General features: G+C 29.9%; 15 protein-coding genes, 1 long non-coding RNA gene and 1 pseudogene across 26 annotated transcripts; 11 read left to right on the top strand and 6 right to left on the bottom strand.

Moving 5' to 3' along the window:
- The first annotated feature begins 15,097 nt into the window (after nt 1-15,097).
- LOC111037351 (casein kinase I-like) lies at nt 15,098-19,069 on the top strand. Its single transcript, XM_022319880.1, has 6 exons — nt 15,098-15,203; nt 15,330-15,434; nt 16,247-16,416; nt 17,917-18,169; nt 18,626-18,793; nt 18,888-19,069. The coding sequence occupies exons 1-6, from the start codon at nt 15,098-15,100 to the stop codon at nt 19,067-19,069; spliced, it is 984 nt and encodes a 327-aa protein (XP_022175572.1).
- A 6,302-nt stretch (nt 19,070-25,371) lies between these two features.
- Nucleotides 25,372-27,405, bottom strand: LOC111037353 (isoaspartyl peptidase/L-asparaginase). The gene is given in 4 exon segments (XM_022319882.1): nt 25,372-26,083; nt 26,143-26,378; nt 26,455-26,680; nt 26,751-27,405. Coding segments are annotated over 4 exon segments (933 nt in total). The 5' UTR covers nt 27,019-27,405; the 3' UTR covers nt 25,372-25,880.
- A 1,049-nt stretch (nt 27,406-28,454) lies between these two features.
- LOC111037356 (60S ribosomal protein L31) lies at nt 28,455-30,312 on the bottom strand. Of its 2 annotated transcripts, none has more exons than XM_022319885.1 (3): nt 30,181-30,312; nt 29,609-29,853; nt 28,455-28,660 (listed from the first exon to the last, which is right to left on the bottom strand). In XM_022319885.1, the coding sequence occupies exons 2-3, from the start codon at nt 29,830-29,832 to the stop codon at nt 28,510-28,512; spliced, it is 375 nt and encodes a 124-aa protein (XP_022175577.1). In that variant the 5' UTR covers nt 29,833-29,853; nt 30,181-30,312; the 3' UTR covers nt 28,455-28,509. The 2 variants fall into 2 exon arrangements, with proteins under 2 accessions (XP_022175577.1, XP_022175578.1); XM_022319886.1 differs by having other exon boundaries at nt 28,462-28,660; nt 30,102-30,229.
- A 108-nt stretch (nt 30,313-30,420) lies between these two features.
- Nucleotides 30,421-32,669, top strand: LOC111037354 (cell cycle checkpoint protein RAD1-like). The gene is made up of 6 exons (XM_022319883.1): nt 30,421-30,772; nt 31,335-31,433; nt 31,501-31,655; nt 31,716-31,950; nt 32,027-32,233; nt 32,424-32,669. The coding sequence occupies exons 1-6, from the start codon at nt 30,665-30,667 to the stop codon at nt 32,448-32,450; spliced, it is 831 nt and encodes a 276-aa protein (XP_022175575.1). The 5' UTR covers nt 30,421-30,664; the 3' UTR covers nt 32,451-32,669.
- Nucleotides 32,670-32,739: 70 nt separating this feature from the next.
- On the top strand, nt 32,740-36,630 carry LOC111037355. Its single transcript, XM_022319884.1, has 2 exons — nt 32,740-32,852; nt 36,155-36,630. Exons 1-2 carry the CDS (start codon nt 32,850-32,852, stop codon nt 36,587-36,589), a joined length of 438 nt encoding a protein of 145 aa, XP_022175576.1. The 5' UTR covers nt 32,740-32,849; the 3' UTR covers nt 36,590-36,630.
- A 154-nt stretch (nt 36,631-36,784) lies between these two features.
- Nucleotides 36,785-53,002, bottom strand: LOC111037345 (protein mini spindles). Of its 2 annotated transcripts, XM_022319869.1 has the most exons (37): nt 52,767-53,002; nt 51,296-51,428; nt 50,793-50,983; nt 50,523-50,729; nt 50,277-50,451; nt 50,096-50,216; nt 49,816-50,036; nt 49,272-49,466; nt 49,008-49,188; nt 45,744-45,856; nt 45,470-45,683; nt 45,232-45,404; nt 45,019-45,170; nt 44,739-44,960; nt 44,513-44,524; nt 43,917-44,100; nt 43,653-43,844; nt 43,487-43,584; nt 43,267-43,405; nt 43,019-43,181; nt 42,789-42,958; nt 42,551-42,721; nt 42,354-42,476; nt 41,876-42,028; nt 41,590-41,802; nt 41,363-41,498; nt 41,092-41,285; nt 40,465-40,802; nt 39,255-39,434; nt 38,959-39,163; nt 38,723-38,860; nt 38,317-38,504; nt 38,087-38,255; nt 37,836-38,009; nt 37,620-37,730; nt 37,365-37,518; nt 36,785-37,281 (listed from the first exon to the last, which is right to left on the bottom strand). In XM_022319869.1, exons 2-37 carry the CDS (start codon nt 51,356-51,358, stop codon nt 37,046-37,048), a joined length of 6,069 nt encoding a protein of 2,022 aa, XP_022175561.1. In that variant the 5' UTR covers nt 51,359-51,428; nt 52,767-53,002; the 3' UTR covers nt 36,785-37,045. The 2 variants fall into 2 exon arrangements, with proteins under 2 accessions (XP_022175561.1, XP_022175562.1); XM_022319870.1 differs by lacking the exon at nt 44,513-44,524 and having other exon boundaries at nt 52,767-53,001.
- Nucleotides 46,845-48,942, top strand: LOC111037346 (carboxypeptidase B-like). Its single transcript, XM_022319871.1, has 4 exons — nt 46,845-47,033; nt 47,100-47,325; nt 47,865-48,051; nt 48,114-48,942. The coding sequence occupies exons 1-4, from the start codon at nt 46,933-46,935 to the stop codon at nt 48,356-48,358; spliced, it is 759 nt and encodes a 252-aa protein (XP_022175563.1). The 5' UTR covers nt 46,845-46,932; the 3' UTR covers nt 48,359-48,942.
- Nucleotides 53,003-57,210: 4,208 nt separating the features above from the next.
- Nucleotides 57,211-67,382, top strand: LOC111037347 (LARGE xylosyl- and glucuronyltransferase 1-like). 2 transcript variants are annotated; one of them, XM_022319873.1, is made up of 15 exons: nt 57,211-57,773; nt 57,837-57,958; nt 60,994-61,189; nt 61,257-61,474; nt 61,575-61,773; nt 61,846-62,060; nt 62,245-62,330; nt 62,631-62,880; nt 63,931-64,089; nt 65,028-65,208; nt 65,320-65,444; nt 65,531-65,686; nt 65,789-65,968; nt 66,640-66,863; nt 66,983-67,382. In XM_022319873.1, exons 3-15 carry the CDS (start codon nt 61,135-61,137, stop codon nt 67,062-67,064), a joined length of 2,130 nt encoding a protein of 709 aa, XP_022175565.1. In that variant the 5' UTR covers nt 57,211-57,773; nt 57,837-57,958; nt 60,994-61,134; the 3' UTR covers nt 67,065-67,382. The 2 variants fall into 2 exon arrangements, with proteins under 2 accessions (XP_022175565.1, XP_022175564.1); XM_022319872.1 differs by having other exon boundaries at nt 57,211-57,491; nt 57,622-57,958.
- A 3,255-nt stretch (nt 67,383-70,637) lies between these two features.
- On the top strand, nt 70,638-82,843 carry LOC111037349 (protein scabrous-like). The gene is made up of 8 exons (XM_022319874.1): nt 70,638-70,915; nt 73,716-74,049; nt 74,824-74,871; nt 75,393-75,839; nt 76,353-76,466; nt 78,209-78,305; nt 79,834-80,016; nt 82,049-82,843. Exons 1-8 carry the CDS (start codon nt 70,665-70,667, stop codon nt 82,465-82,467), a joined length of 1,893 nt encoding a protein of 630 aa, XP_022175566.1. The 5' UTR covers nt 70,638-70,664; the 3' UTR covers nt 82,468-82,843.
- A 539-nt stretch (nt 82,844-83,382) lies between these two features.
- On the bottom strand, nt 83,383-91,951 carry LOC111037350 (solute carrier family 35 member C2-like). 4 transcript variants are annotated; one of them, XM_022319879.1, is made up of 7 exons: nt 88,945-89,058; nt 86,767-86,981; nt 86,628-86,700; nt 86,437-86,555; nt 85,020-85,153; nt 83,902-84,068; nt 83,383-83,840 (listed from the first exon to the last, which is right to left on the bottom strand). In XM_022319879.1, exons 2-7 carry the CDS (start codon nt 86,979-86,981, stop codon nt 83,580-83,582), a joined length of 969 nt encoding a protein of 322 aa, XP_022175571.1. In that variant the 5' UTR covers nt 88,945-89,058; the 3' UTR covers nt 83,383-83,579. The 4 variants fall into 4 exon arrangements, with proteins under 4 accessions (XP_022175571.1, XP_022175569.1, XP_022175568.1 ...); XM_022319877.1 differs by lacking the exon at nt 88,945-89,058 and adding an exon at nt 87,073-87,446; XM_022319876.1 differs by lacking the exons at nt 83,383-83,840; nt 83,902-84,068; nt 85,020-85,153; nt 86,437-86,555; nt 86,628-86,700 and adding exons at nt 89,925-90,654; nt 90,761-90,994; nt 91,786-91,951 and having other exon boundaries at nt 86,874-86,981; nt 88,945-89,214.
- Nucleotides 91,952-92,091: 140 nt separating this feature from the next.
- Nucleotides 92,092-94,284, top strand: LOC111037358 (differentially expressed in FDCP 8 homolog). Of its 3 annotated transcripts, none has more exons than XM_022319889.1 (7): nt 92,092-92,255; nt 92,550-92,701; nt 92,764-93,067; nt 93,144-93,326; nt 93,399-93,529; nt 93,701-93,919; nt 93,993-94,284. In XM_022319889.1, exons 2-7 carry the CDS (start codon nt 92,564-92,566, stop codon nt 94,182-94,184), a joined length of 1,167 nt encoding a protein of 388 aa, XP_022175581.1. In that variant the 5' UTR covers nt 92,092-92,255; nt 92,550-92,563; the 3' UTR covers nt 94,185-94,284. The 3 variants fall into 3 exon arrangements, with proteins under 3 accessions (XP_022175581.1, XP_022175580.1, XP_022175579.1); XM_022319888.1 differs by having other exon boundaries at nt 92,094-92,396; nt 93,399-93,643; nt 93,993-94,282; XM_022319887.1 differs by having other exon boundaries at nt 92,095-92,255; nt 93,399-93,643; nt 93,993-94,282.
- A 1,228-nt stretch (nt 94,285-95,512) lies between these two features.
- On the top strand, nt 95,513-107,776 carry LOC111037352 (BTB/POZ domain-containing protein kctd15). The gene is made up of 5 exons (XM_022319881.1): nt 95,513-95,755; nt 101,885-101,980; nt 103,262-103,459; nt 104,189-104,394; nt 106,682-107,776. Exons 2-5 carry the CDS (start codon nt 101,919-101,921, stop codon nt 107,122-107,124), a joined length of 909 nt encoding a protein of 302 aa, XP_022175573.1. The 5' UTR covers nt 95,513-95,755; nt 101,885-101,918; the 3' UTR covers nt 107,125-107,776.
- An 11,800-nt stretch (nt 107,777-119,576) lies between these two features.
- Nucleotides 119,577-123,198, bottom strand: LOC111037341 (glutamine-dependent NAD(+) synthetase). Of its 2 annotated transcripts, none has more exons than XM_022319864.1 (3): nt 122,937-123,198; nt 121,851-122,107; nt 119,577-121,768 (listed from the first exon to the last, which is right to left on the bottom strand). In XM_022319864.1, exons 2-3 carry the CDS (start codon nt 122,097-122,099, stop codon nt 119,861-119,863), a joined length of 2,157 nt encoding a protein of 718 aa, XP_022175556.1. In that variant the 5' UTR covers nt 122,100-122,107; nt 122,937-123,198; the 3' UTR covers nt 119,577-119,860. The 2 variants fall into 2 exon arrangements, with proteins under 2 accessions (XP_022175556.1, XP_022175555.1); XM_022319863.1 differs by having other exon boundaries at nt 123,009-123,192.
- LOC111037344 lies at nt 123,116-126,179 on the top strand. The gene is made up of 2 exons (XR_002604869.1): nt 123,116-123,220; nt 125,834-126,179. It is a non-coding gene; the product is annotated as an uncharacterized LOC111037344 (long non-coding RNA).
- On the bottom strand, nt 126,063-130,425 carry LOC111037342 (NADH-ubiquinone oxidoreductase 49 kDa subunit). Of its 2 annotated transcripts, none has more exons than XM_022319865.1 (11): nt 130,343-130,425; nt 130,049-130,274; nt 129,781-129,982; nt 129,345-129,532; nt 129,112-129,275; nt 128,929-129,048; nt 127,395-127,524; nt 127,234-127,330; nt 127,032-127,172; nt 126,884-126,943; nt 126,063-126,178 (listed from the first exon to the last, which is right to left on the bottom strand). In XM_022319865.1, the coding sequence occupies exons 1-10, from the start codon at nt 130,423-130,425 to the stop codon at nt 126,906-126,908; spliced, it is 1,389 nt and encodes a 462-aa protein (XP_022175557.1). In that variant the 3' UTR covers nt 126,063-126,178; nt 126,884-126,905. The 2 variants fall into 2 exon arrangements, with proteins under 2 accessions (XP_022175557.1, XP_022175559.1); XM_022319867.1 differs by lacking the exon at nt 126,063-126,178 and adding an exon at nt 126,646-126,788.
- Nucleotides 130,426-130,671: 246 nt separating this feature from the next.
- On the top strand, nt 130,672-131,493 carry LOC111037343 (39S ribosomal protein L27, mitochondrial). Its single transcript, XM_022319868.1, has 3 exons — nt 130,672-130,844; nt 130,956-131,125; nt 131,190-131,493. The coding sequence occupies exons 1-3, from the start codon at nt 130,787-130,789 to the stop codon at nt 131,391-131,393; spliced, it is 432 nt and encodes a 143-aa protein (XP_022175560.1). The 5' UTR covers nt 130,672-130,786; the 3' UTR covers nt 131,394-131,493.
- A 4,040-nt stretch (nt 131,494-135,533) lies between these two features.
- Nucleotides 135,534-136,699, top strand: LOC111037340 (annotated as a pseudogene).
- The last annotated feature ends 1,191 nt before the right edge of the window (nt 136,700-137,890 follow it).

Below are 137,890 nucleotides of genomic sequence, written 5' to 3' on the forward strand. Positions count from 1 at the left end.
GCATTTATTAAAACATTGTACTAGCTTTTAGTGTGTAATAAGAAATTCAATAGGTTATATCAAGAAAATATATTGTTTTAATATGTAATATTGTTTCAATACGATAAAACGAAAAATATAATACACAATATGATTACTCAATACTTTATTATTATACATAGGTGGATAATATCGTAATTGATTTATTTTTAACAAATCTCTGCATACTTAAATTAGCTTTTTTAAATATGTGCAACTATAGTACCTATTCAAACATTTTAAACATATTGTAATAACTTTAGATTCGTGTTTAAACAATCGCTCGCAGTGTATGCACATTGGAACACAAAATACGTATACTCGTATACATTAACAATATTATGTTGCGTCGTATTATGACACAGCGTCATAATATTATAATATATTATATAACTATGTATAATAAATGTACATGATGCACATACTTCAACACCGCAATATTCACGGTACCCATATTATGTATTTTGGTGCATATACAATACTCTATGTACATTATACATAATGTATATGTTTAATGTTTATATAGAAGCGCGTGTACGTTTTATATAATATGGCTAAATAATATGTTTTACATAATATTATACACACAAAACCCGTTGGCCGCCGCTCTAACACGGCGGCGCGCAAGCCTAACCGATCATTAAATTGGCCGTAATTCGGAGAGGGTCGCTAGCTCACGCACAAACACACACACACACATCCACACCCACACACCCACACGCAACCATGTATATATATATATATATATTATACATGTATATACGCGGTGATTAAGCTATCCCTTCGGCCCATTTACACGGGCCACCGGCTCGTCGCGTCGCCGCCCTCGCAAATTAGCAGCTTTCAACAGTCATTACACAACGGCGCACAGACACGCACAGAGTACACAGACCCATGCATACTATTATATGCCCCGGAGCGTCGTCTCCAAAACAATCGACCAACATGAAAATGCGCGTGCGTGCCCGTAGACCTAAAATGGCCGACTTTATTAAATACTATTATTATTATGTGCAGTGTGCACACTTTACATACAATATACATATATATTATCGTTGTATACTTTTATACGTGTTATACGGATAGACAGGTAGCCACAGATACGGCAGCGGTCAAGTGAGTGTTTATGTATAATATAACCACAGTAGAATGTGTATAATATAATATAATATATATATATCTGGTTGAAATTATTTTCGATTTGGGTCAAATCAATGGGATAAGTTATTATATTTCTGAAAAACGTAATTTTAATACGCACTAATCACATTTATTTCATTTCTAATATTCTAGTTTAAATTTAATTGCTCGATTAAATACTTAATTTATAGGTAATGAAGTACCTACCTCCTTATTTTAAATATATAGGTAATCGAATAACTAATATTATAATATAATGAATCAAAAAAAAAATAACAACAATTAACTTATTAAATATGTATGATGTATAAGATAGAAACAAAAGAAATATCATTATTGTCAGTTATAATAAATTCAAATAATAAAACCATACATTTTAAAAAAACCTGGAATTTGTGGAGGGGGGTATGCCAAGAGACTAAAAAGTAAAACCATTTTTTAAGACTATTATCGATATTATCAACATTTTAACAACTCAGTAAGTCAAGAACTACTCGTTCAATTATTTTTGAATTAATTAGGTACATCAATATTTAAGAAAAAAATAACTTACAATAAAAAAGAGGGTTCTAATTTAAAAAACAGAAGTTGTATATACACAGGTCACTCCTCCAGTAGCACAAAAAAAATTGAAGAATATGGAATAATGGTCTTTGAGTACATCTAAAAATTCCAAAATATCAGTAATTAAGGGAAAACGGGAGTTAACGCTAAACATGCTTGGTAAATCACACTGTATATAAGTAATATGATAGTATAATATTGTCGTTCTCTTGGAATATTTTTGATAAAATTCACTACACGTGTACTCGAGTTAGAAAAAGAAAAGCGTTTTATAAATATGTGAAAACGTACCTATATAAGTACCAATAAAAGTAAAGAATAATGCCCTCGCAAAATTTAGAAGAATTATAAAATTGAAGGACTATACATTGAAATATTTTAGAAAAATTAGTCAATTGTATAGTGACCTCCTCCAATATTAAACCAGGCCCTGGTCCTATAAGGTACTATTTTTAAAAAATATTTTTAAACCGCATCCACACGGTAATAAGGTACCGAAATACGATATTTAAAGATAATATGTAACATAATAAGATACGGATAGATAATAAACTATAGTATACTATTATTTGGAAAAATCAGTTTTTTTGATTTCGATTAAATTGACATTAAATTTGTTTAATTTGAAGCAACAAAAAAAATCACAAATTTTCAGATAATATCATTTCCTTTTAATTCTTATCAATTTTCGTAATTAATCAAAAGTGAACTAATATTATAATAGATAATTGCATTATTCTTTACAGATTAAGTCACTGCAACGTAGTGTAAAATTGAGTTGAGCAAAATAATGATATTATCGACATAAGCCTTTCTTGAGGTAAAGTTCAGCGTTTAATATTTTAATGTTTATTTGACAGGTTAAAAAAAAGAATATGAAAATCGCCAATTGCATTACGCCATTACGGCACCTATAACAATATTTCTTTAGCTTGGTCGTATACATAGTGTAAGAACTAGAAACAGCAACCTATATATAAATATATTTTATATTATATAGTCACTTAAACGTAAACACCAGCTATATGACCTAAAAAAAACATGTTTGAATGTATGTATCTTTACAGTTGTTATTCAATTGGAATAATAAAAAAAACTGTATACAACTTGTTTTGTCATTCATAATAATGGTTAATAAGATATTTAAAAAAAAAATCATTGTTATTTATTTTCTAATCATCATATTTAATGATTAATTAAAAAATATTATATATATTTACGCTTATATACCATTACCATCTATGCCACCTAATATCTATGATGAAACAAGATGCAAATCGTCATATTTATGGTAAGTTATAAATATAGTCTGCAGATATATATAGCAATACGCCAATACTGAATACGTACAGGTACCCGGTGTCTATATACATAAATGTATATACTATAACGATGCAACTATATAAAAAACGACTTTGAGCAGCTTATCAACCAAAACTATAAGACTTCCTTGCACATATTTTTAGGCTCTTCCAGTATGTATAGACGAGTAGAGTATAATATTATTGTTCTTCCAATAATATATTATGTTGTTTTCTTGTCTTCGAAAATGTCATTACATTATAATTTATAAGATATTATAATAATAAATAATATTAATGCTTAAAATGTTTTGGGTAATAGATTATCTATAGAATGGAAATTTACACAAAATCCATCTCAAAGACTTTTTTAAATATTTTGAATTCTTGCCAAAATCTCTCTGGAAAATGGTCAAAATATTATATATCGATGACAAAATTTTTATTACAAGACCTCGCGTCATTTTTTAAAATGCTACCTCAGTGACCCATATATACCTCCGTCAACCTCTATTATGTTTAAATGAAAAAACCACCACTAATTCAAACTTTGTTCGTCCATTATAAAATTAAATAGGTACCTACACTAAACTTTTTCACTATTATAAAAGTATGTTGCAGAAGCGAGCAATTTCCAAGGAAAATTTTTTGACATTATAATATTAAATAGTTACCTACACTAAACTTTTTCACGACAAAAAAATTCACAATTTGAAACTCATTCTGTTTATTATTAACTCAATTAATTTAATACAAATGCAGCATGGTTCTCTAGAAAGTTGAAACACGGATAGTGATATTTTCGCTTACTTCAAACAATTCAATAATACTTGTCATTTATGTATTTAGTATTATGTTTATGTATAAGTATAATTAAATATGTATTTTATATAGGTATCATTACATTACTTTATATGTACTCCTATATACATATATTATATAGGACATAAGTATTGAAAATGTTTGTTTTTACTATAACCATGTACCTGTATTATTATTATTTCTTTATTTCTTAAAAAACAAGAATACTTAACCCCATTGAGACTCTCATATGAGTTTCCAGGATAGTATATATTATTATAATAATCGATAATCGTGAAAATCAATGACTTTTTTTATAGAAAAACGCATTCACGCGCATATAACATTTAACAATAAAAAATTGGACCAGATACATACTATATATATAACATAATGCATCGTTCGAACACAATATAGCTGTAAAAATAACAATAATGATGATGATTGTTATGCTATAACCGTTCTATTTATTTTGTCCTTTCGCTACATCGCACTATTGTGCCCTCCCCTGCAGCTCGGTCACACTTCTTCATATCAAACGAACGGTTATATACATATATATAATATTATCTGCCAGTTGGGGTAGTTCTAAAACGATTAGCGTCACGTCCACACCCATCATAGCGTTATATTAGAATAATACACACATACACCCCATACACCCACACAGCATATTCGTGTGTGTGTGTGTGTATATATATATATATTATAACGACCGGTGAATTCCCATGAGGACGTGGCAGGCCGTCGGCGAAGACAACGACGAATCCCACAAGTACAAGGCCAATTACACGTTTACCTATATATATATATATATATATATGTACGCGTTTATGGCATCGGGCGACGTATACTCTTTTTATATGATTTGCAGGCGGGTTTCGCCCCTCCGGGATCGATCGGGTGTACGAATTCGCTACTGCTGCAGACTCGCGCGGAAACCCGACCCCGACGACTCACTACTATATATATTATATAATATAATGTAATATATTATGACGATAATGTGCGGCTATAACGTTCCGACGTCGAGGTCCGTATAAACGGACATTGTATAATATACTGCTGCAGGGGTGTGTGTGTGCGGGCGTGTGTTTAATGCAATAAAATCGTCAACGCAATGTCCTCTCGTCGCCGCGGCGCGAAGCCAATCGTCCGGTTGACGGATCTCTATATATGGAATAAAATAATAATATTATACAAAACGAATGTGTGACGTGACGCGGTCGTCCCCCGCGCGTATTAGGCGTATTTATATTCGGCGAATTCAATTGAAATCAAACAAAAAAAAACTCTTGTCCGATCGACAGCCTCGCAAACTATTTTTATTATATAAAATAATATTTAATACACCGCCCAATACCGCGGTAACTATATACATCAAGTCTAAACTGCATGTTTAATATTTAACGAACCGCGTGAACATGCGCGCCGCACATCATCTCCAGTTTCAGGCAGATTCACCCTCTCCTACTCACCGCCCACAAACCAAACACCAGCCGCAATAGTCGTATATATAATTATAGAATATACCGCTGAAGTGGACAACTAGACAGCTTCTTTTTTTTTCGAGAGAGAGAGAGGGAGACTTTCTCTGACCGCCTTATAGTGATAACACACTTATTTCTTGTATATTACCTACGGTATTAGTATCATCAATATATAATCGCCGTAATAATCTAAATAAATAATTTACGTATAATCTATCGAAAATAACATTTTCATAATATAATCTTCAACGTGAACTTATAATAAAGAATGTAACATATAGGTATTATCAATATAGTAATCTGTTAAATTATTATTTATTATGCTTCAAAAATTTAGATAAATGCTTGAGTATTTTATATTGTTTTAAAATTAAAATGTCTTAACAAATCTTAAATAAATATAGGCTTATAATATTTTATCTTCTATGTACTGACATTAATAAATCTTAAATAAGCATATGACTTTAATCTGAGTTGTCATTATTACCAGAATTGATTGACTTTTTAATTAAATGTACATTGGCACCTAATGTAAAAGTAAATTTATTATGTTTTAAATGTGGTTTTGATACAACATTTTAGCAAACAGAAATTAAAACCATTTGGTATTTTTGACAAAATTTCAGTAAGTATATCGACGTTTTGTACGGTTCAAGAAAAGCGCCGATATCATTTATTTCATTACAGTCCAAACATAAAGATAATAAATTAATTATTCTTCGCAAAGCTGAATCTTCACAAAGTTTAAAGTTGTATTCAAATATATGTAGGTACACGAGAATATTATATATTAAGTATACACAATAGTATAATACAGTATGTAGCTTTATACAACAATAATATAGTCTTCGTTGGAATAACGAAAAGAGAAAAAGGTTATTTTTCTGAGAGATTTTAAACTGTTTATATAATATATATTATATAATATATACGACGCATTGTCGAAACGGGCGCAGACGGTTTGATAATTCTGAAATGCTGCTGTTTAACATTCAATTTGCATTTGATTTGCGTCCAACCCTCAGGGACGCGCCTCGGGGCATCGGTCAAATTAATGTCTGAATACATCAGTTTATATAAACGTTCATAAAACGCCGGATTAAAGGGTTAGGATAAAAGGTGCCTTTTTCAAGTACGACACGGGGCGTGCACGCTCGTGCACTATAATATACTGTTTCAGCTATATATACAAGTACAACACTGTACTCTGCTCCCCGAGATTATAATCGTCCATGTGTTTGGTCATATATGTAGTGAAAACATCGTTTTCCAACATAATATTTCATTATGTGTACGTAAAATATATAATATAACGAAAACATATTATAGTGTACACGTCGCGAGCGTATAGAAAAGGGTTCCACTAAATCAATCAGTCCGCGGCCAGAGCGCACAGCACTGCTGCTGACGACATTGTCCAGGCTGGATAGAATAATATAATATTTATACGAACAATAATGTACTATAAAAAGCTTATACAGCTGAAATGTGACGGTAAACCGATACGATCGAGTGTTATTGAATCACATAATGGACTCCGGTTTTCCGTCGATCCAAATAATATACCAATGCAGTACAATCGCAGTGACACGTGCGAACAATAATATAATAATATATAAGTGAGCGTAAAATATGTATGTTTTTGCATCGAAACAAAAAATACAGTTGTCTAAAAATTCGTGGTAATTGACAAATATACTGAACATAGAGCAATTATGTGTACCTATAAAATAACGTTTAGAATCGAATACCCACAAAATAATATACCAAACCCAACAAATCGTTCTGACGACGATGTCGTTCAACTTCACTGTAGAAAAGATGCTTACACGCTTGCCAGAAAACCGTGACAAAGACACCTGTCTAAATAATGTCTTAAGAAACATTAATCTCCTATATAAGTCAACCACCCTAAAAAAAATTAAAAAAGAAACCACGGTTGGTCTAGCTGACATCATAAGTTATGTTTATATTTAAACTGCGTAAGACTAAACGATGGTATTTTGAGATTCAATAAAAAGAAGGGAGAAAAAGAGAACAGTAAAAATCTTACCCAGTCAAGAGGCAAAACAAACACGTGGTTAAAAAATATATTTTTGTATATCTTGCATTAGGTATGAACTACAGTGTGACTGAAGGAAGCGTTACTTTCCTAAAAGGTATATAGCTGTAGAGATATTTTATTAAAGCCTATACCTACAATAATAATATAATGACGAGACATTTTGAGAGAATGTGCAATATAAAAACATTATTTGTATAGCATATAGAATATAGTATTATATAATTTATATATGCTATTTCGGGTCAGTGGTGGTTTTAGGGGTGACGATGATGTGAACTGTAGCTATAACCCCTCACACATCCAGACCTTTATAGATGTGTTAATACGTAGGTAGTGACTCTAATAACCATTATATCAAATTTTATTATAAATAAAAATTAGGTATTTCATAAATATAAGTATTAGGTGTTTTAAAGTACATCAAGCTCCTCGCATGTACCAGAAAAAGTGAGATTTATATATAAATCTATGCGTATCTATAGTGTGCAATAATGCAATGTACCTACATATTAATATTATATTATATACCACAAAAATTGTATTCGTCCTCACCCCTCTTTTGAAGGACCCACCTATACTGGAGGCTTAGCTATTGCAAACATATATAAGTACGTCATGATTACATTCATACATCATAAAAAATAAAAGATTTATTCTGATAAGTCTTGATCATAATATTTAGGGCCAAGTCGAACTCCGGCGCAAGTAAAAAATATATGCCGAATATAACCGCGAGGTTCACCCGCTGTTTCCCCTGCAATATATTTATGTGGAACTGCAATAAGAACCCATACAAATATTAGGTGTAAATAATAACGTGGATTTCCACATGCATCTATGTGTGTATGTATGTTATATGTATGTATGTGCGTGTGTGCGTGTGTGCGTGTGTGCGTGTGTGCGTGTGTCAGTGTGTGTGTAGATTAAGTTATAGGTTTATTATGCAGACAAAAAGTAGTACACCGGTCGGGAAGACGAAGCGAAATATAAATGGAAAGAATGAAAGAAAGAAAAAAAACAATGAACGTGTTGTCAAATTAAACGCGTATACACCGCCGACACCGCCGCCACACTACCCCCGCGGAGACTCGATGCGGCCAAAGAGAACTGAGGTGTCGGCAATAGAATAAGACTTTATACGTATATATAATATATACAAGTAAGTACGCATAATATTATATACATACATATAATATATATATATATATATATATATGGGTACGGGCGCGCGCGAGTTTCCGTCCATTTTGTGTCGGCGAATTTGTGCACTATCATCGTGTTATTGCTTGTGCTTTGGTATTCTGGTTACAAAGGGAAACGCCGGCTCTTGGCACTTTACAATATAATTACAGGCCACCGCCGCCGCCGCCTCAACGGTCCTGGTCCGACACTCTATTTCGGATACTTTTTTTTTACGCGCGTATTATAATACTCTGTGTATACGCGCACCTCCCCTCACCATCACCACGAACACTATTATATATATTACGTTCTCCACGGATCTGTATAGTTGTGTACCGACGCTTTTATTTTATTATTATTATTTGATATATATTTTTTTTCTATTATTATTTCATCCGCCTTACACGCGCATATATAGCTACACCTTGTTTGCCTTTCAATCAAACACATGAAATCGTCCGACACATCACAAACGACGACGACTCTTTCGTTATACCAAGCCGCCGCCGCCGCCGTCGAAACGCTACACACACGCGTATTATATTATATAGTCACATCACATCTATATATCATCATTATTATAATATGTATATATACTAATTCAGTATATACACAATACACACATGGACATATATGATTGAAGCAGCAGCAGTACACCTCTTTTTATATACATAATATTATATATATATGTATATGGGTATAGGCACTCGTAGTCGTATATTATTATTTTTTTTATTACGTAGGTACCTTATATTATATGTACATGCGTATACAGCACGATGGCGTTACAACAAACGTCCCGTCATTTCAATAATAATCTATTTATATTCATAAGTCATCGTTTTTTAGTGTTTTAATGTGCGGCGTCCGCCACAGACTGCAGCGGCAGCGGCGGCGCTCCAAATGTCTCGTGTGATGACGTGCTTTGCCGCCGAGCGTTATAGCTGCAGGTACAAATTGTTTGACCGAAATCCGACACGGACACACACCGCCAACGGACATACAATAGAGGTACTATGCAATAATATACGTGTGTCGTCGTTATTTTCAATTGTAGTTTTTTTGTCGTTCCGTTAAAATAACCCCATCATAACAATCACTCGTTCGTTCGACAACTGCAACTAAACACACAACGTAGTGTATTACCTAATGCATTTCGATGAATATAGGCACAATAACTAGACACAATGTATAATAAGGAGTGAGGACAGAATTATATAATCTGGCACGGAACTTCAATTTCTTTGTCGCCCCTTAACTAGTAGATAATAATATTATATTATACAGAAATTTAAATATCATAAGTGTTTTGCCAAATTAATTTTTGAAATAAAGACAATTTGGGTTTTTTGGTAAGCGAACATTTTACAGAAATTTTAAAAGTGCACAACAGGCGAGAAATCAAGTACATTGTATCGATGTTTTTGTAAAATAAAATTTACTACAGATAGAAACGTACAATAAATTGAAAACAAATTATTTAACTTGTACCTAAAAATACCTTCAAAGTTTAACATGGCCAAATAAATAATAATATAGAATGTAATATGAGAAATAAGTTTGTTATTTATTAGTTTTAGGTCGTTAATATAAAAAAATCTTAATCCATAATATTCTATAATATTCCTAATAATTATGTAAACCTAATATACACATTACCCTATGAGCGTCCCCGTGGTAGGGCAATACTCGTGACCACATTATATATAGCAAATTTAAAAATAATTTGTCATATAGGTAGGTAGTAGGTACACCAAATCTTATCTTATCGTAGCTGGAGTGCTCGTTTGTTAATAAATCTTTAATCACTCCACGATAATATAGTACCTACAATTTATATTTTAGTTTATTTAATAAGGTTATAGTCGAAAGTATAGTAATAAACTAATAAGTAAGTAAATCATACATACGAACATCAAGTCAGCGGAAGTAAAACGGGACCCGGTATCTAGATTACTGATTAGTATGTAAGAACGAAGGGTGGACGTTAACTGTAAGGCGCATTGTGCAGTGAATTGGATTGTTTGAACCGTAATTAATGACGCTCATATTGGGATAGCAGAAGTGGTGGTAGAGCTGATCAGACGTGGAGAGACTCGAAAGTTAACGAGAGAAAGTGTCGTAGGTGCGTCGGCAGAACCATCGATGAGGTTTTGGAGGAACTTCAAGTTAATGTCAACTCTTCTATCGGCTAGATAGACCAAGATAGTAGAGAACTGGAGATAATAGTCATGCAACAAGTGAGGGATATTCCAAGCAAAGGTAAGTTACTAAGACATAATAGAGAGCCTTCGACGGAGAGGTAATCAAAGTCAGACGATATTCGCTTTGCGAACCTGGTTACCATGTGTCTTATAACTTATATACGTCGTCTTATAATCGAATATTATTATTAATATAATACAGCTGGTACTAGATAGCCGATAAATTAGTCATTTTATCTAAGCTTTATACAATTTATGATGGACGATCGAATTAATTCAGTATAGCTACTCTCAGTACCAGATCAACAGTTCCAACACAGTTATTATAAAATAATATAGTTATAGCCGGTTTAAGAAGACTAGGTAGTATTTTTTATCAGTATATTATATTATTAATACGTGGTGAATGTCAGCTGTCACCTGCTAATACTTATAATAATTACAATACATTTGTAGTTAATACTATAAACGAAAAACGTTTAAAAAAACTAAAGGAGCTCAGCAGCCCCTCCACTAGTTGCAGCTATATGGATTACGATTACGATTACGACAGTGATGATTCGAAAATGTCTTGTTAACTACTGTTTCTATATTATATTTAAAGACAGATTTGGCTACATACCGACTGCAGGAATTCCGACATAATATTATTTACATATAGAAGACAATGTCTTAACTCTACAAGTACCGGTGATCGCCATTCGAATCGAATCCAAACCGTCGGACAGTTTTTACGACGTCGGCGGATAAAAACGCAATGAGATAAATAATTGCTTGGGAAAAGTTGCTCGAGTTCGCTTTGTTTTCGTAAACGCCTGTATATTTAGAAATGATTAAAAGTCCAATACAACGACGTTGTTCTCCACGTGAAACGTAGTTAATGAATACATATTGTAAAGAGTAAAGACAGTCTTTTGTCTCGCCGGAGACGGGCTGCAGCTCTCTTTTATATATACCAACCTACCCATATATACAATATAGAGTGATCAAAATTTCATGTCACAGCAATTTTCTTGTATAAACATATTACGCAAAATAGTAAAAAAACGTACCATAAAATCAAAACGGGATAACAACACAATAATTTTCAGCATCACTCTAGAACTTGTTTTTCAATGTCAGTGTGTGTACTCACTACTCATGTGATATATGTATATAGTAATAGTGGAATTATAAGTGTTTCATCACATTTTGATTTTTGATCCTATAAATAAATCATGCTCTATATTTTGTACGCTTATATTATAATAATGAAAAAATCGCTGTAACAGTAAAACACGAAATTCGGATCGTATCTATACGTATTACACGAGGGGTATACACTACACCAGACAGCGTGTAATTTAATATAACAGTGCATCATAAAAGCTCGGTCGGGAAAAACGTTCAAGGTGGATGAAAACGACAAGAATAACCACCGTGAGCTAAAAAATAAGAGTAAAATAAGAACTACAAAGCGTATAGCTAAAATTTGTTACATGTATATATTATACTCGCAGGGTGTAGCGGAGCGCGCTGCACTGTATATGTGTATTGTTATTATTATTTATTTATTATAAATTCACTGGATAGGCCAGTTGTATACATTATAAAACGTACACAACATAATACTTACAGATATGGAAATAATATTAAATAATTATACAGTTAAAGATTAACAAAAGATAAAATTTAATTTAAAGAATGGGTATTTATAGGAGTAAGTTATCGAGCCTCGTTGGTATCAATTTCAAAATGCGCAAGACGAGCTAATTGTACATAAATAGTTAGTAGCACGAAAAATGAGAGAATTTTTGTAAATTGACTGTATCTATAATATGTCTAGAACATCCACTTTCCCACTGATCAGTTTACATATAATAATATAGGAAATAAGAATACTAAAAAGTTAGCCTGGATTTTCGCATTATTCGGTGTACCTAAATGTATTCATTTTATTATGTGTGTATACTGTATAATATATGTGTGTCATCGCCGTCTTCTTACACGTAATGCGTATGCACTTGACTCGCCGGAAGGTTGTTTCCATTGATGTATCTCTCCTCCGCCGAGCTCTCTTTCTGCATCTGCCTCTCCCTCTCGCCGATTCTTCTTGCCAACATCAGTGTACACACCATCCCGGCGTCGAACAAAAGACTACACACGCCGATTATACGGTCGGCGAAGTCGCTTTTAAAGGCCACGGCGCGGCGCGCGTATATAGACACAACGGTCGCGATAATTGTTTCCGGCGTTTGGAACACTCGCGCGCGCCGCGTATATAACGATGATGTTTAGCGAGGAAACATACGGACGCGGCCGCCCAGAAAAGGGGAACGATAACGTCTCCTGCCCGAATGCACGCACACATGCACGTCACACGTAGTTGTCGTGTAAATCGTAAGCGTTGGACTGGTGTGGGTGCGACGGGGATTCGCCTTTTCAAATGCTTATAATATGTACACGTTTTAAATTTCTTTTTCGATCGATCGCATATCGAACGTCAAAGTGAACTCCCGGTGATTCAACCGTGTACAGTTACCCGTATGTAGAGATTTATTATATTGTTATGTGTGTTTGAGTGAGTGCATGCATATTGTGTTGTAATAACTATCTAAATTAATTTTTTTTTCAATTGAGAACCAACCTGTTTTTACTGAAAAATAATAGCCCTTTAACGTGTTAAAAAAAATATAATATGTCATGCACCTAATATTGAATCTGGTATTCATTATCTTCAGACAATTCGCGCAAGTTATAAAAGCATGTTGTTAGATTAATATTATTTATTAAAAAGCCCAAATAAATAATTATAGCCTCCATATCTTCCCAACCTATTATTGTGGGCCTATATTATCCATATTTAGACTATGGTACACTAACTAAGAACTATTCGTTCAAATTTCGATTTGGATACATCAAAGTTATAAAAATATTATAGTTTACTCATAAAATATGTAAAAACCAGATTAATATGAATTTAATTAACGCAGTAACGTACCTGCTATAGACCAAACGATATCTAATAACATTATAAGCGATTAATACATGACTATATATATCGAATCTAGGACGTACGTTTCGCCCCCGATACTGCAGACGTCCCCCCCGAACAGGACAAAATCTGAACGGAAAAAAAATATATTTCAACAATTTCAATAAATTCACTATTATAAATATTAAAAATATTAAACACTATACAAGTACAAATTATAAATACTTAAATAAATATGATATAATTAAATAATACAAGTAAGCCAAAACGTAATTAACTTTTTATTCTGGTAATATAGTTCACAGAAATTAAAAAATTTTAAATATCATCATTTGAAAAACTTTTACATAATTTTTTTAACCTGTCTTCTTTATCTAAATTATTACGAAATGCTCCTACTCTATAATTTAAAATATCTATTGAGGCACTAGAGTTACTCATCTGTAGATCTTCAATAAAAACGTGAATGATGATAGTCAATAGATATGATAATTGTATATTTCGGGTAAAATCATAGAACCTATTTTCCAACCTATTATATTTATCCGATTCATGTTTAAAAATATATATGTATTGATTCAGCTGGGAAATCTCTGTCCGGGGGGAAATGTCCAGTACCGCTAAAAAGGGAACCGTCCCAATACCATATAGGTACTATAGATACATCGTATAATAATTTATACTTATTGATCGAATTGTTTTCAATGAACAACAAAATATTTAACGTTTAAAAGTTATGCCAGCAGGCCAGCATAGTTATTTATGTTTAAAAACAAAAAATCACGTTTTTATAAATGGTTTTGTTTTTTTACGTATTGCAAGTTTAAAAACTTTGTAATTTATTTCGGTCAATATCGGCAACCCTGGACGTATTTTGAATTTAAACTATTGTTGTTATACCTATATAATCTATAATATAGGTCATATATGTATTATTTCAGGCTTTTGAGAATATCAGGTAAAACTTATTAAAAAATGAAAACACAAAAACTTAAGTAATCAAAAGAATTTTTTTCTTCGTTTAAAAAGTACAACATAAAATTAAATATTTAAATACTGTTGACTACGTTCCGTGTATTTTATTTTCTAGCTAATATTTTTTCTCCGTTTACACGTAAATAATAATATCAATAAAAAAATATCTTAGAATCCGATCTGTATAAACACGGTATGCACGTTCCTATCCGTCTCATTACATAATTATTTAAAACGTATATAGGTATAGGTCCGTTGTCATAGCATGCAATATGTGATTAAAAAAATTGTATGACAAAAAATATATATTCATATGTTATATTAAAATTAAAATAATAGAAACTAATTCATCATAGTTCTACCACGGCGTAATATTAAAACGAATGGACACTGATGGTTGTATGCAACTCGACGGTGGTTTACGAGGTAAATTCGTGTTCAACGTTAAGAATGTTATCGGAAGTGGAAAATTTGGAACAGTCATCAGAGGTCAGTAATACATAGATCTCCACCACGATCGGGTCGGCGGATTTTGTTAGTTGAAAATTACGTCTTGACTTACATTTAACAATATAACAATATTGTAATATTATACTATTGTATGTTCAACGACAGGAAGAAATATGTATACGTTTGAAGAGGTTGCCATCAAAATTGAACCTATTCGATCTATGCATTTGCTTAAAGAAAAACAATGTTATAAGATGCTCAATGCCAATAGTAAATTTTTATTTTATTTCATATTTTTAGATTTTATACCTAATAGTATATATTTCAAAATTACAATATATTGAATTTAACAATAATAATAGAAGTTTAAGCGGTAACATTTTTTATTATACTTTATATAGGTTTGATATAGGTAGCAATTTAGATAACACGTTAAAAAAGTTATTAAAAAACAAATAATTTATTTCAATAACTTTCAAAATTATGTTTCACTTATTGTGGTTTCTAGTTCTGTATGTCATTAATAATTCACTAGAGCGAAAACATTAATATTGTAGCTATCGATAACAACAATAATAATTGATCAAACTTCGAGTTAGTTACCTACCAGTAGAGATCAGAGTAACATAAAGATCAATCGAAGCTTTTTAAACTGAACGTTTAAATTTTACAGTAGGTGCCTATTACATATAATCAAGATAAACAAACAAATTGAAACTTTCAACTGTATAAAACTAATAATAGACTTTGAAGTTCCAAACTTATAAATTCGAATACTGATTACTGGTAGAAATATAAATACGAATATAGAACGATTTAAGATAAGTATACAAGCAGAGTATCAAGAGTGTAATGATTGGACTATGGGAGTTGTATATTATTTGAACCTATTTATATACCAACTTAGTGTTTTCTTTAATGGTAGGTATACGCGTTCGTGAAAATTCAAATTTGAATATTTTTATATTTGTGTAAGTACGTCTTTAAATTTATACGCTTATTTGCTTGTCCGATTCGTATAATATAAGTAACCTACGGTTTTTATTTTTTTTATGTATAATATTATTGTTGCTCGGTTTCAGTAAATGATCATACTATCGAAGGATTACTAGAAATCTATTATTCTGGAAATATAGGAGTGGAATATGTAGGCATGGCTATGGAGTTGTTGGGTCCGTCGTTGGCCGAGCTTTTAACGCTTTGCGGGAACAAATTGTCACTAAAAACCGTCCTGATGATCGCTATTCAAATGGTGGGTACCCATGTAATATAATATACGCCGACGGACGATGACGTTTATAAAGTATAAACACCATCTACATCACATTGCAATGTTATAATTAAACACATCTCATCGGTTCGTATACATGATAATACAATAATCTGCTATGACATATTATGCCACCGCCATCGTCGGTTGTCCAATATCAATTATTATAATATACCTATTACCTACCGATAGACGTTATCATTACTGCGTGCACTGTACAATACTGGGTGATATCATTATTAAAGTAAGGCGCTCATTATGTTGACGGTATGTATAGGATCGAACGGTTCGAACTTATTACGTAATAAAATATAATTTAAGCCGACAAATTGTTCGATATGTTTAGGATATAGGACATAGCTTATGTGTTTATATATATACACATATATAAATAATATATCATGTACATTTCAAAAGAAAATTTGGGGTGTAATTTGGTGGCCACATAATATAATTGCTATAAGCGGTATAGACTGATTATTACACTGACTAATAATTTTCATTATACCTATGTATAATATATAACAGACCTGGTTAAAATGAAGGCCTCTAATTACGATGTATCTGCAGCTATATTCATTAAGCTTCTATACGTCGTCAACCATATAAAATATCGATTAAATCCTCGTACAAAAATGAGCATATTTTTGATGATCGCCACTCATCAAATTGTTTTTTTATGGGTTTTAGATACCAATAGGTTGGCTTAACATAAAATAGTATATTTAAATATATACAGGGTGCATATTATATTCAACAAGCATGCTCAATTTCCACCACCCTATTTTTCTTCTTCAACAATTAAGTTCTTCAAAATCTGATTATTGGAATTTTTAAATACTATTAAAAATTATATAATCAAGTCCATGAGTTTTTCGTAATATTTAAAGTATGATGATACAAATTACTGTTTTTCAAATGAGAACCTTGCTTTTTTCTGTATATTAGTTAGTGGATAATTTTTGGAATATGTTTATGTAGATATACGTAATTCAAAATTTGAATGAATAGCTACCCTTTTATCACAATGTTTATACTAGGTAAGGATAATAGTCCTTAAAAACGGTTTTACGAAAATCTAAAATAGATGATTTAATATTAGATATTTAGATATAGTATATTATATTATACTTGGGTCTTGGACCATTTTTAAAAATTATACGTTGGTACATCGATAGATTTATTTCAGTTACTAAAACTTTTAAATCACCATATCCCGCATATTATTTAAACCCAAAATAAATTAGACTTACAATATATAAAACGGGGGTTATAATTTTAAAAACAGAAGTTTGCATTATTAAAGAAAAAAGAGGTGTCATGCTTAGTGAATCATTCTGTATATAATGCATGGTGTATTGGTGTCCGGTGGGGATGATTTTTCGACCACAGGTACACGGCCCGCAACCTAACTTAACTAAATGTTTGATAGTAGGTATAATCGACACAGTATAATATTAAAAATTTGAGATCGTTTCACAGCTATCCAGGATCGAATACGTCCATCATTGCAAACTTATTCACAGAGACCTTAAGCCAGAAAACATATTAATTGGACGACCTAGGCAGACGTTGCCATTCAGGGAGTCGGAGGAGGGCACAATATACTTGATCGACTTTGGAATGGCCAAACCGTACATTGACAGAGTCACCAAAAATCACATTCCGTACAACATAGAAGTCGGCCTATTTGGAACCTATCAATTCATGAGCGCTAACAGTAATTTAAGTATAGGTAAAAAGCGAAGTGTATGAGTGTTGGGCGCATATTATATTATAAATCTATAATATTAATGTAATATAATGATACAATCAAAATTTCTTACACATGAACCTGAAAATATTTATTATGCTTCCTATGAACGTTAAAGCTGTAATCCTCTTAAGACTTTTAAAAACAAATATTAATTTGGCCACTTAAAGGACAAAATATAAATATTTCAAACGATACGCATTTCAACCCATTGTTTGCATAAAATAAGTATTTAAATGTATTATTATTTTTATCCGCGCAATAAGTAACGGTAAAAGAGAAGTTATTGATTACATTATAAATTATAAAAAAAACTGCAATAAAATTTTACCACTGCAATTTTAATTAGTGCAACTAAGCATTCTAATATTAATTAACCTACTACTTATCTATAATCTATAAAATATGACAACTTATATATGCCTAAACCATGTGCAGAACAAAGTCGCAGAGACGATTTGGAGTCCCTTGGATACGTTCTACTGTACTTGGTCAACGGCACGTTACCTTGGATGAAATACTTCGAGGACGGCTATGTTGATGTGAAAAACTGCGGTGATATGAAAAAAAAAATAGCAACGAAAACTCTGTGTGCTGATTTACCGGGTAGGAGACACAATATAGTATATAAATTATCTCATATTCTCATATAAGTTTATCTTAACGACGTGAATACTGATAATTTTTTTTTTATCAATAGAAGAGTTTGCCAAATATTTTGATAACGTAAAAAAATTGGAATTCTTCGAAACTCCGGACTACGACGAGTTGATAGATCTGTTTCAAACCATTTACAAACGCGAAAAATTTCCTGATGACAATTTATTCGATTGGTCCACTAGCATAAATGATAATAAGAATACACAGTCCCATAAAATATAGTCGCAATATGTCTTAACTATAGATTCATATTGTCATATACTCATATTGATATTAACTAAATATAAAATAAACGAATGGTTTCGTCCAAACTATCGAGATTCTAGGTATTCTAGGTAGGTACTTAGCATTTAATTAATTATATGCTTATGTGAACGAAAATATGATATAAGTATATACAGCTAAAACAAAAACAATACTGGAAAACGCGAAATGCATATTCCAAATCGTTTCCATCGTAATAATAGAACTGCAATTATATTGTATCCTAATTCACCACCACAAACAAATAATTGAATGTCATTATAATATCTGTATCACCTTCATTAAATTGACCTACAGTCCCCAGATTAAACGATTTTAAACACCATAAAATACTATAATAGTGCTGGGACGATGAAAACCAATTTCTATAAATAGTCGATCGTTTAATCAGACAATGTGTTCATCTGGTCGACGAATCAATCACCAACTTGTATTAATATACCGTGTTATTGTAGTAGGTACCTACCGTAATGTATTATACTATTGTGTATATAGTTATAAATTGTATAAGTACACCACACAATTGCTAGGAACAACCCTGCTTCATTTCACTCCACTCCAAAACCTACACTGAACTTGAAATGCTCATAATGATATTGTGCTTAAAAATAAGAAATCGAAACTAGGTTATATATACCGATACCCATGTTTATTGACGACAGGGAAAATCAATGAATCCCGTTAATTTAATGTATTTGAGTATAAATATATTAACCTTGTACATCACTAAGTATTCTTTTAGACTTGTATGATATTGATGTGACTACTGACTACATATAGGATATAGCATTTATCACATGTATGCATATCGCATTACCCTGAACCGGACCCCCTGCAGTCGTTGTCCTTCTCTGAGAAAACCTATTAAAATTATCAAAATTACCACAAGTGTACAATGTATTATATACAGGATGATTCACCAAGCATGCTCAACCACATTTTTTTGTTTAATAATTAATTTATCCAAATTTAGATTTTTAGAATTTTTAAATATACCTACCAGTCCTACCCACTCCATAGCTTAAATTTAAGACCATATTTTTAAATTTTTTAGATTTTTTGTACTACTTAAAGAGGGTCTTGAGGCGATATGACTTCTGTTTTTCAAATAAGAACCCCCTCCTTTTTAACAATAAAATAACTAGGTTTATGTACCTAATTCAAAATGTATTTGAGTAGTTTTTCAGTGATTAAAATGTTTTTATCAATAATAGTCGATAGTAATCCATACAATTTTTCTTACAAAAGTATAAAAAAGATGTAATATCGGATCTAGTATGTACCTATTATACTTGGGCCATTTTATAATTCAAATTTCTATAACGCCAGTAGGCGTAAGCCCCTGCATATTTTCCAAACCCCTTATAACTATCCTATATAATGACCTAAAATTATCATTAGTACACCAAGTTAAATAACTCAAATTATTCTAATTTTGATTTTGATACGTCAAAATTATCCGCTAAATAATTTACAGTAGTAAAGGGGGGTTATCATTTCAAAAACAGGAGTGTGTACCTCCATTCTACACAGTAAGGAGTGCCCTGTAATACAAAAAAATCTCAAGAATATCACACTGCAGGTTTTTACCATTTTACCTATAGACTATATCGTCTGTGGTACGCGGCTGCATAGAAAGTAGAAACAGTCAAAACAGGAATATATTATGTGATGTTATATTTGTACGGCAGCACAGCTCAACCGATCGTTTGATATTTATGCTTATAATAATATCCGTATACAGGTAATAAATGTACAAACAAAAACGATAAAGATGATATATATATATATACATACACAGAGCCAGGCAGAGACATGATGTATATGGAGGAAGAGTGAGAGAGAAAGAGAAAGAGAGAGAGAGATACATACACAAACACAGAGGATGAAAACTGACAGACGTTTTACAAAATATTGTTTAATATTTATCCAAATTTATAGAACGAATACGTGTAACGACATGTACAACTATATTATAACAGTTGTCTATATAATACATTTATAAATATTATAAACTCTGGAATGGAAACATTATATTTAATATTTATATATATATATATATTATGGTTTCGAGTGACTTTTGTCCGTCTTTTATACCAGCTTTTGTACCACCTATTGCATGGAACTATTTTTCTGAAATTTCTGTCCAGTTTTTCGTACTAATTTTATGTTGAACCTGACTACTACATACGCTCCACTATGATTTAAATACTCGATGTAAACATAGTAGCCAAACAAAATTCCAAAACCGTCTCCATACCAACATAATATATTTCAACTAATCGTAATCGCTTACCAACTATAGCAGCCAGTAGCCTAACAAGAATTTATACTATCTACCAAAGAATACGTCGTTTAAAACCAAAATGGTGCAGAGATAAAAAAAAATATAACATATACAAGCACAGTGAAGTTCCATTAATAGACACTCGTCGGAGGGGTATATAATATATATAGTATATTATAATAATATTTTATATATTTTTAAACCTAACGGTTAACAGTGGAGTGCTGAACTGCAGATTTTATCCTTGAGACAAGACAAAAGTATAAGGACCTAGCCGAAATACTTATAGATTTTTTGTTGTCATTTTTTTTTTTACCGCAAAGAACGACATTTTAATTGTAATTTAATAAATAATTTTTGTATTTTTAACATTTGCCGAACACACCAACCCATTTAAAAAGTGAGTTGGTATAATTGACTCGGTAAAATCTTCTCTGGCAAGCCACGGATATACTCCGCTCGGCGTTGACGATGTAGGGACAGATACATAATATTATTATGATATTATTCCAACAGCGTCGGAAACCAAATCGTGTGATGGTGCGCGTGCGCGCGCGCGCGTGTATGTGCGTGTATGTATATATATTATAGGGGACTACCACCGCACGCCCCGCCCCTATGACTAAAAGCTATCCAAATCAAACAAACCGACACGAACTTGCAGAAACACGTCATAAATATATACGTACAAAACATACAGTCGTAAAATAAGTCGTCGTCGCCTCCACCGCCGCCAGCGTCATATGCCCGCGTAACCATGGCGAAAAGTTATTTGCACAAATCCATATTTGTACCTACGCCGCACCCGCACGGTCGTTTACGTTTACCCGCACACACATATAACATAATTTATATATACAATATATCTACCTATATAATATTTCTGAGTTATTTTTTTGTCACTCACGTTAGTTTAATACGCAGAGTGGTGACAACATTTAATTCTCAATTTAAAACCTCACACTGCGCATAATATTATGGTATAGATTCGGATATATTTCCGGTTTCGTCGTATTTTTTTCCGTCCGACCGATATTTAATATTATTTTGACTTTAAATATTATAACTGCGCCTACAACGGAGTCAAAATATACCTAAACGGCCAAACGTACGTCGTACACATATTTGTGTGCTCTCGTTGATGGTCGTATCGACTCACCTGTCATATTAGATCAATTTAATTTTAGAATCCCAGTTTTTGATTCCCGTAGTATTATCCTGTTCTAGATTCCTTTTTTTTCAGCTTATGATTTATTAAACAGTTCTTCTCTACGAATGATGAGAATAGCGAACGATGATTCATCTTTCATTCATCCCAAATAGGGTAGGTACTAAACCAGTTGGCAGCCACAGAAAAGTTAACTACTTTATGTGTTACTGTTTTGAATGTTAAACTTATTTATAATTTAGTTTTAATTAATAAATATTAAAAAATCACTAACTAACGCCAGGGGAACTGAGAAGTAAGATTAGGTTAGGTCCATTACACATTTACGCGTCTATAAAACAACTGCGACCTAGGCATATTAAGCAATTTTAAATTTGAATCCATTATTATTTTACTATACATAATTATACAGGTTTTAGTGACGTCAATTGCAATTCACAAATAATTAATGAGTTATAAAGTTCAAGTTCTAAAAAAACTAAACTTAACTAACTTAGAGTTAAAATTTAATTAGTACAATATAGCAATATAATATGCAGTTACTACCTATAGGTACCTACGTACAATATAAGTACATGTTAAGGTGACCAGTTGCCAGTTGGGTACCACCCTGTAGTTGTCGAGTGGGTCACTGTAATGGCTGGCATTTTGAATTTAATGCTATACCTCTATTATTGTATTTTATTCAATTTATAATATACAAAAAACACCTAGCTTTATAGTTAGTACCTACTACCATACTGACTAGCGTAGAACAGTTTGAATAAGTTTACGATGTTTAATAAATAGACAATACCTTAAAATAAATTAATCTAAACATTTTAAAAATATCATTGCATCATTGCACACCTTAGGTAAGGTACCTATAGTAAAATTTATAATGTACGTAAAAGTTTCAAATTACAATTTCTATTTCTTACTTCCTACCTGAGATGTTTACGTCGCGACTGTACTCCACCCTTCCTCAATTTCAGCAACGCATCAATCCCTTGAAAGCCAACCGTCAAATATCTTGGTGTCACATATTTTGACAAACGACTAACCTAGTAGCCGCATTTATCATCCAAGCTTCAACAAAGTTATCAACGCCTAGCAATGCTGTTCCCTATTTTAAACAGGAAATCAACTTAAGATGTAGAATGTTTCCGTACTTATTTACAAGCAAATAGGTACTGCGCCATGTCATTTGCTTACTTATGCTTGTCCCATTTGGGGTAAACCGCAAATGTAAGCTGAAAAAAACTTCAAATATTTCCAAACAAGACCTTACACGAACAATAACAAAAGCTCCATGGTTTTTAAGATGCCAATATATTCCAAAGACCTCAAAATTCCATATCTTCAAGACCAGTGGCCCACATTAAAAATTTGGTCGATAGTTTCTTCAAGTCTATTCAGAAGTCAACAGGATCAATGCAGTACCAACATAACACAGGACCACCGATCCAACTCCACCTAAGCCGTGGTTGCCCCACCAAATCGCTTAAATAAACGATTAGCATTAAGCCATCGCAATAACTATTTGTCAATTGTCTCTGCCCGAGATGGTGCAAATTACAAACGCAGTTTAAACATTTAGGACCGAGGCTAGAACCCGGAACCGTGTAACAAATAATTAAGATAGCACCTCGTCGTGTCGTGTAGTGTTCCTTAATATTTAATACGTTGGTAGCAAAATGTTGGTCACACGTTACCTACAAGTTGAATATATTCAACTCTTCACGACATGATGAGGTGTGAACACGATTAAAGATATATCTAACCTAACCTAACCTAGATATATCTTTAATCGTGGGTGTGAATCCACCTTGAAGTTAAACGAATATATAACTATACATATTGGTATATAACATATTGCCCGTACTGACAACTGACTACTGGTATAGACAGTATAGTTGTTGATCATCGCTCGTGAACGTGGATATTGGAATTTTTTTTGATAAAATATTCTTGTTCAAATTTACTTGTTCTGCTTTGGCAGTTTAGCATGGATTGTAAATATTTAGTAAAAAAATTTTAACTTTTTTTCTTTTCAACTTGTTCTGTGTAAGCATGTAAGTATTGTAAGTTAAGGCCTAAGGCGGTGTTAATTGCATCTATGTAATATGCACTAATTACACGACTCATTGCTTTGGTGTGCTCCTGACCTGCATTTAAAGTTTAATGTTACTTTTCTTTCTTTTTAACTTGTAACCTAACCTTTTAAGTTGTAAAAGTGACGAGTTGAATAGAAAAAAGTAACATTTAACTTTAAACTTAGCCTTGGGAGCACACCAAAGCAGTGCAGTTGGAGTGCAAAAACAGGCAGCCAGGTTATTGCAGTGGGAATGCAGTGAGACGAGTCTGTTCACTGCTTTACACCAATGCAGTGAACACCGCCTTAGATTTTAACTTGCATGTTTCAATAATTCTTTAATTTAACAAGTTAACAGAAATTAGTCCAATATATCAAATGTTTACATTCTGAAAAACATAATCAACAAAAATTATTTATGGTGAATTGAAATTAGACTAGCCAAATTGTTTAGTCTCAATTAAAATTGTTAAATTATTTTTAGAACTATTATATTATTTTTGACTACCTGAATGGTTAATTTACAGTTTCAAAAAAAAACTATTTTCAAACAAAAAATTTAATAGTAGAAAAAATTAAATAAGTACCTAATAATGTTATTTAATCTATGGTAATAATAACTGAATAAAGTAGTAACTAAGTTCTGAAATACTAGTCCTTAAAACTTTATCAAACCATGCTTATACTAAGTCAGTAACATCTAAGTAATGATTTAAGGTTAAAGAGTGGTGTGAATATTTTTAATTATTTTATTTGAAATCCCAATTCTTGTTTTGACAAGCAAAATCTTCTGGTTTCTGTTTACCCTTTTAACACAATGAATCTATTAAAACTTATTAATATTTACTGTAAATCTGTAATGTTGAAAAACTATTCAAAAATGTGTTCTTTTTTTGACATTTTATTGCCACTGTCCATTTGTCTAGTACTCTTATCTAACCTAACCACATTTATTAAATACATTGATATTACATGCAAAAACTAATAAGTAGTAACCAATTTTGTAAATGGTTAGGTTATGGTTGCCAATAATATTAATGATTGTTAAAAGTATTATAATTGTGTAGTAATTTACTTCATGGTAAAACAACGACAATATTTTGATTAATATTATTTATGGTTATAATAAATTAATAAGCATTCAGAAATATTAGTACATTTACACTATTTAAAAAACAAATTAAACCTATTCAAATAAAATTTATTAAATATTTGGTTCTGTAATCTCATTGGTTTTGTTTTACAGGTTAACTGTAAACTGTTGGCCTTTTTTAATTCCATAATAAATGATTCCATTTTTCAAGAAGGCCCATGCCATCTTAGGAGAAGAAAAACCAATGCCAACATCCCTATTTTTGGAAATAACAATAGCTCCAGCGCTACCACCCACACGGGCTGACATGCCGTCACATGCTTTCTGAGCTGCAATGTCTGGCGCTTCGCCTAAATAATATAAAATATATTAGAAATAAATATAATTTTTAGATAGTAATAATTTGTACCATTTTCCAAGTTTTGCATTATTCTTTGAGCCAAACAATAGCGCATTATACTATCACCGTGGCCAGTGGTTGAAATGGTGCCTACAGTATTATCACAGTAACCACCAGCACCAGGAACAGGTGTATCACCAACCCTACCTGCCATTTTGCCGGTGATTCCTCCTGTTGAAGTACACGACACCATATGCCCGCTGTTTCCATCCATACCAATAGCACCAACAGTGCCAACACCTCCACTACAAAACATAATATATATTATATTATGTTAAACAGACAATTTTTATTTATAGACATATATTAATATATTATTACTGTCCAATTTCAGTTGTGATGGGTTCACTACCCGATTTCAAAAAATTGTCCAAGCCTATTTTTGCATCACTTGTTATCAGATAATCATCGCTGACAGTTTAAAATCCCAATTTTTGGGCAAACTCATTAGCACTTGCACCCATCAAAAATACATGAGGTGTATTCTCCATAACTTTTCTGGCCAAGGCTATTGGATGTGCGATGTTTCTTACACCAGTAACACTTCCTATAATCAAACAAAAATAAATTTTACATTTATCATATTATATATTTTATAGGTACTGAATATTTCTTACCAGCCTTCATGTCTTTTCCTTCCATAATAAGAGCTTCCATTTCAATTTCTCCCTTTAGATTTAATACTGATCCACGGCCTGCATTGAATGCCGGTTCATCTTCCATATACTCAACAGCGGCTTGACAAGCATCCGTAATAGATGATGTTTTTTTATAGGTTTCATGAGCTTTTCTGATGGCAGTTATAATTCCATCAAACTTTGGTTGATCCCGGTTATCTGGTATATTTCCTGCTCCACCATGTACAACAATCACTGGTTCAGACATTACAATCGGATACCAGAAATAATCTTAAATACAATGGTTTAACATCAACAGCATCAACACTAAATGTTAAAAGCTAGATTTAGTACCTACTACCCTGCCTAATATATATTTAATGTAGGTATGATAGTGTTTTCGTATTAGTAATCAAATCATAATTTATACCACAGATTAAACAATGTTATTTAACCTGTAATTATACTGTAAAATACGTGTACAGTAATCTACTAATCTGTTTACTGTTAAGAGTTTACCAAGGTGGATATATCCACCTTGGCGTTTACTAAATAGTAAATACCAATATGCAATGCAATAAAATATACAAATATTAAGTAAAAAAATGTATAAAACAATTGATAGACCATTTAGCCATGTGATAGACATAATATTTTAACAAGTGTTTTATCTCTTATCAATTAAACTATGGAATACTGATTAATAGCTTATATAATTATATAAATATTAACTTCAGCGTTAAGTTTCATTAAATTTTGTATTCAGTTCAGTGTATTGACTATTTAGTACACCAGACACCAAAACACGGGCTAAGATAATATATTCTATTATTAAGATTAAAAACTTAAGTTATACTTATTATATACATTTAAGTTTTTATACAATTTTACTCATAGGCCATAGGAGTAATAACCGTACCTGACACAGTGATACTTTTAAAAGTTTTTAATTTCTAGTCTATAACAGTTATTTATTATTATTATACTGTATACCATAGTAGTACAGTGGATTTCGCTTAATGTGGGCACGTTGGGACCAGCCCAGTTTGCCCATAAAAACCGAATTAACATTGTTAATATAAGTTTGTATTGGGACCAGCTCTGTTTGCCCACAATAAGCGGATTTCACTGTATAGTGCTATAGTATGCCTAAGCACATTTACGTTAAAATCATAGATATATACAAAGTAATTTTTTAAACATGCTCACACCCATTTTTTTCTTTTAATAATACTTTAATTCAAATATTATGACTTTGTTTTTTAGAATTTTAAAATACATCTACTTTCTCAAATGAGCACCCCTACTGAAAATTATTTAGCAGGCGATTTTCTTGAACATTTTATGCATCTTTTTCAAAGCTCGTGCCTCATACTTCAGTGAAGCACCATTTTCCTTATGAAACATTTAAATTTTCTGCTTGTATAAATATTGTTCAACATGTGGGAGTATATCTCTGAATCTAATCTTTAGATTATGTATATTTCATCATACTGAAATACCAATGAGGCAGAGCAATTTTTTGTTTGGCTAATAGAGGATTATACATGTATATTAATAGCAGGATTAATAAGATTTTTATCATTAATCACTGGTTATCTAAATAAAATTTGTTAAAAACTAATGAAGGATCTTCAAAATTGATTTTTAAAACATAGGAAACTTATGAATTAATGAAAAATTAATAAAATACACGGTAAAATATTAACAATTTATCATTTTATACTTATTTATTATCAAAGACAAAGTGTTTACAAGTTTATTCTTCGGTTCCGTCAACATTTTCCGTACCCAATTTTTTGAATGTAGGTACATTCACCCAGGTAACCAAAGTGTATAACTTGTGTGGTGAATCTTCATCGTCATTTCGTCTCCTTGCTAATTGTACACGAATGCGGAATGGTACACTCCTACAAATTTAAATACACAAAGATTATAGAAAATAATTAGGAATTATTAACTATGTAATTTAACTAATTTAGCTAATTTATTTATGTAGAAACAAAAATATGAATGTATTAAGATAATAATATAATATAAATATATTTAACTGATTTAAAATGTTCATGAACAAATGCTCTTTTTTAAAAAGATAATATACAAAGGGGGTAGAATTAAACAAGAAATTAGGTATTTACTTTTAATTATGCATTTGAAGAACATATAATTTTGAATTCACATTTATAGAAAAATTAGAACCATTTTGAGATAACCTTAATTTGATAATTTTACTTATTTATATTTTTATAACCAAAAAACACAGTAAACCTTATTAATAGACACCTTCAAACATCAGTTATTTTTTTGAAAACAGACAACAAACTTAACCCCCTGAATCGCAAATAAAATTTCATCAGGTTACATATTTGTCAAAACTTTAATGAATTAATAAATGTAGTCACAGGGGTTCTATATTATTCACGGGTACTCTATTGATGTTAATTTAAAAAAAAATAGACTTTTGTGGTTATAACTGAAATCAAATAAAAATTATCTTTCAAAACATCAAATTTAATTTGTTTATAGCAGCATTACCTACAGACCTAGTTGCTACATATAATTCCAATTTTTAAATTAAACAGACAGTAAAGTTTGTAAGAAAAATCTGAATAATACAGTATTTGTGTGACATTTTAGCTTTTATATTATCCAAATCCACCAAAAAATTTACCTGTTTGAATAAGATACATATTTATATTACCCCGCTGACTATGATAACATAATAAATAATATCAAACACAAAAAAAATTCATACTATACAACTTATTAAAGCAGTTGGGACTGATATTTAAATAAGAAAAGAACAATAATTAATAATATAATACAAACTAACTAACAAATGAAAATATTTTACACACCTGATTCCTTTGGACCAGACGAACTTGTTCAACCTAGTGTCGATGCGCACATCTTGTGTGCCCATTTGTTGGGTGGCGAATTTGCGGATTTCTTTGATCGCACGAGGGGCTCGCTTCTTGAAGCCAATGTTCAAAAGCCTCTTGTGCATGTTAATGGTATACACACGAGTAACCACCTCATTGATCGCCGATTTACGTTTTCGTTCCCTAGTTAACTTAGCCATCTTATGATTTCGTCTGCAAGACTGCAATAGAACAAATTGATAACATTAATACAAATTTGGTACCTATCTCATCGACCATCGATCAACTCAATTTGGTTGGAAGATGTTTCGACAAGACTCGGTATTAAATCCTTAATAAATAAATCGATAAATAAGTACATAAGCGAACGGAAACGACCGCGAGTACTAATTTAACTTCGAATAAAATATGTTAGTTATTACGAATAAATCGAAAAAGTTCAAGAGTATATAGGTATTTATTGTATTACCCTAAACACTTCTCAGCAATAAATAAGTTATAATGAAGTTTTAGCAAAAGGATTGAGTTGGATAAAAACTTTAACTTACCCGAGTCAGACGAGACAGAACGAAGGATTATTTGCTAAAGAGACAAATTGTTTACAAAAATCTTTGTACATTAACCTAGAATGTTGATTACCACATTTTACACTCACGTCAACGATACAAAAATAAGCTTGGTCACACTGAAATCACTGATAACAGTAGATAAAAATTTAAAAATGATAAAATATTATCACGACCACAAATATAGATAAGAGATAAGATGGATTTTTGAATTTGAATATTTTTCATAATATCATATAATATTATGAAAATATTGATAATATGATTTAAGCCCTCCAATGTATGACTAACTTTAAATTTGATTTTTGACGCCAGTTTCATTACAATTAACTACTGGTTTAAAAATTAATAATTATCTTAGTTAAAAACAATACTGTTCTACTCGTTTTCTTTGTACTTAACTAAAATTGTATTATTATTCAAATATAAATATGTGATTCCAATATAATATAGAATATTCGTTAATATGGAGGTTGATGGTAATGATTCATTTGAAGAGAAATATCTTTTAGTTGCTAAAGCTGACAATGTCAAACACATTTCTTCTTTGTTGAAGGCAGTTAATTTTAAAGACGTAAGTTGTTCTCTAAATTAATATATTGTAATATTAATCAAACTCTTCAGTCTTTTTTCTAATCTATTGCTTTTAAATTTTATACTTCCACAATCAATAACTATCTCTCCACTAAACTCGTTTATTTAATTAACAAACACAAATAATAGAATACATCAAATCAACTTTGAATACTTGTAGTATTAATTAGTTTGGGGCCACAAAATTACAATTGTATCAAATTGGCAGATCATTTAATGTAAGGATGTGTCTAGACTTCTAAGTTCTAACCATAGAGGAGCAACGGGTGAGAGGAAAAAACTAAAAAGGGATTGATTTTTGCATGATAGTCTTAGGACGTATAATGAGAAAGGTCAGTGGGAGAGGTGTCAATTGGTCAATTAAGTCCCAAAGGAGGAGAGTAATCAAATAAATGTCAGCATCAATGCAGCAAAAGGCCAGGGAATGACTAGGAGAGTGAATAGAAGTCCTGAAAGGTGTGAACACATAATGTATATTAAAAACTACTTTGTAATGTTAAATAACAACAAGAAATGTAACTATAGAATTATGCTGTTTTCAGGTTGGTGTGTGTTTTGCAACTGAACATGGTTTAAAAATTGTGGTAGAAGATTCCAAATGTGTACAAGCAAATACTTTTATAGGCAGTGAAATATTTCAAGTATGTTATAATTATTGTATTTTCCTATGTTAAGAAGCAAATTATATAAAAATTAATTTTTTTTTAGGAATATCAGCTTAATGATGATACCGTTGCCTTTCGTGTTGATCTCAATACTCTGATCGAATGTCTCACAATCTTTGATGGGTGTTCAACTAATCCTAGTTCCACAACTGCTTTAAAGTTGACATACAAAGAATATGGTTCTCCAGTAAAATTATTGTAATTGTCTATAATAATATAAAATAAATTGACAATTATGAATCTGTATTTTAATCTTAGGTTAGAAGAAGGTGGAATCATTACCGACTGCTCGTTGAGGACAATGGAAGTGTTCGATATCTTAGACTTCAGTATACCAGCAGAATCGACTACGAGTAAAATTATATTAAGGTCCTCAGATTTTAAGGACATTCTCAGTGATATAGATAGTACATCTGATTACGTAGAATTTACATTTTCTGAAGAGCCACAGTTTTTTAAAATCTTAACTTCTGGAATTGCAGGAAAATGTAGTGTAAGTCAAATGTACCAAAATATCGAGTAATATTGATTATTGTATACCTACAATTGAATGTTTGTTTTTTTTTAAGGTTGAGATACCATCCAAAAGTGAAATAATGGAGCAGTTTGTTTGCAACACATCAATTACTGTCAAATATAAATATAAACAGATTAAACCCTTTTTAAAATGCATGAACATATCTCAAAAAACATTGATACGGACTAATGAGGAAGGACTTTTGTGCTGTCAATTCATGGTGCAAGTGGACAGCCATACTTGTTATTTAGAATATTTTGTGAGTAGACCATCTCACATTTCACATTTCACATTTATTGTTTTTTAATTTGAAAATACTACCTAATTAAAAGTATCACACAAATTACTAATTTTAAAAATGAATGCTATATAAACATAGTTATTGCCCTATTTACTTGTGATATTTAGATAAAAAGATTTATCTTAATTACTCCAATATTTTGTTTCAGTGCACACCGATTGTTGATGAAGACTGATGCATCAACTACAAACACAGGACATATTTTGTCGTTTCATATATTGCCTCTATTGATTGTTATTCAATTTTATCATATAAAATACAATATTACAATATACAATCTGAAAACTAAAAAAAATTAAAGTTGGTAATATTTCTGTGAAAAGTGTACATTTTTGTACATAAAGTATATAACATAAGAAATAAAAATAAATACTTTATATTTTGTTCCATGAAATATCTAAATATTTTTTCTTAATACAAAAACATTTTGTATTTATAGCATTCGTAAATACTAAACGTGTTTCGTTTTGATCTCTGCTAGTAAAGACTAAACACTAAACAGTAAAACAATTACAAGTTACAACTATAAGCTTACACAAATCCCGTCAACATTTGTGTCTAACAATTGTAAAGAATGGTAAGAGTATCACAAATACATTTTTTTGTACTAATAGACAGTATTGTAAAGTATTTGAATAAAAGTATTCAAATAATTTTTTCTGTATTAAATACCTTTTGAAATACTTTTATTTTTGAAGTATTTGAACGTGTTTTTTATTCCTTTAAATCTTAAGTTGTTTCTATTTGTAATCCTTGTTAAATAAAATACTGTGCTACCGTGAGCTATAGTTTGGTTAAATGTTTTTCTCCTAGAAATAGTTTATTATCGACAACAATCGAAACGGTTGACAACAATCGAAACTTACAAAAGTAGAATTTTTTCGAAATGCAAATTTTTTTTTAAAAAAAGGCTTAGAATTAATTTTTTTTCAAAATGTTTTTTAACCAAATTTGTGGTTTTTTACACCCAATGCATTGGTGAGATCAAAATTTACCTAACACACTTACTTTTGAAGTTTTTATACATTAACAACGAAAAATACTATTTTCAAAATTATTCCAAAATTCCTTTGAAAACTAGTAGAAAATCATTTTTTTTACTATACACAGTTCTAAATGAAAAAGTTTTTTGTGAAGTCACAATTAGTTTATGTGACTTAGTTTCAAAGCTAGAGATATTAAATTTTGCCTAATTTATGACGTTCTGAAAAATCTAATACAGGTAAATTGGTAGGTACATTTTTTCCGAAATAGCACCAATGCATCATTAATATCAGAAAACACCAACCCATTTTTAATTGACAGTTAGATAAAATATAAATAAATATAACATAATATAATTAGACCAATATAAAATAATCATATAACTACTTAAATAGAAAAGTACAATTTTAGTTAATTAAAAAAAAATGAAAATAAAGACGTGGTCGTCCGCACGATCTTATTACACTACAGTATTATTAAATTGTACGTAGGTACGCCTAATTATATTTATAAATTTTATATTATAATCTATAAATATTATGATATCATATTATCATATTTACACATTTTCACGTAATACACGTTCTTAGAATATATATATTTTCCAAGACCGTGACTTTATACAATATATTTAATGTCTTATCAATCTTACTACTGTTATATTAATAATTATTAATATTATGAAATTAAAATTGTCTAACGTTTTTATATACCAATGTATGAAGATGTAAATAACCTACATAGGCTAGAAATGTCGTTATGATAAAAAATGTAAAAAAACCATCTTCCTCTGTGCCTGAATCCGATTCTGCATTATTTATTTATAAATGACGTTTCTTTTTCAAAAATTATTCCTTTTGGATTATACACTTGTGCCCCCAGTTTAAAAAGTTCAACCGGTTTAGAGACGCTGAACGGAAAACCTTAAGGAACTGAATTTTTTTGCCAAATAACCAGCGTAAAATTTTTTTTTCGAAAATACTGGGTCATTGAGGCTTTGCCATAACTCCACATTCCTTCAATGTTGTAAGTATGTGCTCCAGTTTCCGGATTTTTAAATTTTACCGAAAGGTTTACTGACAAATGACTGTATCCCTTATCTTTTAAACAGTCTTAACTCTTAATGTTTTGATTGAAGCAATTTATATGTATAACTTGTTGAGTTAAATCAATTAAAGCACGAACTTACTTTCCAACAATAATTAGTCTTCCCTGCAAAATCCAATCCTTTATGGCCGTCAACAATGTTTCCTTGTCACGTTTCTCCGCCGGTGTAGGGAAACAATGACCCATTTCACGCTGAACTCCACCAAATACCCACTGGCCTTCGACGTGTGTCCCCTGTGTTATTTTAACCACCCGAATTTTGATTCATCAATTTCAATGGTTTTCCCAGTACCACCTACATACGAAGTTTTTTTAAGAATAATGCACTTAAGATTGTCTCACAGTGTGAACATTTTAATTTTTAACTTTTGAATACAATGCGCGTGGTATGGGCAGTGAATATACGTGTTTTTTGGAATTCGGCGCTACTGTCCGCAAATCTAAATTATCCCTCGACTTTGTATGCAAAACCACCTCAAGTAGAATAAGAATGTTAATACGTGAAAATTAAAACAAAACTTTTGAGCGTGGTAAATAAGGGTCTTTATAAATGTTAATATTTAATGATTAAACAAAATTAAAACATTTTGTGCTGAGATAGGTACCTACTACTATACCTATATGACTGTTTAAACTAAATTGAGTAACTAATCTTCTATACTTACCGATTTCTGGTGTCGAAGTATCGTCCCGCCAAATACAACTCGGTGGAAGGACGCCCATCAACATAATATGATTTCCAAGCAATAACAATTTGTTTAAGGATAAATTCGAGGGACACTTTTGGTCCACAAATATGCAAATGTCACAATTTGATAAACAGACAAGTGAGATTTAAAAAGTGTTTTTTTTTGAAACGACTGGTAAAAATCAAACTTAACTTTTTTTTGGTATTAGTATAGGGCTGTTGACATCGCCAAACATCTCTAACTTTGAAACTTAGTCACATAAACTAATTCTGACTTCACTAAAAACTTTTTCATTTAGAATTGTACATAGTAAAAAAAAATGATTTTCAACTAGTTTTCAAAGGAATTTTGGATTAGTTTTTAAAATGGTATTTTTCATTGTTAATGTGCAAAAACTTCAAAAGTAAGTATGATGCGTAAATTTTGAGCTCATCAAATGCATTGAAGGTAAAACCCACACACTTCGTTACAAAAAAATTCTAAGTATATTTTTTTAAAAACTTGCATTCTGAAAAAAATCTACTTTTGTAAGTTTGTTATCTATAATTTCAAAACGAAATCCGTCTGACCTTGTTTTCACATTATCATGTAACACCCAAAAACACATTTTTTTGGAGAAGAAAAACCTAAAAAAATCGATGGATTTCTAAACTAGAATTATGCCAAATTATCTTATAATTTTACTATATGAATATATTATTACAATACAAGTTATTTTACCAAAAAAATAGTAATCAATTATCATTATCGTTTATTGTCAATGACGATTGATGACAGTAGGGATATTCAAATACATATAGGATATAGCCATCTATAGTGTTCACTGTTCAGTGTTTAGTGTTGGGAGTGCAAGTGTACAATTAACATGCATAGACGATAGACCTTCAACTAAGTATAAGATCTATTGATCAGCATTTTGATTAGGTACTGAACAAATCATATTTTTAAAATGCAATAAACTAATTTTTTACTAAAATAAATTATTTGTAAATACAATTTTTATTTTGTGTTTATAATAGTTTACTACAAACAGTATTTGGGTGGGATTGTTTATAACAGAACTTATAAATCAGGAAAATGTTTTGCTTTTTTTTTGCAGTCTGACCAAATGAAACAAAACAGATCTTGGATCATTAATTGTTTTTCAAAATTAAGTTCAAACATTAAATACATTACCTCCATACCAATGAGAGTAGATTTTCTGAATCACTCACTAAACATCTTGGCAGATGATGTAAACGAATTCATTTACCTCACGCCTGAAACATATGTTTTGCAATCGACTCTTCATTTAGGAATTTTATCATTTGATTCCTGTCATCACGGCAAGTGGGTTCTGAGCTTTAATGATGAACCATCTATATTGGATTTCATTAAAACATTGAAGAAAAATGACGTTAAAGTGACAGACATTCAGAAATTGTTGTCAGAGAGAGTGCACATGGAAAATGCAATAATTAAAACAGTAACTGATGTAAGTTTCCCAAATTTTGTAGCTGAAGTGGAATACATCATGAAAAACAAAAATGTTTGATCATTGGAATTAATTTTAATCAAAAATAAGATTAATAATAATAATAATTATAATTATAATATTAAAAATTAAAATTAATATTTGTCTAAGATACTAAAATGTAAATATTATTTCATGTGTTAAGTACCTATATATTATTAAAAAATAAAATCTTTATGTTAAAATCCACTAAAATATAATATTAAAAAATTATAATAAATTACACATTATTTTTTTTATTAATCTGTTTGCAACACAACTAGCTTCTTCGTTCACAAAAAAATAGGCTCATACACAAATGTTGAAGTTTTCTTTTATAAGATTAAAGCAAATATAAAAAAAAAACAAAGAAACAGATCGCATTACACATTATGGGTTTTCAGTCTTGGTAGGAGTAGTGAAAGGATTTGGGCATACCGATTTGACCTATATCAGAGCACTTGTTAGAAAATAATACTATGTAAATGGAATTAAATTTTATTTGCGAGGAGAACGACTTGTGTTGAGCATTGGTAGATCTTCGTCCTGCGAGTCCTCATCCAGTCGATTATTTCCATTACATTCTCCATTAGATGCACCGAATGTTTCTTCTCTGGACGCTTTCATTTTCAATATTTGCAACCGTTTCATGAAACCGTCTGCTTCACTTGCAGAGGCAGACTCTGGTTTTCGTATGGGCAAAGAAGTAATTGGCTTTAAACTGTCATTATTTCCTGAACAATAAAAACAGAAAGATTCATAAAATATGAATATAAAGTTAATTTTACTAGAAAAAAAAAAATGTCAATAAATTTACCATTTGGTTCAACTAAACAGCTTTTTAAGTTGTCTTCAATTGCTGATAGTTTACGGTGAATATAATCTTGAAAATATTTGGTAGTCTTAGAAATATGTGGTTCTATGTCTATATTTGGATGCTTAATTTTGAATCTATGCAACTGTTGTATGCCCTATAAAAATATAGTTATTTTGTCACACAGCGTATACTATTTATATTAATACTTTATTTTTGACATACTACATGTCATGATAAAGTATTTCAATAACTAACCTCGTCAGTGTTTTCGTGTTGACCTATTAGTTGGAATATTTCGGACAGTTCGTCGTACGGTGTTCGATGTTTTCGTTTACTACTTTCGGGTCTAGGTTCGCTATTCAAATGCTATGCATATATTAATAAATTGGGATTTAATAAATGTTATAAACTATGTGATGAATGATGATCAAAGTAAATGTTAAATAATTAATAATTATCAATATTCATTACCCTTAAAAGTTTGTGTATGTAAACAACCATTTCTGAATCTTTTGGGAATTCTGGACTATCTAAACTTTCCAATACTTTATCACTGCGTATTTTTACCATAGTATGAAGAACAGTTTTGCACGTTCTTAATGGAGTGTCTGATGGTTGTTTTTTCCAATGTTTGGAATCAAACTCCTAATTAATACATTCAAATTGCGACACATTAAAATATGTGAAATTAAAAATAATACAATTTATATAGCTGAAATTACCTTTAAAAATCTGTGTATATGCGCAAGTACCCGCTCGTAGCATAGTTCATCTCCCCACTCTTGAAAATCTTTTACTATTTTCCATATACATTTCATTACTAATTCTTTATAATGAGTAGACGAATTCTGGGGAGACTTAACCGTGTCATAGAGCATTGCCAAAAGAGCACTGGGAAATTATTATGTTTGTTAAAGTATGATATAAACATTATCGTAGAGCAAATTCTTACCATGTGACTGGTGTATGAGCAGACCGTTCCAGAACATTCATAATGAGACTGTTCACACATCGTCCAAAAAGCTGAGTGTCTGTACTATTTTCCGGTCCCTTCATACTTAATAGATACAACAGTTTTGAGAGTAAGTCACGCACAATTTGTTCATTCAGTATTAAAGTAAATTCTTGATATTTGTACAACTAAAATTATATATTCATCAATAAATTGAAGATAATGGATACACCATTCAAGTGGAAAATGAACCAAGAACTGCTGGGTGGAAAATTAAACTTGAGACCCATTGAGTATTCTCACATGATATGAAGGAGCATTTAACTAATCTAATTACCTGGAGCTTATTCATTAGCATTTCATTTATTTTAGAGTCAAATAATAACTTAAAATAAGCAATACTTACATTCAAACATAAATTAAATATATTTTTATATCCAACAGTGACATCAATGTCATGAGATTCAGATAAGACATCAAACTGTTTAATGATTGCATAAAATAGTGATAATACTTTTCCCCCTTCTAAAAACTTGGATCTCATCTGAAACAAATAACACAGAAAATATTAATAATAGGTATTAAATTTTTTGGAAAAAATAAATATATGATAAATATAAATAATATGATGTTAATTCTTACATCAGGTCTCAAAAGCATTTTGTCAAGACTTGTTAGAGCAGTTTTTGAAATCTCAATATTTTGTGATGTAACTTGATTTATTAACTGCTGAATAGGATCTGGAATGGGCGCTGGTGGTGTTTTAGGACTTTTTGTAATAGTTGCAGTACTGTATGGACTCACATTTACACATGGTTTTGATGACGACATATTATCAGGTAAAGATCTAAAAATGAGAAAAGGTTATGTTAATGGACAAATTCATCTTTTTAGTGAACGTTACAAACACTGAATTTAATAAACGAAAAGTTACATACTGAGTATGATCTTGAATTCTTTTTTTGAATTTCACTTCATCATGATCTGTATTCCAGTTATATGATTTTAATTTTAATTCTGGTTTTGAAATATCTTCTGCTTCTAATTCTTTAATAAACTTTTCATCAAGGGCATAACGTGTCACTTGAGGTTCATCATAGACTTCACTAACAGGTCGTCTAATAAAAACAAAAGTAATAATTAACTAATAAAATAAAATATATTATACCATACAATATATGGGTACTTCTGTAAATGTGGACTACATGGAGTTTCTAACTATTATATCTATCTCACTGCTGTAGGCCAGTACGAACATATTATTTACTATTTATAAGCAGGGCTATCCCAAAGGGAGAATTTCAAATGTATTTAAGGTGGTTGCATTAACATCAATAAAGAATATTCTTTGACTGTTTTTGAGCTATTTATAGACATTGAAAATTAAAAATTAATTTTTGGATATTTCCTTAAATACAATTAATATTTATTTTTGCTGCATATAAACTTGGAAATTTAATGAAAATGGTAAAAATCGCAAAATAAATAATTCATACAATTACCTAAAAAACTAAAAAATATATAATATGAAGAGATAATATGGACAAAATTAGACATTTAAGTTTTTGCAAATAATGATTTTAGTTAATTTGCAATTCAAAATTATTAATCATGTAGGTACTTGAAACTTTTAAAATATATTTTTGTTTAATACAAACAATGATATTTTTAAATTTAAAATTAATTCAACCTACTGGAAATACTTACAGTAAAATAAATGACTTTAGTAGCAATAATATCACATAATATTTATTGTAATATATTTAGGCTAACACGTCTTTGTCTAGCAGGTCTTTGCTTAGAATTATTTTTTGTACACACAATTTAATATCATTGAACTCAAATTGAATACATCAAGGTGTAATAAGTACGTAATAACTATGATATTTAAATCAACATAAAAAAAATATGAGAAAATGTAAAAAAAGGAGAACATTACAAAATATAACATATTTTGAGTAACTGTGAATAAACTAATGTATCTTATAGTCTACTACCAATATCATAGTATCAACATTTTTTTTTAGTTGGACCATAAATTAATCTCGTCTGAGGAGAGTAAGGCTTACTAATTGGTTTGGGGTGGTTCTGTAATGAAACCTAATGAGATCATGCATCTACAGTTTATAATTGCAAAAGTTTTATCACCTGAATCCCATCCTTAATGCTGACGAATGTTCCATGGCAGTAGGAATGCTTCCTCCTGTTCTATATGATAGAGTGCTTGCAGATCTAGAAGGTGAATCACTTGAATATCTTTGAGGACTAGATATATGATTAGATTCTTGTGAAACGTTAAATGTAGCATTGTGTTCTTCTTCATCGGAGTTATATTCATCATCAACAATGTCCTCGGTGTTAGGTACTTGTTGAACAGGAGGTACAACCATTTTGATTGTTGGCTGAACTGTAGCCACTGGCACAGCTCGATTCTTAGATGCTCTTTTTAGTCGTTCTCTCAGAAGACCCATATCTTTTTCAGATATCTACACAAATAGTAAAAATGCATTATAAAAAATCAAATACACAAAAATCCTTGAACTGTGTTAGATGAGAAGTTTAGTTGTGTAAAAATAACTTATAATACATTTTTATTCTTACAATAATTCTAATCTAAAACTTAATTTGTCATAATAAATAAACTATTGAACTTGTATCCATAAATAAAATTATTTTTGAACGAAGATCGGCGATTTATTCAATAAGCAAATTACTATGTACATATTGAATATTTATAACTTATCATAATATTGAAAACAGTAAGTGTATTCTTACATTGCCCACAAATTTGAAAAGTGCTTCTCCGTGCAAAAAGAATGCAGCAACAAAGCAATTTAGTGCAGCTGTTCGGACAGAATTATCTCTATCTCCAATACTTTTTGCGATTTCTTTACAAGCCGCTGCAACACTAGGTTGGCAAATTGATGTACCATAATCTTCTATCATCGTCGCCAAATGCTCTAAACACTCTGTAAGTACAAAAAATATTATAATATTTTTTACTAATGTACACATTTACATCACAAAGCTGATTAATAAATATTACCGGAACGCTGCCTTGAGTTCTTTGATTTAACACCATCCATAATGTACTGAAACATTTTTGTATTTGGGAATATGAATGCAATTTGTTTTAAAATGGCACGAACATTGCTTCTCACTGTATCTTTTGGGTCACCCAACTTAAGTGTAAATAAAATGAAAAATTCATCATTAAAATTAAAATTTTATTAATATAAAATATAAATAATATTTATTTATATTTTTACCCACTTTTGTTACTAAATATGGCACGAAACTTGATGCTTCAGTATCATGGAGAGTGTATTTTTGGGTCATTAGTATGTCAAATATATGTTGTAAATAGTCAAGACCTTTTAAAAGTACTGACGGATTAGTATCAAAAAATCTTAATGTCATCCATTTCAATATTAGATCAAGATTACTAATTAATGCTACATTGCCATCATCAGCTGTATTCAAATCCTAATTTAAAATTAAGAAAAAATTAGTATGCTTAAGAATAAGTGTATCAGATAAATAGTTATTTTCATAATACTTCTGAAAGAATCTCAATGGCTTTGAGATGATATCTGAAATCTGAATGAAACATGTTTGTAATCAAAACCTTGTTAATACCAGCAGTTAACATTTGTTCTCGAAGTTGTTCAACAAATTCTTCTCGAGGAGTTGTGAAATTCCATTTTAATGACTAAACAGTACCAACATTTTGATTATATATCACTAATAATGGATTAAGTATACAATTAAATATGAAATAATTATAATAAATTAAAAAAATTGTTATTTTAACAAGCCTGGTTTAACAGCAAAAGCTCTATAGTTAAACACTTTCCAAAACCCAGTGAAAATAATAATAATTTTAGAACTGTAATAAAAAATTAAAATTGGAATTTTATCAAACTTCAATGTTTTAAAAACATTGACTTTAAATGAAGTTAACTCGTAGAACTTATTGCTCTAACAAATACATTTAATATACATTATATATAAATAAATGACATAAATAATTGTACCTTTAATTTGTGTTCATCAATATCACGTTGATGCTTTAAATTATTTCGTTGGAATAATGGGCCATTATCAACTTCTTCTTTTTTTTTCCCTGTAGCTGTACTTACTCGGGGAATTACATTTTCCTTAATAAAAAGAAGTAATTCAATAGTTAGTTAACTGATACGTAAAAGTAAATTTAAAATGTAGTATAACAAACTTTGTTAGCTTTAGTAGCTGCTTTAGGAGGAGGTATTTTTGATCCTCCTGATTTAACCGAAGAGCCAGCAGGAATACCAGATTTTACAACCTTAGGTTTTTCAATTGGTACAACGGGTAAATTTGGTCTTTCTTTGTCCAACTTCTCTCTGCAAAACTTGACAGACATTGGCTACAAATCAAATAATCTATTAAAAAATTGAAATATATTTTAACATTTTTAAATAGTAAAATTATACCTTTAATTTTTCACATGCTCCATACATAGAAGCATAACCTAAGTGCATCATAAATCCAAGTACAGCTTTTTCAGAAGCACTACGAACACTAGCATTTCTATCTTCAAGGCTTGTGTAAAGAACCAGAAGTAAGCATTTTAACTCATCAGCAGGAATTGACTTAGAAGGGACTAAAAAAAAAAAAAAATAAATTAAAACTTATTCAACTAAATTAATAATTAAAATCATACTGAGTGGCAACTTTTCTGCAAGCCAAGTCCATAACTCTGATCTTAATGTTACTGAATTATTTTTTAATGCGTCCAAAAGTATATCACCACCAAAAAATTCACGATAACCACATACATCTGCCCATGTATTCATACATTGGCGAGCACTTTGACATTTAAACGTCTAAAATAGTTTATATAATCATTATTAATATTTAATAATTACTTTAAACATTTTTAACATGTAAAAAATATTAATAATAAAGTACCTTTGGGTCACCCAGTGCATTTAAGACACCAGGTAAGTAACCTTTGATGTAGTTTTTAAAAGAAGATCCCATGGCTTTTGAAATCAATTCTACTAAATTGATTGCATTCGAACCAAGGCGAGCATTTGAATCACTTATTCTAAGTAATAAATACCAACAAAACAATTAATAGAAAATATAAATTTTAAATATTTATAAATAATAGTTAACTATTGTATACCTGTCTTGTAAAGCTTTTCTAGCTTCTCCCAGTTCACTGGTTATAAATTTGGCTTCATTAACGATATTTTGCAATTTGGTTAAAGCATCAGAACGAACCTAAATATATGTAAATATAAAATATAAAATGTATATTATATTATAGTAGTAATATTTATACTTCTTACTTTCCAATCTTTATCTGAAAGTTCATTAATCAAAGCATCAGTTATTTGAGGAGATATATCAACTCTCGGTACAATGTCTCGTATGTTGACTTCATATGCTGGTTTTTCATCATCACTTGCAGCTTCTAATGATTCAGTGGATCCATTCATATTTTTTCCACGTGTAGGTTTAGGAGGAGCTTCCCCTTGATGCTAATAGACAAAAAAGGGTTATTTGTATTTTTAATTCTTACAGAATACTTTATGAATAATAATTAATCTTACCTTTTCAAATTCTGCATTTATTTGTTGCACTAAGGTTGGTTTTTCATTTTCAAAGAACAAACTTAACTGGGGTCCCATATATAGATACATAACACCCAGAAGAGAAATAACAGCCAAACGAACTTGAGGGTTAGAAGCACTCACAGCTTTTTTGACATTTTGCATCACAGATTTCGGTTCAATACTAAAATAAAAAGGATAAAATTACATCAAATTTTTAAAGTATTAAAAAGTTTTTTTATTTTATGATAAAATTAAACAACCGACAAGAATTTATTCATGAACTATTGACATTATTTTCATTATATATAGAAATAATCTCTTTTTTTATTATAGAAGTTTCAGTATCTATAGATTTCTCTTAAGTATTACAAACAATTATTTATTTAATACAGAAATTAAAAAAACAGTGTAATGTTTTAATCCAGGATTAAAGTAAACGAGCTTTCATAATTCTACATACTGGTGGTAGGTATAAAATTAAAAGTAAAAAACATTAAAAAATTACAAACTAATAGAATAATAAAAGTAAAATTGTAAAATGTGTTGGTCATAAATGCACTGATTCAAATAAATAAATAAATAAGATAACTTACTCCAATTCAGACCTGATAGCATGAAATTTAAGATAATAATTTAAATAAACAAATCTATACATAAACATATAAGTATATAATTAAATTGAATATCACCAAAATAGTTTATTTTATTTAAGACAAAACATGGCTATCTTGATAATATGTACTGTTGGGTTAATTTTTTACTATGATATACTTTATTAAACCAAAGTTTATTTTATACTTAAAACAAAAATATACTTACATAAATCCAAACTCCAAGATGGCACCTGAAAGCCAATTCAAGGCATCAATCTGAACTTTTGGATTCTTCTGTACAGTAAATGCATATTCTAATACTGCATTACAAACCAGATCTAGTCTAGTAGATTCAGCAAGTGTAGTCAATACTTGACTCGCTAGAGTACCATTTTTATTATCACCCAACAGAGAAGAAACATCTTGAATACATGAATTCATGCCAGTACTAAAAATATTTAATAGTGAAAAAAGTGAAAGAAATATAAATCAAATAATATTAGTACCTAGTTATAGGAAACTTTTCAATGACTTTTTTCAAACACTCAAGTCTCAATTTTTGTATTTGTACATTATTATCTTTGATACCGGGTTTCTTATTCAGCAGTTTTATTAATACTTGGCTGCTAACTGACAATGATTCCATTTGATCAATTATCTTAAATTAAATAAACAAACTATAAAGTAAACAATTTTTTTTTTAAATAATTAGCACTAACTTGGGAAAATTCTTGAACATTGGACAAACGAGTTTTCCAATTGGCATCAACCATACCATTTAAAATTTCAGGAGAACAAAATGTCAAAGCCAGTTCTTCTAATTCTTCATCACCAATTTCATTTTCAGTTTCAATTGGAGGAAGAGCTTTCGATTGTGCAGGTTTACGTCCACCTGAAGGTATTAAAATAATATTAAGCAAATTTCAATTTTCTGAATATTGAATTCCATAAATATACCAGGAGCACTCATAGGTTTTTTGGTCTTACTGTTAGCAACAGTTTTACTAGGAATATTGACAGCTGTACGAGTTCTTCTAATAACAGTGTTTTTGTTAATTGTAACTGTTGCTTTTTTCTCTCCCATATTAGATGAGGCAGCAGCAGATTTTGATTCTCTTATAATATTTGTTGGTTTTGCAGTTATTACAGCTTTTTCTGATGCTTCTTTAATCTGGAAAAGAAAAATTTTAAATCATTAAAAATTATAATATATTCTGACAGTTCTACTTACTTTAGCCAGTTTTATTGCATCTACAGTGGTCAAAAATGGAAGAATATTTTTTTCTGATACAACCTTCCATGCAGTACCAAGAGCTTCAGCAGAATTGTCTCGAACAGTTGGATCTGTAAATTAAAAATAAAAAGTTAATGAATAAATTAAAACAATTTAGTTGATTTAATTTATGTTCACAAATATAAATATTTGGCCAAAACATTAAAATTGAATCACCTGATATAACTTACATCATTTAAAATAATCATTAAAGATAACAATTAGTCTGTACATTATGTTGTTATAGATATAATCAAATATAATGTTAAAAAATAAACTAATATGAAGAATTGTTTATTTTTATTAAATGGTATACTTTACTTAATTAAGCTATGTTGTTTAGCACAAAACATAAACTTAACAAATCATCAAAATTCTAAAAATGCATTTTATGTTTTTAAAAATTACAAAAATAAGATTAGAAGAGATGTAATAAAAAAGTATAATAATTATAATGATTTATTATCCAACATGACAAATAAAAAAATGAAGTATGAATCAATAAACTTCACAGGACAAGTAATTAGTAAAGTAATAGTATTGTACTAAAAGTAGAAGGATGCAAGCAGTATCGTATACAATTTTAATTTGAAAACAATTGTATTCTTTTCTTTGTATATTTTTTTTTTACACTTGGGTACACTTGAACCTGAAAAATATTAAATTTTAAATAAGGGAAAAAAAGAAAATTAATTTCATAGTCATAAAGTCCATATTTTTTCTAAAAATTTAAATTGGACCAGAGGAAATGAAATGTATAGAAAACTTTTACTTCTGGTAGTTGGGAAAAAATGAATGAAAAAACAAACCACCAACCCCCACAATCATCAAATATAGTGTTAAGTATTCTATATTTCAGAACATTCCATACAAATTTAAGAAATTTTATCATACAAATGACGTTTACAAATTTATTGATAATTTTAATAAAAAAAAATTTGTTGAAGTGTCAACTATTGGACATACTAAAAATGGAACTCCTCTAAAAGTAATACATATAAAACCAGATAATAATCAAGCAAACAATGATATTATCTGGATTGATGGAGGTATATTTGTCTTTACTATACTGCTTAAACAAATATTAAAAGACCGTCAAAATATTTTTACAGGGATTCATGCACGAGAATGGATAACTATTTCTTCAATGGTGTATATATCTAATGAACTTATACATAAAAGAAAGACTTTACCAATATATATGAGAAATATTCATTTTGTCTTAATGCCAATTGTAAATCCAGATGGGTAGTACATTAATAAATTCAAATAATACCATTTAGTCATTCCCACCAAAAATGGTTTGCCATTTAGGTATACATATTCATATGAAACCGATAGGCAATGGAGAAAAAATCGTGTTGAAACACCAGGCAATTGTATAGGAATAGATTTGAATCGTAACTGGAATTATGATTGGTACAATACAAACTCTGATAAAAACTATTGCTCAGAAGCTTACCAAGGACCAGCTCCAAATTCAGAATTAGAAGTAAAAGCAATCATTCGGTTTATCACAAAAAATTTAACTAAAATAAAGGTCAGTTCACACTAAAACTTGAGAACTTCAAGTATTATAGTTAATATAGATACAATTTGTCGTCTAATGTATGTTCATGAATTGAAACAATAACACTAACTATAATTTAGTTTTTTTAGATTTGTAATGTTTTATTATTTTTCCATGTTATTTTAATATTTTATAGTAATTTAGCATACCTAAATATTTTGTTTAAAATTAAAAAAGTAATGGGTCATTTTGTATGGGCGTTTAAAATGTATGAACAAATGCAGTGCTATTTTATTATTTAATATACATTTATGTTTTTTGAAATAAGAGGATTTTTGGAAACTAATATTAATTTAATGCTGAATTAAAATTAAATTATTCAGGTAGATAAACAATTCACAACAAGAAAATACTATGTAATTTGTTTTGTAAATATAGTAAAATATTATCATAATACTGTAATATTATGATAAATATATTGACAAAATTATATACATTATATGAAAGGATACCATATAAAAATATATTAATTTAAAGAAAAGTAAGTACTAATAGAAACCCCTGGACAGGGATTTATATCATTACACTCATACGGGCAAGCTATTTTATTTCCTTGGGCATACACTAAAGATCATATAAAAGAAGACTATGATAAACTTCAGAACATAGCTACATCCATGTCATTAGAAATATTAGAAAAAACATCAAACATCTATTCTGTTGGTCAAGCAAGTGCAGTATTTTATAGAGCATCAGGTTTAAATCAATTTATTTTAAAGGACTACCTATTTAATAATTAATACCAACAATATTTACAGGAACATCAATGGATTGGATGAAAGGTAAAGCAAATATTAAATATGTATTTACGTTGGAATTAAGAGATACTGGTGTCAATGGTTTTGATTTGCCTACTAGTGAAATAATTCCAACTGGTCAAGAAGCATTTTGTGCTGTTTCTGTACTAGCTAAAGTTATTGATTCTGACAACCAATCAAAAGGAACATTTTGTAGGTCCACGTACACATTGTTTACAATTATGTTAATAACATTTTATTATTAATCTACATAAAAAAAGTTAAGATTAATACAAATAGTTCATAAACAAATTGTCATTATTTAATCTCTGAGAAACATATAGATGGATAAATAAACATTTAACCGATACTAAAATTGATTTAGAAAAGTTTAATAAGTGGCTAAACTGTACCCCGCAAATGTTTTTGAAAAACATGCCAGAGTGTCGTCTTTATTTATCTATATCAATGGTTAGAAAATGTAGGAATTATTAAAAATATACTTTTTGAGTATTGGGTGATTAAGTTTGTAGTTAGAAGTTCTATCGATATTAGGCTCACACAATTTTTAAAGAGACGATGAAAAAGTTAAATAAATCTAGTTAGAAATTAGGTAATTTTTTTTATCTTATTCTTAGATGGTAGTTAGATACCATATCATTATTTATATAAATAAAATAAAAATACAATAGTATTCTCAAAATAAATTAAGTTAATGCAAAAAATGGGTACTATAGTTCACATAAAAACAAATAAACTCATCAACCAATTTCAGATGGTAATAGGCTTTAGAAAAAGATAGTATTAATATGTATGATTCATTTTTTGTTTGAAAAATATTTATATTATATTGAATTCATACATTATTTAAAATAATATGAATAATTAAAAGTAACATTTATTATAAATAATTACCTGATTCATTCAATGTTTTTATTAATGCCGTAGTAAATATTTTCAAATATTTTTTGTTTAAAATTGTTGGTGTGCATTTTGAAAAACATCGAGTTAAAAATGAAACTGATTCAGCTTTTACTGATGGATTTTTATTGTCAATTGCCGTCAAAATATCTTCATGAATAGATTCAAGTGTCATCTAAAATAATTATAAATTATTACCAAATTATATATTTTATTTTAGTTATTATCAAATTATAGCTATAATTAAAACTAAATTACGCTTAAATAAATTGCATCAACAGCATCTCGTAGTGGCAATACAACATTTTGTTTTTTTTCTTTAAATTTTTCCAACAATGCAGGTATGCAAGCAGAAGCATAAGTTTCAAATCGTTTTTTTAATCCATTAGCTAACATAGCCATACATTTGGCAGCAATGCCAACTATTATAACATTTGAATCTTTTGTAATAATCTATAAAAAAAATCAAAAAATAAGTATAAGTACTTACATAAAAACAATATATTAATCGTATATTTGTACTTTTAATTCTATGTTTATAAATTAATAGTACAACCCAATATCATCATACATATTGTAGTTTACTGATAAAAACCATTGTCGATGAGTCCTCTACCAATTTCCGATGAAAAAAATACTGTTTTAAATGTATTACGGCTTTAAACGTTTGTAAATAAAGAAATTAGGATATTTTTATTTATTTCAGTCAAAAATCAATTTTTCAGATTTTATTTTCTAATAGTTTTAGGAAATTTAATTCTAGTTAAATTATTATTATTAAATTAATAATATGATTTCTTACTTTCTTTAAGGCTCTAACTAAATCTCCATATTCTCCACTCTCTAATTTTGGAGATTTAGACAATATTCCTTCAAGCGTATCCATGGCTTCTTTACGTTCTTGCCATTTTTTTGCTTCAAGCTTTTCATAGAAGTCTTTACTAAGTTGACTAAGTATATTAACTGGATCAATATGTTCTTCTGGATCGTCAACTGTGTCAGTGCCTTCTTCCAATATCATATCTAAAATTTAAAATGTTTTGTTAATTTATTTTACTCGAAATTATTAATTTAAAGCTTACCTCCATTAGCAGCAGCAACTTCTTCCATTTTAGCAGCTTGTTCTTGTTGAGAGCGCAGAAATCGAGAAGCTCTTGGTTTATCACTGCTTATTTTTTCAAACTCTGCTTCTAATTCTTGAATCTAATTAAAATATTTATTTTAGCAAATATAGTATGATTAAGCCTTGATATATATATATACTTGAAGAGGTTTTAGATTAGCCAAATTAGCTTTAACAGGTGTAGGACCAATCCAGGAATAGATTTCTATGGCCAACAATTTTGCTTCATCTCGAACACTTTTATCTCTGTCTTCAAGTATTGATTGTAATTTTTTCAGTAGTAGCTTAATATTCAAAACTTTTGATCCAAATTCTCTACAATAAATAAACAGATTAATAATAGATTTTTAAAAAATGATACATTTTATTAGTAGGTATATACTTACTTGATTGCTTGAGTTGCAGCTTTAATGCAAGTTGAAACAATTTTAGGAAATTTATGGTCCATTCCTTTAACTAATTCTTCTATTACTATATCTTGCTTTTCAATTTCAATAAACATTAATGTTATTTGTATGGCAACATCTTTAGTTTTAGCTTTTGGTGCACCATAACATTTTGTTATCAAACCAGTCATGACTTCACCCACAGTACTAAAAAAATTGTATAATAAAATACAATGCTAGGTACTGAAAATAAAATTATAGTTAACTAACCGTCCCGCAGTAGCAGAATTTTCGACAAAAACTAATGTGGCTTCAAGACCTTTTTCCTGTGCAACCGCATTGCTGTCAATAACAAATTTCTTTACTATTCCTGTAAATTTATTCCATTCAGGAGCTTTTTCATCCAATTGTCCAAATATTTTAATAGCTTCTTCATAACCACTTATTCTGGCTTTCCACAACTTAATAAAATAATTAATATTTAATATGTAATATGTAATAAGTATTGTTAAAATTATTATAAAATTAATATGATATTAAAATAATTGTAATAGTAAATATATAAAAACAATTTCTCTTAAATAATATTATGGGCAACGACAGTAACATACACACACATGGGGGGAGGAAGGTTCAAACCTCCCACCTTAGCATTTTTTTAAGCGCCACTAGATGACGATGAAGAAATGAAATTTAATAAGTAATATTTAAAAATTGAAAACAATTAATTGTATTCAAGAATATACAAATAATTACAAAAAATGAATATTTACTTTGTGTACACATCGTTCCTCAATGGGCAACTTTGTATATGATGTATCTTCCTCAGCGGTCATGTTTCCATAAAGGTTATTAAAACGGTATGAAATTAAAATTCAACAGTTTATTTTTTGATTCATTAATGTGCTGAAAATAAAAAAAAGTTTAAATTAGGTATGCATTTTATATTTATATTTATTTGTATTTAAATGGTTAATTGAAATCTTACTAACCTTTGTGGGGAATATGTCTTACAAAATTAATATTAATTTAATTTATTTAAGTATAAATAAATAACAATTTATGATAATGATGACTATTGATTAGCAATATGAATAGGCTACCTAACTGATAAAAATATTTAATAAATATAAATTATAATAATGCCAAATTCTATTTTAGTAAAATATAAGTAAAACTGTGATTGTCTTTGAAATAGTTTTAAAAGTTATTATACTGTAAAAACTAATTTTAACAAGATTAATATAAGTAAATTGATAAAAACTTGAGTATTCATTGTAGAGTTCAATGTAAAGATTTAACAGATAGAGTGAAGGTTCTTAAACAGGTTTGCTTATTTGGATATGACCAACCTACATAAACTGTCTTGTATGATAAATTTCTTTTTATGTAGGTTGATATTTAATTAAAATTTCCTAACCATAAACAGTTTTATAAAAAAAAATTTAAGTTTATACACCAAAAAAGTGAATGAGATGCACTTACATGAATTAAATATAAATTAAATACATAAGCTTTGATGTATGGTAAAATGAAACAAATGTATATATTAAATGTGATTAAACTATTCTATGTAAAAATATTAGGTGTACTAAGTATAGTTTTTGATTTTGGCACAAATATGAAATAATATGATTGTCTTCATAGTTTCATTCAATGATTTATTTATTTAAGGATAGGATTTGTTAATGGTATTAGTAGCGAGAATATTTTCATAATCGACATAATAGAAAATTAGATATATAGATACGGTAATAATAAACATATCTCAATTCTACAAATGTATTAAAAATTGTTTTCATTCATAACACAATTTAGAGTTGATAAGAAATTGTTTGCAGTTGAAGTTTGTTATTCGGGTGTATACATTTATCGGAAGTACTATTAACCCAAAATGGCGCAATTATGTATAAAAAAAATACAAATTATAAACAAATAAACTATTTGACAAACATAGACAATATTGGAAAATATACAACTACCTATGTCAATAAAATAATCTATTGGTACTTGGTTTACTTAAATACAATACATATCTTTAAATTTGTAATTTTGTATCAATATATTATACAACTATAGGTAGGTAGGTATACTACGTAGATTTAAGGTTGTGCATAGAAAATAAGTAATCTGTGTAGGTAACTCATGCATAAAATCCTAGGACGTGTTTAAAGATTAAATTTGACTACAATATAGGTATAGCGTTATTGTACATAATAAATTATATAGAATTCTAAAACGTACCTTAACGTCTATAATATCTAAGCGTCAATATTCAATGGTTTTCTCCAAATTGTCAATCAATTCAGTAACAAACAGTAGGTACGTCCTACGTCCTATTCGGTTGCAGTATAGACATTAGACATTTAACGTCAAACGATTTCGATACGAATTGCGAGGATGTACCTATATCAAATTAATGTGTTTTATCAGTTGCAGTTGTGACTATAGCGAAGTAGCAAACGGAGGGATAATAACGATTTTCTTTACTTGACGCAGTTAATAAAAAAAAACAAATAAAACAAAAAGAATAACACATGATTCATTACAGGGAGATTCAAAACTCGAATACATTCATAATAAGTTCTAGCGTCTTTGGAATATTTGAGGATTAACGTTATCAATGACAAAATTTTAAATAGGAAACGATTATTTTAAGATTTAAACTTTTTTAAGCTATTCAAATTTGTTTAGGAGGTAATATGATTTTTTAATCTAATTCCTTATTCTTAGAAAAAATTATGGGATCAAATGGACTAAGATGGGCTGGAATTAATTTCCAGGAAAACATCGAATTTAAATATTATGTCATTAATCGTTGGTACTTATAGGTAAGCCGCATAGGTGCCTATGTAGAAAAATAAAGTATGGAGCCTGTTATGGCTAGGTGGTTAGCCTCAGTCACTAACGTGTTCTGGAGCCAAGCATCGATCGCTAGTTCTCAGATGGGTGACCACCCGGGTTTTTAATGGAGAACCGACACGTGCTCCTCGACCAACCGAAACCCTTTTACAAAATGCTAATGACCATAGTTGTTGTCTTGCCGATGCTTAAGATCAATAAAATAAATATATACATAATAATATACTTTCAAGTGCCTAACCACGAATAATATTTTTAATTTACAACAAAAAAACTAAAATCGTTATTATTTATTAAATTATTAAATTTTGAACAGGTACCTATCTATGAAAAAAAATCATGCTTATAATTATATTATAAGGGGTTATAAGGGGTTAGGTACTTACGACTAGTCACAAATAACTAAGTAACCTTGTGTTAAATTTTCTAACCTTACTAATAAAAATTAAACATTTTATAAATTATACATAATATGCGTCTCTTTAACATTTTTTAAATGGTAAAAAAAATAACTCAAGAGAACCTTTACATTACATTTTCAAGATTTTAACCGAGCAAAACATTTATATTTAAATATCTAAAAAAAAATAGAAAATAGAAAATGTCCATAGCACATAAGTAAATACTAAATAGCCAAAAAAGACTTGGAAAATTCAAAATTGTATATTATTTAGTGTATATAAAATGATAAAATAAACATTCGGTGAACATTTCAAGTATGTACACCCACCTACATTTTTTTTTTAAATTACAACAAAATATCAAAGATTGATTGAGGAGAAATAGTTATTTTACGGGTAAATAAATCCAATGTAGAAAAAATGTGCACTTCTAAAGCTTATAAAAAAATTGTTCCCATGTATCTTTAATATTTTTTAATTGCTTTAATAACAACTAATGAGAAACCTTGTATTACCTTTTTAACCATTTTGACTTTACAAACAATATTCTAATGTCAGCTTCAAAATATTTTGAACATTTTGTCATGTTTATTAGGAAATACATATATTGCATGTACCTATATACGTAAACATTTGGTACAAATGGTTATTCGTTTTTGAGTAGCTCCAAAATAACATAATTGATTTGTTCAAAAAGTATTTCAAATGTTGAGTGTTGTCATTTCAAAAGTATCAACTAGTTATAATTTGCTATCAGAAAGTACACTTAAAGCTTAAAATTGATTATTTTTCGTTCATTTTTTTATTTCTTTATAGTCTATACATTTCAATGTACAGTTCAGTGAGCTTATACTGACACATAAAAATACACACCATTGTAAAATTAATTAATTTATCATTCTTCTCAAAATCTAAAAAGTTTGTCTTTTTGCTAAAAAGTTCATTTCAGCAGAATCGATACTTGTATATCCGTATTACAAACGTACAAAATAGCAAATTTACTTCCGACAGTGGCAATATTATAATAATCAAATTTTAACACGATCTGTTTTTTTTTTAAATTACTACTTACCCATAATAAATATTAAATAATATTGTTTTTATTTTTAAGATAACTGACCCACATTTATGGCGGTATCACCCTCTTGTAGTATATTGGTCAAGTATAAAACTTGACAATGGAAAAATTTTGTTCGTGTACTAGACTCGACTCAGAATTAAAAAACAACACTAGTCCATCGCTATCTTCTTGTATCCATATTACAAACGTTGAAACGTACAACATACCACATTTTCGTCCAGCACTTCAGCAGAATGAATTATGTATTGTTACTTGTTAGCTTTAATATTAGCTTGGTACAATAAATTGAACAATTTATTTTAATATTCCTATAATGTTATACTACTTCTAGAGTCAATAAAATATACGCGTATAAATATAGACCGCGACTTAGATAAATAAACAATGTCGTAATAAATAACAATAAGAACAAAATAATTGAAGTTCAATTTGTAGTCGAGACTGTCGTTAAAGTAGGTGCGTTATAAAAATGTATTAATGTTTTATACCTATATAAACGTATATTAATGGTTTTTAAATTTAAAAGCAAGAACCCTGCACCCATACCGACCGCTGGCTCGGAGTGACACGATTTTGTTATGTTTCTACTTTTTTCGTTATTTTCCTCTTTCAAGGCATTTTGCCAGATATGTAGGCATTATATAAAAAAAAAATCGTCGGTGAACACACACCGCGAGTGTCGTTTCTCAAACTTGTAATAATTAAATATTGTAGGCCCGTTCATATCCGCTCGAACCTTACCCACGTTTTATACGATTTATATAATTGTTGAAGTTCTTACATTAGCATCAACGGCACGATTGCGAGTATGACTTCTAGGCGTTGGCTCTACAAACTTAAATATTAAAAGGTATAGTTAGGTGTATACCAGAAAAAACTATATAATACTATAATATGTATACGTAACATTGATAGCGTGTCCAGAATTTTTTTCTTCGGTAGTTGGGGCCTGAGAAGCTGATGTAAAGTGATTTTATTTCGATATTTATGAACTTGTGAAATACAAGCTATAATAAAGCCGAGGACCATTTTTAAAAATTATAAAAATACCTGGTGATAAATATAAACAAATTACTACATTGTTTTAATTATCATTCCCATCATATCTTTTAAACCCCTTATTGAGTAATGATGGACCTATTGGGGGTTTTCTTTGAAAAATGGAAGTTTGTATTTCCACAGGACACTTCTGAAGTATTACAGAAAATTCCAAGAACTTGAAAATGGTCGTAGTCTTAAAGTGGGTGTATATTGAATAATAACAAAAGTTAAAATTTGAATTAATTAAATATTGAAAGAAAACATGAGAGTGAACATGCTTGAAGATCACTCTGTAATTACTAGAATATTTATACTTTGTATTATATTAATATAATTATTTTTAAAAAGTATTATTAAGTTTTTATTCTACGACAAAACGTCTGTTACAGATTATTTGCCATTTTGGAGGTCATCTCATATGCACTGTAGCCACTGTAGGTCCTGCAGTCTCTTATTAATAAGTAGGTCCCTAAAAGGTACATCACTATATCAGTCTTATATATGGAAGATGATGTATTTTAGTTGCCTCGTTTAGATATTACTAAGGTCTTTAAATGCTATATAGACATATAGACTAATTTATCATTATTATTTATTGGGTATTTATTAGATGTGATTATATTTAAGATAAATTGTATTAGTGTTAAAGTGTTTACTAGTCGTATATGAAAACATATATGGCTACATTAAAGCATTGTTCGTTAAATCACTATGTGAAAAACAAAACGTCAAACGCAGATTGAAATCGTATTAGGTGGGTAATAGTACGTCATATATGGTATTATATGTAGGCGGTACACACAACATTACAAGTCTGCACCTACACAATAATATATAGACAGATAGATAGGTATAATATAATAATAATCATAGTATATAATATAATATTATAAATAAGTACTATAGCTTATATTATATATTATTATTTATTACCATTACGCTTTTACTGTAGGTATCAGGTACGTACAAGAGTAAACGCTTCGTCACAATTATTACGGTGCCGCGCTGTCGGCATCAATAAAATGTAAGTACATATTAGGTATATTCGCAATAATAATATATAATTATATAGCCGTAAGTATCGTAAAAAGTCATTCGCTCGCTCGTAACAGCACGGCAGCCTGGTGCCCAAATTCGATTTGACCGTCGTCGCGCACTAGATGGCAGCACGCGACGGACGAATAACATAATATTATTACGCACACACATATATAAATACATAATATTATCATATACATATTATGTATATATCGACCGGTCGACCGACAAACCTCGTCGGCACTCGGCGGCGTCCGTCCCCTTCGACCAGAAATCGTGGGCGGCGCGTCCAATGCTGTGCGATTTTCGTCGAAAAAATCGCATCTACCCCGGTGCGTTCGCCGCCGTTTTTGGGCCAAAAGCCGTGTCGTGGCGGAAACCGTGGACTTTCGCGAAAAAAACCACCAAACATCCGTCACGTCCATCGGTTATTATCGATTTTACGAACAGGTGTGTTGCCCGCGCGGCTAACGGCCACGCTCCGCCGCAGTGGGCATGACTGTCAACCGCCGTGGTGTACTCGATATTCCCCGGCATTTCCTGCAGGTATTTGCCGCACTACACGTTCAGTTTTGTGCGACCGAGGTCTCGATTTGAATAAACGCGTGGCTTATCCAATATTGTTTTTAATTCCTATACGTCCGAGTACGCAATTCATATGGTATTATTATTACAGGCACCGCTTCTACTAGCTGTATCGCATTGTATTGTACGCGATCGTCAAGTGTCAACACCGCCGTGCATTAATTCATTTATTTTGATTGTAATATAAAATAATAACGCGTGTGCCTGTGCCAACTGGCCCATTATAAAAATACCTACATGCAGGTACATATACCTATATATTGTACAGGAAAAGGAAGGATTTTGATATTATTATTCATAATATAGAGTATTTTACGGCACGATATCGATTACAAGCAGTGTAGTCGAGCGTAAAAGCTCTGCAGGACGATCCCGTAAATGTTGCAAGTGCCTGATATCGTTGGCGATCAACAAACTTCGTATAAGCGGTGAGTTATGAGTACATTTTATAAAAACAAATTCAAAAATAGCCAATAGGTATTGATTGTTTTTTAACGTTTATGTTAAAGGGAATAGGGGATTATAAATAATATTTGTACACGTTTCGTGACTATTCATCATATATACATACATGCAGATTACCCAGTAAATATTTTGTTATTTAGTTCTTTTATAATTCACACGCGTGTCAATGTGTCATATTTGGAGCCTACGAATCTCAATTCATAATAATAATTAATATACCTAGGTACATAGGTATAGTATTTTATCTAAATCGAAAGTTTAGTTTTTTCTTATAACCTATCGTGCTCTGAAAGTTTGAACAAATTTTTTTTTGAGACAATAACTTAGATTTAGGACTTATGTATCTAGCTTCTGCTGTATTCTACAGGAACATACCTTCTACCTACCTAACAATTTGGCGGTTTTTTTAATACCCAGTGTTGCCACAGTTATATTAAGAAACTATAGGTAGGTACTAGGTACTAGGTACCAATATATTATAATAAATATTAAAATGTATGGGGTATATTATTATAAAAATATCAATTAATAAAAGTAAATATTTAACAACAACTTATCATTATTTGGATGAATCTAATTTAAATAATCGGAAACTAAAATAATTTACTGTTTATAATTCAATGTTTCGAAATACTGAACATTTAATGTTAATTAATAATTTAAAACATCCCACTAAAAAAATATATAGACGGGTAGGATCGAGAATAGGATACAAATATAGGTACTGCTTGAACAATCGTTTCGCTTGACTAACCTCAGCTGTGAAACTGCGTTAGTGTTTTGTACCTTATACGTTTGTAATGTACCTAGTAAATAAAACATATTGTATTTGTATAAACTAGAGGGGCTTGGGAGTGCCATATCACCAGTGACGTGCTCTGGGGGAGGCTAGGGGTTATATTCTTCCATTTTTTTTTGCTGACCTTCCGAAAACAACTTATTCGTTATTTTAAAGCTGTTCTAGAGTCATTAATTTTTATAATAAATTATATAATTATAAGCTAGAAACGATTTTGGAGGGTTCCTTATTTGTGTTTTTTGGTGTTACCACGACAATTTATTTAAATGTATTATTAGTTATTACTTATTACATATTCCACCCCCCCCCCCCCCATTGAAAATACCTGGGCACGCCACTGCAAAGCATCCACTCGTTTAGTTTTAGCACCCCAACTGCCTATTGTTCCAAAATATTAAAATTAAGAAAAAATTTTCCCACTCAAATATTATTAAAATTGATCACTATTTTTAATTTTAACGGTTAAAACAAAAATAGCACCTATTACTTTTATTAGTTGCTATTACTTAACGAAAATCTATAATGCTAATTAAATTAAATGATTTTAGGGGTTGTATCTTGTACGAGATATATTATAATAATAAGAACTACAAATAACAATATTGTATTTTATTAAGAGTAAAAAATATTGTGTTTTTAGGTACCTAGCTTTATATTACTATCTAAATATTAATCGGTGGCAAATCATTAGTGAATATCAAAATATGCATTTTCTTGTAATAATATAGTACTGTAGCCGTTTTTTTATTACTTTAATAATGAGTAATACCTAATAGAGAAGATATTTTATGTACATTATGATTCATACATTGCGTGTTATTTTAAACTTTTACTTAGTCATCATATTATAATTTATTTTGCGCACTAAATAAGTCACAATTTGTATTGATTTTTAAAAAATATTTTCATTATACACAGAACTAACATGTTATATAGTACAATAAAAAATCGCAACTTTAAATACCTTATACGTTTTTATATAAAATGGTTATAGGAAATTTAAATATATAAGGATCTTTAAGTGCACTTGATTTATTTATTATTCATGAAAATTTTGGTGATTTTGATGAATTTTGTCAAAATTTGAACTTTAAATGCTTCCAAAAAAATTCTTTTCTATACATCTTTAATATTTTTAACTTCTATATTATAACAACTTATGAGGAACTTGAATTAAATGTTCAAGGTTTTTGACTTAGCAAACAATAATATCTTACTGTCTACAGAAAAAGCTATTATAAAATTTGTTGAAAATACCAGGTATCTATGGTTATTCGTTTTTGAATCACAACAAAATAAGAAAATCGTTAATTTACTAGTAAATATCCTATAAATTTGAACTTCAGACGCACATAAAAATGTGACTTCGGCAAATTTTTTTTTTAAAAGGTAGAAAACATATTATAGATTCATTTTGTAATTAATTTTCAAATCTTAAATTTATAAATTCAACCATGCATGAAAAATAGTTGTACAAACATTTATTTTGTTAATTTTTTAGAAAAAATCAATTTGTCAAAAACTGTTTTCGTGCAAAATTTCACATTTTTCCTTATTTTTTTGTTGTTTTTCCTGTCGCTTTTGAAAATTACTTGGTATTTTTTCTTTTGACCTCAGAGTACCCTTGCCTATCAGTAAATTTTGCAGATGAAGTAGAAAATTGAAGCATTTTTACTGCTATAAAACTACAAAAGGTCGTGATGACAGACACACCAAAAAAATATAATTATTCAATCGATCAGCTCAGAAACTATAAAAAATGTAGTCTTTCAAAAAAGTTCAAAATTATAATTGTTTAAAGATATTTTGTAATGATTTAAAATTAAGTAAAAATATTTTTCATTTTTTTTTCACTTATACTATACTAAGGATGGCGAACCTTTTTGTACCAGCTTGTCAAATAAAAATTTTTGGTTGGATTTTGTTTTCCCTGCGTGTCAACTAGTTCGATAGTCCTTCAATTTTTTTTCAAAAACTTTAATATTATCAAACTTTTACACATTCGTGTGTATCACTAAAATAGTGTGCGCGTGTCACTCTGTGACACGCGTGTCATAGGTTCACCACCCCTGTACTATATGGTATATATATATATAATAAAATCATTTTGTATATGATAAATGTTTATGGACTACCTACCAATAATAAAAATCCCTTATTTTACCACAAAAATAATTTATAATTTGAAAAAAATTACAGATTAATTACAGCAACATAAATACAATAAACATTTAGTATTAATTGTCTATTGTGGCTATCGCAATAGCTCGACGAAGGGGACGCAATGGCTTGTGTGCCCTTGGTACCACCCTGGTTAGACACTGGCTGACTAGTTTTTTGATGGGATCATTATTCGCATCGTTAATCATATACTATGCTGTATTAAACCAAAGAGGTAAAAACCGAATTCAACACTATTATTATTACCATTATCATTATTAAAACTCGCAATATATTTTTAGTTCCAGCCTTAACTTACGTGGAAAGTGGCAACTATGAAGTTCGAGAACATGAATCAACGTCAGAAGCCATGGAAAAAGAGCTGAGATTGTTAAGAAGGCAACTTAGTATGACACAAAATCATTTATTAGCTGCAATGAAAACGTCACTGTTTCCGGTTTCGCCAACTGATTCACCACAGATATTACCGGAGACTTCAGCTCCCTGCTCCTCTCAAAAAGTATGTAATTAATATTAACTCACGATTTTAGCTTGATTAACAATATTGTTATCGTTTGTTAACAATTTAGCCATTTATTAAAATTTGAAATACATTTCAGATTGCAGACACGATAGATAAATGCGAAGTGATTGAAGTCGGAATCGTGTGTGCTGGTTATAATTCTACGCGTTCAGTAGTAACACTAATTAAATCAATACTATTTTATCGTAAAAACCCACTAAGATTTCATTTCGTCGTAGATGTTATATCAAGAAAAATTTTAAAAACTTTGTTTGATACATGGAAAATACCTCAATGTACGTTTATTTACTATCACCAAAAATATTACTCAAATATTTATTAAATTCTAACATAATATTGCTTTTTAGTGGAAATAGAGTTTTATCCAGCTGAAAAAATAGTATCCGATGTCTCTTGGATAAACAATAAGCATTATTCTGGAGTCTATGGTTTGATGAAATTATGCTTAACTCAAGTATTTCCAGACACGTTGAAGCAGGTCCTAGTTTTGGATACAGATATTACTTTCGCAACAGATATAGCTCAGTTGTGGTCTATGTTAAAAAGCTTTAAAAAAGGACAAGTAAGTACTTATTTTATTATACGAACAATTATGACGATGTCACATAACTGCGTTGATTTTAAATGTACAGTATCTGTATATAGACTATAATAATACTAAACAATTATTAAAACTGATTATAAAATAAAAATGTTTGCATAAAACACAATTACCTATAAAAACTATTTTTAAAATTATCTTTTAGGCGTTGGGATTGGTCGAGAATCAAAGCGATTGGTATCTTGGCAAGCTGTGGAAAAAACATAAGCCATGGCCTGCGCTCGGCCGAGGGTAAGCTATATTATTAAATGTGAACAATCAAACTATATAATATCTTTTACATATTAAACTATATCAAGGGCGCTTGGCGGAGGGCCCTCATCCCCCCCCCCCCGATATTTTAGTAAATATTGATTGTTTTATTAGTTGTAAAAAAATAATATGTACTGCATTATCAGAGACTTTTGACTTCACCCCCACCCCTGGTTTATATTAATGAGGGTGCCCTTGAGAACTGAACTATAACATAATATACTAAATAATAATAATATGTAAAATAACAAAATAACATAAACGCTGACTCGTTTATAGTTACAACACGGGTGTGATATTGATGGACTTACGAAAATTACGTTTAATTGGATGGAACGGATTATGGAGATCGGTGGCAGTAAAAACTTTGGTGACACATTACTGGACCAGTTTGGCTGATCAAGATATTTTTAACACAATTATCAAAGAACAACCGGAACTCTTGTACCCCATGCCATGCCAATGGAATGTCCAACTCAGCGACAATACTAGGAGTGAACTGTGTTACGCCGAAGTTATCGAGTTAAAGGTTTGTTTCTTGTTGGCTCATAAATTTTAACAATATACTCGTATACACGGAGTAACGAACAACAAAATTAACAATTTGTTTTTTCTTAAGATAAACTTGTAGACTGATTCATGTGAAATCTAGCGAATATTTATTGTGGTTTAAGTATAAGCATTCGGCACTAATAAAAGGCAGAACAACAATATTAATATCAAATTATACATTTTTTTTATGAATAATCCTTAATTTTTCTTGATTAAATTATTCATTGCAATTTAATGTAGGTACTCACTGTATAAAATATTATATGTATATCTTTATTTTCTAGTTCGTAATGTATTCCAGTAGTTAGCTTAAGATTTTAGACATGGTATTACAATTGCCTCGGCAGTTGGCCGTTTAATAATAAATAACAATATTCATAAGACCAGATTATGGGTACCTACATAAGGGCCACATGGCGTCATGGCACCTTGGCCATTAGTTCTATAAGCCTGTCAGTGCGTATCTTATATCGTACAGGCTACAAAGCAGTGGTTCTCAATCTTTTTAGGATCACGACCAAAATTTATTTCCGAAAATTTATATGGTCCCGCGTGGTTTGTTTACAAAATTAAAGATTTTTTAATCAGTTAACGGCGTACCGAAACTACTATCGTAATAATTACGAAATACACGAAGAATTATTATACATTATCATTTTGAAACTCGTCGATAATTTTCGGGATTTATAAATTATAATACCTACTGAATACTTTTATAATTTAAGTTTTAACCGTTTCAAAAATCAAACATTTCTTTGAATCTATGATAATTCAAAAAGCTCGTGACCCACCAATAATAATTGAATCACGACCCACTGTTTGAGAAACTCTGCTATGGATAGTAAATATATCCTAATATCTGTACATCATATTTCTTTAAATAGGTAATGCTTTTTATGGCCCAAAGCAGTCATTGAGCCTCATATAGTCTATAAAATATTATAAAAACTATACAGTTGATTATCGGATAACATAATACATGTTTTTTTTATCTACTAGGTACTAAATGAATATTTTTACATTTCAGATAATTCATTGGAACTCACCGAAAAAGCTTAAAGTAAAAAACAAACATGTTGAATTTTTTCGAAATTTATATCTTACATTCTTGGAGTACGATGGAAATTTGCTGCAGAGAGAATTATTTGGTTGTAATTATTCATCTACTACTCAAGATGTACCGGAAGTAAGTAGATTTTTTCGAAACTTCAAAATTCTAAGTAAATAAAAACTATAAAGCTTATAGACTGATCTGAAAATAATAAAAGTACATAACGAATGACAATAATAATATACTGTGATACATGACAATGATACGAACTAATAATTATTTATCTATATGGTAAATACTAAATGGGCGTTTATCAATATCTCATTTAGTCGCAAGTCACGTGATAGAAAATCATTATAACTCATATAAGTACATATATAGCATATAGGTGCTAAAATTAATGTTACCACCGTATAGGGTAGTGTCGGTAGTGATTGAAAATAACTAAATTATATGCTTATATTTTAGAAATCCGTAGATTTTCCGAGATAAACATTATTACGTACTGAAAGTTATATAACTTAAAAACTACTTGTACAAATTTTGATTTCTACTCTTAAAATTTCTCAGAAAAATAACTTGCTGAATAACTTACAATTGAAAAATAAGGGGTTCACATTTGAAAAAAAAACATAAGTTGGCAGTATCTCTACGGCCAGGCACTTTTTATGTGGTACAAATAATCTCAAGAATTTAAAAATATTGTCTTTAAGAACCTCTATTTAAAAATTTCGAAAATCAGATTTTAAACAACTGTATTATTGAAGAAAAAGGTGAGTGGCCATGCTTGGTGAATCATTCTGTATATTAATGTTAAGCCATATGTTATAGACAATACAACTTCGTTGAGTATATAATATATATTATATATTAAAATATATTAAAAGTGTAAGTCTATATTATTTTATAACATAAATTTATTAGCGTTTATTATTAGTTGAGTCATTGTGATTATTATTATTGACTACATAATTTATAGCTGCGTTTTTAGCAATTAATAATTATACTCTTATTGGGCATATCATCTTGTAGAATTTTCTAAAATTGATAATTATAACTACATTTTTGTTTAGATCAGTGAAGATGATCTCTGTTACGAGTTCAGAAGAGCAGGCATGGCTAGTCTAAGGACTCACTTATATTTTTTGGATTTTGAATATCAGTCATCACCAGACGAATGCGACATTACACTGGTCGCTCAGCTATCGATGGATAGACTCCAAATGGTTGAAATGTTATGCGAGTATTGGGATGGTAATATTTTTTTTTTTACGATTTTACAAAATATACCTATAATTATCTGTATTACTTATGTATAAACATTATAAACGTGTAAAAATTGATTTTATATTTTTATTTCTCCAGGTCCAATAAGTTTAAGTCTCTATATGTCCGATGCCGAGGCTCAACAGTTTTTAAGCTACGCTCAAAATTCCGAAGTGCTAAGGAATCGTAAAAATATTGGATACCACGTAGTTTATAAAGAAGGGGTAATATATTTACCTGAAATAATATAAAATATATGTACTTCATAGTTTATAACAAACTAAAACATATTTATGTATATTTCTTAAAGGACTTTTACCCTATAAATTTATTGCGGAATGTTGCTTTGGAAAATGTCGTAACACCGTATGTATTCTTATCTGACATCGATTTCTTGCCAATGAGCGGCCTATACTCGTATTTGAAAAAGTATATTTTTATAATGAACATCAAGTCTTCCGATAAAGTAATTTCTTTGTGCAATCGAATTATCTAATTATTTATTATTGACTCTATATATAGGTACACACATGGGCGACCGATTAAATTGATTATAACTATTTTATAGGCGTTAGTCGTACCTGCCTTTGAAACACAAAGATATAGAACTGCATTTCCTCAAACAAAAGCAGATATACTGAGAATGTTGGACGACGGAGCTTTATTCTCATTTAGATATCATGTGTGGCCAAAAGGGCACGCGGCAACAAATTACGCCAAATGGAAGGGATCTACTGTTCCGTACAAAGTAAGCAATTGTATAGTAAATAAAGTATTTTACAGCGTCTAAAACAGTAGTTTTCAGAAAAAATTTTAACACCACTAATGTACTTTTCACAATAATATTCAGCCATGTACAACGTTTTCTTCATCACACAATTTTTTTTTGGTCTTTATTTAATTTTTTTACACCAAATTAAATAAACAAGATTTTACTTTATTAACTATTATATACATATATATTAATAATATTTATTAATTTATATTTTATTTTATTTTATTTTTATTAAGTATAATTAATAATTATTATAAAAAAAACTTTCAAAAGATCATCGCTGCACAACTACGGCACATCGGCTGAAAACCCCTGGTTTAAAATATAGGAAGAGCAATTATTTCTTCAAATCAAAATTTACCTATAAGACATTAAGGCTACAAATATTCGAAGTCTCTCCTGCAGTCTACACTGGGAGGTTTTGTCATTCCATGGATAGTAAAATGGCAAATAATAATTCATGTCTTTTGTTTTTCTCTTTTCCATACAACAAATTCACTTTTTGTCAATTCTTACTTGTGAAAGATATTGCAGTAAAAAATTAATTAAAATTTAAAAAAATACTTATGCGCATAGATTTTATGCGTTTCAAATCTAAAGCGTTACATGTATTCCTCTTAAGCTCTAATTAATAATTTATATAGGTATCATGGGAACCAGATTATGAACCCTATGTAGTGGTACGCAGTGATGTTCCAAAATATGATACCAGATTTGTCGGTTTCGGCTGGAACAAAGTGTCACATATCATGGAACTTGAGGCTCGAGGGTACACTTTTATTGTTCTTCCAAATGCGTTTATAATTCACATGCCTCACGCTCCAAGTTTCGACATTGCCAAATTTAGAGGGTCTTCTCAATATAGAAGGTTAGTATTTACTTTTTAACCTCAACCTCGATATAAATCAAAGTTTATAGTTGCGCTAAAACTACGATGAAACCGAAATTCATAATTTGTCTTATTTATTTGTTACCTGCCCTTTATAGATGTTTGAAAATTCTAAAGAATGAGTTCATTGAAGACTTACGCATAAAATATTCAAAACGATTGAATCACACCGACAGTTAAATTAAAATTAAATTTTTTTAACAAAATAATATGCATGTCTATAATTGTGGCCGTTATCTTTTTAGACCAAAATATCGTTTGTATTAATTTATAAAGTCGTTGTTTTTTTTTCGTCCGAAATACGCGTTGATTTCTAGCTCAATAGATTATAATTATGATTAATAGTACCTATATTAATTATTTATTTATTTTTAAATATTTGTAATTTTTATAATACGTTATTGTATCTTATTGTTGTGTAAAATGTTCCTGTTTTGTTTTTAAAATAATTTTAATATAATAGATATTTATAAAATATGTCTGGATCAAAATATATTAAGTGTTATTTTTTTCCTTTATGAACATGAAACGAGTTTTTTTTTATTAATATAAGGTGGTTAGTTTTTCGTTTACGGGCAAACGCCTGGATACATAGAAGTCTATGATATAGTCCCTTGCTAGTGGTGTGCAGGTGTGTTTTATCTGTAAGGTATAAGCGCCCAGAGGACAGTTGTTTTCGTTTTCGGGATGTCCCAGCTGTGAGTTGCATCTGGCACGAGCCAAGCAGCTGCATATCGCGTTTACCTATAATTTTAAAAATATCAGCAGCTTGCAATCGCTTTATAATAGTTAATTTAAGACTTGTTTCGAAATTCGAGAAGACTTTATCATGCGATTTTATATTAAATAGATACATTTTGGACAAATATTACACACAATTTGACATATTATATTGTACTTTTTTAGTGTGTCTGTCCATATATTAGCAATCTGTTGGTGCCGTATAAATTAATATTAATGTATATTTTTTAATCAGGAAAAAAATCGCATTTTAAAAATAAATATTAGTAGCAGTTTTTCTTTATATCATGTTTCGTTTGACTATATAGGTTGTGTACATTAATATTTCATGGAATTAAAATTTAAAAAAAAGTCAACTAGCCACTGCGTATATAGCGTAGTAGTGATGCCTGTCCATCCTCACACCTGAAATGTTAACGCGTATCGATACACATCTAGTTGTATGACTGTATGAGGTCACGAGACAAGTGACATGGTGTCATGCTATATGCACATCCTGGAATAACCGTTTTACATGCATCGTCGGTCATAAATAATACACAAATGCATCATAAATGTTTTTACGATTTAATAACTGAAATATAAAAAAATATTGAACTAACGCGGACTTGGCAAAAACATAATTTGAAGTGATGGTTTTAAAAAATTTGAAAAATAGAACAATTAATATAATGTAAACATATATTATAACTGCAGATACACAATTAGCAAACTCTTCGGTATTGTGAATTCACGTTCAATAAAAAAACTGTAAGCCATATATATTATAATTATGACTCATAAAAAAATTAATAATTATATTTAACTATGGTATTACTTATTTTTAAATAGTATGTTCGAAAAAAATTACACTTAACCGCATTAAATTTTGATCATCAATTTGACACAAAAAAAAAACACATTCAAATTATATAATGATTGTTTAACGCAATGATCGCCAAATATATGTATTGATATTTTAATAATAATTATTATACTGTACGTGTTTATTTTATTAATAATAACCCGCACATTTTATTTTGTAGTCGAAAACGATGTTAAATACGAGTTGGTTAAAGAATAATATATTTCTTTTATAATTTATGTCATTTATGATTGAACTATAAGTTTATTGAGAAACAAATTAATAAGCAAATCTGTTTTGCATTATTTGTCATGAGTTATGTATATTTTTTTAGAATTCAAAAAGTTTGGGGCTCCGTAGAATTTTCTTAGTAACGTAAGAGCTTCACGAACAAAAAGTTCAAACACCTCTGTTATACAGCATATTTCTTATATATAATAGGAAACTTTTGAAAAACTTAATTTGAGGGTGTGGTAGGCGAAGCTCCCTTCATTTTCATGTACGTGATTCAATGCCTTTCCTTTACCTTAAACAATTCCTAAATACGTCGCCAGACCTAACTTAAAATAAATACAATTAAGATCATAATTTTGTTCTAATAATTCATAAATGGTATATACCCACCAGCCACCGGAGCCACCGATAATAAAGAAAGGAATACAGAACTTATATAATGATGTAAAATATAAACGTAAGTCTAATTATTTAATACGAACCTAATAATACTCTATCGGTTAAATGACTGAAAGAAGTTTTACTTCATCCGAGAATAAACACAGTGCACATTTTGACTGTAGTAATTCGGGTAGTTTTCTTTTATTTCTTGAAGAACATATTACGATGATGGTATACCTATATCTATGGATAAGTTCAAAACATTAAGTACACTGTTCACATCGGTTTATAAGTTGAATAATTTTTGTATGTTTTTATTTTAGTTGTGAATGATTTTGTTTGTTTTAGTAGTATAATATGATATGACATTATAAGTACTAAAATGTGATTTAGGTAGGTGCTAAGGTGCCAATTAAATATTAATATGTTATACGCAGATAATCAGATTAAAAAAATGTAACAATATTTGAATTTTTTTAGTTGTATATCTGAAAGAATAAAATTTACTTTTTAAATTTAAAAATTAAAAAGTTTTTAGAATCTATAGTCAAAAACGATAATTATATCATTTAAAAATGCATTTAGCAACAAATAAAGTCGTGAGCCGATATCCTTTAATTAGTTTAATTAGTGATTGTCGTTTGGTCAACGAATAGAAGTATTTAAATTGTGTTATAATTTAAAATTAATTTAATAATTAATATAGCTGTAGGTACGAACAATATTTATACTTTGTTTTAATGTCTATATTATACCTAGATATAATAATTTATGATATAACATTGCGTTATAGTGTTTAATAAATCGTATTGAATAACGACGTGTATTAACTTACACGTTACTGTTTACTTTATCGATAAAAGATAAATAATCGTAACGATTGAAATGATCAGTAGAGGTATATAGCTAACAAGAACGAGCCAATATATATATATATATATATATATATGACAGTATATTAAACAATATGCTTCAAAAAGTTGTATTTCAATGGAAAACAAAGAACTATACCTACCTACGGAAATAAAATATGTAATAAGCAACTGAACTCATCAATGAAGTCTATACATAATGCATCTTATAGTTTCACTTTATTATATAGAACTATAAAAGAAGTATACTTAACTACGTTCAACAATTAAATAATTCAAACACGACGTGCATTGGCAATATGTATAAGAGTACGTTTAACTCCTGCAGTATCCGATGATAAATAATTAGCGAGCGAGTCCTGTACATATTTAATTCAGAGAATCAACTGATCCACGTGCCTAAGCTCATTGAACACCTGCATAACTGGATTTTGTATCGATCAAACGTTGATATAATAGAGTGTCCGAATAAATAACCACTTTAATAACAATCCTTTTAATTTTTTTTTTTGCATAAATTTCGTTTTTACTGCACTCGTGTTTCTGCAATGTTATAATATTACCGTGTATATATAAGAACACGTTAAAGTGAAAAAAAACCGGATTCCATGTACGCATGCGCAACTGAACACGAGCCATGCACCATCTGCTCCTGGCCGTCGCACAGGGACAGGCTTGAACGGACTAGTTTACCGTGTTCAGTTTGAAATGAAGTGTTCAAGCAAGACTACAACCATGTTTCTGTTCCTGATAATAACTGTTGCTATATGCTCGTTCACGGGTCCCGTCAAGGCTCAGGCAGCACTCGATACAGACGAGTTGAGGACAATTAAAAACCAACTGAATTTGCTAATGGAAAAAAGACAACAAGATTACCAGCAGTTGGAAAAGTCGCTTTACGAATCTCTGAAAGGAAGCACAGATCTCGACGCGTTGAAAGAAGAAATTCAATTAATCAGGTGAATATATAATTTTATGTTTTGTCATGAAACCTACCAAGTAATACAAAAAAATCTATAATTAGTCGATATAATATATACATACCTAGGTACCTATTATATACTACTCTGAGACTAATAATATTACATTGTATTTAATATAGGTACAATTTTATAATGCATCATCATATTTATAATATATTATACCTAAATATCCTAATTATCATTATTCTTTGGGCTATTTAGTTTTATTCGTTAAAAATCACTTTTTCAATTAAATTTTTAATTACTTAGTAAAACGCGGTAAAAAAAAGTTTTAAATCTCAGAAAATTTGTTAAGCTAAATTAGTAACCAATGAGCTGAGTTTAAAAATATAATTTTCCATATTAATAACTAAATTGAACTATCTATTTTTATTTAATCAAATTTTATTCCACCTTCCCTCTTGAAAAATAATTATTTTATGGGTAATACGTATTAGATAATATGTAGATTAAAATTACTTGAATTCAATTATATTAAGCAGCATAATATTATTTATTTGATATTACCTAATTCAACGGTTCACTAAAATTTGATGGACTAAGCATGAGCCACTGAATCATGTTTAAGGACAATTAGCTTTCTACTGATTCATTAAATCTTTAATCATTGAATATTTGATAATTCTTTATGAAACTTGCACGCATCACAATTTATTTTTAATTAACTTAGTACTTATATACTAGCCTAACCTGTAAATTTTGTATTTTTATACTATTATAATTTTATAGTAACTAGTATAGTATTGCATAAACATATAAATATACATTTAATCTATTTATCTATCACTCCTACATATTGAACAAAACTTTTATTTAAGGCATTTACGTTAATATAAAATAGTAATAACTACCAACATCTATTATCAATTATGATCGCATTGATCTAAATCATCATGAATAATTTTATAATAATTGCTTTCAGTTGTATATAAAAATATCATAGAACATGATGTAATATTAATTATTATACCATTTTAATTTAATAAAGTTAACTTTCAAACATTAAATAACATACCTAAAAAGTTAACAGTTGTTATAAATTCGTAAAAAAATAAAATGATTGTAAAAAATAATTACAAATATACTTTAACTACCTGTAGTAATTTGAAAACACAAAGTCTAGTGATCTTGAGGATTGTCCGGATTATCCACGAGTTATAGAGAACAAAATAACAGTGTGAATAAAATGTTAAACGAAGACGTTAAAAATCGTTACACAATTCCACGTGCCTGGAGTAACAGTATTTTTAGAAACGACTAACTGGCAAACGCAATGAGTTATTTACAATGTGTCATATGGACATATAGTGTATGTTTTGAAAATTAAGATTTTAAGCACATAGCATGTATCGCTGACCGTTGTTATGTCTGCTATGAATGTATCAGAGTAAAAATATTGAAAAAAATATGACGATTTACGTTTCGCGTGATTACGTGCAATGAAAATTTACAAATGTTATATTTATTTCAAATGATATCCTACATACCGACCACGATAGATTTAAATTCCAAAAATTAAATTGTACCTACAATTAAACTATTTTATAAGGTCTAACCTTATTTTCCGATACAGGTACTGAACATTAGTATGCTAAGTTAATATATATCGTATGAGTTTCTACTTTCTAGTATAGAGGTTTAAGCACAATAAATTATAGTACTACATAGTATCAATAAAAATTAAAATAACAAAGACTGAAATACATTATAAGTTATAACTGGATTTTCAAACCACATATTCGATAATTTATTAAATATTACTTTAAAGTAATACTTTATAAATATATTGTCATCGAGTTCTCACCAAATAAAATTAATCATATTAATAGTCGATCATAGTAATTTATTAAATAAATAGTATTTGACCATGTACCCACCAACCCACCTATGAGTACGCATAAGTTTTATGCAAATGTTTTCAAATATACCTACTTAACATAATCCGTAACCTTGTTCTATCTATTGTTGAGTCTTGTCTAATTATTAAAATTTCATTTATTTTTTGATTAGGATTACAATTTACAATTCTTATACCATGATATAATATTAAACTGTCTACCGATATTTAAAGGACAGCTAACTATAATCATTTATTTTGTTAATGACCAAAATAACAATAATATGCACAATGAATACGTAAACGCAATAATCACTTCCAAATTCCAAGTTCCAATATTATCACACGAAATAAATATAATGCCATAGGTACTTTGTTATTTTTTGTTAATTAACAAGTATTTAGTGTATGAGTTGTGAATGTTAATAGTATATCATTTTTAACCAGATATGTCAAATTATAAAAATATATTAATTACCCTGCACTGTATTGTCTACAACATTTCTGGTTAAATATGAGATTTATTTATTTCAACTAATATTTTTTTTTACATATAGTTAACATAACATTTTACATATTTACATAGAATGAGAGATGCAATAAGAATTGAAATTATATATCGTATCCGGATGTTCACACATTTGCGTGTTTATTTTTAATTGTTAAATGAGCTGCGCGATGTATAACATTCGTTTTGGGGTTATGCTCAGTAAAAATAAATTCACATAAATACATAATAATATTATTCTCTATGATTAAAATAAATGTAATATATTCATAGGCTTTTCGCAGTATAATTACGTTAAGAGAAGCAATTTTAAGTTGTAACAATTCGGCAACACGAACGTACCTTAATATTATACATTTATGTACTTACCTACAGACAATGGGTCATATTATTATGGCTGTTTTAAAATATATATATTGTCTTTATATTAGGGATGAACATGCAAGGATGGCCCATTCTGGCAAAGATGGGATCCGCGATAAAGTAGCCGTAGGATGGCTAAAGGAAGTGATTGGTGGTTTGAGATCAGAGATGCAAGCGGTGTGGTCGGCCATCAACGAAACGGCGCAGATACACAAGACTGTTGCCATACAAAACGATCTGCAAGCACTGAGGAATGACTTGGATTCTGACCGAAAAGACTTGCAAACAATGCAAGGGGAATTACTCTCAGTTAAGAAGAATGTCGAAGAAATATCAACTAAACATTCCGAATTGGAGAAAAAGATAAACACTATGGCTAAACATCAAAACATAATCGATAAGGTGAGTGGTATTAACTATTAATAATTGTTTCTTATATTTTTATATCATAGGAAACAGCCGAGTAGCAATGTCTTGATTACGTAGGTAAATAATAGACAAATAAAAATATATAAATTCAACCTATTTAAGAAAAATTTAGCTTTAAAGGCAACTGCAGGCGGTACATTTTTTTTGGAAAAAATACAATTGTAAATATTTACAATAAGAACTTTACTACAGCACATATTTATGATAGATACAAATTGAAGTAAGACTCTCTTCAGCTTTAAATATGAAGAAAAAAAATTATCGGTATAAAATACCTATATGCAGTTATGCAGTGCGCATATATCATTATTTATTATGCGCGCTGATATTCGTGCTCTTCGCAATTAAATTAAACATTTACAGCTATATAGTATATACGCAAGTATCAATCGCAATTTCGAACGTCACGTCGAGGTGTATTTTACACCGAATTATATAAAAAAAAATAACAGAGACCAATATTCTACCTTTGAGATAATAATAATTACTATCAAACCATATGGCTAACGTGGGTGCACGTCTGCGCCAGACAGAGTATATCTGCTCCCGCATTGACCAAATGGCGTTTTGGGTGATTTTTTTAATGGGGAGGATCAGAACGAGCGCATAATGCATGCATACTGCCTAACCGTGTAGGCACCCGTCTATTATATTGTATGTTATACCAAGGTATAACAAAAGCGCGCACGGCATAACAAGTCAAAACATAAAGCCACGTTTATAATTATTATTGCATTTATTTTTCAGAAAAACAACGAAAACGACGTACAAACGGCGTACAACAACATTTATAAAGTGAGTGTTTGTATACTGTATACTTACATATAACATTTATCTAATGTAATATACATAAATTAAACAAGTTACTCTGCGGGAGTACTAAATTCAAGGTTCCTAAACGTGTATTTATTAGTTTATTACTAGGTTCTAATGGTATAATGATAAAATTCATGATTTTAAAAAATGAGCTATGTTTATTTAAAAATTCCAAAAATCAGAATTTGAATAAATTCATTATCAAAGAAAAAAAATCATTTTATTTAATATATAGTTATTTCTCTAGGTCTAGGCCATTTAAAATCATACAAAATAACTATTTGTTTTATAAAGTACCTGCTTGGTATGTAATATACTTTAAATCGCTTTTTTAAGAAACTGAGTTGAGTGGGTTTTTTTCTTTAAAGTAATACCAACTTACCAACTTATTTGACACTAATGCTGCAGTTAAATATCCGTAGCTGCATGTATTATGTAGTAGGTACCTCGTGCCTATACTATATATAAGAATATAACATCGGTTTTTATTTCGAATGCAGCGAGTAGCGTTTGACGTTGACGACAATAACAATAACGTCGAGCGTCTGCGGACGAACGTCATCACCACCTTGGTGACGGATCGGGAGGCACAGGAGCTGGAACAGCTAGAGTCGTCGCGCAAATACCTGGCACACCGGATGGCCCGCTTGGAAAAGCGCATGAAGGGCGTGCTTTACCGTGAGAGCGCGGCTGTAGAGCGGGAAAACCGTCTGTCCCGCCTGGAGGCTGACCTTAATGCCACCAAGGAAGCGCTGGCATTTAACGCAACGCGCCAGGACGCCACACAGGACCGACTTCACGGATCCTTGCTGGAGCTGCTGGAAAGCGTAGAAAATCTTGACGACCGAGTGGACGCGTGTCTGCCGGAAGTGCGCAAGGAAATATCGAAAATCGAATTCACCGTGGCTCGGATAAACGCGTCCGTGGCTATCATTAAGGAAGACCAAGTGAGTTCGGCAGTTTAACATCCTCTGTTATATATGTACATATTATAATATTATTATGATATCTCAAAATTCACGCAAACATACTTTTTCAAATTAGAACATTCTTTTTTTTATTAATAAAATATATTAATTAGATGGACGGTTTTTCTAAAAAATATGTTATGTATCAACGAGTATAGATAGGTATAGGTACTTATTTTTTATTTACTTTTTCTTCTTTAAGTGCACTATAACAAATTACAACACGGGGCTTGATATTATAAAGTATTAACAAGTACTGTTGACTCGGATACTCATTATATTCTTTGAACTATGCACTATCTGTTCATAGTATTTTGCATAGGATAAATTAGAGATAAGCATACTCAGTGAGACAGTGAATCATCCTGTATAGTGTATAGGACAATAAGTAATAATGATATTATAATATATAAACACATCGTATACACCTACGTTATAGACTATAATATTATCACAGAGTTTATTGTAAGTGCTTAATGATTGTGTTTTCAGAACAACCAAATGTTGACTGCAAAGGCCCTTGGTGAAGGGATGTCGGCCATTCAGAGAAAAATGACAATGTACAACAGTGAAAAACAAATCGGGAAGACGGTTACCACCACTCATGTGAGTATACTGTGACTATAACCTAAACACCTGCCTATTTTGGATAATATGTCCTCATTAAGCCTTTACCATACCTTTATGAGCTATACTTAAAATCAATTAACAGCGCTTGTTGATACAAAATTATTTTCCGAAGACTTTTTGGTAGTCGACCATATACATATACATTAACATTGCGGCAGAGGTAAATCGTGTGGGGTTCATTTTGGTCCTTAAGTTTTTAATTTTTCCGTATAGGTAGGTATGCGAGCATTTTCGTTAAAAAAAACAGATTTCGGTATCTGACGCTTTACCTATTATGCATATAAAGTATAATATTATGTCGACGTTAGCACCCGTACGTGGTTCGCCGAATTTTCATCCTGGTCAAAAAAAAAACTGGTCCATAGTCATCTGCGGTGGTTTCATAGTCCGCTGTAATGTTATTGTACCACAGATGATAATAATACATAGGGGACCCCGGAGCGACGCACACGCTGCCCGGTGGCGGCAGGTGGTTTTGTGTTTTTACCATATTATTCGTTTCATCCCAACGTGAGCACGAGGTCACAGTCGGCGGCGGCGCGACGGTGGTCAGGTGCTACTCACACCTGCCCAATTCCATATGTCGGGCGAACTGGCTCCTTGTAATACACTCATTGTACAGCAGCACGCACGCACGTATTAAAAAATAGTGGCCTATAATAAATAATAATATGTACAGTGAGTTATGAACGTTATTATAATAATATGCACACGGTACTTAAATGATAAAAAAAAAAATTAAAATAACGTTGCACAATAATATACGCGAACAGGACAATCATTACCGCAGCTGTATATATGGGATGTACGATGTACGAAATTAAAACAATGAACTATAATGTGTAGGTACAATTGTACGATCATATATGTATGCTCGAAAAATTCAATAAAACGGAAGTGTTGAGTCCCCACTCAAGATACGAATATAATACGCATTCCGCTAAAATTTGGTGTATTTTTTTTTTTAATTGTCATCTCGAGAATATTATTAGGAAAAAACCTGTTAAAACAATTAAAAATATTATTTTTGCACGACTAAATAATCGAGCGTACGATAGACAAATAAATATAGTTGTATGCTCATTGTGATATTGGAGTAATCATTTTTTTTTAGTAAAAGTATAGGAAAAATTGTGTAAGAGTGTAAAAAGTTTCTTAGTTTTCTGACCTCACGTTGAAAGATACACATAAGTAACGAAACACATTTTTTCTTCACGTAAAATAACAATTACCGTGGAAGTACCTAAATCGATAAAGATCAATTATTACAGTTCTTGCTAAAGACTGCCGACTTTATATATTATATTATTATTATATATTATTATTCATAGTATAAGGAAACTATTCTTAGTACTATGGTTTATGTCGTTTATGATATTACCAAGAAATCGCCATAGTAGGTATTTCAAAATTTGTTAGGATAAAATGTTTTTTAATTTAAAAAAAGTGATTAAAAACAAACTTAAATTTTGTTTTAATATTTACTCAGCTTAACAGTTGTCAGTTATCGCTGTCGTGCAGAATCTTGCATAATCCATAGTCATTAACTTGTTTGAAACTATGTCTGTGCTATGCCTTAAGGATATACCGTATGCATATATAGCCGTAACCACTGCTAATAGCTAATTAACATATTTTTGCATATTTTATGCTGTTTATGTATGCAAGTATTTATGAAATTGATTTCAATCTAATAGATCCATTGTTTTCATTTTTAGATAATGAAAGAAAATTGCACGGAATGTACACATGCAATCGACGAATTGGCCACATTGCAAAATTCATTTGAAAGAATTGTCGACGGACTTCCCAAAGGTATGTGAGAAACTGAGAACTATCCCACATATTTTGTCAGTGCATGTTTAATTATAAATATCGTATTATTAGCATTTAAATATTTTGTGCTATTATTTTCACATTATATTATTTAAAAAAAAATGTTTTATTCATCTACAATAATAAAGTCGCACACAATATCACAAGGGTAACAATTTTAAACGCGATAATGCACTAATATCTATTATAGCTTAACATTCTTGCGTTCACACCTGCAATACAATGATACACTCGTAAAACTAAATATAATAAAAGTGTATCAAGGATACGAATTATAAATAGAAGTTAGAATACTACTTATAAGTTTTATGTTTATTATGCACTTATATGTATATTAATATTATATTATAAAAGGATTAAGATGGAAGACACATGTTAAGTTAAAATAACTAACTGAAATCGAAAAAGTCCGTTAAAAAATTCTTGAAGCGTAAACTATAAATAGGGTTGTTCCAATGTTACCCTGCAGCAGAATAAAAGTATTTACTAGTTAATTATTTTGATCGGTTAACCATATCGAATATGACTGCAGGTGGTTTTTTATTCATATTCATCCGGTTACTATTGCATTGTTTCCGTTTTCCATGTTTATATATGCGCGTCATGTAGTAAAATAAAAACACGTATAAATGTATAATACAAATAACTAATTACTGGGTATGCTACTGGTATAACTAAAAGTACACCCATTATACGCGTTCCTTTATCTGAATAAAAATTATAAAATTTACTTAATTACCTAGTCTGTATTTCCATAAATGTATATCTAATAGGCAATATCTAGAATTACACGTTTAAGGAATATCCAACCTAATATGCAGGATAATATAGAGCGAATTATTTATTACACTGTTGTAACCAAACGTCCAAACATATGACTACGTGGTATGTACTATTATGTTCAATATTATTTTTTAATAACCGCGAAAACGATAGATTTGTCTAACGCGTCCCATAATGGTTTTTGTGCTATAATTAATTTTTTTTCTTGAAATTCAAAAAATACATAAGTACATTGTAAAAATACAACACGTTGGCAATGAATAAAATATTTTATTTAGGTGCCTTATTAGTATTAATTTTTAGAAAAATATACTATAGGCCATACGGATTAAGAGCATATATTTATATAATTATAAATTATAAGTAGGTAGGTAGGTAGATATAGGCACCTAATAATTTAATATGTATACTGTCACATGGTAGAGTACTTAGACCTGAATTTTTTTTGGGGTTGGGTTTAATATAGGTATTTTCATTTTTCGATATTATTGACCAAAAGATAACATCTCATAAGAAATGAATTCTTCCTAGTTTCAAAAAATTTCAGGTGTGGAGGAGGGTGTTATAGTATAATATAATACTATACATTTTACAAAGAGTGAAGTTTATTTTATGCATAACATATTATAAATTAGGAAGGTTATACACCCTATTATATAGGTTTTGCGTTTACCTAGTCAGAAGTTATTTAATTCAAATTGAAATGTAAAATAAAATGTTATAGATTGTTCTAAAATTAAATCCCCGGGAACGTACCTGATAGCACCTGATGGAAAAAACCCTTTGCTCGTTCAATGCGACTTATCGGATGGTATGTCCTGGATCAAAGTGCAAAAAAGAACCAATGATCATCTCAAATTCAATAATAATTGGAACGAGTATGCCAAAGGATTCGGAAACGTATACGGTAAGTGAATACGGGATATCGAGTATTGTATTTATATTAATTTGTTAATAAAATTAATGAGTAGAACTTTTAATTCGATAATTATAATCACCCAAATATTTTAATTGGTTTTGCACGTGAATTAACAATTTTGTCCATTAAAAAATATTGGGTTGATTAGAAAATAAAGAACATATACATTTTAAGATTATGTATAGATCCTGGGACGTATCCAGATGTCTCCCCTTGAAAATTGACAGTCTAATTTTTTTTTTATTTATCAACAAGTTAATAATTAAAAAATACCAATTATGATAAGGTTAGTTAGCAATTACATGAAATATGAATACTGAATACACCTTTATAAGATCCAAACTACCAAACCACGTAATAATCGCGTTCGCGTAGATGTAAGAGATGACAATATTTGTTATAGAAATTTTTTTTTATGGAACCATCGCCTACCAAAAAAAAATTAATAATGGTTACGTCCCTGTGTAGGTCTTTAGATTCTACAAGGTCGAGAACAATGTTCAAAAAGTTTTTATTCCTGAATAATTTTGACAACCCACACCCCACGGGTCTATAGAAATCAATAAACTAAACCAACCCTTACGAAAACAAGGCAATAAAGAATGCCTACGGGCTACAACAGATACCTACCTAACGAGTAACGGCATTTTTCAAGGATTTACCCACTGAATACTGAATACTGATGCGCAGTTTAAATGTGTTGTTACAGAAATTTCTAACATAACTACAATTACATTTTGTTTAGGTACCTATAATACGTATATTATATGGGTTATGGTGGGTATATCATATTAAGTCGTATGTGTGGTCGAAACAAAATTAACGTTTTATGTCAAACTTTTTAATTTGAAAAAAAAAAGAAAAGCACAACAGCCAAATATGCTCCATTTTATAATATATTAGTTCTTTTTAGTAAATTTAAAATTCAAAAATATAAAATTAGTTTATTTTTATTATACGCAAATGTGTTATGCGTAGTAAATTTATCTTCTATATGTTTAGGCATACCTAGTTACCCATATATACAATACAACCTACTATAGGTACTTAGTTGTTCTCGATATATTATACGAACAAAAAGAATATGTTGAAAGTCGCCATATTTTTTTTTAGATAATTTTGTATTCACTCATCCCTTTCACGTAATTGGTGTTTACTGTTTTAGTTGCACACCACTCATGCTTATATCCTGCGTTTAAATAGAAAATAGTTAAAATTATAGTTAGATAGGTACCTATAATAGTCACGACATGGATATTCTCATAGATGTTACCTATAATTCAGTGGCGTGGCCCACAGTCAATGGTGTAAGCAATTACTAAAATATAAGCTTCCTCCCTCTATTCAATACACTATATTCAACGATAATATGAATACTTACATATGGCTCCTTCCGTAGTATATATATAGATGTATTATGTTTATTCGAAAAACAAGCAACTTAGTTAACTATAGTCTATAGGCTTAGATACTAATCCCTAATATTATATTAATATATTAAACTGCTTTATTTTATTTAAAAATCAATTCATTTTTTTAAGAAGGCGCTAAGCCACGGAGGTTCCCCTTTTCCCCCGATGAAAGCTATATGGTGGATAGCATAACCCATGGTAGTGTAGGTAGTCGGTATTCACAATACATGTATACATTTTAGCTACAGAGTATTAGATACAAAAAATATAATATACGAAATTTTGTTTTGAATGTGTTCTTGGATATTTAAAGAAGTTTTAATTTTTTAAATTGTACATTTGATTTCCGGAAAATTAGGATTACTTGTCATTATTTAAAACTTTTGAATGGAAAAGCTCTCCCACCAATTTCCGCCAAAAGGTACCTTTACTTATATCTATAGCATAATTATAATTTTTTGCTACATTGTTGTAATACCTATATGGCTATATATACCTAACCTATATTGACGATATAATTCAATAATAATATGAACATTATTACCATGATACATATTTTTATACTACTATAAATCGTACATACCTATAATACAAACCTCGGTTCAAAGGCGATTTTTGGCTGGGAAATGACGCTATCCACCGGTTGACGGCGGACAACACGTCTTCACTGCGCGTCCGGATGACCGACATTTACGGCAACAATTGGCGGGCGGACTACTTGAACTTTACGATTTCGAACGCCACCGACGGTTACAGGCTGGATATTTCGGGTTACAGTGGCAATGCCACCGACGCCCTGTCCTACCAAAACGGTCACCGGTTCAGCACGGCGGACCGCGACCAAGACGCCAGCACGGCAAACTGCGCGGCCAACTATGAGGGTGGCTGGTGGTACTCGCGGTGTCAGCACGCCAACCTCAACGGCAAGTACAACTTTGGGCTGACGTGGTTCGACACCAGCCGCAACCAATGGATGGCGATCGCCGAAAGCGAGATGCAAGTCGGACGTCCGGTGTCCACACAATAATATAATTGTGGACCACCTATTATATTATGATATGTTAATATTATAATATATTACCCGCGCCCGAATTTCGTTCAATCCACACATGTGCTAGTCAAGTGAAGACAATGTTGAGTTTATATTATTTATTATATCTGCGTAATATTGTCAGTTTCATTTTTTTTCTATTTATATTTTGAACTGATTAGGTAATAGAGTTTTGATAATTCGATTGACATCATTAATTTTATATTTTTTTCATTCCATTTTGATGTTATATGTTAATAATTATCACTATAGTCTGTACATCACCTATTTAAAAGGTGAATTTTACTGTAAAATGTAAATATCTGTATAATACTATAATTTAAGCAAACCTTTTTTTCTTTTGTTAAATTTTGATCTCAAAACATGATCAATAAACATTTAAGTATATGATAATATTATTGATAGTTACTGAATTATGTTTTTTTTAAAATTATTATTAATATACATATTGTACTGAATCACTGCACATAATTATTATTTATTAAACAAAAAGCACAGTTTTTAATCTTAAAAGCACTGATATAAATTAAAGTACAAAAATATAATGCATGATAATTATGCTCAACGCGGCATTTATATATAAATAGTTACATAAAAATATCTTAATTTGTAATGTTCTTTAGAATACTGAAAACAACATAAATTGTACTACTCAAACAAAAATAAAGGTAATAAATAATATTTGATTATATACTATTTTAATAATTTATGATATAATTCTATACACACAACCAACATTCAGCTTAAACTTTCCATAAAGATAAAAATAATAATTCTAACAATAATAAATACATACAATATACAAAATATATATATTATGTTAAGTTTTGTTTATGAATATTGAATGTAAACAAATTTAATGCTTTCAAAAATAATTTGCATTGACAAGTAAATTAAAATTTAAGTGAGTATGTTTTTAAATACTAAATAAACAAATAATAAATACAATTGTGGTACATAATATCACAGTTACTTAAGCAATCAAGCCAATGGATATTAAACAATGTTGAATTTTTAATAATGGAAATGTATTTAGTTTAAAAATAAAAAAATTCACAGCCTTTTAAACATAAAGCATATTAAAATTATCAACGTCTCCTGTTTAATATATCAAAAAGCACTTCAGTCGAGCTATTTGAATCACCAGAATCATCAGAATCACTATCTGGTAACGTTAAATGTTTATTATCTTCATTGTCAATAATACCATATCGATTTTCAATTGATCTTGAAAACTTTTGCCACACATGTCCAATAACACCTATCATGCACATTGCTAATCCTAATAACTTCATGGTAGTCATTTTGTCACCATTCCATTCCACAGCCAATATCAAAATACAAATTTCCTAATAATGAAATACTTAAATAAATAAATATTAAATTAGCAGAATAAGATGACCTACTGACCTTGATAATACCAACTATACTTAATGTAATGCTTGATGTTTTATATACAGCAAAATATTCTGATATTTCAAGTCCAATAGCCAGGAATGATCCAATGAATATACGTACAACCATTTGATAACATTGAATGTTTTCATTATTAATCCACCATTTCCAGAAATCATTACCTGAACACAAAACAATATTTAAGAAAGCAATTATATAAATAACATAATTCTATTTAAAAGGCAGTGAGGCAGTGGGTACTGCTCCGCTGAACCTTAGGACTCACTGTCACAGAAGTGTTAAAATTTAAATTCAATGATATAATTCATTGTTATAAAATACGATTCTGAGCAAAGAATCCGTTAGTTTTAATTCCTAAGTATATTTTATGATATTGTTGGTATTAAAGTAATTTATTTTACCATTAGACATTGGTAACATAGTAAGCTAATTAATTTTTAAAACAAATTATATTTTAAAATATCAGTGTATGTATTAATAAAACATAATATACTTTAACATTTTCAAAAACCTTCAGATAATATTTTTTAATTTACAACAAAATAATAAAAATTGTTATTCTTTAATAATACATTAAATTTTGTTGGTTTTTTTCTTTCATCAATATTAATCTCAAATAATACATATCTTAAAGTGATTTTCTATTTTCCTTCTATTGTATAAAAAAATGTTGACTTTGTATGCTTAGGAACTGCTATTAAAAACTTAGGAGGAACCTTGCACTAAATTTTCAAGCTTTTTGAAACAGCGAAATTTGTTTTCTTGTATATATAGGGAAAAAACCAAAAGATTAAAATGTTTAAAAAAAGTTACAAATAGATTCAAAAGTCAAAATATTTTAAAATGTTCATCATAAACAGGAAATTGTTATATAATCATTAGGAAAAAATTTAAAGTATCTACGGTTATAAGTTTTTGAGTTATACCTTTTGAAAACTACTGTGAATTGTATTCTTTTGATCCTCCTACAGTACTAAATAGATTCACATTCCTACTTCAAAAAAAAGGACTTATTATATTATTATTGTACGATCAATACACTCACTGTTCTGCTCAGAATCTAAAATGATAAAGTATTGGATATTTAAAATATAAGTAATAGATATTTTTACCTTCTAAAAACAATGAAATAGGAAATATTGCAATAAACATCCAGGGTTGACTAAAATACATCATGTCAATAGGACTTTTCATGCCCATGTCGGCTTTCTGCATAACAAATTGTGATAGTGTCCAACGAAAACCACTGTAATATATAAATAAAATAATAAAATAAATTATACACATTATTATTATTGTTATATAGATTAATATAATCAATATTAATATCAAGTATTACACACAGGGCCGTCCTGAAAGAAAAATCATGGGAGGCTAGATTCAATAATTTGCAGCCTAAAAAAATTTTTTTCTCGCTCCGCTCAAATTATTTTACAATCATTATTTATTATATACATATCTTAAGCATATAGAGATACATATTCAGTATTTATAACTCTTCACCAATATATAACGTCAGAGAACATGTCTTGGTATTAGTCATCACTAGCAATAGTAGGCAGGGCCGGCCGAAGGTTTTTTGCCGCCTTAGGCAAATCTAATTTTTCGCTGCTCTATACAATAATTAAATAATTAAATAATAATAATTAAATCACTTTGGTTCATTTGAAATTTGCCGCCCTAGGCGGCTGCCTATTTTGCTACCACATTGAGCCGGCCCTGATAGTAGGTATATAAGAGAGATAAGATAAAAATTTACAATTTATAATTTTATGAGTATTTCATTTATAGTATTTAATAGTCAATAATAGATATCCATTTATTAAAATAATACACTATTTTTTAAATTCAATTCTTCTTTGTTTTATATTGGACCACTGTGTTGCTAACTTACTTATATCAACTGTATAGACACTAGACAGTGTCTGCTATGTTGTATAAGTTAATATTCGAGTAAAAAGTTGATATTAAATTGTCATATTAAAAATATATTTTCCTAATAGTTAGTAATAACAATAATCCATTTACATAAAGAGTACTTGTAGATGACCATAATTTTTTGCCTGGTACTGTCTGATAAAAGCATTGCATTTCCCTATCAGTGATCAACTACTATTGTTATTTGTGGTAATAATCTGCAAAACTGCTGCTCTCATGCGCAGAACCATACTACCTACTTAGAAGTATTTTTCACATAAAGAGTATAGACTTTTTGTCACAGTTGAACATGGTATGAAAATACAGCTTAACACTGTATAAGGATTTAAAATACATTAAAATGCATGTTTTACTATTTAGTAGATAAGTACTACATATTAACAGATTAAAAATACAACTGTATTCAAATTAAGAAAATACACTTGATTCAATTTTTACAAATACATCTATAATAAAAATTTTTAGTAGAAAAAAATAATTATTTTTATATTATCTAAGACAATATCTTTAAACAGAACTTGATATGCATAATAAATATATTATGAAAACAGATTTGATTAATTTTAATACATAAATAATAATCATATTTACCTGGCGAATGATGCAGTTAATAATAAAATAAATCCTAATGTACTGAAATCTGTGGTTTTGAATGTGAACAAAAATAATCCTCCAGAAATTGAAAATACAATAAGGAATAGTGTCACTGACTATATATGGAAGAAAAATAAAATTAAAATGAAACTAATAAATAACTATTATTCATTATTTTTTTAACTTACTGCTTTCTCTAGACGTAAAATCAAAGCATTAATTAACACAAAAATAATAGCTGTTGACTTTGTCATAGTGTACCTGAAACAGACAATTTTATATATTAATAAATAAATCAGTTTAATGCCTAAAATTTATAATACATACAATGAAACATTAACAAGTTCTAGGCCCCAATTTGAAAATCCAACATCAATACCACTTGAAATTCCAATAGGTGCAAATTTTGAAACTTTACTGTCCCAAGATAATTGCACAGGAGGAATTTTCATTGCTGTATGATATAAGCACCGAAAAATAATTGAAGCGAGAAATTTTAAAACCAAGTGACATGAAACGACAAGCAGGGGAAAATGGAACATCTATAAAAAAAATATACATTTTATTTAAAATAACCAACCGCAAAACAGTACAATTTATATTTAAAAAAACTTAAGTAACAGCTGTTCATACTTGTAAGAACGATCTTTGGTAAAATGTAATTCCAATTGAGAACATAAAATACGGCAGTATTAAAAGGCAAGAACTAAAAAAGGTTTTTAAACGAAACGGCATGGTCATAAATTTTTTAGATTGGATGTCAATTTTGAATTTATTAATTTAATAATTGCAACGTGTGGCAAATATAAAAATTTAAAAAAGTTTTTATTTGTTTACAAAATAAAATAAAATCAATAAATGGATTATCATAAATGAAATACATCTTAGAGGTGCTAAAATACACGATAAGAATGCATCTAAATATACAATTAAGCAGAATTAAAAAATTGTTGAATTTAAAATATTAAATAATACAGATAAACAATTTGAGACAAGGTAAAAAAGTACAAATAACAACAACACATCAATATTTATTTGCTGATAACTGATAAGAGATATTACACTGGAAAGTGTTGTAAACTATGAAATACAAAATATCTCACAAAGTGAGTGTAAGTTTTTAATTTCAATTAATAATTTAAAATCCCTTATCCTGTTGGTTATTAATCTTTAAAAAAGTACTGATAAACATTCTATAATTGGGAATTGGGATGGACACTACAATTTAAGATATATCTTTAATCATGATGGATACCCAGATTCTACCAAAGTATTACTATGGATTATGGAAAAGATTAAATCTATTAAGTCATGATAATATATTTAGAATTGATAATGATTATTGATGTATCATGAACTATGAAAAGTGAATATAGATTTACAACTTTGAACTTTTAGATTTACCGTTTACCAAAGAAATACTTTGAGTATAACTGTAATAGTGTCCAACAATTTTTCTGCCAATAAAGTATAAACACAAGGATAAAAAAAAAATCATTATTTACGACTGTCATTCCTCTCAGAATGAAAAATCACTCACAACTCAAAATCTAACTAGTCAGATTGTAGAAAATAAATGTATATTGTTGTATTAAGCATTTGATAAATGTATCAATTAGGTAGAAATACAAAAATATATTATTGAAATTCAAAACTAGGCAATGGAAACATTTATGCAATGAATAACAATTCTTATAATTTTGCCCTTAGTCAGTAAGTTTTGTGTCGATTAGCCAATAACAATAAGTTTTATCATTGATATATATGAGTTAAAATAGAACAGATAAAAGGTTTTTGTGTGGTCATCGATTGACCTCATCACTATAAATGTCCTGTTTTAATAAAGTGTTCAAATATATAAATAATTTGTTTATTTGTGTACATCTGAAGACTGAACCTATCAGTATAAATGACACTATGTAATAGTTAAAAGATCTTATACAGGAAAATTTATTTGTAAAAATGCTGAATTTCAAACACATGCAAGCAGTTTAAAACATGTTCATAATTATTTGTTTTAGTTAATTTATTGAAATATTTTATAATTTAGTAACTATAAATAAATATCTTTAAATACCTATCTAATTGATTTTCTGTGTCATCTCAATATAATATGACAATTTACACAACAGGAGTCTCCTGTTGGCTGTAAGTGATTGGAGTTACATATTATAATATAATGACATCCTACTATTCACAATTGCATTAGTACTAAATAGTACTTACATGGGCGTAGGTAGGAAATATTTTTGGAGGGGGTTTTTGTCTAAATCCTAAATAATATGCGAGTTAATAATATTCTCGAACAAATTCACGAAAAGCTTAAAATTGTTTTATTTAATTTCGGGGGGTGTTTGAACACCCAAAACCCCCACCTTACCTACGCCCATGAGTACTTAGGCAATAGATTATAAAAATCAAAAATAAAATTGGAATCACTCAAAATTATATTCTGGACTGAAGGACAAAGTATTTGTAACAGTGATTTTATTTTAATTTCATTACCTGATATTACTGGCATTGTTTTTGTAAAATACTTTCATCAAATATCATTATATTGTCTAAATCTCCATTGACTACCGCTTGATCAATTGCATTCCTTCTTTCATCAATTGTGCTCATTATATTCATTAATCCTTGATGAACAATGGCAAACTCATCATTGCAAGTAATTTGATTGACTATCAACTTCATTTTTTCCATTATACTAATTCTCTCATTTTCAATATTTGTCAATTGTTGTTGGTAATCTATAACTTGATTGCCCTCCAATATCTAAAATAAATTTAAGATGGACTTATACAGGCTGACAGTGGAGTAGCCACAATTTTATGAGTGTGGTGTAGGGGGGGGGGGCAAATAGCCCCTCTGGTTAAGCTTCTGTAGACCGAATAATCCAATGAAAACAATTAAGAGGATATCATCACTTTGTTTGTTTTCTTTCTCTGGACCACGGACAACATAAATAAATCACAGACGCAGTATCATTTTTATTTTTGTGTAAGCTCAAGGGTAAAATCACTTATTACAAAAACGACGAATAATATTTTTGAGGGTAGGTACGACATATTGACTTGTCTAAATATTATCTCAAAATAATTTAAACATCATTCAAATTTACAAATTTTTTATTTTGAAAGTTGAATATTAAGTCAAATAATAATAATAAAATACAAACCGTCATACTCTCTAAAATATTAATCTCTAATTTTTTGTAATAGGTGATTTTACTTTAAGATCACTCAAAAATCAAAAAAAAAGATTTTAGATTAAAGCAGTTTTTTCTATGTTGAGAGAAGATCTGAGAGAAAACAAATATTGAGCTGACATCTCTTCAAATATATCATGAATTAACGTAAAAATAAGAATACATTTTCTTTGGAAATTAAAATATGTAAGAAAAATTATTTGAATTGTTATATTTACTTTTGGTTTATCAAGACTAATATAAGTGTTTTAATAGGACTAAAGAAAAATTTACTTACTTCATGATTGAACTCTAAAATTGGTATTTGTTCATTTGATTCAATTATTTGTTGATCAACATTTAATTCATACAAAGGTTGGATTTTATTTGTATAACTATTTTTTAGTTCTAAATGATCTGAAGTCAGTATAGTATTATTTGCAACAACAATGTCTTGTTTATCAGATCCCATACAATCATTCTCTGGGTTTAATACAAGTGGTGATTTTTTGTGATTTTGATCATTAAATAAATCTACCAAATCTCCATCAAAGACATTGTTTATTTCTGCCGTATCTTCTAGTTTATCATTGTTTTGAATCATTGTATTATTTCTTTTTGCAGCTTCTTTTATAGAACTATTAATTGTAACTAAATCTTTTCTTGTTAAATGATGCAAACGACTAGTTGAATTTAAGGTTTTAACAACATTTAGAATATCATTGTAATTAGTATTAGGCATTGTTAATTGTTCAGCAAGGAAATCTTTCTCATTTTTGGCTAGAGTTAAACGTTTTGGTTCTAAGTCATGGCCAATATGTGTTTTAATATAAAGTACACTAACTTCATTGCCTTCAACCATAACATCCATTCTAGCTGGACAATAGGAACCAATTTTATTGGTACCTAGGGACTTTAATTTTCTTATGTTATTGCCTTTCGGCTTATATTTTCCATCACGGTGGCATTTAAAAAATAAATGTTTAGAACCAGATATACCAACATATGTCGTCCGAGCTTTAACAAACCTATAACATAATAATATAAACATATTACAATTATACCTAATCATAATATTAATTCCAAAAAAAATTGTTATTTAATAGGTACGTTAGATAAAATAAAATTACTTACCTGCTAATATCTTGATCTTCAACCTCATACTTCCATGCATAAAATTCATCTAGGCTATCAAACTTTAATTGTTCACTAACAATTTCTGTTGGGTGGCAGAGCACATAATGAGCGGATAAATTGCTTTTGGAGCAATGGTGATTGCAAAACACACAGGATACTTTGAAAAGACTGTCATTTTTATTCAGATGCACACTCTTAATGTGCCGGGTCAGCATAAATTTTAACTGAGAACTATAACCACATTCTGAACATGAGTAAATAGAAGTTGCTACTTTATGAACATTCATATGCCTGTTAAATGACTGTTTGTAAGAAAATGATTTCTTACAAATTGAACAAACATATTTCTTTGTGTTTGAATGTTTTGCTAAAATATGATCGTTTAAATTATTCTTTTTTGAAAATGTTTTCATACACTCATCACATTCAAATTTCTTGCAGCTTTCAGAAGACATGTTATCAAAACAATTGGTAGACAAACTGAAGAATTTCGTATTATTGAAGTATGAACAGAAATATCATCCAAATGCAACTAAAATTATAACAGCATTACCTTCGAATTGTAATGTTAACTAGTCGAATTGTAGAAATATAAAAATAGCGCTTGTTTCTTGATTAACGGGTTCAAACTTATTATTTCTGATCGCAACACTGGTAACTATATAATTCATTAGTACTAACTACTTACTAATTCTGAATTCACAACGTTGACAAAATACGATTTTATGATAAAAAATAACGATTTTAATTCTGGTTAGAACTTTGAAAAGATGTTAATACGATATTTATCCTAAGGTTTCTTATAATTTATAAATTTATTATGGCTAATCGCTAATGGTTATTGCCAATAAATTTTATTGGCTGTACATTTATTTTTAGGATAGGTACATTGTTTTTATTAATTTTTTTTTTTGATAATTTTTATCATAATGACATATATAGCACTATACATATATTCTGTGTATATACATTGATATGTTATGTTCATAACGTCTTGTCAATACCATAGATAAAAAAGTTACCACCATGATTAAGGAATAAAGATTATCTTAAATTCGTGGTTACCACAAATTGTCTTATCCTAGACGGCTAGACCACAAATCACAATAGATTAGATCACAAATTAATAATAATAATTCCAAAATATTAAAAAACATAATGAACATGATATAAGATAATATTGCACTTATTTATACTTAGATCAGTTAGATCATATACTTTAATAATGTTTAGTATAATATAAGTATATACTATATTTTTAATGGTACTTAAATAATAATATTAACTATTTATTCTTATCACAAATATTTGTCATTCAATGATAAAACGAATTTCTATTATCATGGCATCTATTACTATTTAATATTTATTATTACTCTATGAGCATGGCACACTAATCATTATGTTAGGAGTTAGTCTTAGTAGTAGAAGTGATTATTATATTTTATTATTATAGAATGACTTAGGTCATAGTGTAATCACAGGACAATAGGTAAGATGTGAGATATAAGTGTTAAGTAAATCAGTTTTTTATTTTTATGTTATAAGTTATTCCAATATTCCATAACAAATAATTGTCCTACATTTTACTAAATAGTAATTCAATATATTATAGAAATAACAAATTAACCTGGTATGTTAATGATATGCTACTATACAATGTCTATATTAAAAATAATGCAATGTATTATTTTTTAATTACAAACTATGAGAATTATATTTAACAGATTTCTTCAGTTAATTAAATACATAAGCTAACTTATACTAAATTATATTATGGTTCCAGGTGGTAACTTTTCCATGAGTTCATTACCCAAAGATTTTTTACTCAATGTTGAAATGAATGATTCAGTGATTTCACTGTCATCAATATCATCTGATTCAGTGTCATCCGAAAGTTCAACATCTGTATCTGATAACTTCTTAACAATAAGCGAAGTATGTAAATAGAAAATATCCTGTTTATTCAGTTTGTGTATTTATTTGTTAAAATTTTTTAGAATGATTTAAATGGTGATATATTGGAAAAAGAAATTGAAAAATGCAATCAAATGATAAGAACTACTAAAGAGTGTAGTCAAGAACGCATGCGACTGGTCAGAAGACTAGTAGAGTTAAGGTTCAAATTAGAAATGATAGCAGAAATAAAGGCTTTAGAAAACAAAAATCTACTGAATGAAACTAAAGTAGTTTTTGGTCATCATTTATCTTTTGTATGGAAGCCAAATTGGTTAGAAAATAAATTTTGTGACGTATGTACAAAAACTATTTGGAAATACATGCATCAACTGTATGAATGTTCAGGTATAAAATTGGATACTTTTATTCATTAAATTAATTGATGTGTGCAAATTGAATTAACTGAATGGTATGATTGTAGATTGTGGATACTACTGTCATATTTTCTGTGTGGAAAAAATTAAAAGGGTTTGTACTGCAGTTGTTGCTAGTGAGCATTCTATGATTTTAACTATCACTCCGTCCAATGGATTGTTATTTCAAGATTACAAATGTGCTGAATGCCAATCATACATCCGAATTCGCAACACCAAAATTTCACCTGGTAATGTAAAACAATTAGTTTAACTATACATAATAACAATATCATATTTATTGAACATATTTTTATCTTTAGAAGATACTATTTCATTAGAGGCCCGCTTGTGTGACTATGATGGCAAATATTACTGCCCTTTACACCATTGGAATAATACCGCTTTAATACCAGCACGTGTTCTATGTAATTGGCAATTTGAAAAAAAATGTGTGAGTCAGGCATCTTTTCAGCTACTTAATTATAACTATAAATCAAAGATGTACAATTTGGAAAAACACAACCCTAAACTCTATACATATTTAGAGTCACTAAATCAAATTAAAGTAAGAAACTGAATTTAATTCTGTAATTCAAACTAGTCATTATTTTTTTTTTTATAGAGCATTAAGAATAGCTTAGTTAAAATGAAGAAATACTTGGTTTTGTGTAAAGTTTGGAATGCACAGTTAAAAAATGTATCCACTAGATGCCATGAATTGTTATATGATAGTATTTTGTATAGCATGAAAGATATGGTTGATATAAAATCTGGACTTTTTTTAGAGGATTTAAAGAGAGTAAAAGATGTCTGTGAAAAACATATTCGATATGAATGCGAAGTTGGTTAATTTTTATTATAAAATCACCATAAATAATATTTTAAACATATTTTATTATTTTTATTATTGTTAGATTTGTAAAAATCAAGGATATATTTGTGAGCTTTGTCAAAAGGAAACAATAATATTCCCATTCGATGAAGATGCCCATAGCTGTGATAAATGTGATAATGTTTATCACTACCAATGTTGGAAAAATAGAGATTTCTGCCCTAAATGTAAAAGAATTAAAGAACGGTCTAAACTCCAAGAAATTTACATCTGAAGTATAATTAAATGTTAAACTAAAAGTATTAAAACATTTTATTTTAATCTAGAATTATATTTTTTGTATACTTATCAAAATTTATAATATTTTATACTATTTTAATTAATTAATATCTTAAGCAAAAATATTTAAATAACTATTCTTTTATAGCAATAACTGCCTTTAAAAATAATTTTAATTACTAAAATGTATCTATAGAAGGGTTAATCACTGTGATATTTTTATTATTATTGTGTTGATGTTTAACATATTATATATTAGCATTACAATTTAGATAAGATTAGATAGTCACATAAATATTAATGTTTATTAAAATATATATTTTGAATATTATTTCAAAACATAATTTTTACCTATATTAGATAATTTTTCTTTACCATATTAATTATACAAATATTGGTTTACCTTTTAGGTCTTAAAATTACAAAAATTATAACAATTTGCAATTGTATGTTTTAAGACAAAAACGGTAGATGAGGTTTTTCGACCCAGGGAACTTAGGCTATTTGCTACTTCCCCTTTGACATATGGCTCTGAAAAAAAGGAAACCTTTGCTGTGTTAGAGATTTTAAGAAAGAAAATTAAGTTTACTGTTGAAATTTCGAGAAGGTTAACCTGGAAATAAGTTGACTATAGTATACTATATTTTACTTATTTTTTTTTTTTTTGTTAATTCAGAGCTTGAAATCGATTTTAACTATCGTTCAAAATCATTTTGAATCGTTGGCTGACGGTACTTCTACATTTTTAATTTTTTTATAATCGTGATTAGTACTTATATAAATCCAAAAATAAATACTACCTGCTAACCATTTTCTTGCACAAAATTTTGGTGATAAATTACAAAACCCGTGGATTATCCTAGGGGATATCTACCCTCTGACTCCTAATGTGGAAAATAGTTTTGGTCATTTCACCACTTAAAAAAAATCATAGATACGCCACTGAGTAGTGGTTGCATAACAGAATAATCAAATTATTCTGCGGTTTTATCCTTCGATGGTGGGCGCACATAGCCATAGAATAAATCAATAAAATAATAATTTGAGAAGAATAATAACTAATAAGCTCTGTCCAATGCAAAATTGGAGAGAGATGGATTGTACCCCACTTTCCAGAAGTAATAAACATGGGCCATGGCCCATGGGTATCCTTATTGTTAGTTAATACATATTGGGTAAAAATGTAAAATTCCAAAATATATTTTTACAATATTCTACTGTAAATAATGTTGTAAATGATAAATAACACGTTTTATAATTTGTTCAGTGGCTACACTGGGAACACCAGATGGTGTAGTTCTGGCTTGCTGTGGCGGTCTTCTGTAATCTGTGCATGCTATTCACTGGTTCAGTACTCGGGATAACTACGATACGAGTGTTTCATGTGATCGAACCACTAACAATATTATTCCCGAATAATCCGTTTGAAATATTTTTTAGGCAATGTGTTTGTGCTAAAATACATAATCGATTATTTTTTTTTAATTCTTAAGAGTCACATTTCTTTTTTTTTCTTTTGTTGTGTCTAAAAGAAGTCATCCTGGAGTCCGGACCGATTATTAAAAGGTAGCTAAAGAATTGTACGATAACAGTGTTATTTATTATTTCAACTTGAATAATTACAACGGACATTCAAGTTTTCAAGTAAAAATCTAGCTTTAAAAATAATGCGTGTCTTTTAATTAACAAATGTTTCATTATGATATAATGTATAACGCTAAGAATACAAAATATACCTGTTAGGTATACGATTTATGACTATATTGGCTATTAAAAAAAGGTTAGGCTATAAATTTAAAATGTAATGCAATAACGACCGTATAGCATTAAGAAAATGAAGAAGTTTAATTTTACATTTTAATAATTTTGGTGCACCAAGAATAAATCGTATGTTTTTTCATAGTAATAATTTTGAGGGAGGCTCGAGTGTTATCCTCCAGTGTCCAGTTTTTAAATCAGCTCCTTCATGATTTATGCCATTTATGGTTAATTATTTATTATATAGTACTCATCAAGCCATAATTAAATGTGTGATTGTCAATTGACCATATAATATATTTGAGTTTGAATTTCACTAGGTAGTAGGTACTTTACAAATTATACTACCTAATATAATATAATAATTATCAACTTATCAGAATTGAGAATCTTATACTTTAATATTTTATTGTTATTTGTGTGATAATATTTTGGTTATACTGTTACAGGATACCTGTATTTACAAATAGTGATTATATTTAAATATTATATATTGTGTTTAATTTATTGCTATTGATAAATGATAATTAAAAAGTAATTAGGGAGAAATTTAGAAATTGTATAACTATTGGATCAATGAATACAATATCTGGGAATCTCAGATAAAAGTGTATTAATAAATTAAAAAATTAGTTTGAAAAATAATTTTTTTCGTTCATCTATTCTAACAGAAACTTTTCATGAATACTGTTACAAACTTTTCTAACGTTCACGCGTTTACAAAAGTTCTCGGGCTGTTATTAAAATAATTCACCGCCGATTTCCCTATTTTTATTTTCTAATAGATATCCGTCAGGCTCGATGCCTCAATATATAGGTAAAATCGTTATTGGCGCTCTTTAAAAAAATAATTACACTCGTGAGTGTGTCTATACATGTAATAGCTGGCAATATTGTTTTACACAAAAACTTTATGAAAATGAGACACCAAGTGAGCGCTGCAATCGGACGGCGTTGCGTGCATGACGTGCCGTCATCGTGATCGTCGGCGTGTAAATGTACACGCATAATGATATGATGTATTACCCATTATTATTGTTATATGATTCAGGATTCTGGATTCATCGAAGGCGCCGTGAGTGCACCCACGCATGTATAGTATAATGCATGTGCGCGCGCGTGTACTTATATACGAATTAATAATCACATAATGTTATACATTAGCGATTAGCGGTATTATGGAAAAATAGGTAAAATTATCGAAGTGTGCATACATTACAATATTATTATACGTATAATAATGAGTGAGAACCGTTGGATGGCGAGGAGGATATTGTGTAATTTACGTATACCTAGTGTGTTACAGTATATATTTTATTATTTTTTAGTATGGGTACAATATAAGGGACCTCGTGGAAACGATTTCTGTCGCATCAACGAAATAAAAATAACACGGTATAATGTGTTGGGTCTTAAGCATGATTTACCTACTCAGGTACAAACACAAATAAAATCGTACAAAATAAACCAATCGGACGGTCTGGCGGGCTTGCGCCCGTCGCCCATGTGTGAGTGTACCGAGTACTGAGTATATGCATCATCATCATCATCATAAGTATGTATCAATATGCGTACGTAAACGCGTGTGTGTGCGCGCGCGCGGTCGTATATATACACACTGGAGGCGAAAATCATTACGTGCACATGTTTATTATTTTTATATTTTTTCCCTCGGAATATCGCCCGGAGGTGTACGGTTTTTATTTTATGTTTTTGTGCGCGTTTGATGTGCCGTGACATGAGGTCGTACACGACCTGGGGCGACAATCGTGCTGGTGCCCGGGGCCGACCGCGCGCTCCGGTGCCCCCGACCACCGCTCGCTGCTATACACACTGCCGCACGGCCGTTTCCCCCCGGGCAGGGATGACCGGACTTATGTGTGTGTGTGAGTGTTTGTATCTGTTTCTATATACATATATACCTACGTAAATGCATATATTTATACAGCCATATAGGTGTACATGCGCAAGTGTATGTGTGTGTAATATCCATCTCGACTATACAATATATATACAATATACATATATATGGGTACACGCGGTGCTCTTCTACGCGTACCCATACATAATATTATGCGGCGGTGGGTACTCGTGCCGTACGCCCGGAGTGGTCACGGCCCGCGTATATTCGTTTCCCACGTGTTTTTCGTATTATTATCATTATCATTATATTAATATTATATATATAACATGTATATAATATGAACGGTACGGTACACCACCCCGGCGGGATTGTTCCCACGAGCCCCGTCGCCCTCGTCGTCGCGCGAGCGAGATCGTCCAACATAAGTCATACACACGCCGCATGTTCACACTATTTACGTAGGTATAATATACATTAATATCGCCTTCGATATTATAAATAATATTATTATGTATAGGCACATTAGCATCTATAACTGTGACGATGATGGACTAGGGCGTTTAAGCTATGCAATATTATTATTATTATTTTTATTGATCTAAAGCCCGGCAACAATGGCCATTAGCTGTTTTTAGGGAGAAACGGTTGATTTGAAACACTTGTTTGTATGTTTTGCAAGGATGTGTTGCTAAAAACCCGAGTGGGCACCCATCCGAGTGCTAGCAACGACAGCCGGTAACATGCTCAGAGCGTTGCTGCAGATTGAGCGTACAACCGAGCCTCACCAAGTCACTATTGCTATTATTATTACTATTGATGTTGATATTATTATTTTATATGATCGAGATAATGTTAGATAGGTATCTACTACCTGTACTTAAATGGTTTTATACGTACAGATGTATAAAAAAATATATAATAGAAGATTTATCTAAATATCTAAATGCGGAATGAAACATGATTTTATGAAAATTTTAATACGAACAATAGAAAAATTAAATGGGTAACTTACTACGAGTTATAAGTTAAAACTTCACCGTGGACGATTGGTTTACATTTTCGATCTTTTCACTCGTATACGAGATATGATGTTGTCTAGCAAGTAGTAATTAACAACTATAATTTCATTTTGATCTCAGTTTCACGTGAATTAAAAATATTATGCATCGGAAATTCAAATATAGTTAATCCTGTTTAGAAACAGGAAATATGAAATACCTATAATATCATAGCAAAAATTATTATTTACTCGAAAAGTCCGTACTTATGATATTTACATTTCCTATAGGTATACATAATACATTCCAACAAAACTGGAAAATTCATTTTTTTGTAATTAAAGAAATATAATGTCATAATGTCATACAACTTTACCTCTACTTATTCTAACCTAACCTAACCTAACTATTCACTTACATATTTACTGATGTATCTACGTGGTACGTGCCTAGTGCCTACTACTGTAATATGAAATGTTGAAATTTGTAGAGTTAAGATTTTATATGTGCAGCTGCATCGTGCATTCGTGCAAGTTGTCAGTTATAATTTATTGTAAAACTTGCCGAAAGAGAACTTGCTTCTATCCGAAAGACCGGGCTTTCCGTGTTAGATTGGGTATATTCAGCGAAACTATAAAATAAGGATAAAAATATATTTAGTTTTCAAGCTCAAGAAATTTAAGTTCTAAAATATTTTTAAAAATCAGGTATTCATATATAGATATGATAGATAATGTCGAATATATGCACGATTTAACATATTATACGGGTTTACTGAAAGGATCATTTCTTTTGATGCTCACTGCTTATCTTCGATTACACTTTGTACGAAGGGCATTTAGCGCCCAAGCGGAAATTAATGTAGTTAAATCATGTATATTTTCATGATAATTAATATATACTTTATATGCACACTGAGACCACTAGTTGCGATTCTTCCTATGCTGAACAACTGATTTTTGGTGATAAACTGTGCGCATCACTTTGGAGACCAAAATGCTATACTGTGTTTAGTATCATATATATCTTAAACCTTGGTGTTCAGTAATTAGTCGGTATAATTTGTTTTAGTGCCAACAGGAGATACTATAAATCGAGCAATAAAATATATCAACAATCTTGATTCAAAATATGGTTAGGGTGTAATGACTTCAATATAATATTTTAATTAATAAAATTATTATATTTATTTAATTAAATTAATAAATTTAAGTTGTAGATATTCTTGGACACAAGCATACCAGTTAAATGTAATACGGTATGCCTATAATATAAATTAATAACAAATAGATAAATAGATAAACCATAGTATTTTAAAGTTATTATAATATCTAGATAAAATATTGTTCCCAACCAAATTCGATACTTAAATGGTTTTTATTTTTATGGAATTATATTGAACACTGACTTTATTTTAGAAGTAATTGAGTAATTGAATACTGATTATTTAATTTTTCAAGATAATCTAACCTATAGAGTCTTTTGACTTGAGAGTCCAAAATCTCATATTTTTTTACTTATGTAACATACAAAACGAAACCACTTTACTAATGGCACTGGTTTACGTATTAATCTCTCCGTCTATATATGCAGTGTAAAATGAAGAGAAAAAAGTAGATTTTGGCATGGTCGCGTTTTATTTATTTTTTATTATGTTTAATGTCACGTGCCTTCCGTCCGGCACAACTGGTATCATCATCAACAGGTAGGTCCGGATAATATGAAGAAGCGAAACAAATATCATTGACCTTTATTATGACGCTTTCACAGACCATAGACAGGTGCCTTATTTTTACTTCGTTCTGGAATATCAAGATGTCGCATTTTCTCTTACAATGTTTTCACAAAACGATTTCTTTTGTAATGAATATACTGGTTTGGCTACATTTAAAATACTTCACCAAAATTATTGGTGACCAATGACAAAATACAAACAAAGATCATTAACATATTATATGTTTTATATGCATACTTTCTTTAAAAGCATATATAGGTACTTATATAGTTACACACGTTGACACATATATTACGTATACTATATACATGCATTGTATACTAACGTGATATATGGCAAACAAGAAAGCATCGCACTTTATACATTATCTTCAATCTCTGGAAATTGTGTATTGTATAATACACCTATATAGTGTTTATTTGACGATGTCAACACAAAATCATAAATCACAGTTTACATGCATTAAATATCTACTGACTATATAAAATCTGGTTTGGCAAAATTATACAGACCAGTGTTACTGCCAAATTAATCTACGGTGTCTGTGCAAGATATTAATCTATATACAATAAACTATATATTCATAATATTATGAGAATGTGACCCTCTCGCCCAAATGACATTTGTATATTATTTATTTCATATAACATGGACAATTGGATTATCGTTTTCAGTTACACCTTAAGCGTTGTCCCCGCATGTATATATGTCCAATTTATAATGTTTTATGTGTTTGTATACTGTATAGTTCACTACTATTCTATAATCTTCCCCCTTTTTCGTCGTATTGTGAAAGATTTTTTTGTGTACAGCCCAGAACCATCTTCAGCATCATGTACGACGCCCACGAAATTGTCGACCCACTATAGATACATAAGCTGTATTATACGATAAGCAGCGGTTGGCTCTATCTGAATATAAAATTTAAAAACCATACAATAATAAACAACAATGATCCAGCTGACTTTAAACCAGTGGGTGAATACTTCTTCATAATGTCATTTTGAAATAAATTGTAATCAGTTTATCCTACTGTAATGCACCCACATAAAGATATTTTTTTCATGTTTAAAATTAAATTGTTTAGTATAACAATTTTAATACTACACCCAAAAAATCAAAATAATACATACCATAATATTTATTTTGAATTTATCAGAATTGCTTTCAACTATTGGTTTCCCCCCGCGTTTTTAATTTTATTAACTAAAAATAATTCACATATTAACACTAATATAATATCATTTATTTATCTACCTAATGTATACAATGTGTACACTGTACAACTATATACTTATAGGCAGTAATGGAGTTTCAATTTTTTTTTTTTATCATTTTAGACGAAAGTGTGAAGTGGTTCGAGATGTGGACGGAATGGAGCCTAAAGATCTCACTTCATCTAGATCCTTATACACAAGCGCACAAATCAAAATCAGGTTTGTATTGATTTAACAAAAAAATATTATGTTCATGATAAATAAGTATTGAAAAATAGAAGTACAATGTAAGTTTCTATAATTAATTCCAACACGATGACGAGATTTTTAGTTGAATTTACTTCGGTTGCGTATTAACAGTCAATTATGGTGATATCTTATTACTTGTCGGTCAATACTCAATACACATTTACATATATTGACCACTTACCTACGTAGAATAATGCAAACCACCTATAAACATTAGGATAAGCTTAAAAGAATAAAATACTACATGAATGACTGTGTAATTTAAATAACTGCACGATTAGAAGTTATATATGTCCTTTATAATTTATTCTGAGTATAATATTTTTATGTAAATACCTACTCACAATGTTTTTATTTTCAAATCCTACGAACAGTAACGAAACCATTTTGCAATATTCAGTCTTAAACATTGAAATATAAAAATACAGCGCAATTAATATGACATTTGGTTTTTAATCTATTAAAAGTGGTAGTACCTAAATCAATGGTTAAGTTTCAACCTTTTTATATAGTAAGTATTTGGATACTATGATAATTAATATATAGTAGTAACAAACACAAATATATTTTTTCTGTTATTGAAAGAATTTTTTTTATGTTATAATATTGAATTACCAGAAAAATTTAAAATTCTTGATTTTAAATACATCTATATTGATCTCGAGTATTTACTTTTTACTAAATTTAATTCGATTATTTTTAAAAAGTATAATAATATTTATAATTCTGTTTTAAAGTTTTTTGTAAATCTAATCTTTTCCTAATGAATTGTAGTCATTCTTCCTCTTTATACCCACATTAATAAACCATAATGTTTACATTTATTGTAAACTTTTACCACTAACACTAATTGTAAAACAATAAACTTATAGGAAAAATATTTGTCTGTTATTTTAATTTATAATAAAAACATTAAAAACCAAGTGATTAGATTTTAAATATGTTGCTTACTAGTATAAACTATACAGCTATTTACTTTAAAAGTATTACTCAAACAGTCAATTATGCACTATAAATATTACATACCGCTATACGATAGACATATTTTGTGAATTCAAGAATAAATCGTTTCAGACTAATTGGATTCATTCGTACCTATAATAGGTTTTGGTTGGGTGTACGTAGATATATCTACTGATAGTTTGAAAATATTGTATATTTCGATTACCTTCTTATTTCTTATGTATAGATTTATGTTTTTTTTCTTATTCCATTTTTATAATATTTTATTATTATTTGTATTGCTCATAGTAATTCACCGGCTACATCTCCTACCGTATCACACAACAGCAATTCACCATCACCAACACCGGTAGTGCCTACTACCGGTTACAACCACAAAATCATTGCCGGCATACCATGTGTGGCAGCCGCGTCTAAGTATACAGCTCCCGTCCATATAGACGTCGGTGGCACCATATATACGTCCTCACTGGATACTCTAACAAAGTTAGTTTAATGTGATTTGTATGGTACTACATGCATAGAATATTGCATGTATACGTGAGTAAATTTGGGTTAATTATCCGATGAAACCTCTCTTTAATATACCTATTTGCGTAAGGTCACGGAGCAAACATGGGAAATAAGTAATATCAACAATCGATGATGCGAAGAGTGGGTTTCTGTTTCCTTTTTATTTTTATTTTTTGGCTTACCTAACGATTGGTCCTTTCAGCGTTGCACGCCGTGCCATCGCCTTTAGCGTTACACGAATGCGCTACGCTTCACTAGTCACTCTCGCATAAAAGTCGTGCATTACTAGTCTCCGATATATTATATTATACCTACGTGGGCTATAGCATTTTTCTATAAATATTATTACCATGTTATTATATGACTATACAGGAATTTTACCACATGGCACACACTCGAAGAAACTATAAAAAAACGAATTCGTTGTATTGTTATTTGTTATATACCTATATATTATATATATTATATGTAATATGTATGTATGTAACTTAACACGCGTTAATATCATTATTATACTATGTTTAAAAAGTATGGAAATGATAACATTATTTTTTTTTTATCGAAGTACACATTTTTTATATTTAATAATGATATTATACATTTCAATACATATTTTATGTAACTGGTGCATTCATATTATAATAATACAATGTACACATTCATTTATTTTATAAAAAAGTCTTACATTCAATTCAATTTCAGGAATCCTGATTCAAAACTGGCTAAATTGTTCAATGGTAGTATACCCATAGTGTTAGACTCTCTTAAACAACACTATTTCATCGACAGGGATGGCAAGATGTTCAGACATATTCTCAACTTTATGAGAAATTCGAAACTTTCGCTACCTGATAATTTCACTGATATTGACCTATTGCTAGAAGAAGCTAGATATTTTGAAATCACTCGTAAGTAAATTTTCAAAACCTATATCTACTATTATAATATCAGTATATACATTATTTCATCACAGCCTAATAATCCATTTAATACTTTATATTATAAAACTAATTAAAGCCTTAATAAGTGTGTCATATCTTATTTAAATGCTTATTGAAACACGTTTTTTGTTGTTGTCTTTAATGAGATAATTGGGCACATAAACAGTCAGTTTATTGTACATTTAAGTAAGACACTATTATATTGATATAATACCTACGCTCTGTTGTCTGATGACAAGGTTAAGAACGTAAATTTCTGGTCGAACTGTTGAAGGATATTGTGTGGCAGCAGTCTTTTATACTGCCCCCGGGTGCGTGATACTTGTCGAGCTATCGAGCTATCATACTATTTATTTTACATCCGTTTTTGTCCCATCACCATTAATTATATTCATAACATTCGTAATTCGTACAATTTAGGCTGAAATATGGACATCATTAGACATTAAAATATTGTGTAACAATAATCGATAATGATTCACGATTTTGGTCGTTTTCTGAGGCCTATCTAATAATGTTGAGAATATTTGAAAATAAAAATTATGTTACGTGGCAGTAGTATATCATTATACTACTTTTATACTTAAATTTGGGAAATAAAAGCAAAATGATTGCAATGTATTGTTTAATTGAGTAAACAAATATTTAAAAAAAAGTATATATTAATAAAGAACCTATGCAGTTTATCTATGGAATATCACAGATATTGGAGTATAATTTACTCTTATATACCTATGGCTATATATTAGATAAAAAGAACACAGCGGATTTATATTTAAATTCTTGTAAGGTATATAGGAAGCTCACGAGAAAAATTTTAAGTTTTTTCATGATAAATAACCTACCATTTTTTTTAACATAGATATTACCTATGCTTTTGGGCTGCATAAAACTTTATTCCTAACTGATTTTGCTGAAAGCTTTGCTAATTACCACAAAAACACAAATCAGCAAATCATATCCATGATTCCTCATTTTTCCCGCAGTGGAAAAATATATTCTATATAGTAGCATGCTACTTAGTACAATACTCCCGATTATTGGAATAGGATTCTCGGTGTTTCTGTAGGTAACCTACCGTTAATAGAATCAAGGTTAAAAATTGCTCTGTAAAACCATTTTCACTCATGGTCTATACGTTTGCTCATAATAATGATAAATAGTGTGCAACATATACAACATATTTACGTATAAATACAGGTTAATTCACCAAGCATTCTCACCCCCATTTTTTCCTTTAATAATGAATCAAATTCTTGAATTTTTTGTACTACTTAAGGAGTGTCCTGTGGTGATAGAAACTTTTGTTTTTTTCAAATGAGAATCCTTCTTTTACTGTAAATTAATTAGTGGATAATTTTTTTGAAAATGTTGATGTATTCAAAATTCGAAATTCCAAAATTCGAATGAGTAGTTTCTTCGTTTAGCATAGTTTGACAAAATGTTTGTATTAAGGATAATAGTCCTAAAATATTGGTTTTACATAAATATAAAATAAACGTAAAATTTGGATCTAGTATTTATTATACTTGGGTCATTTTTACAAATTATTAATATCGATAGGTTAATATTTATGACTACAATTTTCAAATTACCATATGTACACATATCTTATAAACTCATGATTCATGATTGATGACTATGGATCTTTTATCCTTAGAACACAAAGTTAAATAACTCAAAAACTACTAGTTCGAATTTTGATTTTGATACTTTAAAAATTTCAGAAAAATTATCTATTTTTTTAAAATATAGTTAAATAGGGGTGTTATATCATTGGAAAAAACAGAAGTTTGTATATCCACAGGACACTCTTTAAGTAGTAAAAAAATCTCAAAAATGTAAAAATATGGTTCTAAAATAGGTATATTTAAAAATTTTAAAAATCAGATCCTGAATAACTGCATTATTGAAGGAGAAAAAAGGAGTAAGCATGCTTGATTAATCAACCTGTATATAGAGTAATTGAGTAAATGATACATATAATAGGTGTACTATAATAGAGAGTAAATACCGAGATAAATCTATGACCAACCTGCCAGCTATACCTATATATTATGTACATGTACTGTTAAATAAGGTTTAATAAATATAGACCTTCGGTTTAATACTGTACTTTAACCTGAGAATATTATATACCTATTTATGCATTTATGCAGTAATTCAATTGTACGCTGTAAGCATATCACGTGAAAAATAATGTTAATTGTGTATTAACCATAGTATAGTTAGTGCAATTGGTTTATTGTTCCAGCCATGTGTAAACAGTTAGAAAACTTGAAACGAGACCGGATGAAATGCAACCGGACAAATGGTTGGGACTCCAACGGTCCGAGCAGGTCTAACAGCAGCCTCTCCGGTACGAAAGACCAGTACGAATGCGTGTCCGTTCACGTGAGTCCAGACCTCGGGGAGCGGGTTATGTTGTCTGGCGACCACGCGGTCCTGGACGAAGTGTTCCCCGAAACGGGCCACTCAGCGTTGGAGCCGTCGGCCGGACGTCCGGCTGTGTCCTGGACGCCCGTGGACTCCAGACACCTGGTACGGTTCCCGTTAAACGGATACTGTAAGCTCAACAGCGTACAGGCCATCACCCGATTACTGAACGCCGGTTTCACGGTGGCCGCGAGCACGGGAGGCGGCGTACACGGCCAACAGTTTTCCGAGTACCTGTTCATCCGCAAAATGTCCAATTGACTAGCACGCGTTAGGTAAAATGACAACATCAGATCATAACCTATAGCTATAATATATTATATTATGTACAATATCATAATATTTACACTCGCGTTATACCCGAAAAGTGTACGTTTATGTAATATGATAATATATATAATGACGGAATTAGTTGTGTAATTATAGAAATGATATTAACTTTTTTTTAAGGCTGGTTTACATGTTAAAAATAAGTTTACTTTGGCTATTTTATTATAATATATTTATATATATATATGCCCGTTTTGTATAAAATTATATACGACTATTATTATATTTTGTTGGGTGTGAATTTCGCAATAAACAGACGATAACTTCACATACTACTTAGTACATACACTTAGTCAATTCTCCATAGTAGCAGTTAATAACTATGAAATCCGCCGAGAAATTAAAACTTGGTGACTGTGTCCTATTATATGGTTTACATTATATTCTCCTTATCCTCCTCCTCCTCCTCCTCCTCGTATTCCAATAAATATAATATATAAATTATATCCACCACCAGGAAATATTTTCAACCTCAAAACGTACAATAAATGCGAATGAATTCCAAGCTAATTTTTAAAACGTGAATTAAATAAATAAATTATACTGCATAGTTCTCCAAAACCTACGTAATATATAATACCCGTTGTATGTATAGTAAATATAGGTGTTTGTTTTGTTTGTGTAACATGGGTAAATAAATTATACTTGTGTATTACAATTGAGTTTCTCGATTTGTAATGTTGTAAATAATACCGTATTGAATTACGGTAACAAATATTAATAATATTAATTTAATAGTTTATAAGTCTGTGCAAATCATGTATTGTTATTATAATATTTTTTTATCAGGAATTCATAATGTTATTCATGATTTTGAATTTAAATGGCATTAAAACCATTTAGAAATAAAAAGATCCTATTTTTAGTTTCATTTATTTTTAACGGTATCTACGGTTTTCATCTTTAATTTTCACACAGACTATACACAAATAATTTATTTGTCTACTGTTGCTTTGTAGGTTAGTTTATCAAGCGAAAAGACAACATGTTTACTTAGACATCATGTCTTCGAAAATAAATATGTAAGGGCATAAAGCACGTTTACTTTATATATATATTTTATTCATATGGTTTTTACTATCCTTCACATAAACCGAGATTTAAGATGAGGGAGGAATAAAAAAATACAACATGACGTCACCCGGGTTCAGCAACGGGTGGTCGGCCGTTGCCATATTTATACTAGCTGCTAGCTAGCTTGTAATTTGAAGAGACCTGGTTTATAAAATACATATATACATGTATATGTATTATGGGTAATTACATATTTGTTTAAAGTCTACATGCACTTAAACAAGAGTAAAAATTCGTGATTATAGTTAGATTCTAAACTTCAATAATAAAAAATAAAAAATGTTTATTTCATATTTGGAGAGTTAGAGGTACAAATATTTAATGCGTATATATACGCATGTAATTAAATATATTTCGGGATACAAAAACAAATTATTGAATCAATTGTGTATGACATTAGTATAATTGTATGGAGTATTTTATTTGAATTAATAACATTATTAAAATGTATTTACTTATTTTTTAAGCGACGACAAATACAAAAAAAAAATCTAAAATTTTTATTATTAAATAAAGTCCGCGGAAGCTGACGACGTATACAATTTATATCACTCGAAACGGCTCCATTGCATACATTACAATATTGTTGTAAGTTTTTTTAAACAATATAAAAATTACCTTTCTAATTCACCGTCTACATTTACCATAACATAATATCATATATATTTATAACACTGGTCTGGAGTCTGGACTATAATAAGATACTTTTCAAGCAGTCCTTCAGTATTTAGTAGTGAAGGAAACAATTCAATTATAGTTTCCATGCATCCGAAGTCTAGTATAAAATATTTTTTTGGTATTTTAGTGTAAATATATAATCGCTATATTTTGCTGTCCCTACTGATGACTATATAGTATATTATACACTATACGGTCTATACGGTATATATTATTAATGCATGACCTGTATCGTTGATCATTGAACGGTGTTTCAAAGCTATTTAAATCGTTTAGAGAAAAAAAAAATAAAAGTTATAAGTATTGTAATTACGTTCTCAATCTGAAACTGATGTACATAGCGTAGACGATCTTATTTCCACTAGGTATATATAGATACAAAGCAATGATAGTGCGTATATGTATTTTAAACTCTAACATTTTTTTTTTTAGGGTGTATATACGTTATACGTACTTACCTCTATAAAACATGAGCGTGCATACGCCACCGCCGTAGACTGAACTATTTTTCCCGTGTGATTCTATATTATTTCTTTCTCAGCAGTGCCTGAAGTAGTTTACAAACCCCTCCGGGCCACAGCGAGGTCACTCGTCGGTCGTATCATGTAATAAATCTATATAAAATATAAATATATTATATTCAATGCATCTATAATGGTTTTCAGTGAAACACTGTTTTTCTTCTTTTTTGCGTATCAACATATTAAAGGCACATTATTATTATCTGACAATATTACGCGTGTTTACTCGTTAGGGCACGGATATTTACACATACCTATTGAGTTTTTAAAAAATAATGAACGCGTTCGCAATGGCAACCGACACACTACGCGGTGGATCATATAATTTACGATAAATTGAATGTAACATGGTTGTAATACTAGAATTTTAAATTGTGATATTTATTATAGTATGTATGCACATATACGTGTAACCGATTCATTGCCACATTGTCACGCGTAATATATTGTATTATATATTTTTGCAGCGTTATTATACCTGTACGTGTATGAATACCAATATAAGTGCACCTAAACGTTGAACCTACGGCGTACCTATGGATTAGAGTCGCACCTGCGAGTTGCTTAACTTGCGTGTTCCTTTAAGAATAATAATTATGATTTAATAATCGATATTTATTCCAAATATTTATGTTTTTATTCGTTCAAAACGTTAAGATACTTTTTCATTAAAAAGATAGATTCATTTATCTATTCAGTTTTCATATTATGAAGATGAACAAAATGACTTAATCTGCACTATAATTATTTATATTTGACTTTTACTTAATTGTTTTTTGTCTTAAAACAACGCTAGAAAATTTATAAATATATTTTTTCTAAATCGTACCTATCTTTATTAATAAATTATTACGACTAAAAATTGTTTTTGTTCTGTTTGCTATAGCTTATGGTAGGTACTTCTGACAAATTCCTCATAGATACTTTATCGGCGACTAATAACCGCACCAATGGCATTATATTATCTATAAAATGTATAGAAAGAATATTATTGTATTTGATATCGTACTGATACTTGATCAGCCTATCTGTCGATAATCTAAAATTCTTACGTATAATAAAATGTAATATGGTCAGTGGTCACGACTGATGACAACGACCCTATCAAATACACACCTATGCTTATATATATACATACATACATGTGTGTGTGTGTGTGTGTGTGTGTATATATATATACACACACACATACACACATATATATATAGCGTATTTATCAATTTGTATTTGCTTTTGAAACGAATGCGAAATTATATAATATAAGTATTAAAATGTAGTGAAGTATATAACATTACAAATTTACTCTGTTATTACTTATTAGTTATTACTCAAAAAAGTAGTTTGGAGTGGTCACAACTCACAACAATATCAAATATGATATGATATTCTATTGTATTGGTCGGCAACGGTCATGTAGCACGATGCGTCTTGATGTCATATTGAAATGATAAATAAATTTTGATATATTATAGTATAGGTATATAATATGACGGGTGATCGATTGTATTTATTTACAACTCGAGACACTTTTCGACAATAATATTTTTTTTTGTCTTAATAACGAACGTAGTATACCTATCTTATAGATAGTTTTTTACTATTATTTACGTATGTATATAGTTTCACCAGTGCGCGATCACTGAATGACGTGTTCATAATTCTCACAAAATCGGGGTTGTAGTGAAGATTTTAACGCCTCTGGGCGCGACGTGCAGCTGTTTCACGCCCACTTTGTTATAATTTGTTCTTTAATTTTCCATCGCGATATATATTTTTTTTTGGTCGACGACTTATCGACAATATTATTATTAATCGTAACCGCTGCGCCGTATCTGTTCCCACAATCGAAATACAAATACAGTATCAACCGATTAACAGTGTTATATACAACAGCCGTGTACCAGTTCTATATAATAATATACAGCTAGCTATTATTTAGTGTACAATTAGGTGGGTAATATATAATATATATGCAATGTTTTATGTTGTCAACAAGAACTATAAATTAACCACACACACTTCTATAGATTATAATATAATTTTGCAGATTATAATGTGTACTGATTTTATTATATTATTACATAGGTACCCTCGTATATCCGCGTGTTATTGAAGGTTTAATTGGTACTTCGTCCGCGATGATGTTTTGATTTTAAACGCTACTCGTCTAACATCATATTATAATATGTGTATCGTATTATACGTGACGTGCGCCCATACATACACACATATATATATACATATATTTTTTTAATATTATTATATACATACCTGCTCTGTAGGTAGCGTGTGTAACGGTTTTGTTCCACGTGCGCGTATATTTAAGCTATTAAATCTGCGAGTACGTATACACATAATACATAATAATAATGTATATTATTTAGTTAAGACGTCTGAAATTGAATTTCGCTTTTCAAATCATCCGATGAACGTGTCGTTAGTATTCACGGTTTGCGTCAATTTCTTCGGTTGTGCAAAACATCACGAACAGCACTACGACGACGCATTGCGCATTTGCGCGTATAATAATAATACCTAATTTAATCGTTCACGGATCGTTTTAATATCATTACTCCGACACTTGTTATTATAATACGCAGTTTCTGGAACGATGGGTTTGCACACAAACAATTTATCACTAGGTACCTATATATTATGTATCCCACCCACTATTTACTTATCAAAATATATACTACACGTGCGTCGTTAATCTACGTACGATATGATATAAGTTTACTTAAATATATATTATGTTTTAATGTTTATATATATTCTTATCGTGCATATGATATATTATTATCGAAAAGTTGAAACGTACATGGAGAAAGAGAGTGGGTGAGTGAGTGAGAGAGAGAGAGAGAGAGAGAAAAGTGTTAAAAGTTTCGAAGGTGTTTTTAACGTACAACTCCGGTGATATATAATATAATATTATATATGTACCTATATATTAAATAACAATATACATATAATAAATATATGTATGGTGTACGTATGTATATAGTCGAGGGAACGGCGGCGGCGGCGGCGGCGGCGCTTACAAAAGTACTACAACTGTACACACAATATAGTATATTATATATAATGTGATGCATGTATATATATATATGTATGTATATAGAATGTGTATATAAAGAGTGTTGTGTATATATAAAGGTCGTCGTGGTAATATATATCTTTGCGGCCCGGAGGCTATTTCCGCCGTCCAAAGAGCGACGCGCGCGGCTACGGCGGCCATGTATACTCCGCGCGCTTATACACACACACACACACACACACACAGAGGCGAGCTCGCCGAGAGAGGAGATCCGGAGAGAGACGCGGCCCGGAGCGATGTTAATTTGTAAGTCCGCGTCGAACGCCCGGGGCCGCGTAGACGCGCTCGGTACTCCGCGCCGCCGCCGCCGCCGCCGCCGCCAACGACGACGACGGCGACCTGCCGGATCTCGCGCCCCCCGGGGAGGCCGCCCCCCGCCACCACACTAGCATCGCGTCGCCTGCATGCCACCGCCTCGCCCCGTAAAGTATTCATAGGACAATATATGGCCGGCGGGCACGAAAACCGCCCCGGCCCCGGCACCGCCGCCCCAGACGCGGAGACCATCCACGCCAGCCCCCCGGGCCATAAATTGATTCGAACGTGTATATATAATATATGTATATATCGGAGTTGCCATAGTTACAGCCCGGGGCGGCGTCGTAGTCGGCGTGCGTGTGCGTATACGTAGTGTACGTGTGCTCGCGTACACATATATATATTATATACGCGTACAACTGGCTCACGCCCTGGGGCTACGCACCACCGCCGCCGCCGCCGTTGCACCTCCACTCCTTCGTCATCGTCGTCCAGCCGCCCGTCTCGTTTTTCTACTCGTTTACGCGCGTATATTATATTATGTATTATTATATCGTCATCATACCATATACCTGGTAACGTTGTCATGTCAAATGTAGGTATACCTATACTATGGTTATTATTACTCGGCGCATTCCTGGAAAACGAACCGTATTACCTAAATAGGTATATTATGATATTTTCGTTTGTTATTTGGCGTTTTTCTTTCCGGCCACGGCGGCATGCAGATTTTGCTTTTCGTGAAATCGTACTAATTATATTACTATACTTATTATGTAGTGCTGTATTGGCGTATTGCATACCTCTACATAAAATATTATATTAATTGGTATATTGATATAATGTATATATAGGTTACCGAAACTATGACGACGACGACGACGACGAGGAGACTATACAGACTATACAGACTTTTGTACGGACTTTTCGAAAGACGAACGTCATCATTATAGTACATTTTTGCATAATATTATGCGTGTAGGTAATATCATGTAAACAAACACATATAATACACATCCGCGAAAACGATACATCTGATCGACAAGTGTTATGTCCCTTATATGTGTTTCGAACAACTGTACCAATTATATGAATCAAAAATCGTCTAAAAAATAAATCATTATAACGTTGTGCTTGTAAATTTTTATTGTACATAGTAATACATTAATTATTATTAATACACATTTATGTTGCAAAACGATGCTCGACGCTGCATATTTTACGAATATAGGTAAGGTATATTAAAAGGTGATGCGGTCGACCTTGAGTTCGTTGCGGCTGTACAAGATGCGTTTAGCTTATATATTATAATATAATATGTGTTATGGTCCCCGGTGACATAATTAGGTGTATATAGAATATGTTATATTATAAATGGGCACATGGCATTATATAACTAGGTATAGGTTTACACAAGCGTGCTATTTAAATCTTTAAATCCCATTAGTCTTAAGATGTATAGATTATATTAAATAATATAGGTACCTATTATTATACATATAGATATGCAGCAGTGCAGCACTGCTGCAGTTGTAGCTGTGTGCACTTTTCATTTAAGCAGAGTTGATAAAATGCATGTTTTAAAAAAAAAAATCAAAAAAGCTGTTATTTAATGTTCGGAAAAGTCTTTTATAAATTATTTTTTAAAGCTGTTGTAAACATGTTTACAACATGATTTAATCGAGCTTAAAACAAAATTTGTAATTTACTATATACAATTATTATTATGCATAGGTACTTACCAAAAATGTATTTATTTATAACAACATATAATAATACATTGATTAGGTATCCACAAAATAATAAAAAACTGTATTTTAGTAGTATGAGTATAAGAACTATTTAAGACATCGTTGGGTTAAGAAATTAAATAATAATACATTATTTAATAATTTTAGTATATTTCCCTGAACAGAAAAATGATCAACTTTTGGAACAATAACAAAATATGTTGATTTTTGACTTTGAGGGTCATTACTGGTAGAAAATTTGATCTAATTGATAATTTCGGAGTGGTGAGTGTCGAAAGTAAAAATGCATTGTACTTTTCAAAATAATTTGGAAAAACAAATGTCACTGTATCTAATGTATTTGTAAACGAAAAACGATTTAAGCTAAGACAGTCAGCATATTATAATATTTGAAGTACCTATATTTTTTGCTATTATGATTGATGTAATTTACTATACTCTTAGGGCTATTAGGCAGTGGCGTAGCGCCGTAGCCAGGGGGAGGCTGAGGGGGCTGCAGCCCCCCGACCCCCGAAATGTTAATAAAATTTAAAAATTATTTTAATGGTCTATGGCATTCGACCAAAAACTAAACCAACGCTGTGTAAAAATTTGATCAGCCCCCCCCCCCCAAAAAAAAAAAATCCTGGCTACGCCACTGCTATTAGGCATTATAGTACTGCAGTAAGGTAAATTCATTTTTGAAAAAAAAATTTGCTTTTGAAAATGTTTTATTATATTATTACAGTATGATAGCCAGGATTTTTGTCGGGGTTGGGGGGCTTAAGCCGTATAGCACTGTGTTATTGTGTGTCAATGTGTCATTGTCTGTAATTATGTGTATTCTACTTGGAAACTTGTTTTAGATTTTCCAATCTTACCTAGATGAAAATTAAACATTTTATACATTTTTAACTACAAAATAATTTGTAAATTTTCAGTTTGATAAATGTAGTCAAATTTGAACTTAAAATTTCTATAAAAAGAACGGAGTTAACATATTTTAAAGACTTTTTGGTTATAGTACGAACTACTTGTTTTAAATCTATCAAAATTTCAAATTTAAATTCTTATAAAAAAATTGTGTCTATATGTATTTTTTATATTAATAAACTGCTATTGTAATAAATAACAATGTGTTAGAAACCTTTCATTCAATTTTCAAAGTTTTTGGCTCAACTAATATTAATTACATTTATAGAAAAAATAGCTAAACAATTTGAAAATAATTACAATACTAAACAGTTCAAAAAGTATCAAAAAAGTATCGAACATGATAAAATAAGCATTTGGTGTAAATCAAAAATGTCTACGATTATTCGTTTTTGAATTTCAACAAAATAAAAAAATAGTCCCATGAGAAATCGAGTGATTATACAAGTTGGCGAGTGGTGACAATTATAATATTTAAATATATGCCTCTGGCCAATCTTCTGCAGCTCATATAGTGACTTGACGGCGTGACCGACAATATTAATATAATTATAATTATACAAACCACGATGATGATGATGACGATAATAATAATAATATGTTATATGTATAATAACGTTTTGCAATTGAATCTGATATATGTATTTATTTTACAGACTGCAAAGTCACTTCAGACTTGTAAATAGTTCCTGGGGTAGGGGATACGTAATATTATGATTTTTAAATATAAATATTGTATTAATTTTTAATTCACAAATTAAATAGGTAATGATACTCACCTATACTATTTTTCTAACAAAATAAAATGAAAAATTATTAAAATGTTATTTACTTAGGAGATACATATTTATAATAATTATAGCTTAAACCTTGAAACTACGCACGTACAACCATTAAATTTACTGAAATTATTGATATTGATACAATACGAACAGTTTAAATTTAGTTTAAGTTTGCAAACACGAAATAGGTAGGTATATAATAGCTTCGACCCCCCGTACGATAATAGTATATAGTTGCGACGAACTTTTCAGGTGAACTTTCTTGCACACCGTAAGGAAATAATGTGAAACGGGAGCCACATTGCCGTAGATATACGATGTAAAATGTACCCTACTATAATAATACTACTACATTATTATTATTATACTATTATATTTTTGTCTCGCAACTGTAATGTAGTTAAATAGCCTATACAGGGCTCCGTGTTATCGTTAAAATAATAATATTATATTATTATACATTATTATACCTACTTTATATTATTAATTAATATATTATTATTATATATTGGAAAAGAAATAAACAACTCATATTCTCTCAAGGTAAGTATATATAATTCATATTTCAAAATACTCTATAGATACTCCATATTATAGTATAATTGTTATTAATTATACAATGATATAATATTGAAAAATAACACAAGCGTTTTGATATATGACATATTGTTAAACCTTCAGGAGAATGATAAATTCAAAATTCATTTTTCTCAATATAATTATCTAATGTATATTTTATTTGTTCACAAAATGTCATTAGATACGTACTGATGAAACAATATACTATTCGACAGATTTTGTGGCAAATTCTGGATCATCAAAATCGTTCGAAATTCCCGCTCGACACAAGATTTGTCATTATATTTGACGTATAACTTAAAGCTTATAAATAAAATATATCTACGTGAAGCACAATTTGACCTTGCAGAACTAATGTTGATAATAACAGTAATCATAAAACCAATAAATCCGGCCTAATAAAATCCGGCCTTTTGTCACGCACAACCATCATGGCGCATTGGCGTCGTCACGCGTCGACGTCATATTATGCAAATAATATTATTTGTATAGGTATATAGACACTATTTAGGTATTATACTGTTTATTTGTATTCTTCGTATAATTCGTATTTAAAACTGCATCTCCCAGACTCGAACGGCTCCGTACCTATACGACAATCATTCAAAATAGTCGAGAATACGAATATGATAAATAACGGAGTCGCCGCTATAGAAAAGCGCGAAATGTGATTAACGATGAAAAGGGGCAAGAAAATAATGTTGGTTTGCGCCTTTCAGCCTACAGGGAAATATGCGCGTGTGCTGTCACAGAAGTCTTGAATATCTTTTGTGGTATGCACTATGGATGGATTGTGGACCAAATAGTTACACGTGTGCGTACATTGTCTGTAATGTATGCGAACTCAAACCTCGAGGTATTTCAATAATTTGAGCACGGAAGAAGAATCTTACACGCCAAGATAAACCAAATATAGTCCGGAATCATTGCCCGGTTAAGATTTGGTTTAAAAAAAAATGTATGTATACCGTTATACTCCTACAACGGCCGATTGAATACAACCCTAGGCGTAAATCGACTAAATTGTTTGGGGGGGCTCAAGCTCCCCTCCCCAATCCCCATAGGATATAATATATAAGTAAAACAAATGTTGGAGGGAAACGCCCTCCATAAAATCCCCCACCCACTCGGCAATTATCACTATCGATAAATAAATACAAAGTATTACATTTTTAGAATATATTTATTTTAACAACATTTTGGGTTCTTTTTCGGCAAATACGTTTAAAATTTCACCTCTATTTATATCAGGGGCGGAACCAGAGGGGGGCGGATGGGGCCTATTGGATATATTTGTATTACCTATTGACTACCCAGGTATTCAATTCAACTATTGTACTATAATAGTGTCTTCACTCTTATTCTGTGAAACTTGTCCTTGTTACTTCATATCGACATGGTTTTACTTAAATCGTTTTTTTTAATCATAAAACGATTTTTGCAAGTTCTAAATGTTGGCTAATCTAAAATTGATCCAAGTATTAACACCTAGGTAGAAAAAATAGGTTGAACGATAAAAGTTTTATATTAAGAATTATGATCTTATTGTTGGTCAAGTATTGAAGTATTTTTTAACATACCATTTATTCATTATTGTGAACTTTCTTTTAAATTGAAGTTTTTTGTACTGAGTCAAAGAATGATAACTTGTCCTATTTTAATAAAATGTTTTAAATAATATATTAATTTTTTTTTGCCTAATGCCGTATAACCATATCACTGAAAATGTACACAAATTGAAATAAACAAGAATTCATCTAGATAAAAATGTAATCATTTTTTCTACATCTAGACAAATTATTAGTTGTCCATTCAACTATTCCCAAATCCCAACAAACTGATTAGAGACGCTCACACCAACTGAATAGGTTTACATATTGTAATTAGTGTAAATAATGTATGTAGTTGAGTGCACGCAGACACAAACATGGATGGCAGATATACCGAATATATAATACTGTTGGTGAATACTGGTAAGAAGTACAATTACCTATTTGTTTGTGATGACTATGTTCTCCCAGAGTTATATTTTGACATAAAAGTAGGTTAAGAAAATTACATTACAAAAAAAAAATTAATTTTAAAAGTTTAACTTCAAATTGTAATCCTATAAATTGAGTGCCTATTATAGATACCTAATACACCTGATGTTATAAATTACCGATAAAACATGTTTTGTTACCTATAAAAAAGGCGATTTGCAGAGGACCTACCACACTTTATTTCTTTAATAATGGAGTTATTCAAAATCTGATTCTTGGAAATTATAAATACACTTAAAGACCATAATATTTTTGAATACTTAAGACTTTTTGTGCTATCTCTAGTAGATAATTCGGTGACCCACATCATTAAATTTAAAAATGACCTGTTACCATATGTTTTCTCTAAAATTAAGTTATTTATTTAAAACTTTAAAAGTAATTATTTTGTCATCCGTCCTCATGAGCGACCAGCGGGTTGCTATACTTCTGTTTTTATTAAACAAATAATACAAAATAATTTAAGAAAATATGTAATATTATATCTTAATCTTACATTAGATTTGAATTTCTTATCTGAAATATTATATTTAATATTTTTAGTCCACAGACATGAGAAATGTAGAGCTATGATAGTAAAACAAAATTATTTCCAATCAATAAAAAGAACCCCACTAGGATACAAAGCTACAACATTGTCAAACTTTTACATTGCCTGTTTTTCACAACAGCAGTTTTGAAAAAAAAAAACATTTTGAAAACAAATTATTTTAGTATTTTTAATATATTTACCTGTTACAATGGAACAGATCTATTGCAAGTGCTCTTTTTCTTATTTGTTGATAATAATAAAGCGTTATTAATTTTTATGTTTTACAAAGTAGTTTAACAACAATACGTACACAATTAAAATATCATGAGTACAAACTACTTTTGATTTATCTAGATAAATACCTAATAAAAATATAATTAATCTTTTAATAGTGTTTAAAAATTAAAATATAACTATAAAAATAACAATTTAACAATAATTCTATTAAACATTTACTGCATATTTTTCACTTCTGTTTGATTCCAAGGATAAATGGTACCTAGGAATTTCATTTTTTTTGTCATTAAATTCTTCAACTCTATTATCGATACATCGAAACTGCCATGGCCACATAACATTATATAGAAATGGACGATGATCAAACCGGTTATCATCTGGACTATATGCTTCAGCGTGATAACTAGGAGTCAAGATTGTCATTTTGTGTCTATTTATAGCATAACATCTAAAAAAGTGTTTTACTTTTTCAGCTATTTGTTCGGCCGTATATTGATCACCCCACAATAACAACAGCTTACAAAACATACTGTATGGGCCACAATAATTTTGCTTTCTCAACTTCCCATAAACACTGAGCTCGTCATAAGTCATGCCCATATCTGCTTCATCTGACTGTGTAATGCGTCCAGCTATCAAGGGCTCTAGTTCTGCTGTAGGAGTGGCATTTATTATATCATCAATTGATGTCAATGAATACTTAGTTCTAAAATATCTAAGAAACATTTTGAGATCCGATTTTGAAATGCCGCCAATTGGATTGACATCTGCACTTGAACAGTCATATTTTGTCATATATCCTCTTAAAGCTTCATCAACATTAGCTGAACCCAAAACCAAAAGTCCTCCTTGTCGACCACGGACCCAAAGCATTAATTGGGCGAATAAGTATGTTAGAACCATTCTCAATCGAGCCTGTACATTTTGTAAGGCAAGAGATTCACGTGGAGATCCACCATATACAGCAAATTGTGGTGTCTTACCAGTTAGTCCAACAAAGACTGAGATCACAGATGATACAACCTTATCAATAACAACACTTAAATGATAGCTAGATATTTGAGAAGATAATTCTTCTGCTCGATTTTTAGTTTGAGAAGATGAATTCTCGGTGGCCATGTAACATGTTGTGAATAATTGATTACACAGTTCTCTGGCATTAGGAGGGAAATAATTTTGTTGACCAACTATCATACGTACTTCATTCAAAACTTGTGTGTCACCGTCTTTACACGCCTGATATATTAAATTGCACATTGAAAATACTATGCATGCTGTACTTGATGAATCAACACCACCACTCAATGGCAAAAAGTATCCACCTTGCTTAGAACGTCTTAAATAATCCCAAAGCCAACATGCTGGACCTAAGGCGATCTCTTCTTCAGGAGATAAACATTTAAATTCTGTTAAAATGGGATCTGGTATTTTACGTGTTTCTCTCGATAAACTAAAGTCTTGAACATTAATCCTGTGGTAAGGTTCTGCACTAGAGCTGGATCTAGACCTTATAGCATTTCTGTAGCTGCGAATGTCTTCTAAATCAATTGTAGCGCACGTAACTTCCACTTCTTTTAGATTGAATTGAGTACCAACTTTTATTAAAGAACCATTCATCACAATATTTGAACAACCATTGAAGTACACACGTTGGCCATCACATCCTCTGAGATTACTATACAAATAACATCCACCATTTTTAAAAGTGGCAGATTTTATCAGATCTAAAACAATTGAAGATTTCCGTAATTCCATATAAGAGCCAGAACTATTAACAATTATTTCAACGCCATCCATGCATAAAGGGATATGTGTACTATTTGGGGTCCACAATTCTTCACATATTTCATACCCAATACATGTATCGGAGGTGGCAATAACAGCATCGCCAAAGGGTACAATAGTTTGACCTGTATGTTTTTGCACAACTCGAGGTAGATAAAAATCTTCTACTGTGCGTAATTTTCTCCACGGAGTAAACCAGCGAGATTCTCTATAATTACCAGAATCACACATGAGTAATTTGGGTCTTATCAATAAAATACGTTTGTTAAGAAACACAACTCGACAATTGTAGGTGGAGTTCTTGTGCATCACTGGCATGCCAACATCAATCTAAATGTGTAAAATTAATATAATTAATGTATTTAAAAAATAATAGGTGCTATAACATGATTAAATATTTTCTGTAACAAACCAAAATATCTGATGAAGATTGATGAATCATTATTTCAACCAGAACTTGCCAAGAGTGTAAGAGTGTGTCACTCTCAAGGAAGTGATCTTCACAACTGTAACCACATATTTCAAGTTCAGGTCCACTACGATATGTTGCATTGGACTGCTTTGCAATTTCAATGCTTTCCAATATCCGACGTTTATTACCTTCAAAATCTAATGACCACTGATTCAAACAACTTACGGCTACAGTAGCTAAGCGACCCATTTTTATAACTGAAACATAAAAATGTAGATGGGTAAAAATAGAAATATTTTCAATTCACCAAATTTGATATTAGAGAAAGTTTAGTCCATAAAATAAGGTAGTATACAGTTAAATTCAATATGTTTTTAAATGCATTAATTAGAAATTGTGGGAATTTTCTAAATTGGCAACAACATAATTTGTATATATTAAAAGCATTCTAAGAGAATACAAATTAATATTTACACTAATGTAAAAGATTCCTAGATTCAATAAATAAACGAAATGCACAATATTTTGTGCTACTCGGATATGCGGTCTAAATATTACACACAAGGTTTAGTGTTTGCATGTTTGTAAATAATTTAGAAAACTGTAAGACCAAGGGGTACCTACACCAAACTGCTTCAATGTCACCCAGACCATTATTGTTGGAAGATCACTAGATATAATAATAATTGATATATCAATAATGTGTAGCATTTTTAAATAACATCTCAACAGGTAATTCTTGGTAGTATGTATAAATTAATTTAATACAATTTTTTTGATAATCCTACTTTGTTTGCATAAACCTAATGTATTATTTATTTGGTATATTTTTTCGTTTTTTATTTGGTAAAGGTATATTTTTTTAAACACACATTCCTAGGTACCTATTACATGCCTATTAGATATGTTATTATTCACAACAATATTAGTAGGTACCTACCAAATAATAATAACACCAATAATACTTGACTGTTCAATAATGTAATTGCCGGTGATATAATTTATATTGTAAATTTGTAAATAGGTTATCTAGATAGGTATATCAAATTATAACTAATATATTTCATATTACGGGTATCTACTCACCAATAACGTAGGTGTAGAAATTCTTACATTAATCGTCAAATTGCGAAGATATTATTATTGATTATTACTCACATTTAATACAGTTCAGTGCTCACGACGGTGTTTGATCAATCAGTTTCCATGTTCTAAAACGTTACAAAAGGCATGCAGTCTGCTTGGATTGCGTTTCCTTAGTTACGCAGCTGTGCAGCACTACCGTCTACCACAGTCCACAGGTCTGACTGTCGTCCGAGGTCGTTAAAGACTACAGATAGTATGATATCAGTGGATATCACGTACTTCAGGTAGTTCAATTAAATTGCTTCAAAAATTGAGTGGGTGGGTAATAAATAATTGAGTATACATCCTAGTTTTCTTGCTATAATTAAAAAAACACGGGAATGTTGTTAAATTATTCACATATAATTAGTAAGGTCGATTTCACAGTCGTTTGAAGGGGTGGGCGGGTCAAACTATTTGAAAATTTTGAACTGCCAGTTTAAATTCCATTCCGCTTCCCTGATTATGATACACCTATATTGTATTGTTCTCTGCTAATAGGAATGCGATGATAATAAATGATAACATGTTCACACAGTATCATAGCCCTGATACGACGATCAACATTTTTTTTTTTTTTTACAATGAATTCTTAAGGCGTAATTACTAATTAGTGAATATTTCACTATATTATAACCATGACTATAACTATGTAGAGCTAGGATGTTGATGACTTTTGCATTTTTTTTTCTATGTTTCTATACAATGCTATCCTAGCTAAAAATTTGTTTCACGCACCCTTGATGCAGAGTATTCTAATTTTATCTTGCATTTTTAGGCATTTTTAGCTATAAATGTATTTTTTTTATTTCTCAACACTTTTGGGCCTTTTTTTGTAGTTTTTGTACAATATGGGCCATGCGGCATATTTCCCAAATTTTTGATTAGAGCAAGTGTTAAACCCAAATTTAATTTATTTTTAATAATTTTGAATAATGCTTGAAATGTAAATGTATACTACCTACCTATTGTTTATTATTATAATTTATAATTCATATTGAAAATTACTATCACACCCATATCTATAATAAAAATTATTATTTATAAACACATTTTTTCTCACATGCTTAACTAGTTTTTTAGATCATTTTTAAAGTAATTTTTTGAAGTTTTTAGGGCACTTTTGCAATTTTTTAGGGAATTTTCGCATTTTTTGGGGGGAATTTGTGTGTGTTTGTTAGGTCATCAACATCCCAAGTCTAATAATAATGTATTACGCAATGCCAGTACATACTCAAGTACCCACTTGCCGTATTGCGCAATTAATTATTTATTGTAATAGGTAATAGAAAACTGTGTTTAACATTGGTTCTCTGTACCTACTCGTATTAAAATATAGGTTAGGTTTGTACCTGTTGGCTGTTATACAAGTTCGAAATGTTAGGCTGAGGTTCTATAGGTGAAATACGTACGTTTTGGGTACACATTAATATTAATACATTATACGTCTTATATGTGTACTGTGTAGGGTTAATAGTGGCCATGTAGACGTCCCATCATCCAGTTACCAAATTGACAGGTGTATAGCCAGGATTTTTTTTTNGGGGTACATGTGAGGGCTTCACACTTCATTGTAGTCAGTGGTGTATTACTATAAATATTCATGGATTTACGCTTTCTTGACGCGGTTAAATCTTAGATATCAATGATAGTCTTAACGCATGATTATGTCCGAGCACATTTTTATTGTCATACAAAAAGTCCAAAAATTTAAATTATTTTATTCAATTTTCATCTATAATTATATGTAATTAGTAATTACTAAGGAACGCAATTAATAGGAGTTGGATACTGATTTTGAATTAAATTGTTGGATATATGTTTTTCTAAACTGTTCATATAGGTCAGCCTGGCACCCCGAAATCAAAATTTTAAAGTCAAACCATACTAAAAAATTATTTTTACACAATAGTGTGTATACCTTATCTACAAAACTTCTGCGATGTTTGCATTAAATTATTTTTAATTATTATTATTCCAATAGTCATTGATGTTTGTCTTGTCTTATTTTAAGTTATTATTTCTGTAGTCATAGATGTTTCTATTTTTTTAAATTAGTATATGGAACTATAATTTATATTTTCGGATTTTTTGTCCCACAATAAAAAAATTAATCCGATCTATTTGTCCAACTTTTTTCGAAGTGGACTTTCGTCCGGGATTCATTAAACTATCTGAAACCGGTTAATGCAATGGTTCTCAAAATATTTTTTGGTAATCAATTAATAATATTATGTAAATAGTATATTAATTACTAAATAGTAAATAGGTTCTATCTGAGAAATTAAAATTACAAATAATTATAGAGCATTTTGTTTTCATCACCAAAAATTCTAATAAATATATGGTGCTATATGGCCATAACCAGAGTACCATCGTTTATTTAGAGTATAAGCTAAAAAAAAATAACTAGGGAAGTGAGTATACGTCGTATAGGTACCCAACAGTACACCACAGATTGTAGTCATCAACCTTTATATTAACAATATCAAATATGACATAGAACCATATAATATTATGACAATATATTTTGTGGAAATCTGAACCATATAGTATAAATATGTTTTGCATTATACGGCTTATGTTGTTTCAAAACCTCTCTGGGCTCAGGCTCTGTAAATAGAATCAGGTAGCATTACATGTTTTACCGGGCAAACAAACTTTTCCAAAAATCATTCTTTTGCAAGAATCAGCAATTCTTCTCATCAGCACGTTGACAACATTTACCTACCTATTCTTTTCTTAAATTTATTTTCATTTTCACTATTAATAACCCTGTTATCTATAATATGCATATAACTGTTATTGTAACTAAAAGCCAGTTGGCCTAAAACATATTTTGGTTTTTGTGTTTTCAGTTTTAAATAATAATTTAATATTGTACTTCAAAGCGCAATGATTTGGAAGGGTAATATGTTTGCATTCTTACATATAATTTGATTTTACACAGTGAATAATTCTTTGTATTAATATTTTTACAGGAAATAGCCATTACAGACATTGAACCAAGAACCACAAGAATAGGGATTATGTATAAAAAATAAATATAAACTGATAATTAACTAGTAAACTGACACTACTGCAGTATACTTAGATAAAAATTTATATAATTTCAATGTTTTTACAGTTTTATCTCTACAAAAACACATAACATCTTGATTTAATATATTATACAACTTACAGGAATAAGAATGTACTTGTGCCTGAAAAAAAAAATTGTTAGATGCTACAAGACAGTATTATGTAATATTAAAGCATGTAATTGAAATTTAATAATTTTTACACATTGATTTAATCTTCAAAATGAATTTGGGTGTTTATAAAAATAAAATACTTTTACTTATTGTATTATAATTTTTAAAATGTAATATAAAAAGAATATTTACTTTTAGTTGTTGTTATTTTTGAGAATATTAGTTGAAAACAATTTAAAAGGATAGAATATTTATAACCATGGATCATTAAATAATAACAAGAAATGATTTTACTATTTTCTACCAAATATAATAATATAGTATGTATACAATGAGTAAAGAATACTATTTAATATTCTTATAGTTCAATTTTATTTTCAAAATAATATTCTAGATTGATTGGCTAAAACAGAAATTAAAAATCATATGTTTTCTAATATTTTTATACTTGAATAGAAACTAGTGTACACAGAAAATATTCAAACTTTGTAAATAATATATTGTAACAGGAAAATGTAGTTATATACGGATGTCGTATAACATATTTACATGATTAAGTATAATATACTGGATAATCCAGTAAATACAATAACTTTAGAACCAATAAAATGCGTGTACGCTAAAAAATAATTTATTTTAAATTATAATTATTGAATAACAAATTACATTACATTAAATTACTTAGCTTTGATACAAGACCAAATATTCACTTACCAATAAACACCAGTACAAATACTCAACGATCAATTTCACCAAACACAACATCAAGTGTTCCTAAAAATACAAATATTAAATGTAAATGAGTCACCGTTCAATGCTTAAAAATAATATTACGAATTTGTTGAAATAAGTTAATAATTACCAATAATAGCGACAATATCAGCAAGGAAGTGTTTTTTCCCTATCTTCTCTAATGCAGCAAGATGTGCAAATCCAGGTGCTTTGATTTTACATCTATATGGTTTAGAAGTTCCATCAGAAACTAAATAGACACCAAATTCACCTATAAAATATAATTAATGATTATTAAGAATTAAAGAAAATCACAAATATTTTTATGTTACCCTTGGGTGCTTCAATGGCGGTATATGTAGCACCTGGAGGTACTTGATAACCTTGGGTAAACAATTTGAAATGATGAATTAAGGCTTCCATGGAGTTCTAAAAGTATAAGTAAGTTAGTTTTAGTGCTAATTGCTAAGTATATTGGATATGGATTTATTACTTTCATCTCTGATCTTGATGGTGTTGATACTTTCATGTCATCAGTTTTAATTTCTCCAGCTGGCATTTGATTCAAACACTGTTCAATAATTCTAAGTGATTGCCTCATTTCTGCAACTCTACATAAATATCTGAAAATACAAGAAATACATTAAAATATTTAAAAAAACATAACATTACTTGAAAATATAAAATAAATTAGGTACACATATTAAAATAAATTAATTGATATTGCCTCATGAATAGTGAAAGGATATAATAGATTTATTATATTATGAAATTGTTTTTTCAATTCGTTTACAGCAAGTGATGGGCAGTTAGATAATTTCTAAAAATAAACACAGTAGGTATAATAAACGTCTAACTATCAAATGGTACTTCTGCTATAAAACATTTATAACAAGGATAAAAGAAATCTATTTTGGATATTTTTTTAGAATTTCATAATAATTGTATTATTATTCATAGATTTTACAAAAAGCTAAATATTTTATAAACGTAGATGTATTATACATCCATACAAATTACAATTTATTATTATGAATACCTTTAGTTATAGCTAGGACTTGGATTTTAATGTACTTATCACAGTAGCCTGAACGCTTAGGCTCAACTCATATTAGCTTTTTATACATCAATAATATTTGGTAGATTTATGGTGCTTCAGTCAATAAAAGGTGAGAACAATCTCTAGCAATAAGTTTGCATTCATGCATATTAATATGATACAAAATTGTCTTAGTAGATGGGAAAAAATGGAATTACTGTGAAATATGAATCCACGACAAATGATGAAAAAATCAGGTATGGCTTATTTTGTTACAAATCAATTGAAACAAACTTATACCTTTCTCAAATTAATTCATAAGGTAGTATAATACATGACTTGAATGACTTGAGGGGGGAAAATCGTCCATCAACAGTACCTCCTAATAATGATGAGTTCTCAATCGAGACCGTTTTTTTTATTGTGTTAGGCAAGGGCGTCTCTTGGCCATTTTCTTTTTAACCTTCCAGGAGGGTTGCTGGGGATGATTAAAGAGGACATGCGAGAAATAAGAGGGTTTTGGTTTAGGTGTAGTTTGGAGTATTAAAATATATGTATTTACATTAAATTCTGAGCTCTAATCATAAATCAGGTTAGGATGTCTGGTTAGTTCAAAATATAGCAAAATGTAATAGAAATTTCTGAAGATATGCTATTTTAATTTTATTCATTTTTAGGATATCTTCCAATTTTAACATTTAAACATTTTTAAGTCATATTGTCGGGTTTATTTGTAGTTTTCAAGTATAATAAATTATTTTTATATAATGTATGATTTGTACTGTTTCATAAAACAAAGATGATAAACATTAAGTTCTTATAACATTTCATTTTAAAATTGCATATTTTAATTTTATTTTATAGAATCAATGTATAATGCAACATTTTTTATCACATATTTTTATGGCATTTTGCAGTATAATTGTAATATTTAAGGCATTAAGGGCATATTTTGTAGGTTTTTGTAGCATATTATAACTTTACTAACCTGTCATAACAATCACCACGAGTGCCAATAGGTATATCAAAATCGACAAGATGGTATGCATCATAAGGTTGTGTTTGACGTAAATCCCATTTGATACCAGAACCGCGCAACATAACACCACTTCAAAAAGTATATCATTATTTTAACTTCATTAAAGTTTTAATTAACCTGCATGAAACTAACCTAAAACCTAAATTTAGAGCGTCTTCAGCACTCACAACACCTATATCACGTGTCCTAGCAATCCAAATTCCATTATTAGTAAGCATATCTTCAGTTTCATCAATACGTTCCCCAAACTTTGCGGCAAACTGATAAATATCATCCATTAACCCAAGTGGTATATCCTAAATGAATTAATTTTTATGTAAATATAATACATTCAATATTATTAATGAGTTATGATGTTTACATACTTGAGACACGCCTCCAGGACGTATGTAGGCAGCATGCATTCTAGCTCCAGACACTCTTTCATAGAATTCCATCATTTTTTCTCGTTCTTCAAATAACCAAAAGAATGGTGTCATAGCACCAATATCTAAGGCATGTGTGCCAATAGCCATAATATGATTTAACAAACGAGTAATTTCCGCAAACAATGCTTAAAAACAGAAACTTATTAAAACAACTCTTTAATGTAAAAACAGTTTTTTAAATACAGAATAACCTTTTTATAACAGACCCCTTATAAGACAGAAATCTTCTTACAATGGATTATAACAACAGTACCATACAACCTATATCCAGTATATTTAACTCTCCCTATAAATCTTTTATAGTGAAAAAATCATGTGGTACCGAATCATTCTGTTATAAGGAGGTTTCATTGAATATGATGTATGTTCTTACTTCTGATATACTTTGCCCTTAGTGGTATATCAATGTTCAACAATTTTTCCACAGCCAATGAGTAACACTGTTCATTACACATCATAGATACATAATCAAGGCGATCAAAATATGGTAATGCTTGAGTATATGTTTTGTATTCAATTAACTTTTCTGTACCACGATGTAAAAGTCCAATATGAGGATCTGCACGTATAACGACCTATAATTTAGCAAACATACTAATGCAATTATGATTTATTTGATATTTGTTATTCACTAGTTTCACCTCTCCAGCCAGTTCCAGTACTAATCTAAGTACACCGTGGGCAGCTGGATGTTGTGGTCCAAAATTGATGGTCATGTTTTTCACTTCTCGTTCAATAGGCTGAGGATTAGAATTCCATGCTTCCACCTTCCAATCGCCGGCTTCTTCTGGCACAAACATAACAGGTCGCTCGAATTTTTTCATTTCCTCGACTCCGGGATACCATTTAGATGCACTCCTAACATGTCTATAAATAATAATTAATAGTTGTGAGTATTATGCAGTGTAAATAATTTAATATTGATCTATACTTACTGATAGATTCGGTCATTTGCTGCCAAATACTTCGTTAGATGGCTCAAGTTATTTCTTTTCACCAAATTCAAAACTGAAGCCATTTTTAATGTGAAAACTTCTATGACACAATAAGACCGAAATGGGAAACTTTGGAGAAAAGTTCCCTAGAGTAGACCCTATTATCCTATCTCTATTGAAATTTTCTAGTGAGCGATTTAATTTTATCATTCTCTATCACTATTTTCTGTAGGTCTTCCATGGAAGAATAAACTATAATACCAGGGTTTTAAAAATATTTGATAATAGGTACTATGAGCCGGATTGATATCTACCTATATAGGTATTGTCCACAAGAACGATTGCAGAAAAAATTTTAAATTTCCAAATAAGATTAATTAATAATTAATATCCCCAAACTTTAATTTTTCGACTGTCAGTTTTTATATTTCTCTATTGGTTTTCATGATGCTAAGTAATTTGTCATTTCCCAATCTAATTTCTACCGTAGGGACATTATTACGTAAGTAATTGAAATAATTAAGCAATATTTTATTAAGCTGAAATTTAAAATTAACTAAAGACAATTGCAGTTAACTTATTAAAGACATGTATGTTTAAATTATTTATTTAGTTCGCAACAGTGTTCGACATGCGTCCAAAAAATCTGGTACAAGTACTGCTAATGTCGGTGGTCGAGTTCGTCCTAAACATAGAGGTATCAGATATAACGATGGCCGTGAAGTTCAGGCAGGCACCATGTTAGTGTTGCAAAGGGACCTAAGATTTCATCCAGGTCTTCATGTAAGTTGATACTAGCTTATTTAATATTTGAAATATTGAATTGATAACTGATTTGTACATACAGGTTGGTTTTGGGCGCAACGGCACATTGTTTGCTTTGGAACAGGGTAAAGTGGTTGTTTCATGCGAAAAAATGGATCCAAATTGGAATCACACTTGGGTTCAAAGATTTTATGGCAACCGTAAAGGGCAAACAATTTACAAAAAATTCTTTAACATTATTCCAAAGCCACAACACAATCGATTTAAACTTGTTGAATCTATTTAAGCCGTTGTTAAAATTAAGGTTTCAGTCTATGAAATCTATTACTGTAATATTTTGTAGAAATTTTTTAATCATGTTTGTATGAAATAAACATATTATATAGTAATTTCATACTTACCTATTCATTTTAATTTTAATTTTATTGTATATTTAAATAAATTTGATCAATTATCATATTATTCAAATTAAATAATATTATAGTTGCATACCTACTTAGGTTGAAGTGACGAAAAGTTTTATAAATGTGATTTTAGATTCTGAGTGGAGTAATGAATGTATTAATTTTACAATGATGTTTTATTTTTATTTTTGTGTCTGTCATCACTGCTTGGGGCAGTATAAGTGCTTCGGTCGATGTATTGTTTTTAGACCTATCCTTAAACATATTTTGTATGTTTAATATGTGTCTTCTGATGTCTGTACTTATGTCAGCTTTGTAAAATAATTGAAAATCATATGACACTTTAATAATATCTTTTTTGCTAAAAATTAAGGGGTAGAAAAAAATAAACCTATTGGTTACTTCATACAAACTGTTGAATTTTTCTGTAAGTTGAACAGTTGCTGTATTAAGTTTAGATAACAAAAACCAATACTCTGAATTTTTAACTAAAATTAGGCCATCATCAAAATATTGTGTTGAATAAATAAAGCGTCAAACAGTAAATTGAATCCATTGCATAAAATGTTAAATTTTTATAGTTAAGGATTGAAATATTAAAACAAGAATTCTTTAGTTCTTTAGTTCTTTAGTTGGTAATCGTTTAATTATATTGAACTTTGCATATTTAAATATTTGACATTAATTATTCGAATAAATTGAATATTCTCAGTTATTTTCAAAATATTGGTTAACAAAAATAAAATTTAAAAAACCAGGAATTTTTATTTAAAGTCAATTTTTCGATAAAATCTATTTTGTTTTAATTTAAAAACTCATAATTAGAGCTAATATTTTAATGACCTAAAAAATACAAACAAATTCAAATATGACCTAAAAACTGTGAAAAAATGACCAAAAAAATGTACTTATATGAGCGAAAAAAATTTATTTTAAAAATAAATATTATTAATTATTAATTATAAACATAACATACTTGTGAATGTAACCGCTTCTCGATATAATTATTCTGAAAAATCAATAAAAGCATAAATTAAAATAATTTAATGAAAAATATATCATATTTATTTTTCACCTGTACACATATCATTGCATTGCACAATAAGATGATTCTCAAGATTTTCAAACAGGAAGCTGCGACGGCGGTCAGATTAAATGTTTATATGTGAAGAAAAACTTCGTTCAACGTCCTTAGAAGTAACAGGGGCATATTTTAAATGAACCATATCATTTAAAGTTAGGTCTTCCGGAATACCATCTCTACTTGTTGTATTTTCACCGCCCAGAATAGCAGATATATTTTTTAAAACTTTGAACCCATTATTTTTCATCAAAACATTTTTCAGTTTGTTTGATATTGTTTTTCCGATTACATTAGGAGCAAGGGACAATTTAGTCTCAATTTGTTTTATTTTATTAATAGATACTGATAATAAGATTCCAGAAGCCTCCAGATTTTTTATTTCTGAAGGAATGAAACCAAAATTAGATTATATATAAATTAGATTAGCCTCTAAACTTGATTTAGACATAAATTCTTTTGCTTGTTTTATAGTAGTCGAATCATCATGATTTAATTCAAGCAAAACTTTTTTTACATCAGAAAAATTCTCAAAAAAGTAATTTAAAGGATTTAGCCAGGTTCCCCATCGCGTGATTACGGGTTCGGGTGGCAATGGAATTCCCGGAGCAAGAGTTTTAATCATTTGTGTACGATATGGCGATTTTAAAAATATTTTTTTTACACAACATAAGTTTATTGACATCTTGAAAATTTGATCTTATTTCTTTCGCAACTCTGTGAATTGCATGCGCCACACAGGTAACAAGGCACCATTTTTGAATACAGAGTGCAAATGGCTCTTGCTGCTTTCACCATATATATGGGTGGCAGCATCAAATATAAAAACGAGGGCATTATCGTGTTTTATTCCTTCAGGCCATAATGTAAACATGGCGTTATCGAACGCTTTTGCAATGGTTGAATGATTTGTTTTTTCCAAAACACCAGAATATAACAAAAATATTTTTCCTGAATTTTCTGCTTCCAGGGTACCAATAACGATATTTACTACATAACGGCCTTCAACATCTGTTCGTTTCATCTACACTAACCCGCATTTTTTTGTCGTTAACATAGGGTCTAATATTTTGTATTGTATTTAAATTTTTCAACATAATTTTTACGCAATGTAGACTCGTCTGGGATTTTAAATTTTATATTTTTCCTAAAACATTTCTAAAATTTGTGTTATTTAATTTAGCAAGTGGAATATTAGCTGCTAATAATGTTTCACAAAGCTCTAAATTAAATGACGATTGATAACTATTATTTGTTAAATTAGATAATAGTAGTATTAGTATAGTACTTGATTATTTCGTTTCACTTCATTCAGTTTTCGTTGAATTCCACGAGCATGCTTATCTCGACTGATGTGTTGTTGAATTGTAAATTTCTTTTCGGAGGCAACTGCAACACTACAAACTTTAAAAAAGCACCATACCGTCCGTAGAAAAAATATCGGCACCAAACTCGCTCACAAAACTACGTAAACGGCTTCCTACTGTTGACTTAATTTTTGGCATTTTGTACAGTTAAGATCGGTAGAACCACATAGGTACGTGTCGAATTCACTACTAAAGCTACTATTGTATACCTAAATAATGGGTTCGTTCGATATTTAATCTTATCGGATAAATCGACAATTAACTATATTACTTTTTCAATATCAATGGACTGGAGTAGGTAATTGCCTATAGGTACTAATTGGGATTATCTTCAACATATATTAAAAAAGCTTAAAATAAACAAAAATTAGTTAAATGCACAAAATGAACGTAATATTTGTAATATTACGTAAAAATGACCTTAAAAATGAAATAAAATGCATTCAACACAAAAAAATGCAAAATAAAAATTACATATTTTAAATTATTATATTACAAAGCAAAATTAGTTTTTGATTAGAATTGTGTAACACTTGGAGAAAAAAATGCAAGTCACCAAAATCCAAGCTCTAATAATTGTAGATATAGACATATAGTTAACATTGTTACCTACCTAAAATTATATTTGAATTTTCTATACTCAATAACATTTAAAAAATATAAGACACTGGGAGCTCTTTTTTTTACCTTAACAACAGAAATGTTTTCTGGAAAGTCAAATATTTTATGAGCGTTTGAAGTTGACATTTTTACGCCATTGGATATTCACTCGATTTCTCATGGAACGGTTTTCTTTTTTTGTTGTAATTCAAAAAAGAATAATCATATATATACTTGAAATTTTCACCAAATACTAATTTTATAATTTTATATAAGCAGTAGGTACATGATCAAATCTCAATACATTTTGACTCTTTGAGTTATTTATAGATACGATTTGACAATTTGTAACAAGCATTTAATGTTTAAATTTTGATAGAACAAGTTAAAATCTTGAAAATTTGAAAAAATTATTTCATTGTCAAAAATGTTGAAGATATTCAATTTGTATAGCTCAGGATTTAAAATTTAAAACAATTTGATCGAAATTTGATATTTGAACAAAGAAAACAATTTTAACTTTTTTGTTGTAATTTTTAAAATATTATTCATGGGTAGGTGTCTGCTTTTACCTCAAAGTTTATTATTTTAATATGGGTACTATAATAATAATTTATTTTTATAATATATATTATAATATATTTTTATATTTAATAGTGACAATGGCATTTTAAAATTCATTATTTTTTTCATAAAATGATTTCAACCTAACCTACAGTGTTTTTTTTTGTGTACAATGGTTCTATATACCAACTTACCTACCATTTTTGATTTGCTTCTAGTCATCAAGTTTTAAGAGAACGGACGAAGACAAGGGTGACAATAACCCGCTGTCGAAGACCACCCAGACGTCGATATGCAATGAATAAAAACCTGGTAGCTAAAAACACTATAATTGCAGTTTCACGATAGAAAATATTTTTTTGGAGTCTAGGGTCGAACCAAACATCTAGGTATGGGCTGGTGCTGCCACGATGTCAGCCGCAGAAACGAATTCACACAATGTACTGTATCGAGAACATTTACAGAAAGATTATGAAACTCTCAATATTCCGAACCATTCAGCATTTTGTAGAAATCAGGTGCTCAAAAACAAGCGATCATTTGGCTCAGAAAATAAAGTGCCACTGATCACAGCACCTACCGGAATGCTAAATTTGTATCAGATAATTCAAGAATTAGAACTCGAATACAATTGTAAATTTAAATTTTTACCGCCCTCTATTGGTAAATGCCTTAGAAAGTGCTAAAAAAACGCAGACCTGTTTTTGGATCCAGTGTACTTAGTCAATAATGACGTCAATGATGTTTTGCGGTACCCTTTGTGGTATGGTCTTACACCGATGATTTATATGTATATTGTTTGGATCTTAAAATGTTTCTAAAATCCGTTTTCTTGAACTCCGAATCTACACGTTGGTATATGACTGAGCGCTCTAAAGTCTTCCGATTTGATTAAATCGAAGACGAAATTGAAGCCTTATTCTTCGACTACTGGAGCCGGTCCACTGTCGATCTTATAAAATACGATGAAAACGTGTCCAGGCATGATCTTAAAAGTATACTTCAGTATTTGTTCCAGAAACTGTGTGTTTTATACAAAGTAGGTAAACCAAAAGGGGATCTCGGATTATTTTTAACGAATTTTAGAAGATTAGCCGAGTTTGATTCGAACAACATCATCATACCGGCGAATTGTCAATTATTTCTAAAAAATGACAATCAACAGTTTGGCCGTTTGGGCAGATCTCTTGACTAGCGATCAGACCCTGTGGTGCGCTTTTTTTAACGAAATGAAGGTGCAGCATTACATAACGGCACATACCATTTCAGCGATGTTCAAAACACTAGATCGTCGTTTCGAATTTATTATGAGCAAAGCTGCGCAAGTGCGCACACTCCGCGGTAAATCGTTTCCTGACGTTAATCTGTGGTGCTTACACACCGCTTCTGTTCCCGGCGAATGTCAGAACATTGTACGTGAAGAAGATGTCATCCGCATATTACCGAATAACTACAGATCATTTATCGATGTCAAAAGATTGTTGTGCACCGCGATTGATAATTTTTATTATTATCACATTTTTTCGTTATCTCGATACGCAATCTTACGAATTTAATTCTATCAAATTTTTTTATAATTTTTTTTTATTTTGATTCTTAAAATTCATTTTCCTGTGGTCGCCCATGCCCCCTTCAATTTTTTTTCTATAATTTACTTTAGTTCAAATTTTTAAAAACATTTTTTAAATTTTGATAACAAGTTGGTACCTTATAAAAATTCATTGTTTCATCATCTAATTATTGTAAATAAGGCTATGAGTTTAGGAATACTGATATTGTAGACTGCAGTCTTTAATAGTTGTTTTTAATGCACATTTTTTTTTTGGATTCTTAAAATTCATTTGCTGCGGGCGTCCATGCCGGAGTATTTAAATGATTGGGATTGTATGGTTTGTTATAAATCCTGGGTTTTTGCCAATCCTGTCTAAAACGCATTGAAAATATCTAAACGCGTGTGTCTTCACTGGATTTGGCTTTACCATTTTAGGATTCTTAATATGAAAATAGATAACAGATGATATATATATTGACAATCCACTATAAAAATCTAGTAGGTAACTATTGGGTAAACGATAATATTTGATTATACAAGAATAAAAGGTATTTTTGTGGAATAAACACTCGCCCAATCGGTATATAACTATTCGCCAAAAATAGACCACATTTTGGGTCGATTCTCTCAAACGGCCTACACTCATCCATTACTATTCCACCGCTACACAACCATCACAGAGTTGACGACTCTGATTCTGTGCCAGCCACACAACACATAACATAATATATCATAGCAATAATACAAAAATAATTTATTGTTGAGGATTACCTTTCCAGTGATAAAAATTCTTGTTTCACTGTTGATGAACTGTAAAATATATAACTTCGTCATTTGTTTGACTTAATGAGGGATGTTTCTGAAAAACGAGAGTAGGGTATAAGATATGGCTGAATTACTGGAATATTTTGTACCAAACGACAATTGTTTTCCTGATTAATACATTTTCCCAATTATTGAATTGAGTTGGGTAGGTACCCGAATTAAATTGAAAATAGTTTAAATAATATCGAAAATAAAAATCACGTTCTATTTATACACAAACGCATACAATAACATAATTTAGTTTAATCGCCTGAAGTAGAAACGTCATACCTATAACGATTCTAGTTTACATAAATATGTAATATATCAGTTTTTTATGATAATCCTAATTCAAAATGAATTAGTTACAGGTTTTAGAGTCTGTTATAATTATCTCAAAGTAGGTGCAAT

This window comes from Myzus persicae, unplaced genomic scaffold (assembly GCF_001856785.1).
Source record: "Myzus persicae strain clone G006 unplaced genomic scaffold, MPER_G0061.0, whole genome shotgun sequence".
NCBI lineage: Eukaryota > Metazoa > Arthropoda > Insecta > Hemiptera > Aphididae > Myzus > Myzus persicae.

What these genes read in the sequence shown, in the direction of transcription:
- LOC111037350 (XM_022319875.1), bottom strand. Translation starts at nt 91,218, where the DNA reads ATGTCTTCTGAAAGCTGCAAGAAATTTGAATGTGATGAGTGTATGAAA. An exon ending in GAAGATCAAGATATTAGCAG is followed by an intron (nt 90,655 to 90,760) that starts GTAAGTAATTTT and finishes ATTATGTTATAG; the next exon opens with GTTTGTTAAAGCTCGGACGA. An exon ending in TTTTAGAGTTCAATCATGAA is followed by an intron (nt 89,215 to 89,924) that starts GTAAGTAAATTT and finishes AATTTATTTTAG; the next exon opens with ATATTGGAGGGCAATCAAGT.
- LOC111037347 (XM_022319873.1), top strand. Translation starts at nt 61,135, where the DNA reads ATGGGATCATTATTCGCATCGTTAATCATATACTATGCTGTATTAAAC. An exon ending in TGGCCTGCGCTCGGCCGAGG is followed by an intron (nt 62,331 to 62,630) that starts GTAAGCTATATT and finishes ACTCGTTTATAG; the next exon opens with TTACAACACGGGTGTGATAT. An exon ending in CTACTCAAGATGTACCGGAA is followed by an intron (nt 64,090 to 65,027) that starts GTAAGTAGATTT and finishes ATTTTTGTTTAG; the next exon opens with ATCAGTGAAGATGATCTCTG.
- LOC111037358 (XM_022319888.1), top strand. Translation starts at nt 92,564, where the DNA reads ATGAGTTCATTACCCAAAGATTTTTTACTCAATGTTGAAATGAATGAT. An exon ending in ACTTCTTAACAATAAGCGAA is followed by an intron (nt 92,702 to 92,763) that starts GTATGTAAATAG and finishes AAAATTTTTTAG; the next exon opens with AATGATTTAAATGGTGATAT. An exon ending in TCAACTGTATGAATGTTCAG is followed by an intron (nt 93,068 to 93,143) that starts GTATAAAATTGG and finishes GTATGATTGTAG; the next exon opens with ATTGTGGATACTACTGTCAT.
- LOC111037342 (XM_022319865.1), bottom strand. Translation starts at nt 130,425, where the DNA reads ATGGCTTCAGTTTTGAATTTGGTGAAAAGAAATAACTTGAGCCATCTA. An exon ending in GCAAATGACCGAATCTATCA is followed by an intron (nt 130,275 to 130,342) that starts GTAAGTATAGAT and finishes TATTATTTATAG; the next exon opens with ACATGTTAGGAGTGCATCTA. An exon ending in CGTGGTGATTGTTATGACAG is followed by an intron (nt 127,525 to 128,928) that starts GTTAGTAAAGTT and finishes TTGTATTTTCAG; the next exon opens with ATATTTATGTAGAGTTGCAG.
- LOC111037341 (XM_022319864.1), bottom strand. Translation starts at nt 122,099, where the DNA reads ATGGGTCGCTTAGCTACTGTAGCCGTAAGTTGTTTGAATCAGTGGTCA. An exon ending in AATCTTCATCAGATATTTTG is followed by an intron (nt 121,769 to 121,850) that starts GTTTGTTACAGA and finishes TTACACATTTAG; the next exon opens with ATTGATGTTGGCATGCCAGT.
- LOC111037352 (XM_022319881.1), top strand. Translation starts at nt 101,919, where the DNA reads ATGGAGCCTAAAGATCTCACTTCATCTAGATCCTTATACACAAGCGCA. An exon ending in AGCGCACAAATCAAAATCAG is followed by an intron (nt 101,981 to 103,261) that starts GTTTGTATTGAT and finishes TATTGCTCATAG; the next exon opens with TAATTCACCGGCTACATCTC. An exon ending in TAGATATTTTGAAATCACTC is followed by an intron (nt 104,395 to 106,681) that starts GTAAGTAAATTT and finishes TTATTGTTCCAG; the next exon opens with CCATGTGTAAACAGTTAGAA.
- LOC111037351 (XM_022319880.1), top strand. Translation starts at nt 15,098, where the DNA reads ATGGACACTGATGGTTGTATGCAACTCGACGGTGGTTTACGAGGTAAA. An exon ending in TAAGATGCTCAATGCCAATA is followed by an intron (nt 15,435 to 16,246) that starts GTAAATTTTTAT and finishes GCTCGGTTTCAG; the next exon opens with TAAATGATCATACTATCGAA. An exon ending in TCTGTGTGCTGATTTACCGG is followed by an intron (nt 18,794 to 18,887) that starts GTAGGAGACACA and finishes TTTTATCAATAG; the next exon opens with AAGAGTTTGCCAAATATTTT.
- LOC111037354 (XM_022319883.1), top strand. Translation starts at nt 30,665, where the DNA reads ATGGAGGTTGATGGTAATGATTCATTTGAAGAGAAATATCTTTTAGTT. An exon ending in AGGCAGTTAATTTTAAAGAC is followed by an intron (nt 30,773 to 31,334) that starts GTAAGTTGTTCT and finishes TGCTGTTTTCAG; the next exon opens with GTTGGTGTGTGTTTTGCAAC. An exon ending in GGTTCTCCAGTAAAATTATT is followed by an intron (nt 31,656 to 31,715) that starts GTAATTGTCTAT and finishes TTTTAATCTTAG; the next exon opens with GTTAGAAGAAGGTGGAATCA.
- LOC111037346 (XM_022319871.1), top strand. Translation starts at nt 46,933, where the DNA reads ATGGTGTATATATCTAATGAACTTATACATAAAAGAAAGACTTTACCA. An exon ending in CCAATTGTAAATCCAGATGG is followed by an intron (nt 47,034 to 47,099) that starts GTAGTACATTAA and finishes TTTGCCATTTAG; the next exon opens with GTATACATATTCATATGAAA. An exon ending in AAAATTTAACTAAAATAAAG is followed by an intron (nt 47,326 to 47,864) that starts GTCAGTTCACAC and finishes ACCCCTGGACAG; the next exon opens with GGATTTATATCATTACACTC.
- LOC111037356 (XM_022319885.1), bottom strand. Translation starts at nt 29,832, where the DNA reads ATGGCTAAGTTAACTAGGGAACGAAAACGTAAATCGGCGATCAATGAG. An exon ending in GTCTGGTCCAAAGGAATCAG is followed by an intron (nt 28,661 to 29,608) that starts GTGTGTAAAATA and finishes TTAAATTTGTAG; the next exon opens with GAGTGTACCATTCCGCATTC.
- LOC111037349 (XM_022319874.1), top strand. Translation starts at nt 70,665, where the DNA reads ATGAAGTGTTCAAGCAAGACTACAACCATGTTTCTGTTCCTGATAATA. An exon ending in GAAGAAATTCAATTAATCAG is followed by an intron (nt 70,916 to 73,715) that starts GTGAATATATAA and finishes TCTTTATATTAG; the next exon opens with GGATGAACATGCAAGGATGG. An exon ending in CTATCATTAAGGAAGACCAA is followed by an intron (nt 75,840 to 76,352) that starts GTGAGTTCGGCA and finishes TTGTGTTTTCAG; the next exon opens with AACAACCAAATGTTGACTGC.
- LOC111037343 (XM_022319868.1), top strand. Translation starts at nt 130,787, where the DNA reads ATGATGCTAAGTAATTTGTCATTTCCCAATCTAATTTCTACCGTAGGG. An exon ending in TACCGTAGGGACATTATTAC is followed by an intron (nt 130,845 to 130,955) that starts GTAAGTAATTGA and finishes TTATTTATTTAG; the next exon opens with TTCGCAACAGTGTTCGACAT. An exon ending in GATTTCATCCAGGTCTTCAT is followed by an intron (nt 131,126 to 131,189) that starts GTAAGTTGATAC and finishes TTGTACATACAG; the next exon opens with GTTGGTTTTGGGCGCAACGG.
- LOC111037345 (XM_022319869.1), bottom strand. Translation starts at nt 51,358, where the DNA reads ATGACCGCTGAGGAAGATACATCATATACAAAGTTGCCCATTGAGGAA. An exon ending in TAGTTAGAGCCTTAAAGAAA is followed by an intron (nt 49,467 to 49,815) that starts GTAAGAAATCAT and finishes TTTTTTTTATAG; the next exon opens with ATTATTACAAAAGATTCAAA. An exon ending in ATATACACAGATTTTTAAAG is followed by an intron (nt 38,010 to 38,086) that starts GTAATTTCAGCT and finishes TGTATTAATTAG; the next exon opens with GAGTTTGATTCCAAACATTG.